Raw genomic sequence first — 118835 nt, 5'->3', positions numbered from 1 at the left:
ATTCAGTGGTGAGGGGGGGGACATATCACTCATGGGGCCACAACTAACACTCAAGAACAAGCCATAAAAACAAAAGGTTTAGTAAAACTTTGATTATCCTGCATCCCATTGTTCAGAAATCCTGACAGTCCAGCATCTTTCTCACTAATTAGTCCAGGATGTGAGCTGGAAGTCCAGAGTGCTGGCGGCTTTGTGCGGCTAGAGTTGGGTGTCCAGAGTGCAGCAGGGTCCAGGATCCAGACTGTGGGCTGGGGCCGTGGTCTGGAATACCAGGATTCAGGGACTTGGGTAGGTTTTCGGCTCGAGCTGGGGTCCGTTGTGCTGGTTTATTTCCTGCTCCCTTTAAATTCACCATGTTCACTGGAAAATTTAAGTGTGTTTGGGTATTAGAACATAGAACAGTACAGCACAGGAACAGCCCTTTGGTACACGATGTCTGCAACAACCATAATGCCAATCTAAACTAATCCCATCTGCCTGCACATGGTCTGTATCCCTGCCTGTTCATGTGTCTGTCTAAATACCTCTTAAATGTTGTTATTGTATCTGTTTCTACCACATCGCTTGGCAGGAACCTACCATTCTCTGTGTAAAAAAAACTTGCCTTGCACATCTCCTTTAATCTTTCCCCCTTTCATCTTAAATCTATGCCATCAAGCATTTGACATTTCCATCCTGGGAAAAAGTCTTTGACTATCTACACATCTACACTATCTAGTTCTCCCATAGTTTTATATATTTCTATCAGGTTGCCCCTCAGTTTCCTATGTTACAATGAAAACAATCTAAGTCTGTCCAATCTCTCCTTATAGCTAATACTCTCCAATCCAGGCAACATCTTGGTGAACCTCTCCTGTACTCTTTACAAAGCCTCCACATCTTTCTTGTACTGTCACAACCAGAACTGTATATAATACGCCAAATGTGGGCTAACCAAAGTTTTATACACCGCAATGTATAAGTTCTATATTCCCAACTTCTATATTCAATGTCCCGACTGTTGAAGGTAAGCAAGCCATACGCCTTCTTTACCACCCTATATATATGTATTGCCACTTTCAGGGAGATATGAACCTGTACTCCAAGATCTCTCTACATCAATGTTCCTAAGGGTCCTAGCACTTACTGTATACTTCCTTCTTGCATTTGACCTCCCAAGATGTAACATCACACACTTGTCTGGATTAAACTCTATCTGCCATTTCTCTGCCCAAATTTCCAACTACTCTATTCCGCTGTATACTTTAACAATCTTCCTCATTGTCCATGACTCCACCAATTTTCATGTTTTCTGCAAACCTATAATCTGACCAGCTACATTTTCATCCACATTATTTATATATATTGTAAACAACAATGGTCCCACCACTGATCCTTGCAGAACACCACCGGTCACAGACCTCCAGTAAGATGTGGGTATACCCTCAAACAGCCACTCCCAATCTACTCTCTCCTGTTCCTGCCTAATACTGTTGTAATTAGCTTTCCCACAATTTAGCACATTCACCTGAAGAACAGTTTTACCCTTATACATTGCTATCTTAAAACTTACGGAGTAATGGTCTTCCCATAAAATTGAAACTTTGATCACCTCACTAGGGTCATTCCCCACTATAAGGTCTAGTATAGCCGCCTCCCTAGTTGAGTTATCTGCATATTTTTCAAGAAACCCTCCTGGATGTATCTAACAAATTCTGCCCCACCTAAGCCCCTGTATTATTAATAGGAGGAGTATCCAATGATCTGAAAAATCTGTTAGTTTGGCTTACCAAGGGTGCTGGTTCATCAGAGTTTTACTGTATTAATGTCACAATTCTGACATTTTTCATGTTCTTAACCCTCTCTAGCTGTTCTGTTTAATAGCTTGTTGGTAGGTAAGGAGAGATTATCTTTCGGTTTCTACTACAACGTAAAAAGTTAATCAAATGCTCTTTTTAGTGCTGGCATTAAAGTTAACATTTAAAAGCAGGCAAAAAGAGCAGAAATTTAAAACCTATTTGGAACATTACTTGAAAAAGAAGTGCAGGAACTCAGTTTGGTCAGAAAACAAATTGATTAATATACTTGGTATTGGGAACCCAGCTGTACGAGGCAAAATAAACCTGTAACCTAAATGATTTTGTCAACCTCTTAATAAATGATTTATTAAGAGGAATAGGTAGAATGGACAGCCAGCGCCTCTTTCCCAGAGCACCAATGCTCAATACAAGAGGGCATGGCTTTAAAGTAATGGGTGGGAAGTTCAGGGGAGATACCAGAGGAAGGTTTTTTACCCAAAGAGTGGTTGGGGCATGGAATGTGCTGCCTGGGGTGGTGGTGGATGCAGGTACATTGGTCAAATTCAAGACATTGCTAGATAAGCATATGGAGGAATTTAAAATAGAGGGATATGGGGGAGGTAGAGGTTAGATAGTCTTAGGCGAGGTTTAAAGATTGGCACAACATTGTGCTGTACTGTTCTATGGTTCTCTGTGGTTAACCCATTGTATTGTTCTTAGTACACTTATTAAGTTTTCAAATGGTGAATACATCTGAACTTATTTGATTATCAGTGTTATACTTTCAAAATAATTGTGGACAAAAGTATTGAATTTTGTTTGCAACTGTTCAAAGTTCACTTTTCTTTCTTCAGAAGATTCACACGATGTTGAAACCCATAATCTAATATTGGAGCATGTTCAGATCTTTATTGCCTTGGGGTCCTTCCATCAGGGAATCAATCCACCTTTTGCGCTCTTCCCATCCCAAATAGAAAAGTTAAGTCTCCTCAGCTATGATAGTCAGACAAAGCCTATATATTGTGGTCTCATGTATAAGTCAAACCAAAGTAAATCCTGGATTCAGCCAAATGTATAGTCATTCACTAGCTACCATTGGCTAAAGGGAGTTGTCTGACTGGGACTCATTGTCTCCTTTGAGGTTTAACACAATCAGACATGTCACTGGGTATTTCAGTATAACATCTGCAAAGAACAAGTACTCCTTAGAGCCACTGCGCTATGATTATGAGAGCACTGGAATGATTGGCTAAGCCAGTACATGAAATGCATGTAAGGTACGATTCCTGTAATCAGCTGCTGCTACATGTGACATCACTACATGCAGGGAACTGCATGCCACCCAGTCAAAATGCTATGAAGTTTCCCTTTTACTCTTTCCTTCTTCTTTAGAAAACATCTTGCTATTATAGTTATGTCAAAACCAGTGAATTGACAATCTGTACAGTTCCTGTTAACTTACACTTAATTAATCAACAAACTCTTTACATCTTGGACATTTTGAAATGTGAGATTATCGAGTCTCAGCAATCTCCACTCTCCAACCTTAATTCTCATTCCTGTACTCAATTTTCCATGACCTCACCTTCTCTATCTCCGTGAACTCCTTCAGCCTCACAACCCAATGAGATTTTGGTTCTCTTCCACCTCTGGCCTCTTTTGCATCCCTCCTCCCATCATTCCATTACATTTTCCAAGTCCTAAGGTCTGCAATTCCCTTTGTAACCTCTTAAAGTCTCTTTTCTCCTTGTAGGATGCTTCTTAACATAACTAGCAGTCCTAATGGCTCCCTCTTTGGCCAGGTAGGTTTTTCTCTGATTACTCTCTTGTGAAGCTCCTTAGAGATGCTGTAGAAGTATGAGTGATTGTTAAGTTATGGGCCTTAATGATCAGCCTCAGCCTTTGAGTGCCAGTGTTCCATTTGTTCAAGCTACTGACCAAACTGTAGGGCTCAGAATGCCATAAACAGCCCTTCACATTTCACATTATCTTGTATTTGATGTGCTAGTCAGCTGAAGGGTTTTTTAAAATTTACTTGTTCAAAGGATGTAGATAGCATGAGCATCCCTAATTGTGCCTGATCTGAGGGGCAGTTAAGAATTGAACATAGTGGTGGATCTGGATTCACATGTAGGTAAATTGTCACATGCAGAATATTTATTTGATGAGGGATGGTAGGCTAGCTATCGACTGCACCTGAGCAAGAGTTAATGTTCTCAGATGTAAAGTCCAAAGAAACACCATTTGTTGGAATGGTTTATTGGATGGATACTCCCGACACTGGTTGTATAAGGCATTTCAACACCTTGAGGTAGAACTAAAAAAACATCTGGAAACAATTGTAGTTATTGTTTTATACCTACCAGACAAATAAGATAACTTTATTAGTCAAATGTACATCGAAACACACAGTGAAATGCATCTTTTGCGTAGAGTGTTCTGGGGGCAGCCCGCAAGTGTCGCCACATTTCCGGCGCCAACTTAACACGCCCACAACTTCCTAACCTGTACGTCTTTGGAATGTGGGAGGAAACCAGAGCATCGGGAGGAAACCCATGCATACACGTGGAGAACGTACAAACTACTTACAGACAGCAGCCGGAACTGAACCCGGGTCGCTGGCGCTGTGAAGTGTTACGCTAACTGCTACGCTACTGTGTCTGCCCAATCCTGGATAAAATAATGTTAGCCCTAATTCACTTGGAGCAACAAGGTTAGAGAGTTGTTGATACAAATACAGTATGTTATAAAGAGACATATATTCTTTGCCCTCAGTGCAGAGATTTTCTCATTTGGATTCTGCCTGAGATAATGAACCAATAATCAAAGGGGAATAAGATAAACCTAGCCTATCAGATCCAGCATCGGTTTGCTCCCCCCCATGTAAAAGTGGGTTGGTTTGGTTCAATAGTGTAATAGTCTGTCTTTATGATAGAAAATGACCTTTTTATTCATAGGGTTGTTTATCTTAGAAAGTTGTTGGTCAGGAAGAGCATTCATTTACCATCAGGAGGTAAAGTGCTTTCAGATATGTTTGAGACCAATTTACAGTCGAAGTGGAATTCTGAACCTAGAAGCACTTTAGTTAATCACAGAAGCCTTGCTTAATCAGGTATCAGTGGAGGTCAACACACGCTGGGGTTGTGGATGAAGTTTGAGACAGGGTACGGGCAGTGGAAAGCAAACCAAAAGGAAGTCATCTTGGAGGAAGTAAGAGCTACGATACAGTTTTTAAAAGAACAGGCACTGCTTGCTCAAGCTCCTTCCTTATTCAGGCCATTAACTAGTTGCCTGGGATGGAGTGTTTCAGTACAAGGAGAAACTGAATAGGTTGGTTTGTTTTCCTTGAAGTGAAGAAGGCCAAGATGGGACCTGAATATTGTATACAAAGTTTTGAGGAGCATAGATAGGGTGGTTGGTGAGAAATATCTCCCCCCAACAGAAACATCTAAAACCAGAGGTCATAGGTTTAAACTGAGGAGTAGGAGGGCTAAAGGGATTGAGGAAAAACCTTTTCACCCAGAGGGTGGTTGCAATCTGGAAATCACTGTCTGAAAAGGTATTAGAGGCAGGTACTCTCTCAACATTTAAAAGATATCTGGATGAGCTCTTGAATCACCAAGGCATAGAAGGTCAAGTTCTGGGAAATGGGATTAGCATAGATGGGTGCTTGATGGTAGGCATGGACTTGGTGGACCAAAGTGCGTGTTTCTGTGTGTATGACTCTACAAATCTTTGACCATAAGAAGCTGGAACACGAATTGGCTAGTTAGTCTCTTGAGCCTGCTCCATTCAATAGGATCTGTTATTCCTCGTCCACTTTCCTGCCTTTTCCCCATAACTCTTGATCTGAAATCGATCTCAGCCTCAAATATACACAAGTAGTCTGGTTCCACAGCCCTCTATGGTAAGAAGCTCAAAGACTCTCAACCCCCCTCCACCCCACCCCTTCCCTTATTCCAAGACCAAGCCCTCCAGTTTCAGACTTTTACATGAGAGGAAAAAGGAAAATCCTCTCAGCATTTCCCCCAAGAATCTTTCAATGTTTCAGTAAGATCACTTCTCATTGTTCTAAACTCCAATGAGTAAAGTCCCAACTTGTTTTACCTTTTCTTGAAGGACAACCCCTTCATACCAGGGATCACCCTAGTGAACCTTCTCTGAACTACCTCCAATGAAATAATGTCTTTCCTTAAATAGGGGGATCAAAATTGTTTGCAGCATTCCAGATGATGTCTCAATAGTGCCTTGTACAGTTGCAGTAAGACTTCCCTATTTTCACATTTCAACCCCTTGAAATAAGGGCCAACATTCAATTAGCCTTCCCTGTGACATGCTGCACTTGTGTGCTAGCTTTCTGTGTTTCATGCAGAATGTCCCCAAATCCCTTTGTGCTGCAGTTTTTCTCCATTTATATAACACTCTGTTCTTCTGTTTAAAATGAAAACTTCATACTTTCCCACATTGTACTCTATTTACCCATTGACTTAAACTATCAATATCTGTAGCAACACACAAGAGGAACTCAGATGAAGGGTCTCGACCCGAAACATTGACTGTCCGTTTCCCTTCACAGATGCTGCCTGACCCACTGAGTTCCTCCAGCATCTTGTGTGTTGCTCCAGATTCCAGCATCTGCAGTTTCTTATGTTTCTGTATCAATATCTTCCCACATATACTTGTGTTGTCCGTAATTTGGCCACCATTTATTCACTTCCATCCTCCAAGTCATTAATATATATTGTAAACAATTGTGATCATAGACAGGTATCCTGCTAATTACAGGTTGCCAACCCAAAAATGACACCTTTATCCCTGCTCTTTGCTTCCTGCGTGTTAGCCAATCTCCTCTCGACACCATGGGCTTTTATCCCCCAACTTAATTTTTTTTGTGAGACACCTTGTCAAACTTTCTGAGATAGCAACATCACAAATTGACATTGCCTAACTCATTTACAGGCTATGTATAGATTTCCAGAATGTCTTTAGCACAGTTCTTTCTTAAAGTTTGCTGCAGAAGTAAATAGTTGTAGTTATCTGAAGTAAAACTTGCAGATGGATATAGGGTTGGTAATAGATAACAGAATGATATCTACTGAGTGCTGTTGTTGACTCCAATTTTAACCTCAGGCTTATCAGGAAGCAGTGTTGGCCCAGGCCAAAGAAGTCAGGGAATGGATTCAAAAGCTAAAGGAACCACATAAAGATAAATTTTGTAATAAAAATTAATGCGCTCGGAGGAATAGCGTATTTTCTAATCAATAAATGCTCTAATTGGGAAGAAATTGAACAAGAGCAGATAGTACTATTAGACTCAACTTGTACAATCAGCTTTTCGCAAAATATATATTAATGAGGTAATTGTTGCCAGGTCTTTCCAACTTAAATTTAATGCTGCCCTGTCTATGTTCTTATCAGATCACAACTTGAATACCGCATTCATGAATTATGTGCCTTGGGGCTTATTAGTCAGACACACTGCTCCATAGAATACACTGTATCAGAAAAGTTGTTATACCCACCCATTGTATACTAGGAAATCATCTGGTTGTTGACGTTGCAAAAAATCTTCTCTTCATCTGTGTAATGCCAGTTGCACATTCCCAAATTTCTGTCAATGTCACATTTGAGCTGAAAACCTGGAAACTTATAAGCAGACTTCTCCCTCCTCACTTTCTGAAATTCATTTGTCTACGTCCAATTCATTCACACCTGAAGCAGATTTACCGAAGGATTTTATACCTAGAAACTTGTTCTACGGATTGTTGTTATTGTTAAGAGGCAAATGATTCTCAAAGAGCTGACAGGTTTTAAATCTTTCAAAATAGTCATCCAACTCAATCATTTTGGACTTACAATGAATATGGCAGGCACGGTAGTGTAGCATTTAGTGTAACGCTATTACCGCACCAGTGACCCAGGTTCAATTCCCGCCGCTGTCTGTAAGGAGTTTGTACGTTCTCCCCGTGTCTGCGTGGGTTTCCTCCGGGTGCTCCGGTTTCCTCCCACGTTCCAAAGACGTATGGGTTAGGAAGTTGTGGGCATGCTGTGTTGGCGCCGGAAGCGTGGCGACACTTGCGGGTTGCCCCCAGAACACCCTACGCAAAAAGATGCATTTCACTGTGTGTTTCGATGTACATGTGACTAATAAAGATATCTTATCTTATGACTGAGAAGGTTAATCCATTACTACGGCAGATCAATGCCATGCCTTGAGGAATATTTTCCATTCATTTGTTGTCTGGGCTTTGATTTTTACTTTGTTTATGGTTTTCATGTGGTTCTGATTTCATGCTGCTCCAAGCTAGTCTAAGTTCTCAAATATAAATGAAAGAGCAATTGGTTTACTGAAAGTTTTGCAGAGAAATTAATCATAAACCACCAGAATTTACTGAAAAGTTAAATTGTTCGGGAAAAGTCAACAGTGGCGTTTATTCAGTTGTTGATTTACTGAAAAGGTAAGAAGTTAAATTGTGCAACTACCACACTGGCTACATTTGCTGCAATGATATTGATATAAGCTGCACTCTTGTCATGTGATTTAAAACAAAATTGATTTGGCCATTAGTTTACTCATTGGATTGCTGAGGGAAGTAAGGGAGGAAATTGCAGAGGCCCTGCTATAATCTTACAAAGAACTATGTATTCAGGGAAGATGCCTGGGATCTGGAAAATTGCAAATGTTGCACCCTTTGTGTTGGCGTAAATCAATTTAGTACTGACTGGCCAGTTTAAAATTAGTGTTGGGGAAAGTTGGACAAAATAGCAATCACTTGGACCAAGTGTGGATTGATTTAAAAAAAAGCTTGCATGAAATCGTAACAGGCAAATCGTGTCTAATTATCTTGATTGGGTTTTTCCTTGAAGTAACAGAGAGAGTTGATAAGCTACATACAGACTTCCAAAGGGCTTTTGATCAGGTGCCACATAATAGGCTTGTCATCGAGATTGAAGCCAAATAAAAGTAGAAGAAAGAATGAAAAGTTACCAAAGTAGGAGTGAAAGGTTATTATTCAGACTGGAGAGAAGGGTACAGTTATCCAGGGGTGGTTACTTGGACCATTGCTTTCCATAATATGCATCAATGATGTGGACTTTGGGTGTATAATTTCCACATTTTGCGAAAGACAGAAAACTTCGGGTAGCGAACTGTACGGAGGATTATAATAGACTTTAAGGAGATACAGGCAGGCTGATGAACAAGCACAAAGGCGGCAAATGAAATTTAATGCTGAGGAATGTGAAGTGTTACATTTTGGTAGCAAGAGTGAGAAAAGCAATATAAACTAGAGGAAACCAGAAAGCAAGTCTATACAACTGTTTCTAGGCCATGGAACAATAAAGATGTCAATTGTAATTTTAGGACAGTCTTTGTTATATAAAGATATCAAAGGTCCAGTATAAGTGACACATTGGTCATTGGGTTAAAGTAGAACTCTCCACTGAGATGAAAAAGTCACTTCATTTGTATCGATGAAAACTTGACATGTCCACTTGCCTACACATTAGGGGCAATTTACAATGGCCAATTAACCCACCAATCAACGCGCCTTTGGGATGTGGAAGGAAACTGGGAGCGCTCAGGGAAACCCAGGTGATCACATGGAGAATGGGCAAATTCCACAAAGGCGACACTGGAAATCGGGATTGAACCATGTTTTATTTTTCCTAACAAAATGCTTATTTTGTATTTTCATGTTGGGGAAACTTATGTCAGACCTTGCTCAGGGAAAAAGTGATTTACTCTAAAGCCATTCTCAACCCTCAATCCTAGCTATCAATCATAATAAAATAAGAAAATAGGAGCAGGAACAGTCCACACAGTCCTTTGCGCCTGCTGTACTGTGTTTAGGGCTGATCTAATTCTGGCCTCCGCTCCCCTCTCCTGGCTGATCTCCACATTAATTACAGCCTAGTACCTAAGCTGTAATGCTGTAATGTTATGGCCTTTCAGAGCTTGAGAATTGTCATACTGAGAACATTGTCAAGGTACTTATCATTACTGTCTTAGTAGTAGTTGTTACAGCCCCAAGTCATGTCATGTTCTTAACTCATGTTCCAATTTGTTTTCTCTGCTGATACAAGGAGAATTTGTTTTATTCCATATTTAACATCATGTGGGTTGAGAATTTTCTCATCTACTCTGTGCTGAGATATGTCATTATCAACCTAACTTATCACAGCATGAGCTATTAATATGGACAGAAATGCTGAAAGTAATCAGCTGATCAGACAGCATATGTGGAAACAGAAATGGAGTTAAATCTGATGAAAAGTCATCAACCTGAAATGTTCACTCCATTTCAGGTTCTGACTGACGTGTTGAATATATCCAGCATCTTTTGGGCTCATTCAGATTTTCAGCATCTGCAGTATTTTGTTTTCGGGTTAGGTATTGAAAGGTGACCAATATAATTCTGCTTCATCTATTATGACATTAAACACAAAAATAGATAGTAGATTTTAGAATATAGGAAAGTATGAGACTGCTTAAGTCAGAAGTTAATTTTATCAGTTTCCTTTGGTAACCAGTGCAGTGTGCTAATGGGATAAAGTTCCACATGAATGCCCATCACAAATGAGGAAAATAATCATCCAAGTGAATGCAGAAAAATTGTACAAAAGTGTATTGTGAAAGTCTGTTGGATTTAATTAAGCTTCTGTCAATATTTCCTTTAACTGGATTTTACTTTAATCTGAACCTCAAATGGATGTGGATTTCCTCTTCAATTTATCTGTGGAGTCAGTCAAAGAAGATCTACAAAGTATATTTTTTGTACTTATTTTGATGAATCCTTCATAAAGTATTCAGGTATCTTGCATTAATTGAAAGAAAATGGTTTATATCGCCCAGCTAATCACGATTTAATTAGAAATCATTTGAATCTTCTTGTAAATCTAAAATCAGTTTTTTAAACAATTCCCCTGGCTGCTGATTGTGAGTGGGTAAATTTCCACTGTGATTTATCTTATGCTGTGACCATTAAGATGTACAGTAAGACTCCGGTAATGTGGTTTGCTCATACTTTGGTGATGCCTGACTAGGAGATTTTCCGGATTATTGGATGTTATTCCTATTCATACCCACAATATACTTTTCATTCACTTTTTTAGATGTTACACGATATTGTAAAGAATTTACCAATGAACCCAGTAAGTTAAAAGGAAGCGTGAGAAACATTGCCTAGGTCATTTTAAAAAGAGCACGGGATCTGGGGCTTGATGAGTTTAAAGGGAGAATAAGAACTGAGGGCCTGGTTAGTAGAAGAATATGGGAACCAGGGCGCAGTTGAGCTGAAAGGAGGGTGGCAGACATCACCTGGTGTGTCAGATGCCTAATCATCGGGTTATCTGACTATTCAGATAGTGGATAATCAGAATTCTACGGTATAGCTATTTCTGACCAGCAGACCTCAGTCGGTTAGAATTGGTCATAACATTTCATCCACCCTGATCCTTAACACTGGTGGTCCCTAGGGTTGTGTGTACAGTCCCCTGCTCTACTCCCTGTACAGCCATGACTGTGTGGCCAGATACTGCGCCAACTCGATCTTTCAATTCGCCAACGACACCACTGTTATCAGCCGGATAACAGTGAAGATGAACAACAGTGATGAGACAGAGTACAGGAAAGAAATCGCAACCTTGTGTCATGGTGTCAGAATGACAACCTGGCCCTTAATCTCATCAGGATGAAAGAGCTGGTTGTTGACCTAAGGAAGTGGTGGGGGGGTGGGGTGGGTTGGTGTGCTGGGTGAGGCACCACAACCCTGGTCATCATCAACAAAGCTGCTGTAGAGATGGTCGACAGCTTCAAGTTCCTAGGCATCCACATCACCAGCAATCTCTTCACACTAATGCAGTGATCAAGAAAGAGCATCAGCATATGTACTACTTTAGGTACCTGAGAAGATTCGGCTTGTCCACGAGGATTCTCTCTTACTTCTACAGATGTGCTATAGAAAGTATCCTGATGAGTTGCATCTCAGCCTGGTACGGCAACTGCTCTGCTCTGTATTGAAGGAACCTCCAGAGAGCAGTAAACACTGCCCAGTCCATCACAGGCTTGTCACTTTCTTCCATCCAATCCATCTTCACGGTGCATTGCTTCAGGAAGGCTGACAGCATCGTCAAGGATGCCTGCCACCCTGGCCACTCCCTTTTCTCTCTTCTACCTTCTGGGAGAAGATACAAGAGCTTGAAAGATCAGACGACTGGATCCAAGAACAGTTTCTTCCCCACTGCGATCAGACTCTGAACCAATCATCTCTTTCACATTCCCTTCCTAGTGGTGCTGCCACATTCTCCGTCTCTTAATTCTACTCCTCTTGGTTGTTCTGTTATTGTCACTTTAGCATTTCTGTTTGCACTACTTTAGATTGCAGGACTATCTGTGCATCATTCTGTTGTTTTGCGCGTCACTGTATTTATTGTTGAATTTATTAATACCATGTACACCATTTACTCTGTGAGCTTCATGCGAGCAAGCAATTTCATTGCACCCTGGTGTTTATGACAATAAACAAATCGAATCTAATCTACTATATCGATAACAGGTAAAAAGAAAAAAAAGCTGGTGTTATCTAGTTCAGCCTATGCACTATGCAGCATGTTAGCAAATCAATTTGGAGTTTGATTTATGAATGTTACACATTAACCCCGATTCCTAGAAGACAGAAGTAAAGACAGAATATCTAATATTCAGATTTAACTTTTATGCAGTGTGCAGTTAAATTGCTGAACTGTTTAGTTTGCTGTTTCATGTTGCCTCAGCTTTAGATCAGCAAAAGTGATGGCTAAGATTTGGTGATCATAAGTGAGGAGATGATCATGAAAAAAATATTGCCAATAAAGATTTAGCAGACTCTACAATGTAGATTACTCTACAAGGTTCTGACTTGGTTTTGAATTTGATGACATTTAAGGGATCTATAAATGTATAGATTAGGACATGCAGTAGGAAGACTGATTACCTAATCGAACTGGAGAATTCTCACATGCCGTGAAGCAGAAAGTAGAAAGCAACGTTTTAAGCAAGTCCAGAAAACTAAATGAAGATGGGAACACAAATATAGGATAAACTTAAGGTATAACCTCAAATGTCCTAACAAAATTTAAAAAAAAAATTTGAATACCATTGAAAAAAATGTTTTCAGGGTTAGAAAGGTTGTTTAGGAGTAATTTCCATTTAATATAATATTTAAAAACTCAATTATTCCCAAATGAATAAAATTTATTATTTTTATTGGCTTCGGTAGCAAGAATAGTTGATCTTAAGTAAAATTGGTAATTTTCTATTGACAAAGACTGTCCATGGAGGATATTAAACATCATATTTCTGTGCTGCACCAAGATCTCCAGCAGTTTTACACACTGATGGCAGTGAGTACTGTACGTTTCACTATCATTTCCAGTAGATTTGGAACAAAGTGTCATGAAATTTGTTGTGCTATGTTACTTACAGGAGAAATTTTCAGAGTTGATGCTTTTCCATTATTCCCCCACAACAAAGAACTTTATCTCTTGGTAAACTCTTGTTTTAGTCAGTCTACAGGAATCATTGACCATGAACAGGAGGGGTAAGGTGAACAACTGGGAGGACTGGAACCATCAGTTGTACTTAGTGGTGCAGTTGTCAAAGGAAATGCTGGTCTGCCTCTGATTAAGATCATAAGTAAGATCACAGCACCTCCTATATCTGCCTCAAAGGACAGAAACAACAGGGTCAAGAGAAAATCATCACCACCATCTGCAAATTCTCTTCCAAGCTACAGCTGATCCCAATTGGAAGTATTGCCATCCCTTCAACATGGCTGAAACTCTCATTACCTTCACCATCTTGCACTGGTTCAAGCAGACACCCACCCCAGTTCTCAAGGGCAATTAGGAATGGACATTAAATGCTTAGCTAACAGCAATGCTGACATCCCATTGTAGAGTAAAACATTTCAAATATCACTCTATGTAGCTTAGTGATTTTATTCCCTCCACTTTTGAAAGACAATCAGAATTTAACTACACATTTTGCTGGATGCAAGGTTACTTTTATTGAATATTCATTATAAGCGCATACCTTTCTCCTCCCAACAATGACACTTTGTGCCCTCTGAATAGAATTGGAGCATGGACACAATGTTCTTGATACAAGCTATCAAAATTTGTTCCATTCTGATAGAACAGATAGAGGAAAAAAACCTCCTTGGTGAGTGATTCAACAACTAGAATCAGAATCAGGTTTATTATCACTGACACATGTCGTGAAATTTGTTACTTTGCGGCAGCAGTACAGTGCAAGACATAAAGACATAAAAATTACCATAAGTTACAAAAATAAATAATAGTGGAAAAGAGGAATAACAAGGCAGTGTTCCTGGGAAGTTTGATGGCAGAGGGGAGGAAGCTGTTCCTGAAACATTGAGTGTGGGCTCCTGTACCTCCTCCCCAGTTGTGGTAACACAAAGAGGGCACATCCCGGGTGGTTAGTGTCCTTAATGATGGATGTCACCTGCTTGAGGCACCGCCTCTTGAAGACATCCTTGATGGTGGGGAGGGTTGTGCCCATGATGGAGCTGGCTGAGTCTACAACCCTCTGCAGCCTCTTTTGATCCTGCACATTGGAGCCTCCATACCAGGCGGTGATGCAACCAGTCAGAATGCTCTGCAACATACATCTGTAGAAATTTGCAAGAGTCTTTGGTGACGTACCAAATCTTCTCAAACTAGAGTTCACAGATCAAACCAAATGGCAAAATATGAGAAGAATTTTCCTTGTTCAGTTGTTTGGATTAAATTTTAAATAATTTTTAAGAGAGCTAGGATAAGCAATGTACAGAGCTACAAAGAGAAGATGGGGGTGTGGACTTTCCAAAAGCCACAACAATCATGATGGGCTACAAACAATTTGCTGGAGGAATTCAATGGGCTGAGCAGCATCTGTGGGAGGAAAGGATGTTGATGTTCTGGGTCAAAATCATGCATCAGGACGGAGAGTGAAGAGGTGAGATAGCCAGCATAAAGCGGGGAGGGGGAAGTGGTGAGGCAGGTGATTGGTGGACCGAGGAGGGGTGTAAGATGACGGGCAGGTGCGCCAGGTATGGGAAAGGAGCAGGACTGGAGTTGGGAGACAGTGGCAGGATTGGAAGGAAATGACCCACCTGAGAAGAGGGTTATTTAAAATTGTAAAACTCAGTGCTCATGCCATTGGGTTGTAGACTACTCAGGCAGAATCTGAGGTGTTGTTCCTCCAGGTTGCGTTGGGCCTCACCCTGGCAGTAGAGAAGGCAGAGGATGGACAGGTCGGTGTGGGAATGGGAAGTGGAATTGTAAATGACATGCAACTGGGAGCTCAGGATGGCCATTGCAGACCAAGTGCAGGTGCTCCGCAAAGCCATTTCGCAGAGCACCTACGGTGGGTCTGCAACGGCCATCTAGGATGTCACTGTTCCCTTCCCTGAACCCGCTAGCTTCCATGTCCTTCTCATGGTAAATACAGATGAGAAGTATTCATTTAAGACCTCACCCATTTCCTGTGGTTCCACACTGATCTTTAAGGGGATGTACTCTCTTCCTAGCTGCCGTTTTGCTCCTAATATACTTATAGAATCTTTTAGCATTCTCCTTTATTTTGTCTGCCAGGGATATCTCATGGCCGTTTTTTTTGCCCTCCTAACTTCCTTCTCAAGTATACTCCTATCCCTTTTAAACCTCAAGGGATTCACTTGATCCCAGCTGCCTATACTGGACATATGCCTCCTTTTTCTTGACCAGACCCTTAATATCCCTTGTCAGCCAAGGTTCCCTAACCTTGCCAGCCTTGCCCTCGAACAGGAACATGATCACCCTCAACTCTTCCCATCTCACTTTTGAAAGCCTTCCACTTGCCAGACGAACCTTTACACGCAAACAGCTTCTCCCAATCAATTTTTGCAAGTTCTTTTCTGATTCTATCAAAATTAGCTTTTCCCCCAATTTAGAACTTAAACCGAGGACCAATCCTATCTTTTTCCGTACTATCCTGAAACTAGTAGAATTATGGTCACTGGTCCCGAAGTGCTTCCCCCCCATCCCAAATCAACAACTTGCCCTTAATGGACACTTGTGAATACAAAATGACTCAATTACAATGGAGGCATAGAGCAGTTTGAGGGTTATAGGACTAAAGGAAGTTAGGGAGGGGCCAGACCACAGTTTAATTTGAAAATAAGGATAAGAACTTCTAAAGATCATAAACCAGCAGCCAATATAGGTCAGCAAGCCCCAGGGTTTGGGGTGAATGGGATGTGACCACATCACAAACTGTTGTGCTTCAAAGTAAAACATCGGAACCAACGTTCCAAGACTTCAAAACTCACCCAAAAGCAAAAAAAAATTTAGATTTTCATCTGCATCGCTCAGACAAGGTAGCATCTGTGGAAAAAGAAACAAAGTTAATGTTTCAAATCAGAAAACTTTCATCAGAACAAGGATAAGTTATGAATTAAGTACATTTTAAGTTATAGGAAAGGGGGAGGGTGGAGAGGGCAAAGGAAAGTTTGTGAGAGGGCAAGGTTGGGGATGGCATTTAAGAGAATCTGAATACACAAGTGGTGCTAGTACCTGCTGAGAGAGGCTTGTTCTTCATAACTGATCTGTTTGGGTGAACATGCAAATTGAGGGTGAATGACACCATAAGAGGCAGAAGAAAACAATATTGAACTGTGAGGTGCAAAGCAGTTGCTAGAAACTTGAATTAAAAAAGAATGCGAGAAATACTCAGCAGGTCAGACAGCAGCTGCAGAGAAAGAAACACAGAATTAACATCGTAGGTTGATGTGCTTCAGCTTTAATGGATCAGCAAAAGGATAAGAGTGGGATGGGGAATTAAAGTAATCACTTTGCAGAGCATAGGAAATAGGCACTTAGCCCTTTGAGCTTGCTCCACCATTCATGAAGATAATGGCTTATCTTCTACTTCAGCACCATGTTTCAGCACTATACCCATATCCCCTGATTTCCTTAAAATCCAGAAATCTATCAATATCCAATTTGAATGAACACAGTGACCAAGACTCCACAGCCCTCCAGGGTAAAGAATTCCAAAAATTCACCACCTTCCACATGAAGAACATTCTCATCTCGGTCCACATAGCCTACCCAGTACATCAAATAATGGTCCCTCGTTTTGGACTTCTCAGCTAGGGGAACCTCCTGCCTGGTAAGATCTGTAAAAATTTTGTAAGTTTCTAAACTCTAAAGAATACAGATCCAGTCCACCCATCCTCTCCTCATTACAGTAAACCTGCTATTCCTGGAACTCATCTAGGTAAGTGTAACTGCATTCCCTTTATGGAGAGTATATCCCTTTTTAGGTTAAGAGACAAAACCCATGCATGATATTCCAGGTAGCCTCATCAAGGTCCTATATAATTATAGCAAAACATTATTACTCCTGTACTCAAATCCTCTTGTAATGAATGCCAACATATCATTTGTCTTTTTAAACACTTGCTGCAGCTGCATGTTGGCTTTTAGTGACTTGTGCACAAGGATACACAAGAGACTACCGATACTGGAATATGGAACAACACACAAAACGCTGGAGGAACTCAGCAGGTCAGGTAGCAACGGGGAGGGAAATGGACAATCAACATTTCAGGTCAAGACCCTCCATCTGGACTCTTTATCCAGATACCCAGGACCCTTTGAGCAACAAAACAAAAACTGCTGGAGGAACTCAATGAGCAGTTTGTTTTTTTCGCTCCATATTCCAGTATCTGCAGTTTCTTGCATCTCCCTTTGAACATCACTCACCATTTAAAAATACCCTGCTTTTCTGTTTACACCTCACCTACTTAGTCTGCGAATGACCCACAAGTTTCAATATAGTTGCAACACAGGAGACCATTCAGCCCATCATGTCTACACTAGCTCACTACCACAGTCATAGCTATTTCTTCATCTCTGTCCCCTATACACCACCATTTCAAAGAGTTTTTGAGTTACTTCTTAAAGACATATTCTTCTCCAAGCTTTCTGCCATGAACTACATCTCCTTATATGGCTCAGTACGTCTTTTTTAACTAACACCATCTCTCAACGCACCACGTTTTAGCGCACTTCTCCGCCAATCAGAGCGCAGCCTTTCCCCCCTCCCACCCCCGCCGCCGCCTGTGATTGGCCAGCGCGCCGGCTCCGTGGATTGAGTGGCAGCCGGAGCCAGGGCGGCCGCCGATTGGCTGCCGCCGCCGAGCCTTGCGCCGTGTCACCTGACCGAATCAAAATGGCGAGCGTGTTGTTTTGATGAATAAGAGACTTTGTGCCAGGGCCAGGCCTCGCCACACGGGCTGAAGGGGCGAGAGTGCTCTCCCTCCCCGCCCTCACACAGCCTCTCTCCGTCTTCAAAGAGCTTGTGACAAACTATGCACCTCGGCTGAAAAAAAAATTGTGTCTTTCTTTTAACAACAACGTGAAAAATATACTTAGAGAATGGAAGAACTTAGTGCTGATGAGGTGAGGAGAGCCCTCGTTAATTCATTACTGTTTCTTACGTATGTAGTAAGCTGGTTGTTTTCGTATGCAGACATAAATTTCAGTTAAGTACTGACATAGGAAACTCATTGCACGTCCTTTTGTTGAGATCATTGAAGTCGACATTTGTAGGCCATTCTTTGGTAATTTCGTGGTTTAAAAGGTCTTTTTTAAAAAGCTCATTTTTTTTTTCCAATTTTGCTTTGCAAATCTTTTTAGAAGTAATTCGTATACAAGCTTGTTTATAAGTGTAGGCACCGCAAACAAACGTGCTGATGTGAAAGTGTGGACAAAAACCTTTCTTTGAATCTAGAGAACTGATGTCTATCTTTCGTATTTGTGCAGCTTGTGGGGAAAAATACACCACCTGAAACCTTCGTTCTGTGCGTTGTCCAAATCAATTCATTCATTTCTTGTAGTTTTTAAAAGCTGGTTATACTTTTGACTTTTAGCCTAGAGCTGTAGGCCTCAACATTTCTTTTGGGGGGGGGGGGGAGGGTAAGTGAAGGAGAGAAGCAAGAGATTTTTATCAATTAGCAATGGGTAAGATGAAAATGTGGTTATCTAAACGTGTGAGAGGCCTGGCCTTCTACATGACTATACAAATTGGGCACTTTTTACTTAATCTTAATAAAATTATCTTTAAAAGCAAATCATTAAATTATTTTAATTTGGCTTCATTTTGCAAATGTTACTTGGCAGAATGACATTTTTGCGCTGAGGATAGCGGAAACATTAATTTGTGACTTTCACTGACACCTTATTTGATTGCAGTTACTACACTTTTAACATGCATATTAATGTGAAACAAATTTGATTAAAACTGCATACTAATTTTTTATAAGGGTGTATCCATTTGGGGGGGCAGAGACAACTTTTACCTATTTCAGTATCTGATTATAAAGTTTAATCTTGTGAATAGGATTGAACTTGCTTTGAAAGCTGTAGTCTCATTACAAAGGTGTGATGATGTTGCTAAGGAAGGTAAATTAAACTTCAGTCTCGTACATTGTTTACCGGCAATTATTTGCCCCATTTTCCCATATCAAAATATTACTCCTGAAGCTTTCTGATTGCATCTGACTATATCTAGACTACAACTTGCTGAGCTGCTACAACTTAAAGATTTATCACAGCTTTGTTCAGTTGTACTTAAATGCATCGGATTTACTTGGGGTGTGGGGTGCGTGATGGTGGAAATTACTCTAGGTGGAATTACTGTCTACTGTTGTTGATGAAAGATTATAGACTTCCCTTATAATGATGAGACCACTTACCATCTTAAAGTTAACTATTTTGTGTTTTTAATACGTGTTTAATTTTATTTAATTTTTTAAAACTTTTAGTAAATAGGAAGGATTTAAAATCTGGGTAATACTTTTCCTCCTCCTTTTGAGTTGCCTTTTTCACTCAAGTTTTATTTCTGCAGAGGATTAATGGTTTTTGCTGCAGCTGCTGTTGGTGCAGCATTACTTGGGAAATACTTTCCTACTGCTCAGCTACGATTGAGCAACAAACTGTCTTTCTCTTACTGGTGGAACTGTTTCTGGCTGCTATTGTCATTTCAAGCAGCACCTTAACAGCTTAAAACTATCAAAGTTTCTAATGTCAACAGTTGTTTGTAGTTTTTCCTATGTGAGTTATTGTAGTTCATGTTAACACATTGTCAAATACAGCTTCCACCAAATCTCTCACTTTTCTTTGCTCAATTTTTCTATCTAGGAATGTCACTTTCTGGACTTTACTGTAGTTGTCATATGATTGGGGTGGAATGGTGCATAATGGACAGGATCTTCCACAGACTGAAAGAAAACAATTCTACACACAACCACGCCTGCCTGAACACTCGCTCCTTTCTGATTTGTTCACATTAACCTCTCTCTAATTTGTTTTTAACCCATTTGGAAATACAGTATTTAGATCCAGTGAAATTTCCAGTTTAAAGTTGCAAGTTTCCGTTGGACCAGTTTGAGGATAACTGCTTGCAGACAGTGCTGATGTCAACTTACCAATTGTATCTGGAAGCTTTCATAACTGTTCTCATTATTTTTACTTGCTGCAGTATAGAAGAAAAATAGCAAGCACACCTTTGAGCAGCCTGCCTGGCTTTTTGATGATTAGCTATGAAGTGACAGGTAACTTTGTTTGGGAGGGGGCTGATGTGCAGAGGAGAGGAGCAATGAATAACTTGCTCAGATTTTCCCTGTATTTGAAGATCATTGACCTGCAATCCTTTTCTTTCTCTCTTCAGAGATGCTCATCTGATTATTTACATCATTTTCTATTTGTACTTCAAAATTTAGAAGCAAGAGAGAATTGCAAAGGTCTAATTACAAATTTTCAATTTTTCTGACTATAGGAGTCATGCCAGAACGTTGCAGACCTGCTAATGTTGTACCCTTGTTTAAAAGGAGATCAAGGATTAAAGCAAGTAATTAGAGGCCTGTTAATTTAAATTTGGTGGTGGACAAATTACTGGGATCCATTCTAAAGGACCTTCATTTAGAAGGGTACAGATTAAACTGGGATATTCAGCATGGATTAGCGGGAAAGTCACGTTTGACCAACTTGATTGAGTAGTCTGAGGAAATGAGAGGATCAGTGATGGCAGTGCATGTCACATTGTCTATGTTGATTTGTAGCAAGCCTTTTGACAAGGTCCCATGAGGTGGACTAGTTAAGCAAAACCCTACAAGACCCAAGGATAATGGGCAAATTGGATGCAAAATTGGCTTGGTGGCAGGGATAAAAAGGTGATGGTTTGCTGATTGTTTTTGTGACTGCAAATCTGTTACTGGCATTCCAGAGTAGTTTGTGCCTTTTTCGATATGTATGGTTCTGTACATACAGTTGACTTGATCTTAAAAATAGGAGATGTGATGAAGAAGTTTGACGATGAAACAAACAGATTGGCTGGTGGGAGGAAAGCTTTAGACTGCAGGAAGATGAACTTGGTCTGGTCAGTTGGGCAGAAGAGTGGCAAATGGCATTCAATACAGAGAAAAGTGAGGTAATACATTTATGGAGGTGCAACAAGGCAAGGGAATGTACAGTATATGGGAGGATGTTGAATGGTATGGCGGAACAGGAGGACTTTTGTGTATGTGCACACATCATTAAAGGTAGCAAGACCTTTGACTTAATAATGTGGTTAAAAGGGCATAGGGATGCTTTCCTTGGCTAAAACATGGAATATACAATCAGGAAAGTCGTGTGGAATTGCATACACTGTTTAGGTCACTCATAGCAGGATAGATGACGTTGTGGTGGAACATATGCAGAACAGATTTATAAGGATGTTTTCAGAATTGGAAATTGCACCTGTGAGGAAAGGTCGGTTAAGCTCTGCTTTTCTTTGGGATGGAGGAGACTTGTGTATATAAAATCGAGGGGCATACATAGAAAAAGCAGGATAGAACTATTCCCCTTTGCACAGGGGTCAAAAACTGGGATGCTTACCAAGTAATCAATAGGAGGATTAGAGGGGAGATGAGGAAAGATTTTTTTTTTCCCCCTACCCAGAGAATCGTAGGGGTCTTGAGCCTACTGCCTGATGGTATGGAGAAGCTCTCATCACATTCAAAGTACTTGGATATGAAATTTTAGAACTTGATCTCCCAGGCTGTAGACTGACTCCTTAGAAGGTGGGATTAGGTTGGTCAGTTCTTTTGAGTGGTGTAGATGTGCTTGAATGGTCTTCATAGTAAGTTTTCTTCATTCTGATTTCTGGCATGGAGCATTTCCAACCTCTTTCCACCCCCCCTACCCCCAACCAACACCACCACCACTGACTAATTTTGCCCATATTGCTGATGAACTGCCCTTCAATTAATTCATGTATAGTTGTTTGAGTACTTGGGAATAAATTTATCAGCCATCGTAACATTAGATATCTGCTTTTTAATGCAATTTGGAAAAGAACACCTTAAACTAGCAGCCTAATCATAATAAAATTGCAGATGTGCACAAAATAGTCACAGAGCTAGGGAAATCCAGCTATTTTTCTGTAATATCAGTTTTCCCCAGTCTATAAAATGTGCCTTTGCTGACCAGGGTGTCCTGCAGTAGTGTACACATGAAGAGAAATGAGATAAAAATAATAGTGAAGTAATAGGATAAATATACATTTTCCAATTACATGCAGTAATAAACTGCACCTCTTAATATATGAAAAATCTATGCAGGAGTAATGAGACAAGCATGGCTATTGAACTTAAAACTGACTGTGGGAGATTTGAAGCTTTAGTGGAGAAATAGAAGGGGAGGAGCTGAAGGGTTCAGGGAAGGAATATTTGAGCACAAGACTTGTGCTGCTGAAGGTACACTTGCCAATTTTGGGGTAAATCAAGTGGTGGAAGGAGGGATTTTTGGAAAGGGGCTTTTTAAAAGCTATCCTGTTAGACTCTGCTTTTCTTGTAGCCATGTAATTTTTTTTTCTTTGTGCATATATCCACTTCCCTATCAAATTTCTTCCAGCAGATCCTAAGGTAGTGCATTCCAGAAAATTTGCTGTCTTTTGTTTATTAAAATAAAATCAGTTCACATTATCCTCTTTTTTACCAATTTTCTGAATCTGCATACTCTGGTCACCAACTGTCATACTTTTGGAATCATTCTCCTTGTATACTGTGTCAAAACCCCATTTAATTTGAACACCTCTGTTCAATCTCATCTTAAATTCCCATATCCATGATGCCACTTTGGTCAATCTCATCAGCCTTGCCAAAAGCCATGACCTCTTTTCTGAAGTGCATTGCTAAGAATTTGACTTAATATTTGTTTACTATTGCTATCTTGCTTTGCTAAATTTTACATCTATATTTAAAATTCAAAGAATCCATATGCTTTTTAATTGTATTTATCATCCCATCTGAGATTTGAATGTGTGAATCCACTCTTTGTTACAAGCCCCATTTTTTTAAAACGTGAAGTACCATTTTGTACTTCATTTCTTTTTAGTTGCTTCAGGTCTCACGTTACTGGATTAAGTTTCATCAGCTGTGAGTTTGCACATTGCTGTTAATCTCCTCGTTGTTACCTCTAGTATCTGTCTTGGCACTCAGGATGTGCTCCCAGGAATGAGAGTGCTAATGGAATTGACGCTAAAAGAGATCATGATAACATTACATCTATAGAGATGGATTACTGACAGTGCTGCTCTGCTGGGCACCTAATCCAAACCCTTGCCTTCACTGCTGCCATATTGGGAACCTGGAGATCCCCCTGCCCCCTCACAGCAATGAATTACCCATAGCTCAGTGGAAAGGCTGCTTTTGAGGGCTGGGGTGAGTATTGTGGCCATTTGGCATTGTTCATATTCCAGGGTCAAGGAGCTGTGCAGGAAAGTGCTAACTGGGGAACCAACTATTTTTTTTAAAGATTTGCATCATCCTTGAACTTCGTAATTGTGCTCTCTATGTTCTGTTGTGCTCTCAAGTTGGTGTGGTCCCACTACCAACTTGAATGCCACATGAGAAATGTAGTTTTGGTCTTCTGATTTGACCTAGGCCTGCGTGGGGTAGATATTGAATTAAACTTGGGTTAAACTTATAAATAATCTGATTCAACTCTGGTCAAGAAGGCCAGCTCTTGAAGGTGAGGAAATTTGGGCGTATTGGAACTTCACTAATGTGATGTGAGCATCATTGGTAAGTACTTTGTACAGGTGACTGTTCTTTGTGTGTATGAAGATAGAAAAATTATAGTAAGGAATGCTATACTATCATTGTATAAGATCATTGTAGGTGAAGCCAGTACTGTTCTTTGTTTACATAGCCACTGAGGCTTGCAGTCTTTTTCACCATCTTGCTGAGTGCAATTGCAATGGCTTTGCTGCCATTCTGAGATTAACTAGCTCAACATACGCAGGGACTTTGATAATGGAGGTCTGTACCACACTGAGCTAGCTTTTGGAGAGTTGATAAATGAACTATCATATTTTTATCAAATAATGAAACAAGTAACATGCACAAATGGAATGACAAAGGACTGACTGACAGATATGGCAAAACCTGCATTAAATGTAATTAATTGTATGGTTGTAATGAGTTCTTGTAGCTGTATGGGTGCACGTGAATGTGAAAGCACACCACTCAAACCTTTTAGCCCAATCTGCCATTCAATCAAGTCATGATCTGATTGTAACCTGTACTCTGCATTTGTGCCTACTCCCAATAACCTTTCACATCCTTATCAAGAATCTCTCTAACACTGCCTCAAAGACTCTGCTTACACCTTTCTTTAAGGAAGAGAGTTCCAAGGATGTGTAGTACTCTGGGATAAAGCAAAATATTTTCTGTCTTAAATGAGCAACCTGTTACTCTACAGAGAATTCCTGCTTCTCCATTCTCTCAGAGCAAACATCTTCTCCACAATAGAAAAGAGAGACCAGCAGATGCTGGAAGTCTGAAATAAAAACAGAAAATGGTGCACTGGTCAGCATGTCATCCAGGACCTGTGGAAAGAGTTAATATTTCAAGTCTGAAACACTGAACTGCTTTCAACACATTAGGGTGACTGACGTGATCTCACCAGTGCCCTTTACATATAAAGCATAATCTAGAGCAATCTAGATTCCAGCATCTGCAGAATTTCTTGTGTCTTCATAAAGCATAATCTACCTACTTTTGTTTTCAGTTCCCCCTAGCTTTTCTAATTGGATAAATGCAGCACAAAGTAGTACTAAACCTCATTGACCTGGAAGCTCCGAGTTGAATCTCTGGTCTATGTTAACTAGGATGACCTTCTACAGATTAGCTCTGAGTTAATGCTGGTGGGCTGTATGTGGGAATAATTGTCCAAGATTCCCATTTCTGATTGAATGCCATTAATTGTGAAGTGCCTAAGTGAAGATATTGGGCCAGGAGTGGATAGATTGAGGTGATTTTCATTTCAAACAGTCTGCAGCCCCTTTTTTAGTTTTGCATTTTTTTTTAACCTTTTGCTTAAATCACAGCAATTGAGATATTACTCAGAGCACTTGAGACCTGAGTTTGGATCAGTTAGTGTTGAGTCTGGTGTTTTCCCTTGAGGCACTTTTTATGTTGGATGGCTGAACATGCTTGATGAGAACAGATGCTGTACACATTTTACCCTGGTTATTGTTGGGTCTAAAGGCTTAATGTGGTCTAATGTATCCTCTTGTATCTCTGGCTGAGTGACTGATATTAATTTTCTCTCTGTAAAGGTTGTAAAGTAGTTGGCTTCTCTTAAAGGCTTAGAATTCATCCAGTGAGTAGAACAGAGAGGTCACATTTGATTATTAGTTTTGTGGAGTCTGTCAATTTTGGCAGAACCTAGGATAACTTCTCCTTCACAAGGACAGATTTTCTGTTCTTATTAAGGAGAAATTATCCCAGATTCTATTTTCTGATTGTTCATTTTGCCATGAAGTGTGTGGAGGCTAGATTTGGGTGTGGTTTTGAAGGATAACTGCTTATCAAGTTACTGAATGCACCAAGAAAAGTTGTGTTGGGGAGGGGGGCTGTTGAGGGGGAAAAGGAATAAAGGGTAACTTGAACAATTTTGTTTGCATTATTTTGATCACAGCTGGTCACCTTAGTGCTAAAAGATGCTCTCAGTGTCTGCGCAAGCTGAAGGAGGCTGCGATCAACTGCAGTATATCCAAGTTTGAATGATGTATGTGCTGAGATAAAGGTGCAAAGAAGCTTCAGGGGAATATAGAAGTTAAGTAGAATTGCAGATGGAATATAATGTGGAGAAATTAGGTTATCGACATTGGAATTAAAAATAGAAAGGTGCAGTATTTTTAAGTGGTGAGAGATTGAAAAGTGCTAGTATTCAAAGGGAACTGCATACTCCTGTACACAATTCACTGAAAGTTAATGTGTAGGTTTGGTAAACAACTAGTAGGCGAATAGTATTCCATGCAGGAGGAATTGAGGAACAAAACTAGAGATGTCTTGCTGTAATTAAATGGGGTTTGGTGAGACTGCTTGCAGCATGTGGTGTCTGGTCAGATCACCCAATGTAAGAAAAGCAATACTTGCAATAAGAGTGTAGCAAAGGTTCAAAAGTTTGATTCCTGGGATAGTGAGTTTGTTTTGAGTAGATAATAAATCGGGTCTATACCTTTTGAGTTTAAAAAGAGAGGTGATATCATTGAAAACATCAAATTTTTAAGGGGCTCGATAGTTTGGGTGCCAAATTAATACTTTCTCCAGGTAGGGTGTCTGGAACCAGTGGTGCAGTCTTAAAATATGGGGTTGGCAATTCAAAACATGATTTAAGTCATTTCATCATCCAGAGAATGGGTGATCTTTGGAATCTCACCCAGGATGGCTGTGGAGGCATAGTTCCTGAGTATATTCAAGACACAGATTGGTTATATTTTTAGATGTTGAGGGATATGGGGTTATTGAGGACGTTATTAAGTTTTTAAAAAGTCAGCGTGTTAAATGGTGGAGTAGGAATGTGTGGCTAATTGTACTCTGGTTTGTACTTAAGCTTCATTGGTGGAATGACAAACTGTCAATGGTGATTTGTGGATTAACAGTTCTAATCAAGAATAGTGTTGGTAATACAGGGAGAAGAAAACAGCAAAAAGGCTGGAAGCAAGTATTTCTCTGTACTTGTGGAAAATCAGGTCTGTTTGAAAAGTTGCATTTCAAAAATTATGCAGTCCCATTCATATTTCTCTATAAGATCAGGGGTACAATTCATCTTGTGGCAGTTTAATTACAGGTTAACCATAAATATTTGTATTGGAAAGCTTTAATAAATTTTTTTTTAGTCCAGCCATCAAAGTATTGAAAATGTAATGTTTTGATCTTTTTTCTCTCTTCCAAAAAATAAATGTAAACAGCAGTCATAAATCCAATGGCAGGAATGAAATGAGAACAATCAAATGTTTCAAGGTTCCTTATGGGAGTCCTATTAAATGAAAAAAGTTGAGCCACAAAGATGTTAAAACAGACCAAAAGCTTGTTCAAAGGTACAAGTTTTAAGAAGCTATTTGAAGGAAGATGAAGGAAGGTTTAGTGAGGAATTTCCGAGGTTGGGACCTTGGAAGCTGAAGGCATGACTGTCAGTGGTGGAATAATTAGAGAGGATGAAGAAGTCAGAATCAGGAGTGCGGATTTCTTGGGGGTAAGGCTTGGAGGAGGTTGGAGATGGGGAGGGCTAGATCATAGACACATTTGAAAACAAGGATGAGATTTTAAAATTGAGGCATTGCTTAATCAGCAGCCATTTTGGATCAGCATGTACAAGTGAATGGGACAGTTAAGGGCATAGGCAGTGGAGCTTTGGAAACCCTTGTGCTGGTAGATTGCAGAATGAAGCTGGTTAAGCAGGGGTGTTTTGATGATATGATGTTTGGAGGTAACAAGGCATAGGTAAGTTTTCAGCAACGGATGAGGCACAGCAGGTGCAGTTGCTGCTCATTTCCTCGAACAACTTCAGACTAACGAAGCTCGCGAGAAGCTGGGTTCAGTTAGCTGTTGTGGAAAATGAATTTGATTTCAGTTGATGTTGACAAGAGGCAGACAAATAGGAGGAAACCAAGAAAAGATCCTTGGATAATACCAAGAGTTACAGTAAACATGCAAAAAGGTAGCTATTGTTGTGATTCATAATCCTCCAGAGGTAAAATTTTAGGAAATGAGCAGTTTCCCATAAGATTCTTTCTTCTATTCATTGGATCATCTATCGCAGAAAAATGCCTAATGCTGTGAAATTTGGTTAACTCAATTAATTTTCTCTCTGTTATTAGTGAATGCCTTTATTCTGCGATCTAAGTCACTCAACATCTTAAGTGATTTTCAGCATTAGGAAGTGATCAGGATGCAAAACAAAATGAGATGGAGCTGAGGAGGTTTGGAATTTTGCTAGAATCTAAATCTTTGACTTCCCACAATGAGTTTGCAGAATTGCATGGAGTATTCTAACTATGGTCTAACTGATATTTTGCGTAAATTTAAAAGCAATAATTGATCAATTTGTGCTTGTGCCCATTTTCAGATCAAATGGAAGACAAAATAGGTCCTAACATGGGATCTTAAGATGTAATTACCTACATCTTGGCAACCCAAATCTGAAAACTTACTGTTGATTTTGATCTGTTTTTTGTTTAAATCGTAAAACAATTTCATCTGCTCTTGTTCTCTTTTGATCCTACCAGAACTACTGGTTTTCATGCAAGCACTATCATTGAGTAAATATTAAATCAGATTGATGTAATTTTCAACATTTTACTAATTATTCTGCCTGTAAAAAGACTATGAAATGTTCTGCTGTTGAATGGAGAATAATTGCTTTTTTGAAGTTGTATTTCTGAGAAACCTCATCACTTCGGGGAAAACTAATTTTGATTGTGTGAAGTCTAGCTCCCTCGAAAAACTCAGTCACCAATTTAAAAATAAAAATAACTGGTATTTCAGCTTTTACTTCAATCTCATTTGTATCATTTTCTGTAAGTAAAAAGTTAACATTTGGATTTTTGTTTACTGTCTGTTGGAATTCTGTAAATTGGTTGGATGATCAGCCCGTTTGGATGCTAGATGCTCCAAATTCCCTTTTTTAAAAAAAGATATCTGATTGTAACTAATACCTGGAAAGAGGAAATCCATGCCAGAGTCCACTGAAGCTTTGTGAGCAGGTTTCTTTAATGTCTGTAGTGAACACTGTTCTTTTGACTGAAAATTGCTCTCAGTAATTTTATTTTTGGTTTTGGTACGGACCTAAGTAAGGTATGCACACACTTTAAATTTTCATCAACCTTCAGATTGTTTGCCCTGAGCTTGATTAACTAGAAACAAATCAGTTGTCAGATCCTTTGGCCATACCTATGATCCTGAATGCATTTTGTGTGCCTGTTTGTTTAACTACAGCATTTGCTTAATGGCAGCTCACTTTGTGCAGTTAAGAATCCCATTGATAATATTCAAGCATCTGTGATATGACTCCATATCTTGGTTTCTATAATACTATTTTTGTGGTGTAAAATTTACACTGTATTGTAAAGGATTCATAACTTTAATTATGTCATCACTGAAATAGGTTGTGGTCTTTATTGCATTGCTTTACATTAGGCTTTGCTGTCCAAAAATGACCACCAATTTCAGTCTCGGACATTTTCAAGGGCTATAAAACCTTTAGAAATATTCTGGCATGAAAACAAAACACCACATAAATATAATTTTCCCTGTAAGGACTACGAAAATATATTCCATTTATACTAATTAGACACTGGAGCACCAACCAGCCTACTTTTGTATGTTATCACTTGGTGGTTGTTACTCTAATTTGTATTCCTCAGGTTTTTCTATTGTTAGTATCTTCTGTAATTTTCCTTGGTTCCTCTCCTTCAGGTTTTTTGCATTGATGTGCTTTTTTTTTGGGGGGGGGGGCGGTTGCGAATGTTGTGATGGAAAAAAATGTGTAGTATTTTGAGAGTAACTTTGTCAAAACTCTTAAAGTGAGCCTCCATAGTGGAGTAGTTACTCATCCAGACCACTCGTGCTTCAAGTTAATTTTTTTCATTATTGATGGTTTATCATTTTGCAATTCTTAAAGAGAATGTTGGTTTGTTTCTTGGACTGGAGATTCAAGCATTATGAAACAGCTTGGGGAAAGGCACTTAAGTGCTCTTTTCCTTCTCTAATCATAATGGAATAGTGATGTGGGAGTCATTGTATTGGTCATGTCATGAATTGAATTTATTTAGTAGATTGAGTTTATGGGACCAACCAGTCAAGAAGTAAAACACTTCTTTGAAATTAGGGGCAGAGGTAATGTTAGTTAAACTGAGTAGAAGAAACCTTGAATTGCATGACAATTAGTTAAGTCTTAAACTTTGTGTTTCTATGCCATATTATCTTTATGCTGCCCATGACAACTAAATATTTGGAAGACCAAAGCTGTAACTGTTCCCCAGCTTTCCCATCGAACATATGTTGTAATCATGCCCTCCTTGACTGTAAATTCTCCATGACCAATGCTACCCATCCACTTCCATAATGTCACATTTCTCCACTTCAGTTTCTGCACAGATGGATGAAATCCTCATCTTTGAATTTTCTTCCTTTTGGCCTCAACTACTCTAGCCAATGTCATACCATGTCCCCTGGTAAACTTTGGCTTATTTTAAAAAAAACCTTGCCTGTATCCTGACTTGCACCATTCTATGCCTGCTGTCCTACATTAGACTGCAGCCTAACACTATTTTGTTTTTAAAATTTTCATTGTTATTTTTGGATTCTTCCCTGGTCTTATGTTCCAAACTATGAAACATCCAAGCCAAAACTTCTCCCAGATCTGTGTAGGCTTCCTGTTTATCCCCGAACTTAAATATGGTAGTTTTTAACAGCCTGATGCCTACTGAAATTCTGCCTTTTTTTTTGCCTCTCTTCCCCCCTGCCAAGCTGCTCATTAAAACATCTCTTCAACCGGCCTTTGAATCACATGTTTAATATCTCTTTGTCTTGGTATCAGATTTTTGAAAATGCTCCCGTGCGGTTCCTTGGGATACATTGTGTTATAGGCACTATATAAATGCAAGTTGTGTAAATGTTGATTGTTTGCTCCATGTTTTTGTCTACTGGCTTCATGGGAGGAGGCATTTAATGAACAATGTCACGTGCAGTTGGTTATTGAGGTTTTTCTTCACCTGCAGAGTATTTAGTGAGCTCAGTAATATTTCAAAGCTGCAATGTACTTTCTCTTTTGAGTGGTAACACTTTCTCACTGACAGATTCGCAGAAGGCGTCTGGCACGGCTAGCTGGTGGACCAACTTCACAACCCACCACACCATTAACCTCCCCACAGCGAGAAAATCCACCGGGAGTATCTGCAGCAACACCAGGGATATCTCAAAATATGGGCTTGAATGTACATAGTGTGACTCCTGCCACATCACCCATTGGAGCAACAGGTGAGGGAGAATGAGATGGTCTCAGCTGCTTGAATTAAATTGGTAATTTAATTTTTGTTGACAAAGTTTTGTCTTATAATTGCTTAAACAAAATGTATTATAGTTTCCCACGAGCAATGTTTCAATCTCTTCCTTTTGTAACCAGAAAGTTTACTAAAGTTGTCAAGTATGGTTTTGTTTGTGATCAGACTAAGGTTTTTTTTAATCTTAAATAATCCAGAAGGTAATGTTGTATTTAGTTTGTTTGTTTGTGGGATCCAATAACTTGGGGGCCAAGTTACTGGATTATTAAACTAGATTTGCCATACCCATCTTTATAAGATGTTAGTTTGAATTCTGTTCCACAACCTACCCATACAGAAATTAGTGTTTTATGTAGGGTTTAAAATCCCCATGCTCTACTGATTGTTGTGTCTGTATTAGTTTGTCCAGGTAATGGTGGATAAAGGACATTTTCCCCAAAGAAGGGCTGCCAAGAATTGTTGGTAATTTGAATCTATAATCATCCAAATGTTGGGTTGACGGTTATGATTTGGGATGTTTTTATGAGGGTTACCCAGTAAATTGGGTTTGCAATGGAATCTGGTAGAAATGTCATTACCATCATAAATGAACCTCTGTTTATTTAGCAATTTCTGAGCCAGTACAGTTAACTGAGGTTGGATCTGAGTTATCTGACAAATGGAAAAGATTTTGTAGTTTTTGTTGTGGAAACTTTACCATTCTTCTCAGTTTGAGCTGGAGTGGAGTTTGGTAATTCAGATCATTGGAATCAATTGTCTTTTTGTTTGATCTGAGGTATGAATCATTCTGGTACTGCAGATTGTCATGTAAATCAAAACTTTTTCAGCCAACCTTGCACACAAACAGCTTATGACTTCTTGTCTTTATAAATCAACAATTAACATTGAATTTCTAAAATTGGGTGAGAAGCATTTGTCAGTAAATTTGGGTTTGCTGAATCGATGCTCATCAGTGAAATGATCTCTCGACTTGAGTTTAATCTAATTGAGCTCTTAACTTTCTTGCAGGAAATTTTCCATATTAAAGCATGGGATGTTCAAACAGTTGACTTTTTCCTGCATAGCAAGATTTTTCTTCTGCAGTAGGGTGGTGCTATGTGAATCATGCATGCTTTCCCCATTAAGAGACAAAATGAAGAGAATAAAGACCCTAGGGTTTTTTCTCCACTTTACCTAACTTAATTTTTACAATGCCCCAGCTTGAATTGGGATAATCTTGGTATTTGAAATGCCCAATACTGTTGTCTTGACTAATTGCTTTGGTGCCTCTAGATGCCCTGTTTTAGAGAAATGGAGATCCTTAGCACCAGAAGAAGGGTGCTACAGAGGTTTTCTGATTGAAGTTTCTACTGTGCTCTGAATTGTGGGTAAATTTCTCCCTATATTTTGAACAATTTTAAATGATTTGACATGGAATTACAGTAATGAATCAAACTTTTGTTTTAACTGTGGGACTCCTTGATGGCCTTTCTCTGATTTCAATAACATCAAGTCCTTGATTAGTAAAAACTTCAACTCAAGGGCCATATTGTTCATCTTGCACTAAAGTCTCCATGCCTTAAGCCTTGATTCTATCTCTTGCCAAGGCTCCTTATTTTGTCTGAGTTAAATAATATGCTTTGTTAGATGTATGGCAGGATCACTTTCTGTATTCAAAGAACTTCCATGATGTCACGGCAGAGTTAGTGGGTTTCATATAAATGGCACATTAATCATCATTAGTTTAAATGGAATTTAAATTGCTAACTCCACTACAGATGAAGATGATAGGATATGCTTGAGCATTGTCAAATTGTCTGGGTATTGAGGCATCTCAAAAGAAGCTGAAAGGAAACATTTTTAAAACAAGCTTAAAATCCTTTGCTTCCCTTTTTCAAAGTTAAGCAGATTTGCGACTGAGTGTCATCTATTTTCTCAGGTGTTGCACATAGAAGCCAGAGCAGTGAAGGGGTGAGCTCGCTCAGCAGTTCTCCATCAAACAGCCTTGAAAACCAGTCACAGAGTCTTTCCCGATCTCAAAGTATGGATATTGACAGTGTATCCTGTGAAAAAAGGTACTCGACATGTGGTTGATCTTCCTGTATAGAGATATTGTAAGGAAACAATTGGACAGCCGGGTTTAGCAGATTGAAGAGTCATAGAGTAATACAGCATGGAAACTGGCCCTTTGGCCTAACTTGTCCATGCCAACCAAGGTGCCCATCTAAGTTGGTCTCTTTTTGCCTGTGTTTGGACCATATTCCTCTAATTCTTTCCTCTCCATATACTTAACAAATGTCTCTTAAGTGTCATTATTGTACCTGCCTCAATCACTTTCTCTGGCAGCTCGTTCTATATATGCACTACCCTCAATGTAAAGAAGTTGCCCCTTGGGTCCCTCTTAAATCTTCCCGCTCTCATTTTAAACCTATGCCCTCTAGTTTTTTGTTCCCTTTCCCTGGGAAACAGACTGCATTCATCCTATCTATGTCCCTCATGATTTTATACAACTCTAAGGTCCTCTCTCCACCACCTACACTCCAAGGAATGAAGTCCTAGCCTGCCCAACTTCTGCCTATAATTCAGGCCCTCACGTCCTGGCAACATTTTCGTAAATCTTCTTTGTACTCTTTCCAGCTTAGTGATCTTCCTATAACAGGGCGACCAAAACTTTACGCAATACTCCAAGTGCAGCCTCACCATTGTCTTGTAAGATAAGATCTCTTTATTAGTCACGTACATCGAAACGCACAGCAAACTGCATCTTTTTGCGTAGAGTGTTCTGGGGGCAGCTCGCAAGTGTCGCCATGCTTTCGGCACCAACATAGCATGCCCACAACTTCCTAATCCTTGCGCCTTTGGAATGTGGGAGGAAGCCGGCGGAAACCCATACAGACACGAGGAGAACGTACAAACTCCTTACAGACAGTGGCCGGAATTGAACCCGGGTCGCTGGCGCTGTAATAGCGTTATATTAACCACTACACTACCGTGCCTGCCTCGTACCGTACCGTGCATATGTACAACTGCAACATAACATCTAACGCTTATACTCAATTCCCTGACTGACGGCCAGCATACCAAATGCTGCCTTCACCACCCCGTCTACGGGTGATACCACTTTCAGTGAACTGTATACCTATACTCTGAGGTCCCTCTGTTCCACACCATTCCCCAGGGTGCTATCATTCATTGCACTTATCTGGATCCCAAGAGGTTTTTTTGCAGAATTGTAAGTTCAGGTAAACATTCTAATCATTGGTGTCTTCTTTATTGTTAGAAAGGAAGACCTAATTGGAATGAAGCTCATTGCTGTATGATAAATATAGATAGCGACATTAGTCTATGATTTGAGATTGTATGGGAATTTGAATAAGCAAATGTAATGTTGGAGCAAATGGCTATTACAGACTGCCTAGATAATAGTACAACATTTGCAATTTAATCAGTTAAGTTACTGAAACAAAACAGGCAAAGCTAATTTACAGACAAGTACCAATAGAAACTTGTGCAAAAGAGGAACATTATAGTAACTATAAAGTGATAAATGAATTGTAGTTTGGTATTACAAAAAAGTTAAGCTTCTATTAATGAAACTATTATAATATTTAAATGATATAGGCTTACAGTACAGTAAAGTTAATGTGTAGTTTTATCTACGATAAATGCAGTCATTTTAGTATTAAGGTACTAACTCCCAATCAGCCAACAATGACTGTTTTATACAGTTTTCATTTCACTCACCACACACACACACACACACACACACACACACACTTCAGATTTGTTATTTAACCAAGTTCAAGTGTTTCTTTTAAAACAAACTTGTTACAGGTTAATACTTACTGTGTCTTCCTTTATACAGCATGTCCCAAGTGGATGTGGACTCTGGAATTGAAAATATGGAAGTTGATGAGGGTGATCGCAGGGAAAAGAGAAGCCTCACTGATAAGGTACATCAATTTGGATTTTCCTGAGTAATTTAAAATGTGTGGTTGATAAACCTTGGTTAACAAAAGGTACTGAGGATAATGGGTCTGAGGTTGGGTCACATATCAACTATGATCTCACTGAATGACAGAACAGGCTTGAGGAGCTGAATAATCTATTTCTGTTCCTTTTATTCTTATTGTGGAGATCTGAAAACTACTAGCAAGTCAATAATTGTTTTTTAGGAACCATCTTTGGGGTCGGATGTGTCAGAAGAGCAAGCACTTTCGCTAATCTGTAAAATTTTCCGAGTTTCTTGGAAGGAACACGACAGGGATGTGATTTTCTTGCCTGGCCTGGCTGCAGAGTTTAAACAGAGTCCAAAAGAAGGTGAGAACCAATGACAATAATGTACTCAACGTTTAGCCTTGTCAATCTGCATCTAAGATTGATGTTTACAACTTCATTGTCAACATCTTTGATTTAAAAACTAAATTCCTGTTTTACTGGAATGCTGCCAACATTTACCATACTGTAAACATTCCTCAGTATGTCCGTAATAAATGTTCCCCCTCAAGTGCATGTGTTAATTTAGATTGATATGTATGGACATTCAGAATAAACACTCATTTGAAAGTGGACCTCCAGCCAAAATAAAACCGCAGATGTCATCTAGTTAGCATTGTCATAGGGTTAGAAAGTTGGACAGCTACAATGAAGTGGATGGGAAGGGCATGAAATATTGAGTCAGCTAAGCCAAGTGTGAAATGTGTCCAATGTGCACCATCTTAGATTGGTGGTGCTTTGAAATCAAGTTGAATATTGTATGTTGAAGTATAATTTTTGCTTCTAGTTTTTTCAGACTGGAAGGACTTAATTGGCCAGATTCTGATGGAGGTTCTGATGCTGTCCACTCAAATGCCAGAAGACAACCCATTTGCCAGTTTGACTGCCACATCTCAGCCCATTGCAGCTGCTGCAAGGTCACCTGATAGGAGCTTGCCACTTAACCCTTTGTCAAGTCAAGGAACAAGTCCTATGTTTTGTAGTCCTGGTTCTTTTGGTGCCAGTTCTTTATCGAGGTATGTCTGAAAAGTCCAGATGTTTCCTGGTCTATTCATATATTGGCTTAGCAAGTAAAAGTAGTTGAAGTATTTTGTCACTTGAATGGAAATAACTGCGATAGACAAAATAACCAGTCACTTTCTTAATAATTTATTTTTAAGGTTTCTACACTTAACTAGTTATGACGTGGGGCATTCACTTGTAGTGAAACCATATGCTTCAAGTTGTTTGAAAAGGTTTTTAAATTTTAATCTTTGGTTTTTCTTTCTGCTAATTAGACCCAAAGATGATCCCTTTGGCCTTTTATGTTTGGCATTTTGTCTTGAGTTTCTATAACTGACCTCATTTTGTAATTATTCCAGTTTTTTTTCTGAAAAGATAAGAATTTGGCTGTTCTGGACTTGTGGATGAACTCTTTTTCCAGATTATCACTTCTATTATATTGGTGCACTCTGGTTTACTTGAAGATTTGTTTGTTTTTGGAGAGTGCAATAATATGGTCAAGTATTCATGATTTGCTGCGATCATCCAGAATATTTGTACCAGTTGCATTTAACAATTAGATTAAATTAAATACCTAATACATGTAGAGTAAATGTAAACGTGTAGTGGTTAATCAACAATGCCAGCCAGCCAAATGAATTTCGATCGATTTGTATTTGGAATTAACTAAAGTTTGCAAAGCAGCTCTCTTGGTTGTCCAATGGACACTTTAATTATTTGTTTTTTCTTTAGTTGGTTTTAAATCTAAACACTTTCCCAGCCCAATAGGAACTACGTCAGGCAATTGCTTAGGAAATGTATTTTTAAGATGGACATGTATTTTAGATGCTAGAAGGGAGAAATGAGCAAACAACCAGATACAGGACTTGAGTACTTCGATCTTATATGCTCTTCTGAAATTTTAAAAAGCTCTTAGGAATGAAAGAGAAGAGATTTTGTTGTTTTCATGTTTTGTTGTGGTTAGTTGGCTATACTGTTGTCATAAATGCTGGGCTTGTGACTGTATCATCCTGTATTGTGCAACAAATATGAGAAGTCTGTGATATTTTTCCATATAATAGAATTTTAAGGTGAAAAATCATACCTGATGCTTGGAAGCATTCTTAAACTAAATTTGACACCTAGCCGTAGAGATAATGGGTATGGGTAGAAGGGTCGAATTGAAGGAGTGCCTCAGGTGCAAGGTGCAGGAATTTAAGAACTTGGGGCGTTGACAACAGATGGTGGTAAAAGGAAGAAACTGACAAAGAAATGGAAGAAAAAGCAGTCAGGACCTAGCTTACAAGTACTTCTCATGGTGATGTGTGAAACCTGTCAGTTGGGTACAAATCACATCTAAATTTGTGTGGTATATGTACTGCTTTAGTTTTTTTTAAGTAAACTATAATTGAGTTTCTTCTTCTATTTTGGTCCAATGAATACCTGCCTATGACCAGACTAGAGGCTAATGCAGTTTAATTTTTCCTGAGAATGTTTTCCATTGTAATTAATTGCAAAGTCTTGTCTTTTTTACTTTTTAAAAATCATGTTGTTCAGATTTTGACCTCCTTTCAGATTGTTGTACAATTTTTGTCTGTAAAGGTGAGAGTGCTTGATGGAGGAATGAGGTTCATTTGACCCTTATGATGTCTGCAAAATCCTTGTGGCCTAAATTAGATCTAATTCAATTTCACGTGAAGTTCTTTTCTCATAGTGGCTGCTGTCATTTAATATTGAGGATTGATTGTTTTTAGGTAATGCTGACAATCAGTATTTGCCTTAATAATTAAGGTGGGGAGGGGTTTGGCAGCAAACAATTTGTATTAATGGCTGTGATGTCCATTATTGGTGGAACGTAGTGGTGTAATGGAAAGCTAAAGTGTAAGATGTTGCACCATTTTATGTGACTGCACATTTCACTATCGGTCATAACGAAACTGTTTTGTGACTTCCTTGATATTGTAAGGACATTAATTATCAAACCACTTGGAAAAATAATTGAGCTGATACTGTGCCTCTGTGTAAGAATGTTTAATGCATGTAATAGCATATCTGAATATGCAATTTTAATATCACAGCCTTGTTAATGTTTTACATGCTATTTCATTTGTTCCATTCTTTCTAATTTCTCTGTCTCAATGTTCTAGTCTGTATGGAACCAGCCCAAGTTTTCGCTTCCTTTCAGCCAGCCAACACTCCATGACTGCTGGTAGTGCAAACCAGCAGTCTAACTTTGCTAGTCACGTTTCATTGACACCCGGTTCTCCATACCAACGTGCCATTGCTACTTGTCCATCCTCCACTCAAGTCTGTTCTTCAGGACAACCATCTTTCACAGTGAGCTGCCCTCCCTCATTCTCTACTTCTCCCAGGCTAAGAAATGTTGGTACCAATACATTGCCCATCACATCTGTGTCTTCTAGCCCACAAACTGTATCTAGTAGCCCTTCAATCCAAGTGAGTTCTCCGAGACAAAGATCGTCCATAATGGGTCCACCATTATTTCCAGTTACTCCAGCAGCTTCTCGTTCTTCACTGAACCAGCCGCCACCTAGGTATTGTGTGCTTAAAATGAACTAAGTTTTACAAAAAAAGTTTTGTATTAAGCTATTAAAAATTACTTGATACTGGAATATTTAGTCCAAAATTGGTCATTTTTACAGAAGTTAATAGTATATTTTACTGTGAGAATTTTTTTGTTTTCTGTTAATGGTGGCCTTTTGGATTAAATCCAGAACTAAGATTCTAAACAACTTGAATTTCTGTCAGATTTGTTATCTTTTAGATAGGAATAGCATACCAAAATCAGCAAGCTTGGGGAAGCAGTTTGAGCAGTGAAATTCCTCATTGCTTTCAATAGAAGCTAAAGATGGTATTGCATGATTTTATACCACTTAAACATAGTACTCAAAATGTTTATGGCTATCAATAATGAAAATACTAAATTGGGCACAAGGTGAAAAGTATATATTTTAAGACTATATCATGGATTCAAAATTAGCTGTATTCTACTCTGAGAAAAGATTGCGACCAAAAGGAAGAGGCCAGTTATCAAGAAATAATGTGGTGAGGTGTCAGGTGGGTGATGCACGATGGAAGGGTGGGATTAGTGCCAGGGAGATTTCAGGATAGATTTGCAGATTGGAGGGCAAGTTTTTTTCCCTTTTATTTAAAACAAAATTAAGAAACCTGTTAAGCTAAAATAGAAAGAAAAATTTTAAAATTATGTGGAATATAAAATGGTTCATGCTACATTTTATATATAAATGCAGCATGAACCATTTTATAAATAGCAAGCTATGGTTGGACAGATAATTGGAATTCCTGCTACTATATTAAAATATAGCATGTTATCACTGTTCACGGAGGAAATTATCATCTATCTTTCTAGTCAGCAGTAGAATTTCCAGGGGTGGTCAAGGCAACTGTAGACTTGACTACTTTGCTACTGAAAAAATGACCAATGAAATTGGTGATTACCTGCCAAGAACTCATTGAGAATCGGATTCGTGTCCGGCAGAACCTGTATGCAATGCAAGTTCTTAAAAAGATTATAAAAATAAGCCTAATTGATGGGGAAAGCAAGCAGCCTGCTGAAGCAGGAAAATAATGAAGTACCTGAAAAAATCAACTAAGAGGGTTACTGTGGTTTTGTTGGGGTGGGCGGGGGGGGGGTGGTCACCAAAGATACTGTCTGCAATTTTATAGCCCCCTGCCAAGAAAACCTGAAGAGGTGGGCAGCTAAACTCGTATTCAGGATTAGGTGGTTAATTGAAAGGAGAGGCTGACAAGACTGGGAAGTTTACGCAGAAGAATTGAGGTTCAGGTGATGCTTTCAAATTTTGAGACTTGAGTTACGAGGATAAACTGAGTGCCAGTAAAACACTCAGCATAACCACAAACAAAGTAGTGTTGACTATGGATGCAAGCTTGGTGGAAAGGCAAAGATATACATGGGTTTAACTTGGTGTGGTGCTGAATGTGTAGAGCGCAGCCTGAGGAAACAGTTGAGGGCAGTTGTACCAACAGATCTGAGGGTTAGCTGAATAACTTCATTGGTAGGGCTGATTTAAGAATTATCCATGCATTTTAAATGTTCATAGAAATGACCATAGAACTTGCACATTCCTAATTTTGATTTAATATTTTTGACTCTTGAATCAAGAAACTGCTGAAACAGTTACTTTAGCCAAATCTTTGACAGATAACTATACATTGCTGTTTTGGGTTGGATCTCTGCTGCTTATTTTAGTTGCTTAATGGCAAGTAATCATTTGTCAAGGTGCTGTCTTTGGCAAAATTCAGCTTATTACTTTTTCTGCATGTAGTTCTTGGGATATTCCTGTGATGCTTTGACATTTACAAAAAAATAAAGGACACAACCCATCTGATTTAGTTTAGTGTGATGACAATTTTGTAATGTCATCAGGTTAGACCACACTTGGAATACTGTGTCCAGTTCTGGTTGCCTCTTTATAGGAGGGATGTGGAAGCCTTAGAAAGGGTGCAGAGGAGATTTACCAGGATGCTGCCTGGTTTAGAGAGTATGAATTATGAGGAGAGACTAAGGGAACTAAGGCTTTACTCTTTGGAGAGGAGGAGGATGAGGGGAGACATGATAGAGGTATGCAAAATATTAAGAGGAATAGATAGAGTAGACAGCCAGTGCCTCTTTCCCAGGGCATCAATGCTCAATACTAAAGGGCATGGCTTTAAAGTAATGGGTGGGAAGTTCAAGGGAGATATCAGAAGGAGGTTTTTCACCCAGAGAGTGGTTGGTGCATGGAATGCGCTGCCTGGGGTAGTGGTGGAGGCAGGTACATTGGTCGAGTTCAAGAGATTTGTTAGATAAGCATATGGAGGAATTTAAAGTAGGGGGATATGTGGGAGGAAGGGGTTAGATAGTCTTAGGCGTGGTTTAAAGGTCGGCACAACATGGTGGGCCGAAGGGTCTGTATTGTGCTGTACTGTTCTATGGTTCATCAGCATTCTATATTACCTAATGGGAACATGAAATTTGCTTTTCCTTGGTATCTTTGTCACCCTTGGTTGCATTAGAATTGATACTAGCAAGCTTAAAGTGGAGTTTAAATTTGCTGGATGTTAGTAATCCAGGTGGAAAAATGCAGTTATTCCCTGTTGGTCAGCAGAAACCGTGCAAATTTGGTGTAAACTGATTTCAGTTTGAAATGGCCTAGTGACAAGATTTGACGTGTAAAATTATTTTTCTCTTTTAATGCGTATTAGAATGTGGATTGGCATTGTGGGGAAAAGCAGTATTTAAATTTTTGCATTTAATACCAGTGTTGAGCTCTCGTTGAGCTTCAGTGCGGAAAGTTGAAGGATTGAGCTCTATTTATTCTGTCCCAACCATGTACCTTGGGTCTTGAGTTCCTCTGATACTTCGGTGTGATTTATGTTTTGACATTTTATTAGTGGCTATTGTAGGCATCCTGAATGAGATTCCCAGTTAGTGATATGGTCTTGATCCATTACATACTAGGGTGATATTTTTTTCTTTGTAGCAGGTGTTAGGTTGTGTAACTTCTGTTTTAACAACTTGCTGCTCTTGCCTTGGTGTCTTTTTGGTTACATGAACTTTAAAGACACTAACATTAGTTTACTGAGTTTGTATTCTGTTTTATCTGATTTTTGGTTTTTTGTAAAATAGGCCTGTGGCATCACTTTGTTTTAAAAGTTTTTTGCATTGACCACTTGATGTTTGTTTTTCCTCAACAGTATTAGGGTGGGGACCTGAGAATTGGGAGTGAGAGCTGAATTTCTCCACTGAGAATTTGTCCAAATTATGGAGAATAATCTTTAATTTGGTAACTTTTTAAAGTGAATCAAATCAGTTATTTAAAAAGACAAATTTAAGAAATACAAATTTAATTCAAGTGATTTTTTCATTATTTGAATTCTTTTTGATAGTTATGATTGCTTGCCCATTGGTTAGAGTATTTCAAAGTCTAGATCAGGAGTAATCAAGAAGGTTAGTGTGTTAGTTGGTAGTGAATATCCACTTTGCCTTGGATTGTATTATAAGACTCCCATTGTTTAAAATCTTTATTCATGAACATTATAGATCAGTAAAATAAGCCAAGAGTAAATCAATACATTAAATTTCTTGTTTTGATTTCGTCTGCTTTTCTTGCCTTGGTTTTTACGCTATTTCTCTCAATCTTTGCTCTGGTAGTATATACAACAATCCCTTTTCCCTTCTCCTCTTCGCTCTTTCTGATTTACCGGAGGACAGCAGTGATGATGATGCTGATGAGGAAGATGATGTTGATTTATCTAGTGTGCAATTTGGTTCCAGGTATCAGTTGTTCAAGGCTGGCAACTTTTATTATAACGGGCATGAGTTTATGCATTTGAAAGTGCAACTAACAGTGTGTGATTTCTGTAACTGCAGTAGTTTTTAATTACCCAGTCCTCTTCACACTCCTTATTTCACAATGTCTTTTCATTTTTCTGCTCTGGCAGCTCAGAACTCCTTTAAGTTTAGAGCAATTGATGCTGGACCAGGAAGTGAAGTTTGGTATGGCATAACCGAGTAACAGTAAAATTCCTTTAGCCTGTTCATAAGCTTCAGACCACACAAAAGGAAGTAGTCATTATAAGTTCTGAATGACTCTTCGTCCATTGTCTTTTTCAAAAAAGTTAATTGCTCACTGGTGTGTATTGCAAGCCAGTGACTCCTCACTTTCAGTGCCCTATATTGGTGCCATAATCTCCGCTTTTTTTCTTCAAAAATAAAATGATGTTTGTCCCATCTAAACAGATGGGAGTATTACAGTAGTAGTGACTCAATCTACAACTACAATTTAAGATTTTATCACCGGTTGTTTCATTTATAATAGGCTTAAAAAAAATCTTGTATTTTCTAAATTGAACAGCTAATAGTTTTTTATATAAGGCAGCAATTTAATTATAAGCATCATAACTTTCCAAAAGCTTAAAAACCAGAAGTCTCAAGGTGAACTGAAATGAGGAGGAATTTCTTTAGAACAGAGGAGGAATTTCTTCAGCCAGATGAATCTGTGGAATTTGTTGCCACGGAGGGCTGCATTTAAGGCAGAGTTTGATAGGTTCTCGATTGATAAGGGGGTTAAAGGGTTATGGGGTTAAGAGAAAAGAAAAATCTGCCATGATTGAATGGTGGAGCAGACTCGATGGGCCAAATGGCCTAATTCTGCTCCTATATCTTATGGTCTTTGTGAATCTATTAGTTCACGGCAGCTCTACTCGGCATTGAAATGATTATAAAATCAGTAAATCAATTTGCTAAAGAGGTTTAGTTTAGACTCCAGTTTGGTTGAATATAAATTGCTTTATTTTCATTGTAATAAGTTAAGATTTCCCAACTTCAGGTCGAATGTAATTATTACTATGAAAAGGAAAAATCAGAATTTTGTCCGTTAAAGGCTAGCTGGTAATCTTTTGTTTAGTAGGTCAATTTAAATAGATCAGGAGTTGAATACTTTTCCTCTTTGTGGGGTAGAGGGTAAGAGGAGCTGTGAGTGAGCTTGGATTAATGCAGGTGACAACTGTTGAGATACAATCTATTCTCATTCAGTGCTTCAGAATAACAAGGGGATTAGTGGATACAGTGTATGTGCTGTCTTCCCAAATTTCATTTAATCAGCCTTGCAAACTTTAAATCAAATCTGCTATTTCTCTGGTGTAAGAATCTTGCTTGTTACAAGTTTGAGCTATTTTTATGTGTGAATTTACAGTATAAAATTCAGATTTGTTATAGTTGACCCATTTGGACAGCTCATTTTTTGTTGATGTAGGTAGTGGTACTTCTGATTTTTGAGGTTAGGGTACATTTTCTGCTTAACTTCAAATGAGGAGAATCTGTCCTTTTTTAAATGTGAAATGAATGGCTACATAACCAAAATTTGTTTTAACACTCCAAATTTCCTCTGTGTGTTCAATCTTGTTCTAAGTTGATAATTTATGTACATACTATTGCAAAATAGTACAACTATTCAGATGAAAAGCTAGCACTTGTTTCCATTGGTCCACTTTAGTCGATCAAGCCCTTGTGTTGAGATTGTGTGCCTGTAGATTGCATGCATTAAAAAGTTGTGCCTTCATTATAAACTGTAGGTAGTTGCATGTTAACTAACTTGATTTCTTTAATATTGCCAAAATAATGGTTTGGATTACTGACTGTCATTTGTGTATTCATTAAGTTTCATTGAAACAGCAACGTGACTAGTTGTGCAGCAATCTTTCTAATGTGACCTGGAATATTCACTTTTTAGAAAAGATTTTCTCCGTTTTTTTTCTACCCTTGCCCTTCGTTTCTCAACATGACACCTGCTTTTATCCGTGTTCCCCTATATAGGAAGTGTGAACTGACCAAGGATGCTTGGAAATGCATCTCTGTTCTCTTCCAAGGACTTGTTTGAAAAAAATATAATCATCTTTTTGCTAAGCAAGCTTCAATCTGTCCAACTTCAATTGCCTGTTTTGAAAGGCAGCATCTGGATTAGCCAGTTTTTTTTTGTTCTATTCAGAACTGCGTTCTGGACTGTAATGCCAAGAGTTTTGGTTAATGGTAAATATGTTGCATTTATTAGAGATTTCTTCATGAAGTCCAGCATTGAAATGCTATGGATAATTCTAGGCTCAACATACTTGATTCAACATATCTGCACTTTGTTTGTGAAGCATGGAGTGCTCCCACAGACCCATTACCATGGAACAGACTACTTAGAAATATTTGGATTTTTATTTTTTCCACATTCCTTTCCAGTGTGGGTACAACTGGTACTTATTCAGAGTCTGGCAGCGATCGTTTCACAATTGAAGCATGTAAGGAGACGGAGATGTTGAACTACCTCATAGAGTGCTTTGACAGAGTTGGAATAGAAGAACGGAAAGCTCCAAAGGTAAATCACTTTTAAAAAAAAAGTCTTTAAATCAGCCTTGGTAAAATATCATTTTTTAAAAAAGGACGTGTAATCTGGGTACCTAACTAGTATTTAAATGTTGTCTTGGTCATTAAGAATGTGAAGCACAAAACAAAGACTATCTGGTTATCTCCTTTACCAGACCAGGTGGGATCTATAGGACTCCACCTTAAGTATTTAATCTTCAGGTTATTATATCCAAACTCAGTTGAGCAAAACAATAATTTGTCTACACTTGCATGTCTGCCTCTCCCAGAGACTATTTTTGATTTGTGTGTTTTCTACATGTCTGCATTCTCTAACCTCCCCACCCCCTAACCAATCTCTGGGAGCACAGCATTTTGAGCCATAAAACATGTTGGCACCTTTTGATTGCGAGTCATACTCCCAACTAAAAACTTAGAGGAGCCATTATATGAGGCTCCATTTCATTTTAATCAGGAGTTCTTTCAACTGCCCTCTAGTATGGGAATGAATCTGGATCGAGTGGAAATCAATAAAGCTGCAAAATCAAGTGATCTGGTTCTTTTAACATGTTGATTTGATTGCTAGAAACTTCTGTATTTTGTTGGGAGGGAGGAGAGAAAGCGAGCATTTAGAATAGCTGATGGCAGGAGTATTGACAGGACCTGAAGCCTTTTAAACTAACACTTTTAATAAAAACATTCAGTTTAGATTTCAGTATGCAAATTCAAATGGCAAAGCAGTTTGGATTTTAAGCAAGCATGCTTTGGTCTCCCAAGTAGCTGTTGTGCTGATGTGATTCCATTCATTCAATCAGCTAGATTAAAATTTAAAAGATCTTCAAATCACTTGTCAGTGTCTTTTAGTTGCCTTTTTATTAGCTACCTACAGAGGAGGTTGTTGATCCTTTGGCTTACTTAAAGATGTTGTGGGAGAAAAGCCAGAATGCAGATTAAACAACATTTAGAACTGATTTGCAAGTAGTTGTAGATAGTTGAGTGGCCAAGTGCAATGTCTCATGTCATTAATTGAAAGTATTTCTATGACCTGTGCCAGTTCTGCCAGGTTTTCACACAGGTGGCAAAAGTGCTGTATTTTCTAAAAAAAAGTAGAAAGTGTTTATTTGATTGCTCAGAGTAATTATAGTTAAATGTGACAGTGACACTTGAGGCTTTTCAATGAACTCATGATGGCAGCTGATATTTGAAGCATTGGAACACTGTAAGTGACTTCAAAGGGCAACTGCTGACTAAAAATACATTTCAAATCAGTAAACATGTTGACTGCATCCAGTTTAACACCTCTTGATTTCTGGTTAGTTGCGCAATCCAACGTGTAGGGGACAGCATGCTTATTTAATTTTTATCCTCTTTTCAAAAATTGAAATACCAGGTCTGACACATCACTGATGGACACTTCTGAGAAATTAGCTACCTAATATATGTACTAGTGGAATAAATGAAGGATATAGCAAAGCATGATTTGGCAAATTGTTTTTCAGTGATTTCTGTGGGAAGGGGTATTTAAAACTTTAAAGTGGAATCTTTTTGAGCATATAATGTACTATCTTTTCAAATGGTTTTTACACTTGAATGACTGCAAAATGTAACCAAACATTTCTTAAATGTTTTCAGATGTGCAATCAACCATCTGTCAGTCAGCTGCTCAGCAACATCCGATCCCAGTGTATTTCCCATACTGCCCTTGTGTTGCAGGGAGCCCTCACACAGCCAAGGTTGGTTTCTTGGTCAAATTGTAAATGTACTTCAGTTTTTATTTACCTTGGTAAATTAAATCAAGAGACTGTGTGTGTGTGTGTGGAATTCTTGGCAATCTGGGGAACACAATTCACGGGATTGCATAGTATTTATCCGTCAGTATAGTCAGTAATTTGGAAGCATGGACTAATGATGCAGAGGCACAAATTCAAATCCCATTATGACTGAGGAATTTCAATTTAATTTGTGGGAGTGAGTGGGAAGAGAATCTCGTATATTATTGAGTCGATATAAAGCCAAGTCAGAGTTTGTCACATGCGCTGGTGCAATGAAAAACTTTGAGCAGCATCACAGGCACATTACATTAGAGATGCAACATTCAGAAGAAAAACAAATTAAACATATAAAATTATATAAGAGAGAAAACAATTAGAACAAAAAATAGTTAATTGTAGTGCAAAGTGGTCAGTGTTGCTATTACTGAGTTAGTGATTAGGGTTGTGCTGGTTGGTTCAAGAACTGAATGGTTGAAGTTGTTCTTGAACCTGGTGGTGTGAGACTGGGCTTCTGTACCTCCTGTGAGAAGATAGCATGGCCCAGATAGTAGGGATCTTTGATAGATGTTGACGCCTTGAGGCAGTGTCTCATGTAGATAGTTTGGATGGTGGGGAGGGATGTGCCGGTGATGTATTGGGTTGAGTCCACAACTTTGCAGCTTCCTGCATTCCTGTGCATTTGAATTGCTGTACCAGACCATGATGCAACCAGTCAGGATACTTTCAACAGGATATCTGTAGAAGTTCTAGTGTTCGGTGACATGCTGAATCTCCTTAATCTTCTAAAAAAATTAAGATCCTGGTATGCCTTCATTGTGAGTGCATCCATGTGCTGGGCCAAGGATGGGTCATCCAATATGTTAATGCCCGGGAATTTAAAACAGCTGATCCTCCAGCCCTGATCCACCAATGTAGACAATGAATATTTGCCGTCCCTTCCCTTCCTGGTCAACGATTAGTTCTTTAGTTTTACTGACGTTGAGCAACAGGTTGTCAGTGGGCCACCACTCAAGCAGGCGTCCCCTCTATGCTGACTCATCACCACCTGTGATTTGTCCAACAGTAGTGGTGTTGTCAGTGAATTTGTATATGGCATTGGAGCTATGCTTAGCCATAGTCATATGTATAGGGAGTAGAGCAGGGAGCAGAGCCTTAAGGTGCACCTGTGTTGATGGTTGGGAAGGAGGGGATGTTACCAATAAACCCAAGAGCAATTAGAGGCTGGTGATAAATGCTGGCTTTCACACTCTGTGAAAGAAAATTTAAATAGAAAAAAACTTCTTCCTAGTGTATCTATTAACTTGATTCTTTCTTTGAGCAATGACTGGATTTATTCTTTTCTCATGGAGCTTGATCAAATGGAACTAATCCATTCACATAGCCGGTGGATAATACCAATCTGACACTTCAGCTACTGCTTTTTTTTCCAAATCCTCCTCCCTGCTCCAGGTTTTGCATCCTATGTTGGATTTGTGGCTGTAATGTATATTGATATTTGGTGTATCTGAAGCCTGCGTTTTCCATTTTGCTTTGAGGTTTAGCATTTACCTTGTTACATATGGGAAATTGTGCAGGACTTTTAGTGGGTGGAGTCTTGCAAGTTTTTAATTGTCTCTGAATGTCAAGGACATTTTGGAAATTCTCACTAACAGCTTTGACTGATTGGAGGTCTGTATCATGCCAGCTGAGTGCTGGTTTCTGTCCAGATTGTGTTGTTCAGTTTAAAGGGCTATGGCGATTGGTGCTCTAAATCCAGCATTGGTGAAATGCTTGTTACTTGTCTGTAAGAAGCCAAAAAAAAATGGGCACATAAGGTAATTTCATGGTGAATAAGGCCACTGTTTATTACTGGGTGACCAGTCAAATGAAGCTATGAAAGAAGATACAGTACTTTGCAATAAATATAGTCGGTGATATATTGATATGGTCACTAGTTTGCAAATGGGGAAAAATTATCATCTTCAGCTTCAGGTGGTTCACGTAATGTTTGTGATGTTGTTTGATTTATGCCAGTAAACAAGAACACAAAATGGGACCAGGAGTAGGCTGTCTGGACCTTGAGACTGCTCTGCTACTCGATATGATCATGGATGATCTGCCACAAGCTCAACTCCTCTTCTGTGCCAGTTGCACAAAGTCCTCAATTCCCTGATTTTTTTTTTCAAAAATTTATCTACTTCGCCTTCTAGTTTCCATGACAGAGGGTGGCAATTATCTAAGAAATTCCTACATATGATTTTAAATGGTTGTGCCTTTATCTTGTGACTCGTGTCTCCTTGCGTCTCCACGAGTGGTAACATTCCAACATCTACCTTGTTATGCCCCATAGGATCTTGTATGCTTTTCAAAAAAAAACACACCTTTATTCTCAACTTCAAAGAATGCACGTGACTTTGTCATTCTTAATCGGACAACTCTCACATCCCCACAATTTAATCTAATGAATCAATTCTGGACTGCATCGAATGCTAGCATATCCTAAAGAGTCCCAAATGATGTACAGTATTCCAGGTGTGTCCTTGCCAATTTCCTGTACAATTGTAACGATCATCGTGGTTTCCATGCCATTGGAATCAGTTGGTTGATTTGTGAAGTATCGTGTGCTTTTTGTAGTGCAACATCAAGTACACGCTAAACAAATACACGCACAGGCGTCTTCGCTCTGACACGGAATGAAGACCATCATCCTCGACTCGGGATAGCCACGACGAACGATGCTTTTCCATTTTTAAACTCTGACCCAATAGCAATAGGTCAATATGCCATTTGCTGCATCTGCATGTTAATGTGTGTTTCATGCACACAAACACTTGGATCCCTCTATACTTATTTGCAGTCTTTTTCCATTTGGTTAATAGCCTGCCTTTTGATTCTTCCTTAGTGGATGACCTCACACTTAACTTGGCAAATGAAGTTTAATATAGGTTTCACTCGCTCATCCTATCTATCTTACTGCAGAGTCCAGATGTCCTCTGCAGTGTCTTCCCACCTATTTTCATGTCATCAACAAACTTGGATGTCTACACTGTGCTTCCTCCTCCAAATCAGTAATGCAGGTGGTAAATAATGGAGGACCAAGAACTGCTCCTTGGGCACTCGACTAGATACATCCTTCCAGCCTTTCAAAAGACCATTTATTCTGGCTGTCTTCTATCTGATAACCAATCTTCAATCCACATTAACTTTCCTCCAATACTCTGAGCTTTATCTTGTGCACCAGACTTTGTGGCACCTTATCAAATGCCTTCTGGAAATCCATATTCGCTATACCTACAGCTTCCCCTTTCATACAGGTGTAGAAAATGACTGACAAACCAAACTGCACAGCATAGTTTACCTTCAGAGGGCGGAATTGCTTACAGGAAGTGAAATATAAATGTAACAGAGTAGCAAACAATCGAGTTTCCTTAAAATTACATCTAAAGGGGCTGTAAATTAAAGCTTTATAATTTATAGTGGTATAGTAACTTTTTTTTAATCTTATAAGTTGTCATTAGCATTTTAATAGTGCTGGCAGTTTGGGAGAAAGCCAGTGACTAATTCTTGATGCAAGTAAACCTTACTGGCTCTCTGAACATTCCTGAGCAATCACTTCAAATTTGAGTAAAGCAAGTATTCATCTTGGAATTGGGTTATTACAAAAGTTAATGAGGCAAAAAAATGCATTTGTATTCCACAGGTCATTGTTGCAGCAGTCGTTGCTAGTGCCCTATATGTTGTGTCGGAACCTTCCTTATGGCTTCATTCAAGAGCTGGTTAGAATGACTCATCAGGACCAAGAGGTATTCAAACAGGTGAGTTGAAGCTATTCCTGGATTCATTCATTCTTATCTCATGAAAAATATTAGACTTGTTTCACTTTGAATCTACAGCATTCTGATTAGGAGACAACCTTCTATTCAGAGACTTGTACAAGCCTGATCTGTTTTTCTGGGCAGTACTGACTGTACACACTTTTGAGTGAGACCTTGAACTTAAGGCTTATTCTTGGGTGAATGCAATAGATTCTGTGGCATTATGCAAGTAGAGCACTGAGGAGACATGGGTCACAAGATAACGGCAATAATTTGTTTACATAGAACACTGCAGCACAGGAACTGGCCCTTCACCCCATGATGTCTGTGCTGAGCTTGATCCCAATCCAAAATAATCCCATCTGTCTGTATATGATTCATATCCCTCTATTCCCTTTATTTTCAGTTAAAACTACTTGAGACACTGACACTTCTTGGGTGCCTGTATTTAAATACGCTTTGCATAATCAAAAGTTTTGGTTGCTTTAGATGTGCTGAACTTTTATTTGTTCCTCTTAGAGAAAGTCAGCGCTGGACTGCTGACTACTCTTGATAAACTTGTTTATACCCAAAGATTGAATTATCCAGCTGTTTCAGTTGAGCAACATACAAGCAAAACAAATGGGGATTGTGGAGCATCTCATCCACAGATGATTTCAGTTAAAGAAACTGACAATATTTAAGCTCCACCCTCCACTACCCTGACAAGTTAAATAGGGTTATTTTGTTTCTCTCCTCATTGTTTGTTTTGATTTTTAAATTGGCCTTCTGCAGTGCTTTACGTTGCAATTTTTGATGCAAGGTTTTAATTTCTAAACTTGAATTTTTAAAAGCCTTGCCCATTTAGAGGCATCTGCTGATATCATACTAGAATGTGAAGGCGATTGTGTCACACCATTGGGAGGTGATGGGAACAATAAGAAGGGGAAATAATGGATTGATGATGCACTGGTTTATACAAAGATACGTTTTGAAATGACGGCAATTCTAGGTTACTTAAGGAAACTCCCTATGGATATTAGGAAGAATTGGGAATGGCACATTGATTTCATAGAATGCAGAACAGTACAGCACAGGAGCAGGCCCTTTGGCCCACAATGTCTCTGCTGAGCATGATGCAAATTAAACTAATCCCTTCTGCCTGCACGTGAACCATATCCCTGCATGCTCATGTGCCTATCTAAAGCTTCTTGAATGCTGCTTATCATATCTGCTTCCACTACCACTCCTGGCAGTGCGTTCCAGGCACCCACCACTCTCTGCTTTATATATAAAAAAAACTTGCTCTGCACATCCCCTTTTAAAAACATGCACAGACATGAAAGCTATGCCCTCAAGTATTTGACTTTGCTACCCTGGGAGAGAGATTCTGACCATCTACCTTATCTATATGCCCTTCATAATTTTATAAACTTCTGTTGGGTCTCCCCTTAGCCTCTGACACTCGAGACAGAACAATCCAAGTTTGTCCAACCTCTTCTTACAGCCAATACCCTCTAATCCAGACAGCATCCTGGTAAGACTCTTGTGAACCCTTTCCAAAGCCTCTACATCCTCCCTGTAATGGGGCGACCAGAACAGTACATAGTACTTCAGGTGGGGTCTAACCAGAGTTTTAAATTGGTTCATTATTGCCATCTGCAACATGACTTCCTGACCCTTAAACACTATGCACCTAGTGATGAAAGCAAGCATGCCATACATCTTTATCGCACTTTGCCACTTTCAGGGAGTATGGGCTTGGATCCCAAGATCCCTCTCTTCATTTTGAATATATTGTGAAAATAAGCAAAAGTAACACGAGAGGTGCCTCTAATACTGCCAGGACAATAAGAATGTGCTTTTGTACTACCACATCTTCACTGCATTATCATGTTTTCATCTGTATTTTCCACTCTAGTCTTGGACATCACATGGGTGACATTCTGCCATGAAATTTGACTTTGTGAATTTGGATAGGTAATGAAGTATTGTTTTACTGTTATTTTGAGCTTGATATTTTCATCTTCTGTTCAACAGATCTTTATTCCAATTATACAAGGTCTGGCATCAGCAGTGAAAGAATGCTCCTTGGATGGTGATAACTTCAAATATCCACTTGTGGTGAGAAGGGTTGGTGGGTGGGGCAAGGGAGGGGGGTATCCTATACCCTCTGTCCTCGACCAAAATGTCATGATGCCGTTTTGAGTCCATATACTTAATTGTGTAAATTATTTAAAGATGGTTCTGAGCATGATTTAGTTGCTGCAAATTAGAACTCTTGTCATTTACAAATGCAATCTTTCTGCTTGATCTATTGAGATTTCTGTTATCCTGGGATACAAACAATCCAGATTCAAAGAATTCCCTCAGAATTCTTAAACAGATGTTCTTATTCTCGTGTGCATTTGTTTTGAATCTTCAGATAACTAAACACAAAAATGTGATTGTAAAGTTCTGTAAACAAACATTAATTTTCTGTATTAGTGCTCTAGTCCCTTTTGCCCACAGGAATTTCAGAAAGCTGATATTACGCGTATATGTAGGTCGTCATTTTAGGAGCTTCTTGTCAAGAGGTATCTGACTTATTGATCTTGTGCCAAAAGCATAATTTGCTTTCACTTTCTGCTTTGCTCTGAGAGCACGATAGCCTTCAGTTAACTGCAAAACTCTTGGGAGCAAACAATACATTTAAAGTACCTGCTTCAATCCCTGAGTTAGGGAATTTTTCCTTCATGTTACTGACTGTGGTGGAGATGGACTGGTTTATTTACAAAGTAAAACTTTAGGACTGGAAGGACTTAACATTTAAGCCAGTTTTATTATCTTTGGGAAAGGAATTTGAAATGCATCCAACCTTGTGGGTGAGAAGAGGGAAAACACCTGAAATCCTCTGGACGTGGATGCTAGAGTATTATTGATTAAACTATGTTGTGGGTATATAAAGTAGTATGATGTATGTTTCTAAAATTAGAGCAAAATTAGAAATTTTATGAATAATTAACTATTCGAATTGAAGTAAATTTGGTCAGTCTTTCAAAGCTTGTTTCTGTCAGTTCTTTGTTCTTAAGTCATATTAAGCTCCTTTTCTGTTAGGCATTACAAGAATTGTGCGAAATTAAGTTTGGGAAAACTCATCCTGTGTGCACTTTGGTAAGTTTTATTTCTTTATTGAATCTGAATTGCAGCTTATTGCACCAAGCATCTTTTCTAAGATGGTGGTTAATTTAAGGAAAAGAAATCGAATTAAATTGCAAATCCAGTAAAGAGAACCAGCCATAGAGTGTGATGGGATGGAAAATTGTTCTTTTGGGGGGTGTGGGGGGAAGGCTTAAGTGTAGCTGTATGTGTTAGGAAATTTTTTTTTGTTTTATGCCCAGAACTTAAACTCTGTTTACTAACTACACTTAATAACTTGATTGCAGTATCCCATGTGTAGCTGATCCTTGCAACCAAAAGTCTAGCTTCAATCTCTTGTCACTATTGAATTAGTTGGCTTCAGCTAAGGGTCTCTTAGAATGTTATAATTGGTCCTGGTACCCTTTAACTTAGAACAGGATGATTTAACCAGTGATTATTCAGTAACTCTGTTTTGAAGCAGGGAAGTTTGAATTTTGATTTTTATTCAATGAGACTCAGCAGGGATGTTCCATGGTCAAATTCTGCCAGTATTTGCATGGTAAGTAATTGAGAAGATGCCATTTGCAGTCAGTGGAGTCTGTCAAAGAATTAATGCTCTGGGAGATGATCCAAAGTACAAAACTGAGAGGGGAAATGACCTCATTTGCCAATGGAAAATACTCAGCAGTAATTCCATTGTTAACTGCCCAATTCTTTTGCTTTCACAGGTGATATCATTGCCTTTGTTTTTGCCTGATCCTTTGAGTCAAGGCACAGGCAGAGAGTTGCAAAGACTTTCATTCCTTGGAGCTTGCTTCAGCCTGTCTGTTTTTGCTGAGGATGATGTAAGTACAATGGTATATTCAATTACTTGTTTCTGTCTTTAATTCAGAGTGACCATTGTGACTGTAATAATAAGTGTAATGGAGAGGAACTGATTTTTGGAATTGCAGAATACTTTTTGTTTGTGCATGTAAAACTACACAGTAGCACTGCTCATCCAATTTAAGTTCCAGAAGGGAACGTGTATTCCTAGTATACTTGTATTCCTGCCAGTTAATTTTCTCCATTGAATAGTTTAAAAATTTGCAAGTCATGGAGTAAGTATATACACCATCATATTTGGCGTCACAGGTAGATAGGGTCGTAAAGAGAGCTTTTGGCACTTTGACCTTCATAAATCAGGGCATTGAGTATAAGAGTTGGGAATTTATGTTGAAGTTGTACAAGATGTCGGTGAGGCTGAATTTGGAGTATTGTGTGCAGTTCTGGTCACCTACCTACAGGAGAGATATCAATAAGCTTGAAAGAGTGCAGGGAAAATTTACAAGGATGTTGCCAGGACTTGAGGACCTGAGTTATAGGGAAAGGTTGAATAGGTTAGGACTTTATTCCCTGGAGTGCAGGAGAATGAGGGGAGGTCTTAGAGGTATACGAAATTGAGGGGTCTAGGTAGGGTGAATACATACAGGCATTTTCCCCTCTGGTTGGGTGAGACTAGAACTAGAGGACATAGGTTTAGGGTGAAAGCTGAAATATAAGGGGAACTTGAGGGGGAACTTCTTCACCCAGAGGGTGGTGCGAGTGTGGAATGAGCTGCCAACAGAAATGGTAGATGCAGGTTCAATTGTAACATTTGAGAGAGGTTTGGATAGGAGGGGTTTGGAGGGATATGGTCCGGGTGCAGGTAGATGGGACTAGGCAGAAGATCAGTCGGCATGGACTAGAAGGGCAGAAGGGCCTGCTTCTGTGCTGTAGTACTCTATGACCTTAGCACCCTTCAAGTCGTCATAATTAAGACCAGAGTAAGTGCTTAAGTTGTGTAACTGCCTCAAACCAATTGAGGAATTGGTCAGTACAGTTACAGGCAAAGACTGAATCATAGAACTTTATAGCACGGGAAGTGGGCATGCAATTGGAGTTTGCGTATTCTGTTATTTTGGGCTGTGAATTTCAGATCTCCACTTTGAGTAAACTAACATTTTTTTCTGCTGTGTAACCTTTCCCAAATTACTTTGAATCTGTGACCTCTCTACTGATTGTGGGAAGCAGCACAGCAAGTATGCATTAATAAAGAAAATTAAAATGCTGGCGGCATTTTTCGACTTGGTGACAAATTGGCTGACCTTTAACTCATTGTAATGCAGTCTGTGTACAGAAAGAGTGGTGGGAAATTACATTAGTGGTCGGTGATCTAAAATTGAGGCCCAACTTGAAATTTACACAGTTATTAAAAATAAAGGAAATTGCCTATTTTTATTATAGATCCTAGTCTTACTCACTTTCCCAAAATGAGCTTTATTTTTAGTGTAGAATATGGTGAAATAACATGACTAAAGAGACTCCTATCCTTCTGAGACTTTCAAAATGTTCCTCCTTCATTGTTCCCTGTCTTTCATATGCAAGTGAATAATGATTATGCAGATGACTATCTGGCCAAATAATTGCTCATATTTACAAAATTCATTTATGTTCTATATACTTGATCCCCAGAGAAGCTACTACCTCAACTTTTAAATGGTCAGTTTCTCAATTCAGACTGTCAGGACTTTGACGTGTGTTTTGTTTTAGACAAGAGTTGTGGAGAAATATTTCTCTGGGCCTACACTTACGCTTGAAAATACCAGAGTTGTCAGTCAGTCCTTGCAACACCATCTGGAATCAGCCAGGGTAAGTACTTGAAGCTGAACTTCTCATGTGAAGAACACTTAATACTTTTTTTCAAACTGTTTTTGCAGAAGTGTTTTTTTCCCTATTCCTGTTGCCACAAGATATCACAGTATCTTTAAAGCTGCAGTGGCAAAACACGTGATGTTTTGTGGTCTTTTTATTTTAAAAAAAACATCTCACTGACTTACCTGCTAGATTGTGGTCAGCTAATGATGTTTAACTTCCAAAACCTCTAGTGAGGAAGATAATACAGCAGATGTGGAAATGCAAAGTGCAATGATTAGCATCTCTAAGGAACTCAACTCTTTATAACCTATGCGCACAGACTTTGTATGTGAGAGCATTTGATCTGTTGCAGGTAGCCAACATTTGCAGTGTTTTTTGTTTATTAGAAAGATTATATTATATAGTAACAAGATCCTATGCATATCACTGCAAAGCACAGTCTAATAACTTTTAGACCGAAGCAAAATTTTGTGGATGCTGGAAGTCTGAAATAATAGATGATTTGGAAATTCTTAACAAATGGAGACAAAATGAAAGTTTGTTTGCATATCTTTCATCAGACTAGGCATTTCCAGGAATACCTAACCATTAGCTATTTTCTCTCTCTCCATGTAGCTTGATCTATTGAGTATTTGCAGCACTTTTAATATATTTTATTCCGTAGACTTGTTCTTAATCTCTGGGGAGAGAGCAGGATGGAATTCCTTGGTTTGGGTTTTGTCATACCTTGTAATTATTTTTATCCAAACATTTCTGAAAGAGCTGAGGTGAGAGTTCTAAACTGTGGTTAAACTGAAGTCAGTGGAAATTGAGAGTGGAAAATGCTTTGGTTGTACAAGTTGTTGAAACTCTGCAGTCAGGGATTCTTGGGACCTGACCGATACTGGACCACAAATTCTCAGAGAACCTCCTACATACAGTATGCCTCACCCCTAAGCTTGGGTTGATGCTGCACATTTATTGCTATGTCATAAAAGTAGAATAAAGCTTAAAACAGAAAATTATCATAAATGTCAGAAATGTTTTTGTTTTATGAAATATAATATGAAGCTTACAATTGACAAGCTGTACAGTACTTTCATCATGTGTAATAGAGCTTAAGACAGAAAACTTTTAGTGCTGCCATACATCCACTTCCATTGTCCTAATGGTCAATGGTAGCTCAGATTACGTAGGGTCCGAGAAGGTGGAGGGAAGTGGATTACCTATGCTAAATTGTCCCTTGGTGGTCTTCTCAACCATCTACGTTGAACCACTGTTCCAAAGTAGTTTGCTTTGTGTACTGCAATTCTTTTTGTTTAAATTAAATCAGCCATAATTGTTTTTCGTGCAATTAAATTTCTAGTCAGTTGGATACATGTATCAATAGAAATTTTCTTTGACTTCCTCCTCCTCTTCTGCATTTCTTTCATCTTGTTTCTTGTTGTACCATTTCCACAATATTTTTATCAAATTCATCCACTGCTCCTGATTTTCTTTTGTCATATCTTTGGTTACTTCAAGATACTTTGACTCTATCATACCCTTAGCATACTCCAATTCTTGGTTAATTTTCTTTTCACTAGAAACTTTAAATTCAGCAAAGTTAGGATCCTTGTCTTTCTCTGTCTCAGCAACTGAGATTGCTCACAGTTTGTGCCAGCCACCCTGCAGTGTACCTTTATCAAATATCCCAGGCTGAAGTGAGTGACCACATGATGTCCTTTAGGTTTAATTCCTTCATGATCAATGTCACAAGCTTCCTGTCATTCACTGCAATGAACAAATGGTGCATGTACTCTGACCTATATTTACATTTCAGTGAATGCAATATACCCTGGTTACAGGGCTGAATCAAAGCAGTACAGTTAGGAGGTGAATACAGCCCAATAACATTATCTTTGACTATAGGTTCTGCTTTGGGGTGGGCTGAACTTTTACACTCTGGATACAGTCCAACAGAGTTGCATTGTGCTCCAGCATCCAGTTCAAAACTTTCAAACCATTCACGACAGTTTTATTCTCCACCCTTGTTACCATGGTAGATGGTAAAATTTTCACCCCTTTAAAAGGCCTTGGGCATGCACTTTTACTGATCTTAATATGAGATTGTTTGTATGCCAGCTGCATTGCTGCAGCCAAGAATTGAGAGCCTATTCTTGGAATCCTTACCTCAGTTGGAGCTGTCTCAATATCCTGGGCAAGGGTTTTTCATGGCATGCAACACCACTACAAGGTAGTCTCATTGGTGTTATTCACCTGTTCTGGCGATTAAATTTTCCGTTGTCATTAACTGTGAAGATTTATCAGCAACTTTGCCTTGGCTTCAGTGTCTAGTGTATCGACTGTAAAATGCACTGGAGCAGCTGGCTGAGGATTATTTGATAATACCTTGTAACTCAGCCTCTTCCACTTGCAAGAATAAGGGCACATTGGCACATTTGTTCAAGTTGTGCACCCCTATAGACTTGGAAATGTATTGTTGTTCCTTCACCACTGAGCCTAAACCCGAGAATTGCCTATGTCGCATCATTGGAGAACCCTAATCACAAGCACTGTGGCAGTTCACGAAGGTAGCTCACTACACAAATGCAGGGGTAGTTAAGAATGACAGTAAATGTTGAAAATGCTAACTATTTAAAGCTATTTCTCTTCCCACAGATGTGGCTTGACCTACTGAGTATTTGCAGCATTTTCTGTTTATATTGCAGGTAGTTGAAGTCTGCAGCTTATGTGAAATGTGCTGCTGTTATATGGTTGGGATAGTGATCCTTTCATTTGCCTCATGACATGTACAATGGAATTATTATGTAGACATTTGCAGGTTTGAAATGGATAATATGTTATTTCTAAACTAATGTGGGGCCTCTGTATGGGCATCATTTTAACCACAGGTTTGTGTTGGGTTGAATGATCTTGCAGCTTTTGATGTCAAGTCTTTTATTTTGCAGACTGATCTTTTCAAAATTTTGCACAACATATTACTCAATGGTGAGACCAGAGAGAGCGCTTTGAATTATATGGCAGCGGTGGTAAATCGCAATATGAAGAAGGCACAGATGCAAGTAAGTGTAGGATGAACTTCAGTGTAGATGCATGCATCATATGTCAGGTTAGCTCATTGGTGCTACTTTGAAATAAAGTGAAAATGAAAACTATTAGTGGTGGATATGTGCCTCTTGATCTTTGTTTTGGGCTTTGACTTATTGCTGTTCTCTAAAACTTTCAGGCTTTCTAATATTGTAGCAGGATGCAAGAACTCCAGTAGAAATTTTCTCCATTATTTTTGGAGTTGGCCTTCAGTCATTTGGGAACCACGTCATTTTATAGATTTAATCTCATTGGTTGCTGGGGGCACCACGTCCGTGAATAGACAGAAATGGAAGTATAAATTTTAATTCGTAATGAGTGTAGAATGTTAAAGAAACTGCTACATTTTGCAGTTGCAACAGGGAATTGAGTTTCATTGTTTTGTAGAGCATTTGGGGGACAAAATGTAAATAAACTTAAAATACATTTCTTATAGACGGATGACCGGATGGTATCGACAGATGGGTTCATGCTGAATTTTCTGTGGGTGCTTCAGCAACTGAGCACAAAGATCAAGTTAGAAACTGTAGATCCAATGTACATTTTCCACCCAAAGTGTCGCATCAACATTCTAGCAGATGAGACTCGTGTGAAAGCCTCTATGGAAGACATTAAAAGTTGGCTTGCAGAGCTCAGTAAGTAAATGTGAAGTGTTAAAGATATACCAAAACTGTTTGGAAACTTTTTACACAAAAATTGTGTATTTATTAAACTGTAGAAGTATATTCCTGTTTATAATGTCTACTAGTGAGTTTGAGGTGAGGCATGGTGTATGTCTGGGCTTGCAGCAGTTAATTGTATATCAGAAGTAAATTTACCCAGTACCAAGTCTATGTAGAGAACAAAGGAAATGAAATTTAAGACAGAAGGTGCAGCAACCTCTCAATAAAAACTGGGTAATGTCAAAGAGGCAATGACTGAAGGCGGATTTTAAATAGTGTTTTAAAATCAATCTGCCTGTGTGGTCACCAGGCTTAATTGGCATTAATTCCAAAAGCATTGTCACTTTGTGCAGTTTTCCTTTTTTTTAATATTAACCAGGTTTATGCTGACTTTAGAAAACTTTTATTCTTCATCTATTAGATGATCAGTCAAAGTTTGCTGAGCCAAAGTTCCCAACAGAATGTTTTTTCCTGACGCTGCATGCACATCATCTTGCTATCTTGCCAAGTTGCCGACGTTACATACGAAGACTACGAGCTATTCGAGATCTCAACAGGTAGGAAGAAACTAAATGTAAAGATGCAATTTTCAATTGTATAATGCTTTTCACTTTGCATCCAATTAAGTAGCATGTTGTAATGGAGAAAAGTATGTCAGCCATTTTAAGGACATTCAGATTCCACAAACAGCTATCTGATAATGGCCAGGTATTCTATTTATACTTGGATTGTGGAAGAAATATTTCCAGAAAATGAGCCCCCTCCAATATTAAGCCAAGGAGTCTTTTACACTGTATCCCTCCATTTACTGTATGCACTGTATCCCTCTGGTATTTCTCAGGCAGAAGATCAGGTCAGCTTGGACTAGATGGGCTGAAGGGCCTGTTTCTGTGCTGTAGCACTCTGATTCTATTACTTCACAGGAAAGTTGTCCTAGGCTTTTCTGGTTATGTCTTTGGAACAGGGTTTACTACTGTTTTGACTCTAAAGCAAGATTGCTATTGACTGAGCCATTGCTACTGGTTTGCAGATACAGGAAGTCCCCGGATTACGAACGAGTTCCGTTTTTGAGTCTGTTTGTAAGGTGAATTTGTATGCAAGTCGGAACAGTTACGTACAGTTCACATCTAGCGCCAGTTGGTCCTAAATCACTGCAAACTTCAGTTATTTATTGCCAGGTATTAAGATCCGAATGGAATTTTGATTCCAGTTTCATTATAATTCCACACAATGTGAAGTAATCTGAAATACAGCATAACTTGTTATCACTGGGACATGTGAAGACTGTCATCAGTCTTATGTGCGTTTGGTGTCATTCATTACCGTACAGTACTGTAGAGGTACAGTTACCACATCGAGTGAATTTTGTGTATTTTCTGACTGACGGACAAATCAACTTAAGGACATCTGTAGAAACGGACCTCAGTCATTACCTGTCGAGGGAGAGCGGGTGCTGGATAGATAGAGAGGGAGATAGAGATAGATATTGTGGGTGGGGGCAGCGGGAGAGAGGGCTGGTGACCATTCATGGCATCCCTCATCATTCGGAACTCCACGAACATCCCTGCCCCGAAATAGCGGTACAGACTGTAACACATGAAATCCACGATCCAGCCATTCGCCACCTCTGTCACCTGGAAAAAGTCAACGCTGACAGGTAAACCGTTCTGCGCCCAATTCCGCACCTTCTTCCCGCTGTTCATAAGTACGGGCATTCGTAACCTGGGGACTTCCTGTACTTAAATGGTATAATTTCTTGTTTACAAATTGGCTTCCTTGAAGATTCAACGTGGCAAATTTTTATCTTCACCTGGTTTTGGGCTGGGGGGGTGGTGGGCGGTGGTGGTGGGGTGGTGCATGGTGGGGAGGATGCAAAAAATCATGCTGCTTATCTGAATTGGTTTATTTCTTGCCTATTGACATCTCATGATCTGCACAATTTTGTAACCAATATCAGCACAAAGTTGTTGGATTAAATTTTGTATAAAATTGCTGAACATCTTGGTTCAGTAGTGAATATTTTTCTAGCTGGAGATTGAGGGGAAAATGGTTTTTTGTCAAAAAAAAATTGACCAAAAAATTTGCCATTTCCCATATCCCTCAACCTCCTTTTGACAGTGGATAAAAACGACACCAGATATGCTTTGATGGTCAAATTTTACTGGTTCAGTTTCTGAACTATTTCTCATTTAACCAATCTCAGAATTGCAGCAAAGGATCAACTCCATTTGGCTTTGGGTCAGTAATTTTCAGTGTTCCCAATATAATTGCTATACCAGTGAAGTGATAGAACAGAATTTTCCTTGACTGCCTTTCATGCTGAATAACCTGTCACAGGAAAGGAGTTACTCAAAAGCTGCTCCTGCTAAATTCTATTCCAGAGATTTGAGCACGAAGATTAGGCTGACATGCTGTGCCAGATTGCAGGAGTGGTATGATTTTTTTTAAATGAGAAGCTCTCAGGAAGGCCTTGCAGTTCCTATGCTATCTATTTTGAAGAGCTGGGCAGTTACACCAGTATCCTTGTCAATATTTATTTTTTCAATTGATGTAACTAAAACAGATTTGGTTGTCACACTGCTATCTGTGGGAGATAGCTGTGTGCAAATTGGCTGCTGTTTCCTAAATTTGAAACATTGCATTGGCTATAAAGTACTTTTGGGTCTCCAGAGGTAATGAAAAATACATTAGTGCAAATCTTTTTACAGTAGAAAAATTGATGCTGGTAAAGTGAGTGAAGAAGTAAGCACAATTATCAATGTTAAAAGATTTATTTGCACTTGAGAGGGTAATCGTATCTTTGCGTCATGGAATTAATCCACTGGCATTGCCCAGTTGGAAGCTTGAGAGTGGAAGAGGTGTTTTTCTGTACTTGGGGAAAATTAAACCACATGAAATAGTGGTACTTGATGGAGGAAGTTCATAATCGCACCATTCTTGTAAATCAAGATTAGCAGACAACCTTCAACTGCAAATATGATCACCTTAGTTTTGTAATATTTATCTTCAAACTATATTCTGATGCAGTTTTAATATGCTTTCTTACTCTTTTTGTGTAAAATGTATTTATTTGTCTTGTAGGACTGTTGAAGAACTGAAAAATAGTGAAAACCAGTGGAAAGATTCTCCATTGGCAAACAGACACAGGGAGATGTTGAAACGATGTAAAACTCAATTGAAGGTATGTGAGAGCTATGTCTGATTATACAAGTTTATCACCGATGTTGTGCTTATTTGCAGCTGCTTTAGATTCTTGCAAAGAAGACTGGTATGAATTTGAATCTACCTTGACTACCAGGAAATCTAAATTCAAGTAATTGTATCTGTGATTTTTAAAAGTTAAATCAATAATGGTAACCAAGTCTACAGAAATGTTTTTTAAAAACCCATTCAGTTCACTCATTTCCTTCAGGCCATCTTTGCCTGTTCTGTCCTTGGTGACTCCAGAAGCACCAATGTAGTTGAGTCTTAACTGCACTTTGAAATGGCCTAACAAACTATTCTGTGTTGGGGACCACTTAGTGACAGCACCTATTCCTATCTGAGCATGATAAAACATCCATAATACTAAATGGAGGAAAACAGGTCACCTTGCTTCGCCCCTCTCTGAACAATGAAAGCTGCCCTTGCCAGCAGCGCCCACGTCCTTTTGAATGAACAGATGTTCTATATATAACCTGCATCGTATTTAGAATTCTTTAAAAGAAAATTCACATTGATTCCCAGTGATAGATACCTGGATTTTGTTTCTGCGGCAATTGGTAAAAATTTCATCTTTGAGAAATTTCAGATGGGTCCCTTTCCTTAAATTGGCTTCTAATGTGTGTTCAGAGTACATAGAACATTACAGCACGGTACAGGCCCTTCAGCCCATGATGTTGTACTGACCTTTTGGTGTACTCCAAGATCAATCTAACCATTCCCTCCCACGTCCCCCTCCATTTTTCTAACATCCATGTGCCTATCTAAGAGTCTCTGAAGTGTCCCTAATGTATCTGCCTCTACCAACACCCCTGGCAGTGCGTTCCACACACCCATTGCTGTTTTTTTTAAAACAAAAAGCTTGCTTCCCTCTATTCCTCCCCCCCCCCCCCCCCCCCACCCCATACTTTCTTCCAATCACCTTAAAATTATGCCCCCTTGTGTTAGCCATTTCTGCCCCGGGAAAAAGTCCTCTTGATCTATGCCTCTTATCTTGTACACCTCTATCAGGTCACCTGTCATCCTCCTTTGCTCCAAAGAGAAAAGCCCCAGCTCACTCAACCTCTCCTCATAAGACATGCTCTCCAATCCAAGTAGTATCCTGGTAAATCTCCTCTGCACCCTTTCTAAAGTTTCCACATCTTTCCTAAGTGTGGTCTAACCAGGGTTTTATAGAGCTGCAACATTACCTCGTGGCTCTTGAACTCAATCCCCCGACTAATGAAGGCCAACATGCCATATGCCGCCTTAACAACCCTATCAACTTGTGCGGCAACTTTGAGGAATCTATGGACTTGGACCCCAAGATCCCTCTGTTCCTCCACACTGCTAAGAATCCTGCCATCAATGCTGTATTCTGCCTTCAAATTTGACCTTCCAAAGTGAATCACTTCACACTTTTCCAGGTTGAACTCCATCTGCCACTTCTTGGCCCAGCTTTGCATCCTATCAATGTCCCTTTGTAACCCTCGCCAACCTTTTACCTTATCCACAATACCACAAACTGTTGTCATCTGCAAACTTGCTAACCCACCCTTCCACGTCCTCCGAGTCGCTTATAAGAATCACAAAGAGCAGGGTTCCCAGAACAGATCCCTGCAGAGCACCCTCACTGACCTCCAGGCAGAATATGCTCCATCTGCAACCACTCTCTGCCTTCTGAACCTTAAGTAAAAGATGTTACGAAGAGTCTTGAAAATGACTGTAATGACACTGTTAATAAGGTGGATGGAATGTACCATTTGTGTACTATTAAACAAAACTCACCAGATATTTGAAATGTATCATTGTGGTTGCAAGCTGAAGTACTTTGTGTTAATACCTGAGATTTTGTGTATTCATTCCAACTGCTCTTAAGTTGCCCACCATACTGATGTGGAAATAAATATCACTGTTCCTATAACATTAGTGAAAATGCTTCAACTCTCCATCTAATAGAATTGTTTGAGTATCTTTGCGAGACTGCAGCAGCTCAGTGCCACCTTAATGAGGGTGAATGGGAATCAAATTTAACTTCTGGCCTTTGCAGTGAGACCCACATCCCCTTAATTAAGAGTAAGAAATTTTATACATTAAAGTATCTAGACAGTGTTGTATGACCATAGAAATTTGTATAATTTTCAGGATGTCTTGAAACCCACAGCATTGCATAGCATAACAGAAAGTTACCAATTGGCTAATTGACATGTATTTATGCACCACCTAAGTGGTCATTCTGTATATTAAAGCACAATACCTGATTTCATAGGTTCTAGCTTTTCCTTTTGATGTTGGAAGTAAATCTGGACAGAAAAAACACTTTAATTGCCAGTAAAATTATGGTTTGAATGTAGTTTAATGCCTACAGTAATCTAATGTGTACACAGCAGTTTAAAAGTCCACTTTGCAGTTGTACAAGTGCTACATTATTAAATGAGCTTTTAAAAAAAAATGTAATGTCTTCAGAAATATACGCTTATGGTTATTTCATACCATAAGCAACAACTTTGAAGTATATAGTTAGTTATGTTCTTAAAACTTGGATAACAACTTTTCTAGAGCCAGAACAATGATTTGTCATAAGCCTGAAATTGCAGATTGTGTAATTCTAGTTAACTATCAATATGTGGTTCTCTCTAAAAGTATCTGGTACTTACTTAAGACCTTGTGAAACTGATCCCATAGCACTTCAAAGCCAATGAAGTGGTTTGGAAGGATAAGATGAAGTAGCTTATTTGTGCACAGCAAGACCCCCAGAAACAGCAATTTAATAAAACATCAAATTATCTGTTACTTTTAATACTGATAATTGAGCGACAAATGCTGAATTATCAGCTCAGTGCATGAGATCTTGTTCCCTTTGGGAATAATGCCCTATTTTTGTTATCCCTGTAAGAAGGAAGTAGGAACCTTTTTGGATGAGGTCTTGAAGTAGAACGTGTCCACTTGTTTTACATTTCCTTTGTACTGCATTGAGGTATCAGCTTATATTATGCACTTAACACTGAACGAATTTAACATTTTCGCATTATCAGCTTCAAATATTAAGATTCTGTTTATTGTATGCTAGCATTAAGTTTTTAGGTTGATCTCCTTTTATGGGTTTATCAAGATTCTGGCTTGACAACTCTTCCACTTGGTGAACTTTTTTTTAAGTAGTAGAAGCCCCTCATGGTTTGGCAATAGATTGAGTCCTAAATTAAAAGAACAGTGTGTGTGTAATATGAAGACAACTAACCTAGTGAGTTTTGCACGAGAATTTTATTCCTTGTATTTGTGGAAATGTCTTTTCTATTTTGCACGTAGAAACTGGTGCGGAGTAAAGCTTGTGCTGATGCAGGTTTGTTAGATGAGAATCTGTTGAGGAGATGCCTCCAGTTTTATGGCACGTTAATTCAACTGATCTTTCGCCTGGTTGATTCGCGCTACCCAGAGTAAGTATTCTACAGAAGGAATAAATTTACCCAGCACAGTGGTGTAGCTGGTAGAACTGCTGCCTCCAGTGGCCAGCTTCAAACCTAGTGCTCTTTGTGTGGAGTTTGCACATTCTCCCTATGATCACTTGGGTTTCTGGGTCTTGTGGTTTCCTCTGCATTCCGAAGATGTGTGAATCGGTAATTAACTGGCTGCTGTAATTTGTCCCTTATGAAGGTGGGTGGTGGAAACTGGGGAATTGATGGGAAGAGGTTATAGGGAAAATTAGTCGGGGGATGGGGTTATTCTGAGCTGGTATAGACTCTATGGGCTGAATGGCCTTCTGGGTCATAAAATGTGGTAAATTGCTGTATTTTGCCTAAATTAGAGGTAAATGTTCCTATGCAGTTAGATTTCATGGTCATGACCAGATTATGTTCCTGTTTACCTTCCCTCTGATTATATAGAGCTTGTTTTCAATAACAGCAGTTGTGATGAGGATTGCTGCCTTCACCTCATCTTGTCAACAAGAATTTCAAGTCCCGACATCTTTTACACCTCTCAAATTTCTTGATTGTATTGATTTGTGCTGTGATAAGTCTGGGTAGTTACTGCTCTCCCCTTGTTTGATTTAAGGGATAGAGCAAAAGAAGTACCTGAAATAAAAACGCAAATGCTGAATAGCTCAGCTGGTCGAGCAGCATCTGTGCAGTGAAATGGTTGATGTTTCTGGTAGGATGCCTGATGTCTTCAGGTGCTTATCATGCCAAGCAAGTGAATGGCCGGGGGTCTGACTTGCAGTCTGAAGCAGGAGCCTTGAGTTGGCCTTGCCTCGTTCTCTGCATTCGGACATGAAGTTTAATGGTTTGAGATATTTTAATTATACCAAGGAAAAAGTGCATCTGTATGGTATCTGCTAAGTTGAATTAGCTTTGAAGGGTGTAGAATTATCTTAACTGTCATGTAGAATTTCCTTTCAATGTGATTCAAAATTTCAAATTTGCTATGAATTCGAGAGTGGATGGAACAAGAATGACTGAGATGTGGGGTGTGATGCAAATTGGATTTTATTTCCTACACCAACTCTCCTTATAAAATTCATTGAGAGATTTGTATGGAAATTGAGTTGATTTTTTGCATGTGAATTCATAGCCATTAGGAATTGGCAGAAATTACCAGCAACCATTAAGTAGAATGGCCAGAGAAGAGACTTCCAGCAGTCCATATTTATTCAGACCTCATGACATAGACTCAAAGGGCCAAAATATCCTTTTTCTATGTAGGCTCTCAGCAATCCCATTTCCCCCACTAATTTTTCCTGTAACCTATACTCTCCCATCAACTCCAGATTCGGCCTACCACCAATGGACTTTTTAGGGACAATTTACATGGCCAATTAACCTACCAAGCACCTGCACATCTTTGGGTTGTGGGAGCATCCATTGAAACCCATACAGTTGTAAAAACGTACAAACTCACTTGCATCCCAAAGATCAGAATTGAACCTGGATGGTGAGTTAGAATTTCAACTAGTTACACCACTGTGCAGCCCTGCTTTTGTATTTTAATGCAAGTTTTTGCATCTGTGTTGACCACGTTATAAATTGCTGCGCTACCTATTCCAATTTAATAATTGGAGCTACTGGAAGATTGTGTTTCACCAGTTAAATTTTTTAAACAAAGTCAAAGATTTTAAACTGTCAGTAAACTCAGATTAGCACTGATCAAATTGATATTGTCAAGAGCATCTTACATTTTTATACAGCAACCTGAATGTAGAAAAATGCTTCAAGGTGTTGTGCAAGAGTGTTATCAAACAAAATTTGATAACACCCCAGGGTGATATTGGGACAGATGATGAAAAGATTGGTCATGGAGTTTTTAGAGGCCATTGTAGAGGAAGAGATAGAAGGAGGAAATTTTAATCATTTTGGTTAAAAGGTCAGAGTTGGTATAAGGCTGGAAGAAGTTAGCAAGAGGACAAAACAATGGACTGATTTGAAAACCAGACTTAGAATTGTAACATTGAGCCTTTGACTAATAATTGAGGCTTTGAGGTCAGCTTATGCAGGGTGAATGGAACTTTCATATACAAGCAACAGTTTCATGTGGTTCTGGGTTCACTGAGTGGGAAATGGGAGGAAGACCAGATGTGCGTTAGAACAGTCAAAACTGGAGTAGGTAAAGGGGCTGTGGTGGTTGGCAGGTGCTGAATTGGGCAATATTATACAGATGGTCTCATTAATGTGTGGCCCGTGGTCAAATTAATAAAATCTTGCTGAACCTTGAGCTGCTGCCAGGAAAAGGATTAAATTGAGAGTCTCAAATTGTTTAGATTTTGTGCCTGTGAACTTCAAGAGTGCAAAATGTTTGTTCTTCTCTCCTTGCAGCATGACACTTCCCCTTAATCCAGAGATCCCCAAGGTGTTTGCAGCATTGCCTGAATTCTATTTGGAAGATATTGCTGAATTTTTGCTGTTTATTGTACAGTAAGTAAATGTAATTTCAACAGGATTGACAATGTGGGGGTAATTCTTTGGATACTAGATTACCAGCTGATTGTTAAAGCAGACTCCCTTGAATAAATCTAAAAGCAAAAGACTGTAGAGGGTGGAAATCTGAACTGAATACACATTCTGGAAGTAATCACCAGGTAAGGCAGCAGCAATGGAGATGTCTATGGAGCGATGACCTGTCGTTGGAATTGTTCACCGACCTGAAGCATTAACTCTTTTTCTCTCGCTCTAGGTGCTGCCGGACCCCCTGAGTATTTCCAGCATCTTGTTTTCTATATCTCTTGCCTGAATGGTTGGTCACGCCACTGCTTTTGGAGAATTGGCACCCGAATATGCTCACTTAAATCAAGATTCATGTGTTTCCTTATAAACATATTAAAGTCTTCTATCTAACTTGTCACCTTTTAAGAAAATACTTAGACAACAAGAAAAACAGCCTTATTCTGTTTTTTTTTGTTTCAGCACTTGATAGCTTTAACCTCCAGGTTTGCCTATCTATGCACAAACACAGCATAGCAAGGCATTGATCTCAGGGTGGCCAACCAATGTTTTTACAGCTTCATTGAGTATTATAATCTCGTCTCGCCTCTCCCTCCTGAACACTCAAGCAGTGCTGCAGGGGATCAATTCCATTACAATTGCTTTTGAGAGTTAATCCAAATGATATGCCATAGAAGAATATTGAGTGAAGAGGAACCATTTCCCTTGGTGCTTCATATAAACCTAATGTTAATCAGATTATTGCATTTTGCAGATTGTGGAGTTACCAGAACAGATGGAATATTTTATTGGAGTAATTCATTGTAAAGCTTTGACTTCAATTTTACTTTTCTGGCTGTATGACCTAAAGTTTTAATTTAATTAACGCTTGAAACAACGACCACCAATATTCTTTCATTCTATACTCTTCAATGACAACAGGATCTATTTTTGGTGCCCTCTCACTTTGGCAGAGCAGATGGATTTCTACCTTGTGCTGAACTTTGGGGTTAGCTTGGATTGTATGTCTGACTACTTCATAGCACGTATACCTATTACATTAGCTGTATTCAAGTAATCACTGTAAATCAGCAATTGGTTATGAACAGATGTAAACATTCTTTATTTACATAGTACTGATTAGTTTTAAATTTACTATGGCAAGAACTGGAAGAAGAATGAATCCTTTAGAGATCTAAATTTCAGTGCCTTTTGTTTTATCACATTATGTGCCAGTTTTTCCATTTAATTTTTCATTTAATTTACTATTCATTCATCCACAGATATTCCCCTCAGGTTTTATACGAGCCATGTACTCAGGATGTCGTGACCTTCCTCGTTGTATTTATCTGTAGTCAAAACTATATCCGAAATCCTTACCTGATTGCCAAGCTTGTAGAAGTTGTGTTTGTGACCAACCCAGCAGTTCAGCCTCGAACACAGAAATTCTATGAAATGATGGAAAATCACCCACTGGCGACAAAACAACTTGTGCCTGCATTAATGAAATTTTACACAGGTATGCAGTTTTCCAATTTGCTTTGAGTAAAGGGTGAATATTCTCTATTTAGTTAGTGCAAGAGGAATAATTTGTATGCTTCTGGACAGGTGAGCTCAATCTGGAGCTTGGTTTACATGAGAGATGTCTCTACTGTTTTCATTGAACTTTAAGTACTACTGAAAATGTTTTTTTTGGTCTATGGGAAGCATAATCATTAGTCCAGTGTCAGATATATTGATCAGCATTTTTGAACGGATTGATTTTTTTTTCAATTTACTGAGAGACACCACAGGACCCAAGGCTGCTTTTAAGTTCTCTTCCCGAGATCCAGGGAGGTTTTAACAGGATTGATAGGAAAAGGATTTTTCCTCTTGTGGCAGAATCTAAAAATAGGGTTGCTGTGTTTATATATTTAAAAAAAATAAGTTGAATATTTTGAGATTTCCAGAGATCCACAATCCACAGAAAAAATTGGACCTTATTTCTGCTAAGTGTGGTGGGAGAAGCAGTACTTTTAAGGCAGGTTTAGATAGATTCTTGATACAAGAGGTTCTGAAAGATCACCAAGGGTAGATAAGAATGAACAGTTGAGGTTGCAGATTGATCAACATTGATCTTATTAAAAGTTGCATCAAGTTTGAGGGCCTGAGAGGCCTACACCTGCTTGCTTTTATGTTCCCTTTTGTTAACGAGAAACATCAAGTGACAAAACTGAATAATTGTAAGGAGAGTTGTGTATTTTTTTTTTAAAATAGTGAATTCTCTCTTTGTAGTCAAAGTACTGATCCATCACAAAGAAATGCTTGTTTTAATTGCTTGCTTTTCTGTCCTCATGCTTCTGGAGAATTGAACCCAACCCAAGTGTTTCCTCAGGTGTTGGTCATCCTCTGGTGCTTGTCCTACTAGTTATGAATCTAGGTGGTGGTCAATTTGGCTCTGAAAAGCATTCATTCCAAAACAATCTATAATTCAACACTTGAAGTTCTCGGAGAGGTGGATTGGAGACTAGTTATAATCATCAAAATGCTGTCCAGCCTATAGTTAGCTGCCTTGTTTGAGGCCAGTAATATCTTGAGAACCTAAGAGAGAAAACGACACAGGAACAGGCCCTTTGGCCCACTGTATATGCCAACCACCGTGCCAATCCAAACTAATCCCATCTGCCTGCATGTGGTCTCTATCCCTCCATTCTCTATCTATTTATGTGCCTGTCTAAATGCCTCTTATATATTGCTATAAATCTGTTTAACTTTCCCCCTCTCAGCTTAAAGCTTATGCCCTCTAGTATTTGGCACTTCCACCCTGGGTGAAAGGCTAACTACCTTACCTCATAACTTTATTTACTACTTTCAGCTTGCCCCTCGGTATCCAACACTCCAGAGAAAACAATCCAAGTTTGTCCAACCTGTCCTTGTAGCTAATATTTGAATGGGCCTTGAATAGATTTCATAGAATTTGTTGTTCATTTTGAGACTGTGCCATTAAATAAAAAATTGAAATTTAGCTTGTTTATATTGAGGTGCAGGACTTTATTTCAATTTGACGTTTAGAAGGCGGCACAATGTTTTAGTCATTATGGTCTTGAATGGCGAAGATATCTTTTGGACCCTGTAAGTAGGGCTGCGTGTTTTGCATTTGTATTACGTTAAAGAAGTACACGGTAATGAATTTGTCTTCACCTGCTGGTCACGGGAGTACTAGTTGACCAACCTGTTGTGCTAGACTCTATGCATTCAGTTCTGTTGATTTCAGTTTGTGGAGGGGAGTGCACTGGCAGTCAGTACTCCGGCATGCATTAACATCAAGGAAGGCAAACTAATTTCTTCCCCCACGTACTTAAAAGATTTTGCCTACTGTGTTATACTGACTTTTGGAGATGAATTTTTGGAAAGCAGCATTAAAATACGCTGTTACTTGATTTGCCACCTAGATGTTGAACATACTGGAGCAACAAGTGAATTCTATGATAAATTCACTATCCGTTACCACATCAGCACAATCTTTAAGAGCCTTTGGCAGAACGTAGCACATCAAGGCACATTTATGGAAGAGTTTAAGTAAGTTGATCCATCTTTTATTTTCTTGGGTATTAGTGCAAGAGTTGTCTAGCGGTTCGCATAAAGCTATTACAGTGCCAGCGACCTGGGTTCAATTCCGGCTGCTGTCTGTAAGGAGTTTATACGTTCTCCCCGTGTCTGTGTGGGTTCCCTCTGGGTGCTCTGGTTTCCTCCCACGTTCCAAAGAGGTGGGCGTGCTATGTTGGAGCTAGAAGTGTGACACTTGCGGGCTGCCCCCAGAACACTATGCAAAAGATGCATTTCACTGTGTTTTGATGTACATGTGACTAAAGATATCTTAAGACATTGGAGAGTTCATTATGGGCAATATAAAACCAGTCAAAGGCTTGTGCCATTTGTTAGATTTGATTTACTTGACAGCTTGCAGCTTTTTGTGGGTATCTTTAACTCTACATTTAAATTTCTTTTATAATCATAGTTCTGGAAAGCAATTTGTCCGTTACATCAATATGTTAATAAACGATACTACATACCTGTTGGATGAGAGCCTGGATTCTCTTAAACGTATCCATGAGGTACAAGAAGAAATGAAGAACAAAGAGCGCTGGGACTCTCTGCCCAGGGTAAATTCAATATTTTTAACATAGAACAGCACAGTACAGGCCCTTCGGCCCACAATGTTCTGCCGACATCTTATCCTGCTCTAAGATCTATTTAACCCTTCCCTACCACACAGTTCTCCATAATTTTAGTTAATTTTAGTAAATATGTATTCTTTTGGAAGGAGGTTAGTTCATGATTGATGACCAGAGAAAGATGAAACTAAAATGTCCAATTCTGGAATGCACAAGTACTTTTTGTTTTTGAAAGTCGGGAATAAGGGAATAAAGGAATAAGTGCACTGGATTTTTCATTTGCACATTTAGTCAGTTGTTATTTGTGCCACCACATCTATAAGATAGTGTTTCACATTTTTGGCGTACACACAAGACACATGTTTGTGGCCTGAGGAAGTGTATCCCTGCTGCTAAACCATGTTATAACTTTTTTTGGCTTCCCCTTGATTACTTTCTCATTGAGTAAACCATACATGCAGATTTCATGGGCCAGTATGACTTTGTAGCACAAGTTACTGGACTTGCAATCCAGAATCCTGCCAAGGTGAATCTGAATCTTATTGAAAGTACGGTTAGTTGCTAGTTTACTGAAATCCTTTGAGGGAAAAGACTTGCTTCATTGATCTGGTATATGTGATTTCAGATATTCTCTTGACCGTCCCCTGAAATGGACCAACAGGCTACTTGGTTCCAATGGTATTGGAAATAGGTGATAGTGTAAATGAATGTATAGAAGTAAAACACTGTTTTTGGCTATAATGTTAAGTTCTCTCCTTCCTCTTGTATGCATTTGTTAGGGCACCATTAAGGGTGTCATTTAGTATCCCTGTGGATTTTCTAATTGTGTCTCTTCCTAATGAGCTGTTAAATCTCAAGCTCATTCTGCAAAGAATTGTGGCCATGTTGTGGTTGGTTTAATTCTAAACTGTGAGCGCTTTCATTTCAAGTCCTTTACTAAATAATGACAACACTTGAAATAACACATGCTGCTTCATTCAGGTCCTGTAGAACTCTGAATTGTTCTTTATTTTGAAAGGATCAGCAACAGAGTCGACAATCTCAGCTGACTCAGGACGAGCGTGTCTCCCGTTCATACCTTGCTCTCGGTGCCGAAACTGTGGATATGTTCCATTACCTCACAAAACAAGTGCAAAAACCTTTCCTTCGACCTGTGAGTAATTTCTCTATTTCCTCCTCCTCCATTACTTGTCCAATCAACATGGTGGTTTTGTATATTTACAGGTGACCCCCTGCATTGCATTCCTAGAAGATGGTCCTTATTGCATTGTTCCATAACGCGAAGCCATGTCATCTTACACGCGTTGAAAAATGACAGTTGGGGGAGAAAACTGTTTTTCCATGCATTTCATAAGAACTAATTTTTATTCTGTATCCCAGATATTTTAGTAGTGATGTATGAATTCCAGAAGGCTGAATATCGATTACCTGAACTGCTGTAACGCGAGGGTCGTGTGTATTGTAGCTTTTAGTTTCCAGCTAACTATTGAAAAGCGTTTGCCTGGTTTTAGACTGACATTCTGTTAGGAGACGTGTGCATGTGTGTTCAAAACTTGGCATTTCTTTTGGAAAGGTGTGGGAGGAGTGGGCGGGGTGGCTGTGGGAGTTGCCACGCCTCTGCTTGCCCCAGCATTGCACACAGCCCTGTTGACCAAAACTCCAAGTGCAACCATTCATGTGTGCAACTTCTCACTTTCATCCAATTGTATGAGAGTCAGCAACAAGGGGGGGGGGGAAAGAAGATTCTGAGCTAGTGCATCACAGCTGCTCCCCTTAGTGGTGTAGGTAGATTAAAATTCTTCAGGTTCAGACATCTCATCTGACTGCAAACAAATTTGGAGTGGGAGAGGCAAGATCCAGTTGTCGTGGTCCATGTGAGTACCTCAGGATAAAGGGACATCCCGTTTAGAACTGAGATGAGGAATTTCTTTAGCCAGAGGGTGGTGAATCTGTGGAATGCATTGCCACAGACTGCTGTGGAGGCCAAGTCATTGGGTATATTTTAAAGTGGAGGTTGATGGGTTCTTTATTAGTAAGGGTGTCAAAGGTTACAGGGAGAAGGCAGGAGAATGGGGTTGAGAGGGAAAAGTAAATCAGCCATGATTGAATGGCAGAGCAGACTTGATGGGCCAAATGGCCTAATTCTGTTCTGCTGTCTTATGGTCTTGTACAGGAAATCAAATCATGATTGGCTCTTCACAATAGTTATACAAATGATGACTGAAAGGGGAGGATTTTAAGCAGGCTTGTAACATGCCTTTTTAATGTTGCTAATATTCATTGCAGGAGCTTGGCCCACGCTTAGCTGCAATGTTGAACTTCAACCTGCAACAGCTGTGTGGTCCAAAATGTCGTGACCTAAAAGTAGAAAACCCAGAAAAATATGGCTTTGAACCGAAGAAGCTTTTGGATCAGTTGACTGACATTTACCTGCATTTGGACTGTCCCAGATTCGCAAAAGCCATTGCGGATGACCAGGTGTGTGTACATATTACTTTTATATCCACTTCTGAATAACTTGGAATGTAATGGTCTCCGACTTGCAATGCTGACTATTTCGCTTTGCACAGATGCTGCCTGACATCCTGATGTTACCAGTGTTTTTTATTTTACTTCAGATTTCCAGCATCTGCAGGTTATTTTCTTTTACTTGCAATGTATGCAATGTTTTAATCCTCCAAGAGAAATATTATTTGCTGATGTCAGAATCATAGAATTATATAGTGCATAAATGGGCCCTTGATAGACCACGTCAGCCATGTCAAACCATGATGCCTATTTCTGCTAATCCCATTTGCCTGCATTAGGCCTGTAATCCTTCTACTCCCTTTCTAAGTATTAGATCTATGTAAGTAACTTGGCCAAATGCTGCTTGAACATTGTATTTGTACATGGCTTCTACCTCGTCTGAAACCTCATTCTAGATTACCACTGTAAGGAAAAGCTGATCTACTGTAAACTACCCCCCCCCCCCCCCCCCCCCCCACCTGTGCACTCTGCGTTATAGACTCCTGCCCTGGGATGAAGACCATCTTTCTTGTCTATGCCGCTCATGGTTTCATAACCGTCTTAAGGTCATTCCTCAGCCTCCTACGTTCCAGTGAGAATAAACGCAGCCAATTCACTCTCTCATTATAACCACAGCCCCCCACAGGTAGTCTATAACCCAACTGCGTGAACCTTTTGAATTCTCCAATTTCAGGTAACCTGCTCCCCCACTGTCCTTTCTCCTCCTCATCTACCGAGTTCCTCTCTCATGCACCCAACCCCTCTCCCCTCTACTCTCAGTCCAGATGAAGGGTCTTGACCCAAAATGTCGATTTGTCCATTTCCCTCCACAGATGCTACAGCATTTTGTTTGTTGCTCCAGATTCCAGCATCTGCAGTCTCTTGTGTCCAACATACTAGTGAATCTCTTCTCTCTCCATTGCTGCCATATCCTTCCTGTAGTGTGGGCAACCAGAACTGTATACATTCTCAGTGATCTGTTGAAGTTGTTTCACCGTACCATGTGATGCACAAGATTGAGAGGTTTTGACGGTGTGGATGTGGAGAGGATGTTTCCTCTTGTGGGAACAGGTTTTTGGAACAAATAAGGTTATGGGAGCTGGATGGCGATGTGGTTACATTTGGATTATTCATGACTTTAAGTGGTAGATAAGGCGAGAGTGGTCAAATGACCTATTTCTGCTCCTAATTCATGTTTGTATGTACCACTTCGTTTGGCGTGATCATGTGTGGCCTCTGGCCATGTCATGGATGTGAGTTTTGGTGCATTTAAGGACAACTGAATGCTCGTGCGAAAGCATCTTATCTGCAGATTTATCACAATTTTGCAGCTATTTCATGCCTGTATGAACCAACTTCCTCTCATTGTGGGCAAGTACTTGCTGCTCTTTGGGTGAACCTTTAAAAGTGAATCCTTTTTGAAAGTGTTTACAAACAGACTGCTAATGCAGTTGCAGCCTGAGACAAGGAGGTATCTGAAGGACTGAAGTGTTTTATACATCTGTAGTGAGAGATGAGGGAAACTGGAGCCTAGGATACGGGAGGTGAGATTTCCAGCTGACTTGCTGGAGCTGAATTTGCCATCTTGGGTCTAGAGGGAATGAGTTGTATCAACCACGTACCTACTTTCTCTTTCCTCCCCTGAACCGCCATCTACTTTAGTTTACTCTCAGACCCAAGATGCCGTATCTAATATCAACATGGTGGGAATGAGGGATGTACACCCAACTCTTAACCACTGGTTAAAACGTCCACTGGACACTGTCCAGGACAGCACACGTTTTACCTGGCTTTTGCAAATTCTGATACTGCTGCTTGGAATTGATGAAAATCTGCATTCTGTTTAGCTCTGTAGTTGGACCTTTTTCAGAAGTTAAAATGTTTGAATCTGTTTTGATACGCTGCAAGTATACAAATGTTTTGTGTAATGGATTGGTTGATAATTTCACTTGTAAGTTATGTCTTCACGTCTGCTATCTTTTGGGAACAGCGATCGTACAGTAAAGAACTCTTTGATGAAGTAATTTCAAAAATGAGGAAAGCGGGAATTAAATCAACAATAGCTATCGAAAAATTTAGACTACTGGCAGAAAAGGTAGAAGAAATAGTGACGAAGAATGCCCGTGCCGAAATTGACTATGGGGATGCACCAGATGAGTTCAGAGGTGAGTTTTGGAAAAAAACTAATGCTGAATCAGAATGGAAGGTTTGGATTGGTTATCCCAGTAGTCCGTTATTAGCAGATTCATTGGTATTTGTGCCATATTAGTGTGGTCATCATCTGAATTCAGATTGAATTAATGTGTTTGAAATACCTCTGTTACAGAACTAGCTGATACAAGAAGTAACTCTTGCCATTTCAAAGCCAGAAAAGTTCCTCCAAAGTGTCTCAGTATTTTTAAGCTGAAGGTGAATGATGTGATCCACTTCTCACCTGGATCCACCTATCACTTGCCAGCTCCTGCCTCGCCCCTCCCTCCCACCTCTTTATACTGGTTGTCTCCCCTTTTACACTTTACCCTGACACAGGGTCTCACTCCAAAATGTTGACCATCCCTTCACCTCCACAGATGCTGCCTGACTTGCTGAGTTCTTCCAGCAGTATTGTTTTTTTTTTCTTGCTCCAATGGAGTATGATTTACTAAAGAATATTCAGTTGAATAGTTTGAAAGAATAAGAATTTGAAAGTGGGTGTGTAGAAGTTGACATGTAGTTGATATCCAGTCAGTACTGAGTTGTGGATTGTATGAATACTGATAGCAATTCACTCCCTCATTAATCTGTATAAATGCACTCCTTACTGGGTTGAATTACCTGTAAATCCTGTGAGCCAGTTTGCAGATGCCAGTCTCTCAAACTCTCCTTATAATTCTGGTATAAAAGTGGCAGTTGGAGCCTGCTTGATGTTGCAGTGCTAGTCCTATGAGAGTCAGGTTTCTGTGCAGCACTAATAGAAGCTGGATGGCAAAACTCCTGACAGCTGAACATGAACTGCTGATTTTTCCCCAGTTTCTTCCAAAAGTAGCAATGCCAACATCTGTGGATGATTAGGCTGAGCTCTGAATCCACTGTTTATGTACCTTCCCTGTCATTACCTTCCTGCTGCTCTGGATGCATTTTAAATGAATTAGGATTGGTTTATTATTGTCACATGTACTGAGGTACAGTGGGAAGCTAGTCTTGCTTACTGTTCATACAGATCAATTCATTACAGTGTATCAAGGCCGTACAAGGTAAAACAGTAACAGAATAAAGTGTCACAACTACAGAGAGTGCAGTGTGGGTAGACAATGAGGTGCAAGGTCATAAGGTAGATTGTGAGGTCAAGAGTCCATCTTATTGTACTAGGGAACCATTCAATAGTCTTATAACAGCGGGATAGAAGCTGTCCTTGAGCCTGGTGGTACGAGCTTTCAGGGGAAGATGCCTCTGCTGGGAGACCCAGCAAGTTGCTAACATTCTTCAGATAGAATTGGAACCAATAGGATAATTTGGGTAAATGAATTTTGATTATGATATTAATCTTTAGGTGTAATTGACTGCTGATTTTAAGGGCTTCATTGTTACAGATCCACTGATGGACACCCTGATGAATGACCCTGTGAAGCTGCCTTCAGGGACTATAATGGACCGCTCGATTATTTTAAGACATTTACTGAATTCTCCAACAGACCCATTTAACCGCCAACATCTCACAGAAAATATGCTGGAGCCAGGTAAAAATGTCATTTTAAACCTAGATGTGTTTTATCTTGCAGCTCAAAATAAGAGCTTCCTCCAGTGATGTAAATATGAACTCTGCAGATCAGACCTGTTGTAGTCCCAGAGAGACAGCATGGAAACGGGTCCTTTTGCCACCAAGACTCCACCAACCATCAAACACATTTTTACACTAATCCTACCCTAACCCATTTTATTTTCCCCACTTTATCATCAACTCTTTCCCACCCCTACCTGCACAAACTCTCCCACTCATCTACACACTAGGGGTAACTTAGTGGCCAGTTTGCTGACCAGCCCATATACTTTGGGATGTGGGAGGAAACCTATACACCCGCAGGGAGATGGTGTAAGTTCCATATGGACAGCACCAGAGGTCAGGATTGAACTAGGGTAGTTGGAGCTGTGAGGCAGTGGCTCTATTAACTCACCATGTGCTGCCTTGGTTTGGTCTCCAGTCAGGAATTCGTGTTCTGATATCACTAGGATATGTTTAATTAGTTGCATGCTACAAAGGGGAAAAACCGAGCCGTTCCCTGTCTGAAGACCGACCAACAATCCTTATGGAAAATGAGGGTTTGGATATTTGGTAGGTCCAGCATTGGACACCATTATTATGTTCGGTATGGTTGAACACCCAAAGAAAAGAAGGCCATAGGGCTGCTGGTACCAGTGGAAATTTACCTGTCTCTCTCTTCCTGGGGGGTGGGGTTAAAAATACTAAAGTCAGTGAAATGCTGGCAAGTGCAGTTTTGTCCCCTCAGACTCTAACTCTGTTCCAAATCAAGGTCATGCACCTGATCATCTTTGGTTATGTGGAACCATTTAACAGACACCAGGGCTGAAGGAGATGAGGGTTACTGATCTATAGTTGATTGCAGTTTTCAAAACCTTGACACCAATTCCACAAACACAAAACCACACAGGGTAACATGAAGCAAGAAACAACTGTGGAATATTTAGATATTTGCAGGTATATTTTCTGCTTAACAGTGTTCACTAAAAGTTTTGAAAGGAGACAGCTTAACTAATTCCACACTGCTCTCTACATTGTTCTATTTTGTATATTAGTGCCTGAACTGAAGGAAAGGATCCATGCCTGGATGAAAGAGAAGCAACATGCAAATCGCTCTTCGCAGTGAAGTGTTATTGAAGATGGATCCAATGTGAAATGTTTGTAGTTCTGAGTGTAGACCACCAGTATATTGAGACTCAAGAGAAAACCTGCTCCACAGTGAGTCATCGTAGGCGAGACTGCTGCACTGATATTAAAAAGGGTGAACTGAATACATTAGGAAAATGTAATGTCTCTGTAAATAAATTTAATTTAAAGAACAAACAATTTAAAGGAGAAAAAAGTTGAGGTGTTGGGTACAAGTTAAATACCTTTTCAGTACAGCAACATGTGACCAGTCCAAGTGTAACAGTGGTGTACTTGGATCTTGCAGTAATTTGGAAGCTATAAGGGTCTGAGCAACAATGTTTTTTAAATGACTGTGTATTAACAGAAGATGGTCTGTATTTTAGGTTGAAATTATTACTGTATCTTGTGCCCAGTCGCTGCTGAAGGGACTGTTTTGTTTGCTGCACTAAATGTTCTTCAAAACCAAAGTGATTCACAGGCCCTTTCCCTAAAAACTGTTTTAATTATGAGGCATAATCTGTTGGCTCACAGGATTAAAGGTGAGACTATTGAATTCTATTTGTTTATCATTAATTTATATTTTTTCTAGCTTACTCTTTCCCTCCTATTCCATTTATGCGTAGACTTGCAGACACTAGCTCAAAAGTTATGAATATCCTCTATTTCTGCCAGCCATGTTTTATGGCCATTGCTTTTTCCACTGTATGAGCTGTATTATTGGGATATTTTGATCGCAACAAGGTTTTCTCAAGATGTGCTCTGAGAAGCAACCTAAATGCAGGAGCCATTAGATTTCCTTTCTCTCCCAGAGGACTTCCATTGTTACAGCACACTAGAGGGCACTCTTGTTTTCCAAGAGCTCTTCAGCCTTACACTGAGATGTTCCAAATGGTATAGTTCATGCCGAAAACAAATGACCACAGATGCTGGCAATCGGGAATAAAAGCAGAAAGTGCTGCACATCCTCATTTGGTCGGGCAGCGTCTGTTTTATTATGTTGATGCTCTCAAGTATCTGACGTGAATAGAAACAAAATCAAGATTTTTTTTGTCTACCCTACTGTATTCACTCTTGTTAATTTGAGATTTTAATTCATGTTGGTTGTCTACATTTTCTGAATAATTTTTTTAATCTCATTTACATTTTGTATAATTTGCTGCAGAGCTGGTTATTTCAACTGTCCTGAATTGTAGCAAACTGAAGTAATGTGAAATTACTTTGCATTTTGGAATTCTTATTTGCAAGTTAAATAAAGTATGGAAGAAAAATCCTAAACTTCAGTGATTACCAGATAAATGAGTCTGTCACGTCTCCACAAAAATCCAATTACTTCAGAAATATTGTCTCTGCTGTCTTTGTGCTTGTAGTTAAGAATCGCTCTGTATCAGTAAGATGTTTTTTCAAACTGCTTTACTGTGAAGTCTAAATACTACTGCATGAATCCAGTTGTAGCAAAATGGGACTAGCCACCCTTTCTTTTCAGTGTAGCACCAGCTGTGTAATGGGAAAAGGGAATCCTTTTGTTGCCAGCTTGCATATACTGGATTTTGAATTTAGTCCAATACTAAAACAACATCTTTAAGTTGCTAGTTTATGTTGTGACTAGTGTTCTGCTGGAATCTCAACTGCAAACTGCTGTAACTACTAGGATTATGAGCATGATAGCTGCTGCTAATTTTGAAATTGTCTGGTTTAATTTTTACAGTAAAATTCATAAGTGTGAAAAATCATGGCAATGTAAAATCTGCAGTAAATAAGTGTTTTAAAAATTGAAATTTTATAGCTTTATGCAGATTATGAATACCTAATTCTAGTTATGATCTACAAGAATCAGTTCATTGTGGCCAAGTTAATCAAAAAGGACAATATGTAATTTAACTAATAATCTGTACTAAACCCCTGTATTTTTCCCAAGTATTTCCTTCAAATGCTCCCATTCAATTCGCTTGCATGGCCACAATTTGTTTCGAAGTTAAATGACTTTGTGCTGCAAAATACTTGACTAACCTGCATGAAAACATCTCAAGATAAGTATTTTAGTAGTAAAAAGTATAATTGAGGGAATGTTCAAAAGATCTAGAGGTTGTTTTCATTGAAGCCTGGAGCAAGCAATTTCCTCACATTAGTTAACTGTCCACTTCATCCTGTGCAAGCTATTTTTGGGATTCTGAGTACATTTGTGCATATCACATAGCTTGTCTCCCAAGCCTCCCAATACGTAACGATATTTTGTATTGAATGCTGGACATGGACAGCTCATCAGTGTACAATTAGCATTCAGACTTCATTCTTTTAAAAAAAAAGTATATGCTGTATAGCCTGCATGTTGAAAGTACACCAAATACCTGCACTTGATTAAAAAAGCAGTAAATGTTGGAAATATAGTCCAGAATATCTGTAATGGGGGGGGGGGGGGGGGAGGAAAGACAGGTTGGCAGTTGAGGTGTGCATCCAAATTCAGTACTCGAAGAGTTAGACCTGCCTTTTTTTCTCTTAATATTTTCTGTTTTCCTATCATGTTTTTATTACTTCGGATACCTAAATTAGTTTGACTGTATCCCTGCAAGATGCTGAGCTTATTCAGCAACTTAAAACATGCAAGTTTAAAAAATTAAGTAGCAATTGAACTTGCACTGTTCAAATTTGGAATACTAAAACAAAAGCATTTGCCCATTATTGTTAAATACATGGTTATATTGTCAAATATAGGGATTCAGCTTGTATTTAATGTGCATCTCTTCCATATTTTAATCTTTTGAGCCGACATGTATTGCCATAGTCAGTTGTGTTGCATTTTAATTTTGAAAACTTGACCCTACAGAAAAGACATAAGGCACCTCTGAGTTGTACAAGCATGTCTTTAATGAAACTGTCACTGTTATGATGAAGAGTGTTGAGCACACCACTATTATGTGAGGCAAAGTCCACCCTTTCCCAGTTCAGACATGTACATCAGTCTCTTAATAATTTGACCTGAACTTTGAAATATGTTTTTGTTACTTTTTTAAATAAATATATATACATAAAATGTGACCTATTGAGAACTTGAATGGTAGATAACCCTTTCTAACCCAGTACCTTTCCTTGAGATAAAATGACAGCAGTTGCTAGTAGAATCCCAACTACTCTTTGGCGCTTAGACCAAATATCCTGACCATTCACTCCATTACTCGTTTTAGTTTTAGATCCTTAATTACTTCAACCACATCGTGATCTTTCATGGAACAAGGATCACATTGATCATTCTGGGCTAGAAAGGGTTACAATATGATAAATTTCACGTTGTCAAATCTGCTGCATAAGGCTGTTTGAAAGTCTTTAGCCAACTATAATGATACCATGATAGTGTGATAGTACTGATATATTTTTACCTCAGTATTGTTGAACTGGAAATTCCAGCACTGTAGCAAGAAAAGGAGGAAATTAAAATGTACATTCTCTAACTAAAATTTACACTTTTGGTAATGTTATACTGCCCCTTGCTCCAAGTACTTGAATTTCTGATTTTTAGTTTGAAAAGCTGGAAATTTTGTTTTTTTTTTTGTTTTTCTATGAATACTGTTATAAGAATCAGGACTGTTTTTTTAATGATAAAGCAGCACAGAATGGCAATTCCTTAGACTGTTCTGATTGCTCCCAACCTTTGAATTCCAATAAATGGTGGTAAACATCCCAACAAAAATGGTATCCATTGTCTTCTACTGTAAGATGGGTTTGAATTTCTCCATTTTGCTGAAAACTAAACACATACATTCTGCACAGAATTCCAAATGGTGATCCATACTAATCTGTTGTCTTTGCTCAGCTGGCATGCACCAAAATGCATGTGGTATTATTTTTGAGTTGGGGGCACCAGCAAAGTCACATGCATCTCACTTAAGAGTGGTCAGTTTAATGTGGGATATGTTTTATTTTAATCTTCAGCTGCCTCCATTTTGCAGGTTTAATCACAATTAGAATGTCAGCTAGCAAAGGTATGTTCTTGAGTTCCTTTCAAGCAATTTATTGTGCCATTTTGTATGTATTTGACATCGATTAGGATTTGGTCTGAATTCTTGCCTGTGTAAATGGCAAAAAGTAAAATTTGTTTCTAGCTTTTTAAAGTTATTCTGCAATACCACTTTAAACAATACCCTTTAAGGTGATGTCCATTGATTTATAATCCATAAATGATATTCAGTATCGGTACACTGAGAATGTGTATAAGGTTTGAATGGGTGCACAAAAGAATAGTGTCTGTTGTCATTAGAAATTGACTTCCCTCATGTTGAAGGAAAATGTCAAATTGCTGATTAAATTAATATTGGGCACAAGGTTACAGGCATCAACCCAAACCAGTTTGAACAAAGTTCCCTGAAGCTAGTTAAATCCAAGATGATTGCAGCAAATATTGTTCAATACATGGCATAAAGAATCAGCAAACAATTCAAACTGAGACCTTAATCATCACCAAAGAGTAAAACAAATTATATCACCAAAAATTAATGTTTAATTATCCTAACTTGTGCTACCAACTTGACCTCCGACAAATGTTTAATTTGCTTCATCAGTGAATGTGTTTCAAGTATCTTTATAGAATGTTCCTGCCAATGTGCATTACAGACTTTTTACTTGGCATTCACGTGACTGTTGTAGTGAATGCTTTTTCCTGGACATTTGCAAAGAATTCATTTATGCATTACCTTGGGGTTCTCTCAGATGATGCACTATGCCAACTGTGGTGCAGTGGGTAGCACTCCCTTGAATTAGTAAGTTCCAAATTCAAATCATGTTATCAAAAAATTAAGAGTGCAGAAACTTTAGGCTGACGTTTGATAGCTGAGTGGGTGCCATTTATCCCTAAGCACTGTCGACCCTCCAGATAATTCAAAAGATCCCGTGGGAAAAATGGTATCTAGGCTGATACTTGTAATCGGTTAACATCACTAAAGCAGATTATCTGGTCATCACATTGCTGATTATGATGTCTTTTTATTTTTGGAGCACTTAAGGCAGTTTAGATCAGAAGATTATCCTAAAGAAGCAGACACCCAAAATTGTGTGGTATTTTTTTTTAAAAAGTCTTGAGTGCGAGGCATGGACCTGGGAGGATTTTTGAGGTTCTATAACCTCAAGCAGGAGAAATTAAATAAAGCTTGTAAGGTCACATTTGGAGGCCCTTGATAGTTAAAGAAAGCATTCATGAATTTTGCACTGATAATTATGGCGAAACTATTAATGTTCATTGGCTTTACCCTTTGAAATTGACAGGAACTTTGGGATTTCAATGCAAGTCTACTGCACAAATCTCAGTTGTCAATGATTTAGCCTTTCACCACAGTCTACGGTTCACAGATTACGCCCTTCAATAATATCAAGGGAAATTGGTTAAGTTTACATAAATTTAAGTTGTTTCTGAAGTAGCACCATTGTAAAAGTGTCTGAAAATCTTGTGGTTTATTGCATGAGGTCTATGTGAGTTGTTAGTGGCGTTCTAAGCCATAATTCCTGGTTGGGAAATATTATCTTAAATGAAATATTTTATGTATATGGATTGTAATTCCTGCACAAATTCCATAGTATGATGGATTTTAAAATAAATTTTTTATTTAAAACTTCAGCTTCTACCTCGATCATATGTACACGTTTCAATCTTTAGCTTTCTATAAAATATTGTGCTTTTCTTTTCCTGGGTTGCTGAAAAATTGTGATTAGCTCTCTTGTCAAGCCTGATGGTATTGTAGCTTCTGGAAGCCAGGGACTCTTTTTTTTTTACTGACAGCAACTGACATCAGAAAAGGGGACATTTTCACCACAGCAAGCACTGAATCATTATGGGAACTTTCTCCAAAGTTAGCGATGATTATCTTTGTATTGCCACTGGAAATTGTGAAGCTAGTAAAGAAAGTAAACCTTACTAGAGTTTGGTTTATCTGCATATTAACAAATGATCTGGGCCGATCTTGCCCATCGCCCTGTGGTTAATTTAAAAGCATTATTATCAGAAGCATCCAGTATATAGTAACTCAGAGGGGAGAATGTCTTGATATGTGGCAACAGAAACATCGATCTGGCCTATATATAAAATGTATATTCAGCTCTGTATTTATCCAGAAAATAAATCTTCAAAAAAAATGTAGAACTGACTACAGGTAATTGCTTCCTTTCATTTGTTAAGGGTAGAAATGGGTCTCAAGACAGTAACATGGGATCTGGATCAGCTCCCCATTATAGGCAGTGCCTGCTATTTTTAAATACAAAGAACCATTGGGTGCTGGGTATAACAGATGGGTGTACTTGTACCATCCGTCTTTTCTAACCCTCACGTGTCCTCATCGCTGGTGGTGTGTGCTCATAATATTATTTCCATGTCGAGTGTCGCTTGGTGAATCTGACATTGCTGCAGTTTGGCTCAAATGTAATATTCAAATCGACTTAACAGGTACAAACATCGATGAGAAAATCGCAAAGGGGAATTCAAATAACCAAACGTGACTAGGTTCTGTGCATACAGCTATCAATAATAAAGGAATGTTATTTTTGGAAAATAACATGGCTGTACTTCAGCTAAAGACCTGATAACAAAGATATCCAGTATACTGATAGGGAAATATACAAATACACAGCTAAATAATTAAACCTGTCTATACATGTGAGTTTGGAGGTCGGTTCAAAAAGTTTTCATTGTGCTCTGAAAAGTTTAGTTTTTGAGTTGAGTTATTAAGGATCATCAAAGAACTGAATTAAGTAGGTTTCTGTACCTTGCAAAATGCAAATGTGGGTAAAACTCCCAAATACACATTGTTTCATGCATATGTAGTTTCCCTTTTTACAGCTGGAAAAGGCAGCTTATACACCATGTCTTTTTTCTGTCATTTAATTGCAAGACCAGCTAGCTGAGCAAGATTTTCCATTTTTTATTTTTGTACCCCTTATTTGTCATGTAACAGCAGCAAGCTTCTGGGATACTTTAAAGGTAATCATTACATTTGTATATTTAGTATATAAAAAAAATCTCATTTGAGGTAAATTTGAGAATGATCTATCTGAAAGATTACTTTATGTAAGAATAGCACATTACATTACATCCTTTACTAATTTCCACTGGGCTTTCACATTCATAAGGTTCAAATCTGACTGCCCTTGGCATTTATAGATCTGTCTCGAGATGGGTTAGCCACCATTAGCCATTATACACCTGCCATCTCCCACTCTGAATCATGTCAGGACTTCATTGCTTCCAATTTCTCTCTCATATCTGCTCTGATCATGAGACTTTTGACATGAGTACCTTTTACAATGCCTTTCTTTTTCCTTAACTATGGTTTCCCTCTAACATGGTTGACAGGGCTTCCAAGGTGACTTAATTTTTCCTTAACTACATTTCCTCTCTATCACTGTTGACAGGTCTCCCAACCATGACCCATTTTCGACATTTCACCCCCCACCCCAGCCACTCCTTGACCTTCACTTTCAATAAATCATCCTCAAGAACTCCTGCCACCACCAATAGGATTCTACCGCCAGCCACTCCTTCCGTTCCCCTCCTGTTCCAGAGGGGCTGTTCGATCTGTGATACTCCCTTCAGTCTCCGCCAACAGCACTCTGATCTCGTGCTTTCCCACGCATCTGTGGGAGGTGTGATGCTCAGCCCTTTTACCACTTCTCTTCCCACCATCCAGGAACCCACACGTCTTCCAGGTGAAGCATGCACTTATGCTGGGTATTGCTTGCAGTGTTGGGTGCTCTGCATTGAGGAAACCAAATGCAGGTTTGATGACTGTTCAGTCCACGAGCTTACAGTCACCTGGTACTTTACTTCTCCATCCCACCCCCACTTTGGTCTCTTGCATTGCTCCAGCTAAAGGAACAGCACCTTTTTTTTGTCTTCAGAAGTTGCAGGTTTCAGGAGTTCATCTGAAATTGTTAAATTTGGTATTTTTTATCTCTCCATAGATCTACCTTTTGTTTTCCTCACCTCCAACTGCTAGTTTTTACACTGACAACTTTGGTCTGCTCACCAAGACGGATGGTCTCTCCACTCCTACCCCTCCCTGCACCTCAAAGCACATCTTAACTTTCTTTTCCAGTTCTGATGAAGGATCCTCGACCCCAAATGACTCTTGTTTCTCTCTCCACCGATGCTGCCTGATCTGAGTATTTCTGACATTTTCCTGTTCTGTTTTGGATTTCTAGCTTCTGCAGTTTTTATTCCCATTGCATCTATGGTTTTGTCACTGCTGTGGAAAGGATAAATAATTTAGCTTCAGTGAGTGAGGGAAAACATTATTCATGTCATCTGTGAACAACGTGAATAAATGTCATGTATTCCATTCATATGTATCAAGTCTTGCATCTAGCCTGTGCTTGTCACGCAAAAAAAAACTCCCGTGGCTCTATTTTTCTTTGGGGCAACAATTAAAACTGCTTTTCTTTCAGTCTCCTAGCACATTTGTTGTCGTTAGGTTGACTGTGTGTGTGTGTGTGTGTGTGTGTGTGTGTGTGTGTGTGTGTGTGTGTCTTTCTCATCCTAGACACCCCAGAGACCACCATCTCTCTCAAGAAAATGAATGCTTCTAATGCTAGAGAGAAAAAATGAAGAGAGAAGGGTTGGAAAGAATTTATTACTCGTGCTCTTTCTTTCTCCTCAGCTAGTCCCTTTGGATCAAGAGTAGCTTCTGCTCTAGCCCTGAGTGTGAATTCTCTTGGAGTGCCTATCACGTGCACAGCCAGGTTATGAAGTCCAAAATGACTTGGGTCCTGCTGCACAGACAGAACCCATGGATGTGTACGTGAGCAAATCTGATCCTGCCCACACCAACTTTCTTGGTCCCCCTTCCTTAACCTGATCCTTTCCTTCAATCCTGTCTTCCCTTAATCTCTTTACCTCTGTCCCCTTTCCCCAACTCCCTTCACTCATTCCTCTTCCCTTTCCCTCTTTAATTTCCCCATCGACCCCCCCCCCCCCCCCACTCCCCTCTCCAGTCGCCAGCGACTCCTCTGTCCCCGAGGGTGGTCACCTGACCACCGCTGCTCCTCAGGGCCTATCTCTGAACACCGATCCCCAGCGTTCCCTGATCCCGGCAGCCGTGCTGTCTATTCCCACAGTGCTAAGGCTAGTAATTAGTTATGGTTCTATTGTGTGCTTGCACCTTCCTAACATTGTGGGTGTTGAGGTTTGGGGGTCAGCTATAATGCTCAATATTCCCTCTTTACAATCATTATAGACCTTTGCCTGTAAAGAGGTTCCAAAACGTCAGGCTCTTTACACTCATATGTGGATGCTGGTGCACTGAACTGCTTAAGTTTCCCTTCACATTGAAAGCTTCTGAATATTATTTCTACCCAGCCCTTCGCTCCTTTCTCTTCCTTTCAGGTGATTTCCTGTCGTTGTTGTTCTACTCCTGCCTGACTTGCTGAAAGACGTCACTTTAAATGATGCGCTGAGAGTGAGTGACTCAGAGCAGACGTGTCAGCAGCAATAGGATGACAGGCTATGATCAGTCTATGAATCAGCTGCACACTGCAACCCTTGTGAGCAATATATAACCATGTGTAGGTCTGATGTAAAGCTAGCTGATGTTTGCTATTAATCTCCCCAGATTTTGACCTTTTGTTCATTGATCTAGCTGCGGTATATTTAGAAAATTGACTTGGATCAATCCATACCCTTTTTTTTAAAACTGTAGGGTAAAATAAGAGAGGTGCTGTTTGGCAAGCTTGTATAAAGCAGAAATGTGACTAAATTACTCTGTGGGAGTGTGTGTGTGCAGGCTGTGCAGTACCATTCCAATTCCTTTATCAGCAAACCTTTCTTTGATTAGCTGCTCTCCACTCTTCCTCCTGGTCCTTTTTCCTGTACTTTGCCATTCAGTAGCTAAGGTGGGGCCAGCACTGAGTTTGAAGTGGCTGAGAATGTATCGGATGGAAATAGCCTTTGACGGTGTGGAAGAGCAGTTCTGTTGATTCTTATCCCAGCTGTGAGATGAAAGGCTTGGGCCAGGTATCGCCTCAGACCACTCCTATTTAAAATAAATTTATGGGGGAGAATTATAGGGTTAGGTGAAATCTGATCAGTATTTTTGACCATTGAGGCTTGGTTATTACCTCTACTTCCCAAGCTGATCAAAGTTTTAATTAAATTTGAAGACTCGGAGACCAGTTTCATTTTCTCAAATGTCTCGCTGGGTTCTGGGAGAGATCTCTGTGCATCTCTATGGAACTCTGGTTAGGCCGCATTTAGAGTATTGCGTGCAATTCTGGTCACCTCACTACGGGAAGGATGTCGAGGCTTTAGAGAGGGTGCAGAGGAGATTTACTAGGATGCTGCCTGGATTAGAGGGCATATGCTATCAGGAGAGGATGGACAAACTTGGGCTCTTTTATCTGGAGTAGCAGGCTGAGGGGTGATCTGTTGGAAGTGTATAAAATTATAAGGGGCATAGGGTGGACAAGCAATATCTTTTTCCCATTATTGAGTGATCCAATACCAGAGGGCATGCATTTAAGGTGACGGGGGAGGTTCAGAACAGACGTGAGCGGTAAGTTTTTTTACTCAATGGTGGATGCCTGGAATGTGTTGCCTGATAGGCACATTCATTGGGGGCTTTTAAGAGGGGCTTGGATGGGCACATGAATGAGAGGAAAATGGAGGGATAGGGGCATTCTGTAGGTTGGAGGGATTCAGCACAACATTGTGGGCCGAAGGGCCTGTTCTGTGTTGTACTGTTCTGAGTGTATTTTTTTTATCTTATTTTGATTTTTGACTGTTATTACCTCACTTTTTGGAAAGCTTGGTTCCCCTGGTCCTATTGGTTTTAATTGGAATGAAGAGTCTGGAGCTCAGGGGTAGTGTCTTGGGATAAGTGGTTGGCCATTTCGGACTGAGATGAGCAACACCGGAGGGCCGTAGATTGTTGAAATTCACAATCCCAGATAGGCGTGGATGCTCAGTCACTGAATATATTTAAGACTTGGATCTGGAAGCTAAAGCAAATGAAGTTTGGAGAAAAGGCAGGAAAGTTGAAGTTGAAAATCAACTTTATTCCCAAGCAGAGAAATTTTGAGGGGCAGTACTTTTGTTTTATTTATGTGATGTGAACATTGCTGGCAACACTGTAATGTATTACCCAACCCTAACTGGCCCTGAATTTGGGAGGCAGTTGAGAGTCAACCACCGGTGGATTTGGACGATGGTAATTGTTACGTGTACTGAGATGCAGTGAAAAGCTTTGTTTGCATGCCATCCGGACAGATTGTTCCATACGCAAGTACATTGAGGTAGCACAAGGAAAAAAAATAACAATGCAGAATGTACTGTTAGAGTTATAGACAGACTATAGTGCAGGTAGACAAATAAAGTGCAAGGGCCATGACTAGGTAGATTGAGAGATCAAGAGTTCATCTTTATCAGCAAGGATAACAGATTTCTGACTCTGACAGTCATCAGTGAAATGGGTGGGTTTCAAGACAATTCAGTAGTTTAATGGTTATTGAGACTTTCTTTAAATTGCAGGAATACTTAATTACTTTTAACTTATGCAGCTGGTGTGGTGGAATTAATGGTCCAGAACTCTAGCTACAAGTCCAGTAACTTTACTAATGTACTCCCACGGCACCAGGGCCCTGTATAGCCACCTCCTACGTTACCATTGTGCAGCTGTCTTATTGACTTGCATTCTTCCAAAGCAGGCATTTCAAACTAACACCAGTTACAATGCAAGGCTCGTGTTTAATGTATTCTGCAATCCCTTTCATTTCAAATCGCATTTTAAGTTATATTTAGGGCCAAATACAGAGGGATGAGGAAGTGAGATGAATTTTGCATGTTAAGGAAATTAAGTAATGCCAGAATAATCCTTTGGATTTCCCCACTAAATACATCTTGCCTTTGTTATGTAACAACCTGGAATCTGTGGGTGAAAGTTAATCCATCTCATAATAGTGCAGCATGTGTTTTCTATAATCCCACTTGTCACTGGAAGATGCCATGTGCCCATATTTGAAATTCACAGGATTCTACAGGAGTTGGAATGTTGAATGGGACTCCAGACTCGGAATTTTGTATTGGATTTTCCATGTTGGGTGTTAACTATATGGGGGTTTAAGTCATAATCAAGTCTGTAATACTTGAAGAAAAAAATGTTCTCTGCTGTCTAGAAAGTTTTGTTTCAAAATGAAATGGAAAGTACATCTATTACATAAATCTTGCCAATATGCATATGCACTATTGTCAGAATTGTTTGAAAATGTCTTGTTAAAATAATTTAGGTGCATTTTTATTTTTCAGTTTGAATTTTTCATGCTGTTAGGGCAGGTATCTTATAAATGACTATTATTAAAAGTATGTAATAACCTGCCAAAATATGCTAAATATGCATTGAAAATATCCTACTGGCTTTGTCATTTAGTTATGGCCACATCGTTAATGATTTGGACACGAATGTGGGTGGCATGATTAGTAAGTTTGCAGATGACACCAAAATTGGTGGTGTGGTGGACAGTGAAGGTTGTCTGTCAAATGTTACAACAGAATCTAGACCTATGGGGAAAATGGGCAAAGGAATGGCAGATAGAATTTACCTCAGACATGTGCAAAGGTACTGCATATTGGGAAGTTAAACCAGAGTAGGACATATACAGTGAATGACAGGGCCCTGGGGAGTGTTGTAGAACAGAGACCTAGGGATACAAGTACATAGTTCCCTGAAAGTGGTGATATAGACGGTGGTGAAGGTGGTGTATGGCATGCTTACCTTCAGCAGCTGAGGCATCGAGTACCAGAGCTGGGACGTCATGTTATAGCTGTACAAGACATTGGTGAGACCACTCTTGGGGTATTGTATGCCATTCTGGTCGCCATGCTATAGGAAGGATGTAATTGAGCTCGAGAGGATGCAGCAAATATTCACGGGGATGTTACTGGGACCAGAGGGCTTGAGTTATAAGGAGAGACTGGATAGGCTGGCACTGCTTTCTCTGGAGTGAAGGAGGCTGAGGGATGACCTTGTAGAGGTTTATAAAATTGTGAGGGGCACAGATAAGGTGGATGGACACGAAGAATTCACAGGAACGGAACCCTAGAGGGACCTATGGACAAAACTCGGCCACCAACCAAATAATCTTCATCCCACAGGTATCTGGTCCATCTCCAATGGGAGGGTCTAATCACCTTACTTTGTCTCATAGACTTAACTATTGTCAAATTCTACTCCTTGCACTATGTGGGTGGAGTTCACTGACCAACTATGACAATGGAAGCTGCCGAGAGATTTGGTATCGTCGTAAAATGACTCTGCCTTGGATTCTCAAGTGCTTCTTCCATCTCTATGCACAGGTTTCCTTGAGTGCTCCAGTCTCCTCCCACATCTCCAAAGATATGCAAGTTGGTAGTATAACTGGTTACTGTAAATTGTCCTAGGTGTAGGTGTATGGTCTAGCCTGGGGAGAGCTGATGGGAACATTGGGGGGGGTGGGGGGGGGGTGGAATCAAATAGGATGAGTGTAATGGGTGTTCAATGGTCAGCATTTATCCAGTGGGCTGAAGAGCCTGCTTCATGCTCTATATCTCTATGAACTCTCTCTGAAGTTTGCAATGTCAAAGGAATCAATCCTTGGCTTGATCATTAAAAATATTCAAAGTGGAGCTGGATAGATTTTTGAAAGATCAGGGAGGTTGAGAGCCGTGGGGGACTGGCACAGAGGAGGCCTGGGTTGGATCAGCCAAAATTGTACTGAGGCTGAGTGGCCTTCTCCTGCTCCTATTTCCTTATGGCCGTGTTCTACCACTGCACCCTGACAACACGCACCAAATCACCAAGGCTTCATTTGTGGTGTTTGCAAACACACTTATTCCGTGGAAGACCAGTGCAGCAAGTGCACAGAAACGTGACTATGTGCGGATCATCAATTACAGACCATCCTGACTTGGAAATGTATTGTCCTTCCTTCATTGTCACTGGGTTGAAATCTTGGCCCTTCCTTTGGGGGGGAGGGGATGTACCTGACCCGAGAGTCTGCCATCGTTCAGAAAGCCAGCTCCCCGCCACCTGGGCAGGCGCAGCAGTGTAGCGGTTAGCATAACCCCATTACAGCACCAGCGACCCGGATTCAATTCTGGCCGCTGTCTGTAAGGAGTTTGTACGTTCTCCCCGTGCCTAGGTGGGTTTCCTCCGGGTGCTCCGGTTTCCTCCCACATTCCAAAGATGTATGGGTTAGGAAGTTGTGGGCGTGCTATGTTGGTGCCGGAAGTGTGGCGACACTTGCGGGCTGCCCCCAGAACACTCTACGCAAAAGATGCATTTCACTGTGTGTTTTGATGTACATGTGACAAATAAAGAGATCTTTTTCAGGATAAATGCTGTCTGTTTCTTGAATTAACAAACATCTGTATTAGGTTGTAGCTGATGAAATACCAAATTACACAGAATATTTCAGTCTATAAACACAATATTGTTGTGAAACTGTTTGATGAAGTAATAAGTAAATAGTGCAAAAGAGGAATAATGAGGTAGTGTTCATAGACCGTTCAGAAATCTGATGGTGGAGGGGAAGAAGCTGTTCCTAAAACATTGAGTGTGGGTCTTCAGGCTCCTGTACCTCCACCCTGATGGTAGTAATGAGAAGAGGGCATATCCCAGATGGTGAGGATCCTTAATGATGGATGCTGCCACCTTGAGACACTGCCTCTTGAAGATGTCCTTGATGGTGGGGAGGGTTGTGCCTGTGATGGAACTGACTGAGTCTACAACCCTCTGCAGCGTATTGAGCCTCCATACCAGGCGGTGATGCAACCAGTCAGAATGCTCTCCACCATACATCTGTAGAAATTTGCAAGGGTCTTTGGTGACATATCAAATCCCCTCAAACTCCTAATGAAGTAGAGCTGCTAGCATGCCGCCCTCGTGAATGCATCAATGTGTTGGTCCCAGGATAGATCCTCTGAGATGTTGATGCCCAGGAACTTGAAGCCGCTCACCCTTTGCACTGCTGACCCCTCAGTGAGGACTGGTGTGTGTTCTCCTGACTTCCCCTTCCTGAAGTCCACAATCAATTCCTTGGTCTTGCTGATGCCGAGTGTGAGGTTGTTGTTGCGACACCACTCAAGCAGCCAATCTATCTCACTCCTGTATGCTGCCTTATCACCATCCAATACCAAATAGAAGTTTACAGGTAGGTACTAATATCATCTTTATGGAGTTACGTTTTAATGAATTTTCATGAAGTAAGTTATTCTAAATGGGTTGACTTTCAGTAGGTTGTTGAAGTTCTTTGTGCTTTTTTTTACATGAGATGTTGGGCTGGACTGTCTGAATCTTTGGCTATCAGAGTTGTAGAATCACGCAGCACAGAAGCAGGCCCTTCAGCCCACCGAGTCCATACTGACTGTCAAGTACCAAGCTGTACTAATCCCTTTCAGCAGCACCTGGTCCATGGCCTTTTTATGCCTTGGTAATGCTCTATGTTCTTACCTCAGCAATGCAATGCCATTTATTTGCCCTTCCCTGTCCTTGATGAACTCCTGATGGAGTCTGGCTGCCAGCTTGTCTGGTCAAGCCTGCATGGCACAGATACCCTGGCATGTGCCAAGACCACATGACTGGTCTTCATTGCATAGTGATGCTGTGATTAATTAAAAAGAGAGAACTGGAGTGGAGGGAGAAATCACCGGGGAGGTCAGGAATAGATTGGTAATTAGGTTATTATTGTCACATGTACTGAGATACAGTGAAAATCTTTTGTTTTGCATACCTTCCATACAGATCATTTCATCACATCTGTACATGGAGGTAGTACAAGGGAAAAGCAGTTAGAGGATGCAGAAAATAGTGTTACAGTTACAGAGAAAGTGCAGTGCAGGCAGGCAATAAGGTGCAAGGGCATTATGAGGTAGATTGTGAGGCCAACTGTCTTATAACAGCGGGATAGAAGCTGTCCTTGAGCCTGGTGGTACGTGCTTTCAGGCTTTTGTATCTTCTGCCCGGGGGGGGGGGGGGGAGAAGAGAGTATGTCCGGGGTGGGAGGCGTCTTTGATTATGTTGGCTGCTATATTGACATAGCGAGAAGTGTAAACAGAGTCCATGGAGGGGAGGCTGGTTTTTGTGATGTGCTGTCCACAACCACATGTGTTGATGTCCACTACTCTACAGCTTCTTGCAGTCTTGGGCTGAGCAGTTACCATACCAAGCCATGACGCAACTGGATAGGATGCTTTCTATGGGGCATTTATAAAAGTTGAGGGTCAACGGGGTCATGCTGAATTTCTTTAGCCTCCTGAGGAAGTAGAGGCGCTGGTGTGCTTTCTTGACCGTGGCATCTATGTAGTTGGACCTGATTTAGCTCTAGTGAAGTAAAGCAGCTTTTTTGAGAAGGGAGTGAGCACTATCCAATTTTAAAAGTAGTAGGCAAATGGGAATGTGGCAAAGTGTGTCTGAATTGGAGTGAACAGGTAGAACACACAAGACTTCTACAGTAAACAAAAGCAGGGACTAGAAAAATTGAAACAAGTAAATAGAACTATCACTTAACAGGATGAAAACAGAATGATGGAAACACTTCGGCAGTATCTGTGGAAAGAAAAACTGTTTCAGATCTGAGATGCTTTGTCAGAATCAGAATTAACATTTTGGGTCCAGATGAAAGGTCTCAACCTGAAACGTCAGTCGCCCATTTCCCTCCACGGATGCTGCCTGACCTGCTGAGTTCCTCCAGCAGTTTGTGTTTTTTGCTTAATATTTCAGGTCTGCAAACATTCATCAGAATCAGGTTCTGACACAGGGTTCTCCCTCCACAGATGCTGCCTGGCCTGCTGAGTATTTCTAGCACATTCTGTTTCGAATTTGCAGTTTTTTTTGATTGTTCTATCAGTGAATGAGTCGAGCAAATTTAATAAGGACACAGAAACATAAAGGTGAGCCAGACCACCACAACTGAGGCCATGGCTCCTCGTGGCAAGAATATTGGACAGATGCAGAAAGTTCTTGCATCGCACATAGGCTGTAGAATAATGACCACAAAGGCATTCAGGGTTTTGGCCCGAAACATCGACAATTTCTCTCTTCTCCCTTCACAGATGCTGCTTGACCCACTGAGTTCCTCCAGCAGATCGGTTGTTGCTCCAGATTCCAGCATCAATAGTCTCTTGTGTCTCCACTACAAATTCCAAGGTCCCTCTCCATGTAGTGTTGCAGATAGACATGGAATAAATTGCCCCATAAAAAATTCCACATTCCAGCTCTCACCCTCCCCCCATTGTGACCCTGTGAGAACCAGAGACCCCACCCACTCCCTGTTTCATTCAGCTCAAGTCCCCCTGCAGATTAGGGACGCACCAATTGTCGGCGCTGACTGGATCACAAGAAGTGGACAAAGGCGACACGAGACTGCAGATGCTGGAAATCTGCAGCTACACACAAAAGGCTGGAGGAACTCAGCGGGTCAGGCAGCATCTACGGAGGGAAGTGGATGGTTGATGATTTGGGTTGAGACCCTTCATCAGAAGTGGACAAAGGCTGGGAGATTCTGAATGTCAAGTCAGGGACTAGTGTGTCTTAGAGAAAATCAGAGGGCTGGTAGGTGGCACCTGTGTACTCCTCCCCTGAGCTACCAGCTTCCAACTGGAAACCTTTATTAAATACTGGTCGCCAGTGGCGGATCCAATGGTCCAATCTATTCCGTGAAAAGAAAGAAAAGCAGAAGTGTTGAAGCATATCAGTAAGGCAGTAAGTAACTGGAGAGAACAGATAATTTACGATTCTTTTCTTTGGAGGTTCAGTCATTCAATCAGATTTCTAGATATGAAGCAAATCAAGGGATACTGCAGGAAAACAGCGCTGAGGTGTGAGATCCGCTCTGAGAGGTGGAGCAAGCTCAAAGGACCAGATAGCCTATTCCTACCCCTAACTACGTCCTCCTTCAGAACATGGCTCTTGCCTGTTATTTGTGAATGTTTACCGACCTTTGACTCTGTTCAAAGAAATGTGACCGATAGTGTGTGTGATTGTGGGGATTTTTAGTAAGAGCTGAAACTTGTTTGTTTGACAATGTGTCACAAACTATCTCTTATTACACACACGATGATTCACACCCAAGTGATATTAGACCCCAGAGATTCCGGAAGATAGCTAACACCAATTTAGCCATGTAGACAGTAACAACTATTGCCCTTTTATATAACCTGAACTTCACAAAAACCCAATTGAAATTTGCATTACTTTGTATAACTGACACCAGAAAATAGCAGGTGACTCTGAATTATCAAATCACAAACCCCAACAGTGTTTTTACAGCGGAAACACAGCACAAATCATTGGCAAATCCTAATCAGCCATAAGTATAGGAGCAGAGTCAGGCCACTCGGCCCATCAAATCTGCTCTGCCATTCAATCACAGCTGATTTTTTTTTCCTCAACCCCATTCTCCTGCCTTCTCCCTGTAACCCTTAACCCTCTGAAACAACAATCATTAACCTATCAACCTCTGCCTTAAATACACCCAATGACTTGGCCTCCACAGCTGTCTGTGGCAATGAATTCCACAGATTCACCACCCTCTGGCTGAAGAAATTCCTCCTCATCTCAGTTCTAAAGGGACATCCCTTTATTCTGAGGCTGTGCCCTCAGTTCCTACACTCTACTACCAATGAAAACATCCTCTCCATGTTCACTCTATCCAGGTCTTTCAGTATCTGGTAGGTTTCAATGAGATTTCCTCTCCATCCCCCGTCATGCCCCATTCCTCTCCCCCTCCCTAGTTCCCCTCCCCCATTTCCCCTTCCTCCATTTCCCCTTCCCCCCCCCAAGCCTGTATCTGATACAATACCACTTCTCTGATTCTTGAGCCAGGTTGCACCCCATTTCTCTGGTTACTTCACGGAAATCTTGTGCTCCTGACATTAGATGATGCAGGCGAGCAAGCCAGGGGTAGTCTGGTGCATCTGTTCCTGGGCCAATGAGAAGAAAACACAGGTTCAGACTGGATCTGATTGGTTGGGTAGGGACCTGCTCTGCCACACCTGGTCGACTGCAGAAGGACCATGTTGACCTGCTTAAGGTCCTTTATGCCGTGACTTCTGCAGGGACTGAAATCTGTATCAGATTTCAGTGTATCAGACACAGTAATAAATATTACACTATTTTCTTCAGTTTTATGGATTTGTTTTTAATTACTTTTATCCCACTAAAGAGAGGCCAGTTTTCTTTTTTTATTGTCAATACTGAGACACGGGTCTAAAACCAGAGGGCACAGATTTAAAATAGTTGGCAGAATAACTAGAGGGAAGCTAAGAAAGTTTTTTTAAACCCAAAGGTTGGTGATGACTGGGACTAATTCGCTGGTTATCACATTTAGAGAGCACCGTAGAGTCATACAGCACAGAAAATAGGCTCTTTGGTCCTACTCGTCCATGCTGGCCAAATTGCTGAACTGAGCCAGTCCCATTTACCTGTGTTTGGCCCATGTCCCTCTAAACCTTTCCTATCCATGTTCCTGTCCAAGTGTCTTTTAAATGTTGTTATTGTACCCGCCTCTACCACTTCCTCTGGCAGCTCGTTCCAAACACCCACCACCCTTTGGGGAAAAAGTTTCCCCTCGGGTCCCTTTTAAATCTTTCCCCTCTCACCCTAAACCTGTGTTCTCTAGTTTTAGACTCTTCTACCCTGGGAAAAAGACCGCGACCATTCACCTTATTTGTTCTCTCGTGATTTTGTAAACCTCTATAAGGTCACCCCTCAGACTCCTTTGCTCCAGGGAAAAACAGTCCCAGCCTGTCCAGTCCCCCCTCCTAACTCAAACCCTCCAGTTCCGGTAACATCCTTGTAAAAATTTTCTGCAGCCTTTCCAGTTTAATGACCTCCCTCCTGTAGCGGGGTGACCAGAACTGTCTGCAGTACTCCATACGTGGCCTTGCGTGTAAGATGGGGTCAGGCTGGGAAGCTCTTTTTAGCTGATATGGACATGATAGGCTCAATGGAATCTCTCTTAAATTTTCCATGATTTCCATAAGAAAAGAAGAGAACCAAGATTTGGAGGAGGGTTTATATTTGACTAAGCTTTTGGTGGTCTGCCTCCTTACGTGACTCACTGTTGAATATTGTTTGCTGTTGATGTGAAGTGTCTCAGGATATTTTACTGTTTCAAAGGCTATGGTGTTGGGGATGAGTTGTCAAGTATATTCCAGGCAGAGACTGATATTTTCATGTTAATATTAAGAAAAATCAAGGGATCTGAAGTGAAGTACAAGTTGTTGGAATGTTAACTGTTCTCTTGGATATTAAACTGAGAATGCATCTCAAAAACAGGGTACTACTTCGAATAGAAGCAAGCCTTTTCCCTCAATGAAAATCACTAGAATAGATTAACTGGTTATTATATACGGGTTCGTGTAGGAATTGCAGTGTGAAAAATATGAGCGGTCCTGATGACAATACCTTTCACTCCATAGATGCTGCTCGACCGGCTGAGTTCCTCCAGCAGACCGTTTGTTACTGCAAACATTGTCGTTTTCTACACTACCACATCCAACGTATGTTAAAGATACATGATTGGTTGTAAAGCAATTTGGGAATGTAGTCAAAGATGAGAAAGGCGCTATAGAAACGCAAGTCTTTTCTTCACCAGTGATGAATATTTCCCAGCAGCTCTAGTTTTAATTTTGTTTTTATTTACCTGCTGCCTTCTTGTTCGTCTCTTAAGATCTTAAAATGGGTTTGCAAACGGTTTCACGCCGAATATTCTGCACAGCCCGGGCTTCCCTCCAGCCCTCCAGCCGTCCTCTGCAACACAGCCTCCTGACGCGAGGTGGCAGCAGGGCGCATGCCGAGCCGCCGGCCCACAGCCATCCCGCATCGTTACGTCATCGTCAGGCCGAAGTCCCGCCTCCACGCGGCTCCCATTGGCTCCACTAACCCGATGGCGACAACTGACATTCCCACAGGGAGGCGGCGCCGTCAATCACAGGAAGGCTGACGTAATGCCCGAGGAGAAGCGGCCGGCGTTGTTACTTTGCTCTCCGCTTTCAGATTGAGAACTGAATATTTTGTTTTTAGATTCCTCCTCTGCACTTGGATCTTTGCTCCCCGGCGGTCCTTTAGTTCGAATGCACTTTGCCGAGAAGAGATTGCGGATAGCTGGAGGCTGAAGCCGGCAGGACCGGGAGCCCGGAGCCCGGGGCTGTCTGTCATGGGGCTTGGAGTGTTGTGACACATCGGCTACAATTGTATCCGCCCGCCGCCAGCTGTAACATTGTTGCGGCTGCTTCCCGAGCCCAGCCGTCCCGTCCCGTCCCGTCCGCTCCCGGAGCTTCCCGTTTTCCCAGCGAGGTAACAGCGTTGGGGGTGGGGTAGGGGTTCAGATGTGTATCCCGCAGGGAGCCTTGGATGTGCATTTTGTTTGTGAGGGGGGAAGGGTTTGGATGTGTGTGTGTGGGGGGGGGGGGTTGGGGAGAAGTGAGTGGGGAGTTGCATTTGTATTTGGTGTTGGGGGGGTCTTGATCTGAAAGGGAGGGTTGTTTATATATATGTGTGTGTGGGGGGGGTGGTGAATGGGGAGGGTGATGTGAATGGGGAGTTGGGTGTGTGTGTGGGTGATGTGAATGGGGGTTGCATTTGTATTTGGTGCTGGGGAGGTCGATCTGAAAGGGAGGGTTGTATATGTGTGTGTGTGGGGGGGGTGAAGTGAATGGGGGGTGATGTGAATGAGGGGGGTTGGGTGTGTGTGTGGGGGGTGATGTGAATGGGGGGGTTGCATTTGTATTTGGTGCTGGGGGGTCTTGATCTGAAAAGGAGGGTTGTATGTGTGTGTGTGTGTGGGGGGGTGAAGTGTGTGGGGGTGATGTGAATGGGGGGTTGGGCGTGTGTGTGAGGGGGATGATGTGAATGGGGGGGTTGGGCGTGTGTGTGAGGGGGGTGATGTGAATGGGGGTTTGGGCGTGTGTGTGAGGGGGGGTGATGTGAATGGGGGTTTGGGCGTGTGTGTGAGGGGGGGTGATGTGAATGGGGGGTTGGGCGTGTGTGTGAGGGGGGTGATGTGAATGGGGGGTTGGGTGTGTGAGGGGGTGATGTGAATGGGGGGTTGGGCGTGTGTGTGAGGGGGTGATGTGAATGGGGGGTTGGGCGTGTGTGTGTGAGGGGGGTGATGTGAATGGGGGGTTGGGCGTGTGTGTGAGGGGGTGATGTGAATGGGGGGTTGGGCGTGTGTGTGAGGGGGTGATGTGAATGGGGGGTTGGGCGTGTGTGTGAGGGGGTGATGTGAATGGGGGGTTGGGCGTGTGTGTGAGGGGGTGATGTGAATGGGGGGTTGGGTGTGTGTGTGAGGGGATGATGTGAATGGGGGGTTGGGTGTGTGAGGGGGTGATGTGAATGGGGGGGGTTGGGCGTGTGTGTGTGTGTGTGTGGAGGGGGTCTTGCCTATCTGGGTATTGGATCAATGGATTGGATGTTGGATCACTCTGGGGTGTGAATGACCTGGGAAATTGGGAAGGTTGGTGGAAATACAGGAGGTGGGTTGAGTGTGGGGAGTGGATGGGTGACGGGTGGGGGTGAGTGTTGGAATGGATGAGGGGGGAGCGCTGTGAGGGTAGGTTTGTGTGTGGGGAGGGGAGGGTGGGTTACCACGGGATAATCTGCTTAAAGAGTGCACTGACGGGGTCTTTCCCCCCTTTCCCCTCCCCCAATCCGTCTGAACTTGCAGTGTGGGATCGCACTGTGTGACATTTCCCCAGAGGATAACTGATCTTCTGAACTTCCTTTTAACCGATTCGGATTATTTTCAATAAAAGTTACCCGCCAGTCAGGAAGATTTGAATCGCTGGTTTCGTTCTGGAGTTTATTTTTTCGTTAAATGCGAGCTCCTCCCCTTTAATTTTGGAACAGAAAGCTGCTGGAAGTGTGGCGAGGAGCGCCGGGACGGGCCTGGACTGTCCGAGATGTGGTCGCGTTGGGCGGCTGGAAAGATTCTGTTCGCCCGGGAGCCTGGAACTGATTTGTTTGTCTCATTGCAGATCAAGGGCGTGTACTCTTGGTTAATTTTTTAAAGCTGACTCCTAGCCATTCGGTTCAATTGATAAATTGGTACCAAGTCACTGTAAAATGTAGTTTAAAATTTTTTTATATGTAACATATCTGCTCCTTTTTGCCTGAATATCCCCCTGGTGTGAGGCAGGAGTGCTAAATGTTTGAATGGCTGTTGGCAGGATCTGTCTCTGGGCATGAAATGTGGGAGGGAGTCGGATTCCGAGTGTATTTTTTCGGATGTGGGGGCTGGATGTGGATGTGTGTGTGAAGGGGGGTGGTGAAGTGAATGGGAGAGGTTTGGATGTTTGTGTGTGGAGAGGTGAGTGAGGGGGGGGGGGGGAGAGGTGAGTGAGGGGGGGGAGGTGAGTGAGGGGGGGAGAGGTGAGTGAGGGGGGGGAGAGGTGAGTGAGGGGGAGGGGGGAGAGGTGAGTGAGGGGGAGGGGGGAGAGGTGAGTGAGGGGGAGGGGGGGAGAGGTGAGTGAGGGGGGAGGGGAGAGGGGAGGGAGGCCCTGCCTATCTGGATATTGGATCAATGGATTGGATGCTCTTGAGGTTGGGCTGCTTGAACCTCATCGCAGTATCGATCCGGCAGCTATGTTTGCAATGTAACAGCTGGAAAAGTGATCAAAACACTGTGCTGATGGATTTTTGAGTGTGTGTGTGTGAGAGAGAGAGAGAGAGTGGTTTAGCTAACACATGTCCCGTTGCAATCTTTTGATGTAGGGGCCGGCTGCTGTGAGTCAGAGAGAAAGCAAGATGTCTGGGGCGTCAGTCAAAGTGGCGGTCCGTGTGAGACCCTTTAACTCCAGGGAGATCAGCAAGGAATCCAAATGCATCATCCAGATGCAAGGCAGCTCCACCAGTAAGTGAAACCATCCGCCTTCCTCTCCGCTCGGCTCCCCTTGAATCCCACTACGTCACGCAGATTCATTGACTTTGACTATGCTACACTGCAGATGCAGTCACAAGGCATCAGGTTGCTTTTAACATGCCGCTGAGTAGCAGGCACCACCTTCCTTTGTGAAACGCAGATCCTGGTGCAATATTTGGAACATTTATCTTTTGCACGTCTCCTACAGTGGCAATCTTTCTGGAGTCTATGCATTTGACCTGCAGAAAAACATGTAATGACTTTGCACCAATTTAGCTGAATTACCAATTCATTTGCTGTCTGCTTTCTTAAAACGGCATTCATGTTTAATTTATGACATTTTTGTGATACTTAAGATTAAGTGAGGGTACAGTCAGCGTTAGTTCAACCCAAGAATAATCCCGTTGACCTCAAAACTGGTGATAATTTGCTTTCTGATGTTTCGGAAAGGGAATGTGTTGCAGTGGTTGCCTTTAACTATGTGTATCCTTGCAAGATGCACAACAATAGCTCAAGTGCTACCATCCACTCTAACGTACATCCAAAAGAATGTTCTGATTGTTGAATCGCATCCTTCTTGATGTTCCTCTTTTACAGTGGTAAACTTTTTGCAATGAGCACTCTGCCTTTTTAAATGTGCAGTCATCACAGGCATCAACATTGCATATTCAAAGACACATTGATGAAATTTGTTATACAGTATTCATTGCTGGGAATATATATTGACAGACCAGCAATGCTTCCACAAGCCAGTAGCTGTAAACATGTGCAATCTAAAATTGTTTTTTTAATGTAGTGCGTTGCTCTGAGTAATTTGGCCATCTAGATGCTATAATGCTATCTGGAATTGTTTTGATTTTGTGTGTGTGTGTGTGTGTGTGTGTGTGTGTACCGAGCATTTCCTGTGCTGTAGTGCTGATCAAGTATTCCAGGCATGTTTAATTTTGTGCTGACTGGGCTGGTAGGTGGGGGAAGGGACTGGATTTGCCTCATCCGTTCAATGTAGATTATCCAAATGATGATTATTTTAATCCTCAACATAATGTTAAGGATTAGGAAAAATATCAATTTATTTTTGCATTAAATGGGAACATAAAATATCTTATTAAAGCTGATGTGTCCTGATACGAGGAAAATTATCATTAATATTGAAAGAATGAAAGGGAAGCTGTTGACTGCAAGTCTGCTCTCGGCACATGGTTGGATCTGATTGCATGTCTTCAAAATGACGCAGATTGCTGCAGATAACCACCTTGTATTGTTCGGGTGGGTGAAGAATACCAGACAGAATCTTTAATGTTTTTTTTGAAAAAGATTTGAAACTACTGAATCTTTTGTGTCGCACTATTTTATTGATTTTTCGCTTTGAACTCCTTAGTGTTTAATCTGTAACCCAAGAGCTGCAAGTTTTCTACTTGCCTCTTGTGATGGGTGTACTGAAAAGTTCAATGGACTGGTTATTTTCCTTTCTTTATTTAAATTTTGCTGCTGTCGCAGATGGATGTGTATTATGTTCAAATCTGAAAATTCCTATTGGCCTGAACTGATTTGTAAAAAAAAAGTTCTGGGGATGATGAGTGTGTTTTCTATATAATGTATCAAATGTGTACAACTCATTACTCGTCCTCTGTTCCAGCCTCTTATCGTTATTTCCACTCTTCCCTCCTCCATCTGCCAGTCACTCCTCCTCCACCTTGATCCACCTATCACTCGCCAGCTCTTGTCCTGCCCCACCCCTTCCCCTTGCCTCTTCTCCTGCCTACCTCCCCTCTACCTTTCAGTCCAGATGAAGAGTCTCGACCTGAAACATCAACTGTGCATTTCCCTCTACAGATGCTGCCTGACATGCTGGGTTCCTCTAGCAGTTTTTTCCTCTAGATTCTAGCATCTGCAGTCTCTTATGTCTACAGATGGATATTGTTCGTTGGCATCAGATCCAACATCAATGTTCACCACTGATCCTTGCAATTAGCCTTCCGTGACTGTCTCAGGAGTGAGAGGAAAGCATGGCTGACCCATGTACACTTTGATGTCACAGGAGCTTAAGGTGTTGAGGGGAGAGCAGAGTTTGTGCTTTAATGTTATATTGATGAAATAATCTGTGATCTCCCTTGGTCATTATATTCAACCTTTGAGTAGAACTTTTTAATAAAGTACTTGTGGTGCTGCATTGTATCAGAAAATGCACATTATAGATTTCTGTTGCTGAAAGTTATAAGGGGAAATCTGGAATTACTTGAGCCGGAATTACTTGGTTCAATTATACTCCAAGTCACAACCTTTGTAAATATATTCAGAAAATGTACTGGGGCAACCAAGATTCTAATGCATTTACGTGAGAAGGAAGCTTGCCTATTAACCTCACAGGAGAGCAAGATAAAATTTGCAATTTGATGATAATATTATATGGCTTTTGGTTTTTGTACTGAGGCATTTGGTCTCATGGCTACATGATATAATGCCTTAATTGTACTGGCTCAACCATCGTGCATCTCCTATGGGTGATGAAGCATCACCTATGGGTTATTCTAAGATCTGTAGAATAGAAAGCCTGAGGATTGTCTCTGACTGAGATGAAATTGGAGTGCTGCAGTATTCATGGGTCCCCTTGGGCTGGACAGCTCTGAAGTGTAAAATTAGTCATGCCCTGATTTGTTGTTTTGGAACTCTTGTGTCTGAATGGAATGGATGATGGAATAAGTTTGAGAGGCCTCTGTGCTTCTGAACTGATTGAGTTCACAGGAGTTAGCAACCAGAGTTCAGAGCTCTGCACTTTATGGAAGATGTCAAAGCCTTGGGATGATTCTAGGAGCGAGTGCTTAGTTATGTAGGTAGGTTGGAGAAATGGAAGTGGTCCTGCTTGGAACAGGAGACATTGAGAGGTCTAGAGAGAGTGGGTGAGGAGAAACTGTTCCCACTGGCAGAAGGCTTGAGAACCAGAAGGCATCGAATGAAGGTGACTGACAGAAACCAAAAGTGACATGAAGAAAAATATTTTGACACAGTGCGTGGTAAAAGTCTGGAATGCATTGCCAGAGGTTGTAGTGAAGGCAGGTTCAATTGTGGTGTTGAAAACGGAGCTGGATATGTATCTAAAAGGAAAGAATTTGCAAGGTTATGGGGAGAGGTTGGGGAGCAGGATTGTCTTGCACGACTGGAATGGATTTGCTGGGATGTGTAATCTTTTGAGCTATAGCATTTCTGTGATTCTTTGTTATGGTCCCTTGGTGGGACATGGTGGTGGTGTTGGACTCTTTGGAACAGCACCCACCGAGAGTTGGCTCGGGAGAATGAGGGAAGGGGCAGGAGAAAATGAAATAGGAGACCAAGTCTTGAACACTTCTTAGTTGTGGAGAATGCTTTATTGAGATTTTTATTTAATGGCAACAAATTACTACTGTAGCTGGCTGGTGTAAACCCAATTACAGGTTATTTGAGCCAACAGAAATTTCAGGGTGGTGAACTTTGGCAGATTGATTGAGAATTTACTTTAATTAGATTGCCAGACATACAATTTACTCCGGGACAAGTGAAGATGCCAAGCTGTTAGTTTTACCCCTAGCAATACACTTCATTGTGGAATGGATGCTCTGAGAGGTTAGAAATAATTGGTGTTATGAGTAATATATAACAATAGAAATGATTCATATGTTCAGGTTTATATGCTGCCTTTAAAATTGTGCTGGCTTTTTCATCCAGTTTCCAATATCTTTTGTGGCATTCAGACTTTGCTCACTACCCTTGGTTTTTCCTCAGGGATGGTGTGTGTATATAGGTGTGTGTGTAAAGTTGTAATTCACGACTTCAGTTATTTTTCCATTCAGTGGATGTAAGTGTCACTGACCTGGTCAATATTTATTGCCCATTCCTAATTGCCTCTGAACTGAGTGGCTTTCAAGGCCAGTTGAGAATCAACCATGTTACTATAAATCTATTGTCCAAACTGCGTAAGGACAGCAGATTTCTTTCCCTGAAGGACATGGGACCAGCTGGATTTTTATGACATCTGGTAGTTTTGTGGTTACTATTATTGTTACTAGCTTTTTAATTCCCCATTTATTGAAATCAAATTCACCAGCAGTTGTACTGTGATCGGACCTCGTGTCTTCAGCCTTTTTAATACTAGTCCGTACTTGAATGCTACTGCAATCTTTTATGGAATAATTGTGCAGAACATTTTAACCTGTAAGCCCGATTGTCCTTGATTGTGCTCCTGGGGGTCAATCAGAATTGGTGCAAGCTAATCGTCATTACAGCCAAGCAAGATGTTGGGTTTTAATGGATACTGATATACACACAACACAAGCACAGCTTGCTGGCATTTGGCCTTCATTTCACCTCCAGCAATATTAGAAAACCCAGTAAAATCTTGGCCAGTGTGATGGTGGATATTAACACTAGTAACAGGCACTGTTTGTTGTAGGACACCTTTGACAAAGTGTTTGCATTTATTTTTCCAGCCAAGTGGTTGAACTCAAATATTTTCCAGATTCCTTGAGCATTCATGTTGACTTTATTGCTTAAGTGGTTTGACTTTATTGGAGCTTCTCCAGTCTATTGTGTTTTAAGATGCTTTGCTATACATGACTTTTTGCGCTGGTGACCTATTAAACCGATTCTGTGCTCTCAAATATGACAAGAAACCAATCCGTAATTAGCGACACTTGGTTGCCGTTGGACACAAATGTTTTTTTTCCATGACTGTTTATATGCATAGTGCTCGGGGACACTTCTGAGAAGAGCAGCTGGCATTTGGCACATTCTAGCTTGATGGCTTTAGTGGCTGTGTAAGCTCAGAATAAGGCTGGAGATTTTGTTAAAGTGACTGAAAAGTGCATTTTCTCAGTTTCTGTATATAAAAAATATAAAACTTTTTGAGGGAAAATGATAGTCAAGGTGCATTGTGAAACCTGCTCAATGTTGAAGGAGCCGCAGGTGGGGAAAAATTATACATTGTGGTTTAAATCTCACTAGACTGGAACTATACCTGTGTAAGGGTTATAATTACTACTTTGGCTTTTGTTTGCAGCCACTATAGAGTATAATGGATACTGCACTAAATTCACTAAAATGTGCAATCCTTATGGGTTGGCTTCTTGTTACATTTGAGATCATAGAATTAGTTTAATAAACAATGCTTCGCCAACAAGGCTGGAAGCACCTTAAGGCACATTTATCCAGAGGGCTTGCAATGAAGTCAAACCACAAGAGTAATGTTGAAGTGATTAGGAAGATATTTCGGTTCAACCAGTTAAAAGTGTGGATGTCTTTCTCAAAACAAAAGCACATGCAAGCACTTTATGTCAAAGGTGTCCTCCAACAAACGCGAGTCCTAGTTCCTGTTACTGGTGTCCATATCATTTCACAAGACACAATTTAGTTGAAAGCAAACTCTAACTTTTTGATGTTGCTTTAGGGTAATATTCTTTAAGTGTTCCATAAAATCAATACAATGAAAGTCATACAGATAATATTCTCTATTAATTTATCTGTCTTTATAAGATTTATCTAATTAGCTCCATTTTGTTCTTTCACCTGAGCCCTGCAATATTTTTCTCTTTTAAAGAATGTAGCTGATATGCAATTGAAATGCAAAAGAAAATTTGCATATTTTTGAATTTAGTACAGGATCGGTTATTTTGCTTTGCACCCACAATCATATCATATTGCCGTTGAGTCAGAAAATTGTAACTATGATTGCGGTCTGGTGATACCTTTTATGATTTCATTCTCAAAGAAAATGGTGAAGTAATGGTGTTAAAAGTTGAGATCAGATTAGCATCAAGTACACACACCATAGAGAGATTATAAGAGGCAATAAATGAATATGGATCTTTCTTACCTAGGAGCTCTTTATTTGTCTCTTTCAGGGTATTGAATTAAACATGGAACTTAGTACAGCACTGGACAGGCCATTCAGCCCACAATGTTGTGCTGATCTTGATGCCAATTTATACTAAATGTCCTCTTCCTGTGTATTATGTATATCCCTCCATTTCATATTCATGTCAAAAACCTCTTAAACTCCTCCAAACTGCCTGCTTCCACTGCTGTCCTTGGTAACCCATTCCAGGCACCTACCATTGTCTACACACAAAAAAAACTTGCCCCTCACATCACCTTTAAACTCTTCTCCACCCCCCCTCCCCCCCCAACCACCCCTCCCAAAACCTTTAAAAGCATGTCCTGTGGTATTTGATATTCTACCCAGGGGATAAGGTTCTGACCGTCTACCCTATCTAGCCTTCTCGTAATTTAAAAAACCTCTATCGGTAGTCTCCCTCAGCCTCTGACCCCCCCCCCCCCTCCGAAGCTCTAGTGAGAACCAACCCAAGTCTGTCCAACCATCCTTTCCTTGTAGCTTCATACCCTCTAATCCAGGTAGCATCCCGGTAAAACCTCTTCTACACCCTTTCCACATCCCAAATTGTGAGGGGAAGCTATCATTCCCCCCCCCCCCCAGCCCACCCCCCCCCCCCCCCCGCCCCCCCCCCCCCCCCCCCCCCCCCCCCCCCACCCCATTAAAACCAGCAATAGCAAACGTGTGTACATTAGGTGCGAAAGGGAGCGGCTGTCCCCCGTATTCCTTTGGAAGAAGGGTTATTGAAGTGGTTATCTTTACTGCTGGGATTTAGTGGTTTTGTGATTACTTGTTGATAATTTAGTTAAGAAGTTTTTATTATGTTGCAAGAACTTGTCACATTGCATGCTCTTGCCAGCCTGCTGCACGAATTATAGTCCTTTCTGGCTCTCTGTTAACTTGATCTGTCTTTGCAGCACAGTGTTTCTGTAGCTGTTAAAGGAGGGATTATTGATCTGTTCACGAGGCTCGGATACTGCATTAAAAGTGCGGAAATGAATCCAGTGCTCATAGAAAGCTGATACTGCAGGCGTTCCTGTGCTGCAATTAATATCTAGGAGATCGCATTCTGAACTGATTTTTATTGGGGCTTCAACTAATTAGGATTTAAAGTCTGAACCCACATAATATTTAAATTTTGGACAGTTCTAATATTGGTGAAGAGAAGCTGTTTATTCCGGCAGGAGGGTCAGCAACCAGATGATAAGTGGCAAATCAAGGTTGGAGGTAGCACATTCAGTCATTAATTTCAAAAGGAAACCAGATGTACAATTAAAGATTAAAAAATTGCAGTTTGATAAGGTTTTCAAAACGGACTTGAAGTAATCCTATTTGGCACGTGTAACTAAGTCTTAATAATAAAGTGTTTTCAGGCTGTAACTCTAAATCTTTTTACTTATTCTCAATCTAGGTTACTGATTTCCTTCAGTGTGATGGAGGAGAGCTGTAGAGTGAGTTTAAATGATAATTTCAGAAAGGAGTGGTGGCAGGATTGTACTTGTCCTGGACCATGCCTAGTGTTCACCTCTCCATGCAGTCTCCACGGTGCACAAACCTTTCGCAGCCACGATGGTTTAATTTGAGCTCGGGCTTGGTGCCGTGGCCATCTTGCAAAGTGGAGCAGTCAACAAATGGTGACTAGCCCTCAGGCGACGGAACCTGAGGCCTTGCCTCAGACTGCCGTGGGGGCCTTTTTATGGGGGATGTGTAGGCATCTCATCTCCAGTCCTTCTGTGCTGCCCGAGTTCGGGTCCGGAAGTCAGGAACTATGCATTATACCTTGTCCAAACTCGGTACAAAGTAAGTACATTTTGTCCCAATGAATTGATTTAGTTATGTGTGAGAAGTCACAAAGTCAAAGTCGAGTTTATTGTCATATGCACGAGTACGTGTATGCACAGGTGCAATGAAAGTTTGATATTATTTTGTTGACAAAACTGAAAGAAGAATTGACTTCTTACTTACTCCAACGTATCCCGTTGTGGGCGAGTTTTAAATGGCATTGGTTCAGATATTGCAACTGAATTTAGTTATTTGGATCATATATCCGTCTGGCTGCTTTGGAATGTTGCAGAAAAAGTTGATTATAGAGAAGAAAACCTATCTGAGGAAAAGGAAGGAAATATGTATACTTCTGAAGTACTTTTTCTGTGGGCACTTTATGGGTCGGTGATCTAAAATAGGTCTTGATAACCATTTTTGTAATTTTAGATGGCCAGTTCTGTACTTGACTTGGAGAACAGTAATCACTGTGGATTGCAAGTAATTTTGAGATCGTTGTTAGACTTGACTAATTTCCTGGTAAAATTAGTTAGTGCTGCAAATTACTGCATAACTGCTATTAAATCTTAACTGTTTGAGCTTTTGTATAATTAGGTGCCTTTTTTGAAGTACAACTGATTTTTTAAAATGTATTTAACAATCGTGAAACAGTTATTACTAAAGTTACAGCTTAGGTTGTTTCTTACAAAATGGTTGGATTAACTGGGGAGGAACACCATATGGTTCATCGTAGATTAAATGCACTTGCACTTGGTGGCCACTGGTTCATTCTTAGCTGGGTGGTGGAGGTGACAGTATCCTTGAATGAGGTAGATTTCCAAGGCTTCTTTCCCTACTCTCTATCACTGTATTCCCAGTATTGGGAAGTGGTGGGTGGTGTATGTATTTTGGATGTGGATAGCAATTAAGGTGTAGAATGAAGCTTGCCTTGAGCAGACCCATTTTCAGTAAATGGTGCTATATTCAATAAAACTCCAATAATCCACTGTCTGACTATTCAGAAACCCCGATGGTTCATGTCTGGCTCACCAGATGATGTTGAACGAGCTCCCTTTCAACTCACTGGGTTCATTGGGAAATTGATTAGAACACTGTGTAATATCTTTTTTAAAAAACGGTGAATTATAAGTATGTTGGGGTATTAATAAGAATAGCATCTGGTGTGCTAGATTATCAGAGCACTGTAGCACTGTTAATGCAAAGTTGTGTTTAAGAATGGATTTATTGGAAAACCAGGAAGGGTGAGATGTGAGTAGGAAAAGATGTGAGGTTTTTAACAGGTTAGGAGTTTGAAGTTCCACAATAAGAATCTGAGTAACTGAAGCTGAGTTTTCGGTTGCCTCTGACCTGCTGCATCCCAGTGGAGTGGTGTGAGATAGGGGCTTTTGAGGGCTGGGGGCAATTGCAGAGATAGAGAGATGTGAATTTATGTAGGGATTTTCAAACCAGGCCACTGCTTTTCTGTTTAAGTTCCTGCATAAAGGTGGGGTAAATACCAAAAGGCCGTCGGCACTAACGTGTCCTCGTTGGAGGAGGAAAGGGAGGGCCGCAGAAGTGTGGTGTCATCTCGATAAGGTCTTCAAAATGGAGCCTTTCAAAATGAACCTGTGACGCCAATGTAGCAGTGACATAATATTTCACACGGCTCGTTGCTGGGGAAGTTTGTTTATTTCCCACGTGTGGTCTATGAGGTACCAGCAAATTCTCATAAGGAGTTTGTGATGCTGATTTATTATTTTTAATCTGTGCTGCTCAAATTCCTACAAGGTCGATTCACGTTCCAAATCTATTTTGGCTTTGGAGCACACTGCACCAGCAGTGATCTTGCATACTTGATTTCTGTCCTTGTCTTCTCACACTAGCCTATCAGTAGTGTCAGTACATTGATTTATTTTTAGAGCCTTCTGATGTACCCTCATTTAGGATTGACTCCACAATCAAGTATTTATCTTCATATATGCTAGTTTCTTTAAAAACAAATTACCAATATCTTTTTTAAGATATCTTTATTAGTCACATATACATCGAAACACAGTGAAATGCATCTTTTTGCATAGAGTGTTCTGGGGGCAGCCCGCAAGTGTCGCCACGCTTCCGGCGCCAACATAGCATGCCTACAACTTCCTAACCCGTATGTCTTTTTGGAACGTGGGAGGAAACCGGAGCACCCAGAGGAAACCCATGCAGACATGGGGAGAACGTACAAACTCCTTACAGACAGTAGCTGGGATTGAACCCGGGTTGCTAGCGCTGTAGAGCGTTACGCTAACTGTTACACTACTGTGCCTGCCCACTACACTACCGTGCCTGCCCTATCACGATAGATTGCTCTGATTTACTATACTTTGAATTTGCCTTTGTGTCATGAACTTCACGTTTACGTTGATCTGGGTTGGGACAGCTCACCTTGTAGAAAATGCATGGGAATTGACTGAATTATAATTGACCAAAGACCCGATTGTCAGACAAAGAGCTTGATAGCACAGAAGTAAGAGGGAGCTCAGGACTGCTGGTAATGAGAAAGGAGGAAAGACTTGCATTTCGATAGCGCCTTTGCTTCCCTTTCAGGACCACTGCTAGCACACTTTCCAGTCATCGATACGTGTCTGAAGTGAAATTGTGACCCCAACTTTCCTGCGCTCAACAGCAATTTCACTTCAGAAGTGATCAATGACTGGAAAATGCTTCAGGGCTGACAGGGAAACAAAGGTGCTATCGAAATGCAAGTCTTCTGAGGCCCCTCTCGCTTCTCCCACGAAAGCAATGTGATATTGACCAGCTGATCTGTTTTTATGAAGTGATTGAGAAACAAATATCAGCCGGGACTCCAGGGGTAATATCCCTGCTGCTCTAAGATAGTGCCACTGCATCTCTTGCTTCCACTTGAGAGAAAGGACTGGGCCATGATTTACTATCTCATCAGATGGCACCTGTCATCACTGTGCTCCCCTTGTACTGCGCTGGAACATCAGCTTGGATGTCTTTGTGACAAACCTTTTGGGACAGAACTGATCCTGGATCGTGTGACCCACGTGTGAAGTCCTAACCACTGAGCCATGGCTGATAATGGAAGTACAGCTGGTTGATGTCAGTGTACATGTGGCAGCTGACTCTCTCTTCAGACCATCTGGGTTAGGGGTGGTGAAGTAGAGATGGTAAAGATAGATCCATGGGATGACGAGGGAGATAATGTGGGATAGTGAGATCAACTATTGGCAGAGGTTTTCTTCTCTGTGATTCGTTAGCTAAGTGTTGAACTACTTCTGCTGAGCTGGATGAAGAAAGCAGAAGACTGGAAGAGCCTGACATAGTGACTGTGCATCTTGGGACTTGTGTATCTTTAATAACTTATTAGTTTTGATCCTCAACAAGAATAAGTATTTATTTCTTGCACAGATAATGATTGATCATCATCTTTTCATCTTTCTTCTGAGAGCAAGAAGGGAGAAAGTGGAACCAAGAGCTTGCTTGTAGCTTCTGATTCCTGCTCGCATTTCCAAGGCAGATTTAAGCAGCAGAATAAAGCAATAAGAAGAGACTTACATTTCTGTAGTGGCACGGTGGCACAGCTGTTGGTGTTGTTACTTTATGGATCCAGGTTCAATCCTGACTTCTGATGCTGACTGTGTGGAGTTTTGAGTGTTTTCCCTGTGACTGCTTGGGTTTTTTCTGGGTGCTCTGGTTTCCTTCCACATTCCAATGAGGTGTGGGTAGGTTAAATTGGCTGCTGTAAGTTGCCAGTGAGTGTAGATTTAAAGGCAGAATGGAATCAAAGGGGAGTTGATGGGCATGTGTGAGAGGGAACATGGTGCAAGGAGATACGGGGACTAGGGTTAATGGGATTTCAGAGCCAGCATAGACCTGGTGGTCTAAGATGCGCAGAGCCTTTCACGTCCTCTGGATGTCCCTAAGTGCTTTACAGCCAATGAAACCCTTCTGAAGTTCAACCACTCTTGTAATGTGTGAAATGTGGCAGCCAAAGTGCAACAAGGCCAGATAATCTCTTGTGATGTTAATTGACAGAAAATTATTGACCAGAACTTTGGGAGTGACTCTTTGAAATAGTCTTTGTGGGATTGGGTTGAGGGGTTAAGATATCTTTTATTAGTCACATGTACATTGAAACACACAGTGAAATACATCTTTTTTGCGTAGTGTTCTGGGGGCAGCCTGCAAGTGTCGCCACGCTTCCGGCGCCAACATAGCACGCCCACAACTTCCTAACGTCTTTGGAATGTGGGAGGAAACCAGAGCACCCGGAGGAAACCCACGCAGACACGGGGAGAATGTACAAACTCCTTACAGACAGTGGCCGGAATTGAACTCAGGTTGCTGGTGCTGTAATAGTGTTACGCTAACCACTACACTACCGTGCCTGCTACATTGCTGTTATAAAGTTTGTTAGTCTCTCTGCCTGGTCCTGGTTCATTGTTGTGTTTAACTTTTTTAAAAAGTCTGAACATCCTTGTGGCTTTCTGCTTGGTCGGTGATCTCAGTCTCAAACCTTTTGATCACTGGTCTGTTGTTACAGTCTATAGCTTGGACTTCAGACTATGAGAATATATTTTGCCATCCCTACGACGTGCCTTGTATAAAGCTACTCCTTCCAGAGTACAGCCAGCTTAGTTTAAAAGCCTCCACATACAATATAGCGAAAGAGGACTGCAGATGCTGGACTCTAGATGAAAAGCACAATGATGCTGGAGGAACTCAGCAGGCCAGGCAGCATCCGTGGAGAAAAGCAGGCGCTATACGTTTCAGGTCAGGACCCTTCTTCAGGACTGAAGATAGGAAAAGGGGAAGCCCGATATATAGGAGGGAAAAGCAGAGCAGTGATAGGTGGACAGAAGAGGGGAGGCAGTGATAGGCAGACTAGGTGACCATTTCGCAGAATACCTGCGCTCCGTCCGTAACCGCAACCTGCATCTCCCCGTTGACAGTCACTTCAACTCCCCCTCCCACACTATCTCTGATACGACAGTCGTCGGCCTCCTCCACTGCCAGGAGAATTCCAAGAGCAAATTGGAGGAACAGCACCTCATTTTCTATCTTGGAACCTTGCAGCCTAACAGCATGAATATTGAATTCTCCCACTTTAGGTAATCCCCACCCCCCTTCCCCCCCAACCCCCCCCCCCCCCACCCTTGCTGCTTCTCTCCTTCCCTTTCCTCGCCCCCTTTTTTTCCCCTCTCCCCTCCTCCCCCGCACCTACCTATCACTATCTCTTACCTGCATCTACCTATCGCCACCCTGTGCCCACCCGCCTCCCCTCTTTTGTCCAACTATCACTGCTCTGCTTTTCCCTCCTATATATCGGGCTTCCCCTTTTCCTATCTTCAGTCCTGAAGAAGGGTCCTGACCCGAAATGTTGACCGCCTGCTTTTCTCCACAGATGCTGCTGGCTGCTTGAGTTCCTCCAGCATCGTTGTGTTTTACAATAGTATTACGTTGGACGTGGAACTTCATACACTTTAATCTTTTTTTTAACTTATCCAATCTGAGAATGTGGGTGGTTGCTGACAGTTCCAGCATTTGTCTGTCCTGTAATTGCCTCCGAGCAAGTTAAGAGCTGACTACAGTGGTGGGTCTGGAGTGACACAAAGGCCAGACGAAGCAGGGGAGGGTAGGCTGATTTCCTCCTTGAAGCACGTTAGTGGACCTTGGGGGATGTAGCAGGATCTAGTCACTTCCTTATTATTTACCGCCTTCTGTTTTTTCCACCACAGACCTTCATCCTTTATTGATTCTTTAATGACACTGCAGTGCCCTTCAGTTGAAACGTGGAGGATAGAGCCTGTTTAACATGTCGTGAAAGAGACTCCCGGATGGTATGTTGCCTTCCGGGTGCCAGGGTCAGGGACGTCTCGGATCAGGTCCACAGCATTCTGAAGTGGGAGGGCAAACAGCCAGAGGTCAGAGTACATATTGGTACCAATAACGTAGGAAGGAAAAGAGATGAGCTCCTGAAGAGGGAATATAGGGAGCTAGGCAGGACCTCAAGGGTAGTAATCTCTGGATTGCTGCCTGTGCCGCACATCCGTGAGGGCAGGAACAAGTTGATTTGGCAGATGAATGCCTGGCTGAGGAGTTGGTGCAGGGGGCAGGTTTTCAGATTTGTGGATCATTGGGATCTCTTCTGGGGAAGGTACAACCTGTACAAAAGGGATGGGTTACACCTGAACTGGAGGGAGACCAATATTCTTGCAGGCAGATTTGCTAGAGTTGTTGGGGAGGGTTTAAACTAGTTTGGCAGGGGGATGGGAACCCGAGTGATAGGTCAGAGGTTGGTGCATTCAGTGTACAAGTAGATGCAGAGTGTAGAAATACTGTGAGGAAGCATAGGCATTTGAAAGGGCAAAATTGCAGTCAGTTGGATGGGCTGAAGTGTGTCCATTTTAATGTGAGAAGTATTAGGAACAAGGGTGATGAACTTGGGTAAGTACATGGAACTACGATGTGGTGGCCATTGCAGAGACTTGGCTATCACAAGGGCAGGAATGGCTGCTGGATATTCCAGGGTTCAGATGTTTCAAAAGGGACAGGGACGGAGGTAAAAGAGGTGGGGGAGTGGCCTTGTTGATCAGTGACAGTGTCACAG

General features: G+C 40.5%; 2 protein-coding genes across 3 annotated transcripts in view; both read left to right on the top strand.

Moving 5' to 3' along the window:
• The first annotated feature begins 18036 nt into the window (after positions 1-18036).
• On the top strand, positions 18037-84418 carry ube4b (ubiquitination factor E4B, UFD2 homolog (S. cerevisiae)). 2 transcript variants are annotated; one of them, XM_052039222.1, is made up of 27 exons: positions 18037-18266; positions 30997-31177; positions 33119-33254; positions 35045-35132; positions 35355-35499; positions 35963-36191; positions 44927-45062; positions 46682-46782; positions 50501-50615; positions 52635-52718; positions 53691-53747; positions 54443-54559; positions 56286-56384; positions 59321-59434; positions 59896-60094; positions 60543-60678; positions 63203-63302; positions 66608-66735; positions 69106-69204; positions 70494-70729; positions 72642-72768; positions 73208-73352; positions 74383-74517; positions 75651-75842; positions 77863-78037; positions 79442-79588; positions 80664-84418. In XM_052039222.1, exons 1-27 carry the CDS (start codon positions 18243-18245, stop codon positions 80732-80734), a joined length of 3516 nt encoding a protein of 1171 aa, XP_051895182.1. In that variant the 5' UTR covers positions 18037-18242; the 3' UTR covers positions 80735-84418. The 2 variants fall into 2 exon arrangements, with proteins under 2 accessions (XP_051895182.1, XP_051895183.1); XM_052039223.1 differs by lacking the exons at positions 18037-18266; positions 30997-31177 and adding an exon at positions 32482-32563.
• A 17165-nt stretch (positions 84419-101583) lies between these two features.
• Positions 101584-118835, top strand: part of kif1b (kinesin family member 1B) — a 229691-nt gene continuing 212439 nt past the window's right edge. Inside the window, 2 exon segments of the mRNA XM_052039294.1 lie at positions 101584-102032; positions 104448-104586. Coding sequence (XP_051895254.1) covers positions 104481-104586 — 106 coding nt within the window. The 5' untranslated portion in view covers positions 101584-102032; positions 104448-104480.

This window comes from Pristis pectinata, chromosome 26, assembly GCF_009764475.1.
Source record: "Pristis pectinata isolate sPriPec2 chromosome 26, sPriPec2.1.pri, whole genome shotgun sequence".
Taxonomy (NCBI): Eukaryota; Metazoa; Chordata; class Chondrichthyes; order Rhinopristiformes; family Pristidae; genus Pristis; species Pristis pectinata.
The sequence above is the reverse complement of the archived record's forward strand: the minus strand, read 5'-3'. Positions and strand labels throughout refer to the sequence as shown.

Bases quoted from the DNA above. Each gene is read 5' to 3' on its own strand.
- ube4b (XM_052039222.1), top strand. From the start codon at position 18,243: ATGGAAGAACTTAGTGCTGATGAG. The intron at 45,063-46,681 runs GTAAATCACTTT...AAATGTTTTCAG, and splicing joins AAGAACGGAAAGCTCCAAAG to ATGTGCAATCAACCATCTGT. The intron at 56,385-59,320 runs GTAAGTACTTGA...TTTATTTTGCAG, and splicing joins ACCATCTGGAATCAGCCAGG to ACTGATCTTTTCAAAATTTT.